Consider the following 144179-nt stretch of genomic DNA (forward strand, 5'->3'; position numbering starts at 1 on the left):
CATTTCCATTTTGTAATGATTCGAGTAACTCCCCAACCCTTGGGCGTTCTATCTCTTCATGGAACATTATATATATTGTATGTAAGCTATTTGCAAAGGGTTGGTTAGTTTGTAACTTCTGGGAGACTGTGGGAAAGAAACTCTGTTTCTTCACTGTGTATTTTTGACAAAGAATTAATGAAAGGTAGTGGCTTTGTTTCATGAGATTCTTGTGGTTGTGAGTGTAGCAAATGTGTCTCTTATGTTTTCATATGTATTTCGTTATGTTTCATAATTCAATTCATGTTCATTTCCAGTGAAATTTTCTGAGTGAGATTAGGTAGAATTCAATTTTATTGCTCTGCCTGTGGTAAAATTTCATGTTCAGTGTTCTTCTTCTGTTGAAAAGGATTCATGTTCCTATGCCCTTTTCACACTCTTCAGCAATCTCTCCATTCCACGTTATTCCAAACTAAATTGCTGCACTTTCCGCCTGCCTTGCCTCACGAAGTAATCTGTGCCTTTGTATTAAATTCTCTGTTCTTTGCTGACCGTTGGTCCCATACCATCCCAGAAGCTCAGTCATTCATAGAAATTGTTTCTTGTATCCCTATTCACTTACTAGCCTAAGATCAATACTTCACTGTAAGTCATCTCAGACCGTTTTTTGCTTATCTATTCACTGAGCGTGACTCGGAGAGAGCCCTCTCCTGTTCTGGTAGGGCTAGCTACCAGACTGAGCGTGGTTTGTGGTTACCCTGAGTTTTTCCTTTCTTCATCCTAGGGCAGATTTAGGTGCTAACAGATAGAATTAACCATAGGAGATTTTTCTCATATTACATGGCCCATACATTAAGAGATGTTATAATAAAGACAAATTCTACAAGTTTAAGCAGTAAATGCATGCAACAATTAGCCCTATAAAAGTGAAAATCCCATTCCAACGTATAAGATAAAGTAAACATGAATAACATTAAAAGACATGTACTTACATGTAACAGAGTATATCCAACCATTCACAATTGAGAAGAGATAAGCTCCAAGAAAAGATAGACTAATATCCACACATCAAAATTCATCCATAAAGCTCCAATTCATCCTCTAGAAAAAGTGCGAAAATCTCAAGAGAAATAAGACATCCAAACCAAAGTCATGATGAGAAAATGAGTTCATTTCACTTGTATTTATACACAACTTATGAGTTTGAATTAGCCTCCTTCGCCTACATAAGCCCCAAAAATAAATAATGTTCTAATAATTCAACTTTTGGTGACAAGCTCACCAAACTAGCTCATAAATGAAAAAGTAAGCCTCTCAAGAGGTAAAATAATAATTTATGCATGTCGTAGGGCCCTCTAAGAGGCCTAATGAGGTCCATGGGTGCCACAATGAAGAATAGGACCCTCAAAAGCAATGAACAAGGGGTTGACCCCTTGTAATAACCTATGGTGCTCCAAATGACATGTGGGGGCACATAAGTGTCCTCATGGGTCTCCAAACAAATCGAAGATGCTTGTAGATCGCCTGCAAGGGCTATGATGATGGTGTAGATGATTCCACATCATTGTGCAAGTTCTAGATCATCTTCCAAGTGTATGGTGTAGATCCGGGCCCAAATGGGTATGATGGATTAGGTGCATCCTCTTTGTCCAATAAGTGAACCATGAGCAATCTCTGAATGGTTGTGTGGATCCATGGAGTGCAATCCATTACTGTGGAGATCCATGTCTCTCAACTCTCACCCTAGATGTGCCGATGTATCCCTCTCGAGGATTAGAACCCCGTATAGGGAGACCAAACCCAAGATGGAAACCATATGCAATCCTTCATAAGATCCAATGTGTCCGCTAGCCTTCCAGTACAACAAGTCATTAGAGAAATCGAGTAAATGAGCTTACCTAATCATGGACCACAGGTGGGGACTTCATAATGGCCCGCCCTTCCATAATGGGCTTTCGGGATGTGCCAATGTCTCCTAAACTCCAAATGGGGTTAACCAATAATCTTATTAGGTGGTTTCTACTTCTTAAGGGGATAATATAGTTAAGGTACATCCTTCAAAAGGTGCTGACATGTGACAGATAGGTGAATGAAGTAGGCAATGAAAAGGGGCAGCCCTAGGTCACATGCTGGGGTACAAGGGTAGCTACTAAGAGGGAAGCCCATGCTTGGGTTTATAATGTGTAGGAGGGAGCAATCATGGTACATGAGGTTCCCCGACCTTGATTTTTCCACCCTTCCCTTTATGCTTTTTTCCTTTTTATGATTTTCTTTGATTAACTCCTTGGGGCTCAAGGGGTAAGAGCATGATGTATAAGGTATAGCAGTGAATACGCCCTTTTAAGGTGGGGTGGTTCATTGCCAACCAGGGGTTGGGACAATCATGGGTTCCTATATGATGAAGGAGGCTCATATAACCTATAAGAACCAACGTGATGGCCATGATGATGGGGTAGAACTCGTGTATTGGATTTTTCCCACGTGCTAAATGTGTTTGTCCTAGCCATATTTTGCATTTTGTAGTACATTTTCCTGTTGAATGTGGTCATATATGCTTTTATCTTTATTTTCAGCTGCATCAACCTTCGGGATCCATTCTAGGCCATGACCCAAGGTGTGGGCAAGGGGAAGGGGCATACTAACCCTATGTGGACCCAGTGGAGGAATGTGGACCTAGGTGGGAGAAATGATGAACGAGGTAATAATGAATGGAAAGAGGGTAACATAAGTGGATAAGGGAGTGGGACCATGCAACCAAAATCAAGGTTTCCCATGAAATACCATCCCTAGAGCCAAATGATCCATAAAAGAGATCCCACAGGACTAGAATCCCAGCTTAATACCTAAAAGGGGTCTAGGGGACAAGAGGACAGACCTAGCCCATTATTTTTGTCGAATCCCCCCATTAATCCATGCCCAGAAGTGTCCATGATAAGAAAAATACGATACTCAATTTCCAAATGACAAGGCTTACCTTTAGGTTCGGGAGGCCCACCTTCAAACATATGATCATGGTAGATGGGCTAGGGACCACATGGCTGGCTCAGGCGGTGGAGAAATGGCACAATGAGCTAGCTGGTGGCTACAAGGGGCTACTAGCTGCCTGCTCTCGGCTGAGGACCATTTTGGAGAATTTTTTTCTCCTAGGTATATTACCCACAAAATGGTGGATAACATCTGGCTTTAACTGTGACATGACCTCTCGAAGATGTGGGCGAAGCTACTCGATCGAGAGGTCCCAATAACTCCGACAATCTCTTGGTTACCGTAGAGCTGTCACCTGCACATATAATAGGTGGAAAAACACGAAGCATCATGCTTTCACGACGTCTCATGATCGCACATGCTAATATGTTAGGCCATAAAATCAACAAAAATTAAAACGTGCAAATATGCATCTATCTATCATGAGAAATATCATATGATGTTAGTTCTAATGCAAAAATAAACATGCAATGCATTCTACCTTAACATGCATGTGATAACGCTAATGGTGAGTGTAATCATAAATCTAGTGCAACCAACACATCATCGTATCAATATACATGTGCCTCCCAGTATGACTACTCATGTAGAAAATCCCAAAGCGAATGCAAATCCAAACACATGGAGGATGTTGTGGTGGGGAGGTGGGAAAATATGATGTCCACACATTGATGATTATGTGAGAAGAGGTGAGAAAAGGATGTAATCTAGTCCATGAGATCTTCTTTTGCAACCAAAATATAGAGTTGTCAACAACCAAGCTCATAAACTTTTGATGGATGGCAACCTCTGGCATATCATTGTCCTTATTATTTATGTCATGGCTTATGGCCTTCATTGAGTTATGATTAGTTTGAGAGGGAGGCCGACAAGATGGAGAAACACAATTAGGTTGCATATGATGATTACACTAGAGAGGGGAGGTTATGGAGTGATCAAAACCTTGAGGGTGTGTCCAAGGAGGAAAAGTATAATCAATGAAGGGCTTTTCCCTGACACTGTACTCGAGCGGGGGAAAGTGCTCGCAACTACTTGAAATTATATGACCAGGGGCGAGGGAATCACTTGACGAAGACTCAAGATGATGACCAATAGGAAAAGGGAGAAAGAAATATTGCATTCAATGAGTTGTGCTTCCCCGAAGTCATAATCTAAAGGCTCAAGTGATTTGAACATAGAATCATATCAGGAGAAGTGGGAGCCTTATCAATTCCCTTAGTATCAAATATTGGGTCTCTCTTAAAAGGAAAGTTGATCACTTCCAACTACCCCTCTTTATGAAGATTCTCCTTCCCAAGGGTATCAATGGGTATGTCATCATAAATAGTGCCCGAGGGGAAGGGAAGACAAATATCATCCTCATCATCCTTGTCGGTGTCATAAATGGGAGCACAATCAAATTGAGGACCAAAAATTTCCCATTTCTCCTTTTCAATGTGGAAATAATCTTCAATTTCATCTTTTAAAGGGCTAATGGGATCAACTCTCTCAAGGTTTTGAAAAGAGGATTCATTGGGAGTAATATCTTTGAGAAAGGTAGGGTTGCTCTAAATTTCACTTTCCATAAATTCATCCTTCCCAGCACATGTGTCCTCAAAATCATCATTTTCATCATGTGGACCCAAGGAGGACTTGTCTTCTTGCTCATTACCTAGATTCTCAATGTCTTGATGATGCTCGATGAAATCTTCCTCTTGGATACTTAATGCAGGTTGTACTTGAAAAATATCTAAGAAATCCCTCAATGAACTCTTCAATAGATGAAATGCTTCTAGGTTTGTGATCATGAAACCATGAGTTATGACCACCAAGCGACCCCATGAACAATAACATGAGGACATCTTGGTGGACAACCTTCTGTCTTGAAGCATGTGCATTAAATATTTCTAAGTGGTCAATTGCTAAGAGTGGATCACCATCAAACACAAGCACCCCACGTACCATCCTTCTCGCGACATGATTAGGATGTCCAGGGATGCTAGCAATGTCCAAAGCGGAAATTTACGAAAGAATGACAACCTATTTGAGGTATCCATGAAATATATGTAGGAGTCTTCAAGGTGAAATTAAAGATGCCTAGAAAAATGCTTGCTTCACCCTACAAGCATCGACTTTAAAGTTCAATGAAGAACTAGGGCTTCGTTCTTCCAATGGAGTCTCCAGGAATGATATGTATGGGGAACAAAACACATGTTTCGTGTCCCCGAAAACGGTGCCAAAATGTTACCACTCAAACTAGCAGAGGAACAAAGGGGGATCCCTAGAGGGCAAATGCATGGCCAAGGGCGACAAATGGAGACTTAGCCCATTGTCACCACAACTAAGACTCCCTTCTATTTATGAAATTTCACCGATGGGAGGAAACCCGATATGTATGGGGTCACAAATAAAGGATAAGTCAATGGATATGAGTGACCTAACTAAACCCTTTCCCAAAAGATTTTGAAGGATGGAGCTTGCTTGCTTTCTAAGCAAGGTACTATGTATTATAGGGAAAGGAAAAGAGGATTAGAGGGTTATGTTTATGGGATAAAACTTGTGAAGGAATTCCCCAATCCCTAAAATCTTTGTTAGAATTAGTATCTCAGATGTTTCTTGAAGAACGGTCTTTCAAAGGAGCAGGACCACAAGGGGCCAAGTGGACCTAGTCTAGGGTACGAGGAAAGAATCTAGCAACCAATGATATTCTTACCCTAGACAAGGTGGGGAAAGGATCAAAGAAAGTATTTTCACTTGAAAATGTTGTTTTGACTGTATGAGGTACTAGCCTTGGGGATGGCAGGACATGTTTTGATCCTGAAGCTAAGGCTTGGCTTTTCTCCCAACTCCACCGCCAAATTGCCTTGAAAATTGGAGGAGAGATTAAGGAAATACCAACGTAGGAGACCCTATGAGATCCAATTTTTTGGATGGATAGCTTGTCAGGAAATTGATGCCCTAGGTACCCTAACTTGGCTAAACCTGGATGGAGGTGAAATAATACGAGTTTTAGTGACCACCCTTGGTATACCAGTGCCTTAATCTTTTGGAGAATGGAGTGTATGATGAATATGAGTAGGATTTCTTGGTTCTTGGTCAAGGAGGCCTCAATATCACTTTGCTAGCCTTCTAGGTTAAGAAGAAGCAACCTTGCAGCTTTTATACTTCGATTGTGCAAAAGGAATGACTTATCAAGTTCAAATTCTTTGATAGAATTATGCCTAGGAGATTTTTCTCATATTACATGGCCCATACATTAAGAGACGTTATAATAGAGACAAATTCTACAAGTTTAAGCAGTAAATGCATGCAACAATTACCCCTATAACAGTGAAAATACCATTCCACCGTATATGACAAAGTAAACATGAATAACATTAAAAGACATGTACTTACATGTAACAGAGCATATCCAACCATTCACAATTGAGAAGAGAGAAGCTCCAAGAAAAGATAGACCAATATCCACACATCAAAATTCATCCATAAAGCTGCAATTCATCCTCTAGAAAAAGTGCGAAAATCTCAAGAGAGATAAGAGGTCCAAACCAAAGTCATGATGAGAAAATGAGCTCATCTCACTTGTATTTATACACAACTTAGGAGTTCAAATTAGCCTCCTTGGCCTACATAAGCCCCAAAAATAAAATAATGTTCTAATAATTCAACTTTTGGTGACAAGCCTGCCAAACTAGTTCATAAATGAAAAATTAAGCCTCTCAAGAGGTAAAATAGGGCCCTCTAAGAGGCCTAGTGAGATCCATGGGTGCCATAATGAAGAATAGGACCCTCAAAAGTAGTGGACAAGGGGTTGGCCCCTTGTAATAACCCGTGGTGCTCCAAATGATATGTGGGGGCACACAATTGTCCTCATGGGTCTCCAAACAAATCGAAGATGCCTGTAGATCGCCTACAAGGGCTTGGATGATGGTGTAGGATGCCACATCATCATGCAAGTCATGGATCATCTGCCAAATGTATGGTCTAGTTTTGAGGCCAATTGGGCATGATGGATTAGGTGCATCCTCTTTATCCAATAAGTGAACCACGAGCAAACTTTGAATGGCGATGGGGATCCATGGAGTGAAATCTGCTACTGTGGAGGCCCATGGCTCTCAACACTCACCCTACATGTGCCAATGTAGCCCTATGGATGATTAGGACCTCGTATAGGGAGTCCAAACCCAAGATGGAAACCATCTGCAATCCTGCATAAGATCCAATGTGTCCCCTAGCCTTCTAGTACAACAAGTCATTAGAGAAATCAAGTAAATGAGCTTACCTAATCATGGACCACATGTGGGACTTCATAATGGCCTGACCTTACATAATGGGCTTCGAGAAGTGCCAATGTCTCCTAAACTCCAAATGGGGTTAACCAATCATCCTATTAGGTGGTTTCTACTTCTAAAGGGGATAATATAGTCAAGGTACATCCTTCAAAAGGTGGTGGCATGTGACATATAGGTGAATGAAGCAGGGAATGAGAAGGGGCAGCCCTCGGTCACATGCTGGTGTACAAGAGTATCTAATAAGAGGGAAGCCCGAGCTTGGGTTTATAATGTGTAGGAGGGAGAAATCGTGGTACATGAGGTGCCTTGACCTTGATGTTTCCACCCTTCCCTTTATGCCTTTTACCTTTTTATGATCTTCTTTTATTAAGTACTTGGGGCTCAAGGGGTAAGAGCATGATGTATAAGATATAGCAATGAATACCCCCTTTTAAGGTGGGGCAGTTCATTGCCCACTAGGGGTTGGGACAATCATGGGTTCCTATATGATGAAGGAGGCTCATAGAACCTGTAGGAACCAGGGTGATGGCCACGATGATGGGGTAAAACTCATGTAATGGCTTTTGTCCACATGCTATATGTGTTTGTCCTGACCATCTTTTGCATTTTGTGGTACATTTTCCTGTTGAATGTGGCCATATATGCTTTTAACTTTCTTTTCAATTGCATCAACCTTCGGGCTTCCTTATAGGCCATGACCCAAGGTGTGGGCAAGGGGAAGGGGCATGCTAACCCTATGTGGACCTAATGGAGAAATGTGGACCCTGGTGGGAGAAATGATGAATAGGGTAATAATGAATGGAAAGAGGGTAATATAAGCGGATAAGGGAGTGTGACCACGCAACCAAAATCAGGGTTTTGTCGTGAAATACCATCCCTAGAGCCAAATGGTTAGTAAAAGAGATCCCACAGGACTAGAATCGTGGGTTAATACCTAAAAGGGGTCTAGGGGACAAGAGCATAGACCTAGCCAATTCTTTCCGTCGAATCCCCCAATTAGTCCAAGCCCAGAAGTGTCCATGATAAGCAAACTACAATACTCAATTTCCAAATGACAAGGCATACCTTTAGGTCTGGGAGGCCCACCTTCAAACATACGATCATGGCAGATGGGCGAGGGAGCACATGGTTGGCTTAGGAAGCGAAGAAATGACACAATGAGCTAGCTGGTGACTACAAGGGGCTGCTAGCTGTTGGCCGATGGCCATTTGGATATTACCCAAAAAATGGTGGGTAACACACCCCTTGAAGACATAATGCTGGTCAAATCTGCACTGTGGTAGTCCTATAGCTATCTAGCTATCTATTGAAGGATCTTCAGTGCCCCATGATGCAAATGCCCCATGCGTATGTGTCAAAGCTCCCCCACATCTCTACTCTGCGCACTTCTTGTCTTGTTGCTCAAGGTTGCACATGTCTCAACTTGCAACCTGTAAATATTCTTCATCCTCACACCAAATCTACTTCATGGATCCATAATATAAGAGCTTGAGGTAAGCCTTACCTCTGCTAAAAATGAGATCAAAACCTTTGTCCTCTAGGGTAGTAACAGAAACAAGGTTCTTCTTAAGGCCTGGAACATAGAGGACATCCCTAAGATGGAGAGAGCTACCAGACTCCCTCTCAAAACTGACAGTACCTACTCCCCTAAACAAATACTTGCCATCATCTCCTAACTCAATGTGAAATTGCATGTGCTTCTCCTTCAGTTGGTTGAAATACTCCTTGTTCCCAATCATGTGGAAGGATGCTCCAGAATCAATGTACCATACGCTACTACCTACTAAGATTTCCATGCAAGTTATAAGTGAGAAGTCTTTCTCGAACTGAGAATAAAACACATTTACCTCAACAAATGCGGCCACATAGTCCTTGTTGGACACATTCTTCTAATTAGGACACTCAATGGAATAGTGCTCGAACTAGTGCCAATGGAAGCATTTGACCTTGCTCAGATCTTTCTTCTTCTTCTCGCCCTTCTGATTGGACTCGACCTTTCCTTGGCCATTCTTGCCCTTGGCTTTGCTACCTTTTCCTGCCAAGGCAAAGTTCTCCCCATCCTCTATCTTTGTTGAAACTCCATCTCTCGCCCCCCTCCATATTTATTCTTGGACATAGTCTCCCCACAACCTTTCCCAGTTGGGAAGATTCTCTTTTCCAGTAACTACATCCTAGAAATTATCCCAAGACTTATGAAGTCCCTATTGGAAAATCGAGAGGTCAGTATTTTAATTTATATTTTCCTTACAATAGTAATTGCTTGTAAAATCTATTAGCTTCTTTAATTAATCTTTATATTGATTCTTTCTTCAAACAATTACCATAATATTAAAATGAAGATCACAAAAACAAAATGACACAAGATATAGGCTCCAAGCTAGGGGAAAACCCATAAAAAACTCTTCTTATAGATTCAGATCAAATGAGATAACCAAGACCCATAACCACAAAAACTTCCACCTCTAGATGCCAAGTCAGACCTTCCTTCTTTCAAGCAGGTTCATAAACAAGAGATGTATCAAGGCATATCTTCCACAAACTCTATCTCAAGAAAACATCCTTTATTTCAGATTCCGACCTCCACTTCTATTCTTTGCCCTCTCTGTGATATTTCAGACCACAATCTATCAAGTGTGTGTGTCCAAAGGAGCTCCATCTTCCCTTTATTTATACAATTTAGAGGGGTGTGAATAGACATGTCCATTGGGGCAGGGATGACTTGACATGTAGGCCGACTTGGCACCTAGAGGTGTTTCTAACCCAAAATTACATATTTAAAAAAAAATAAAAAAATTCTTTTACAATAGGTCCAAATAGGAATTTGACTCAAAAACCTAGAAGCATGAAGAATATGCTTGTCTAACTATATATATATATATATATATATATATATATATTCTTTTTCTTTTTACAAAAAATACATAATGGTACAAATTATGAAGACCGAAACTAGTTACATTCTCCAACAATCCCAATAGCGCAAGACTCACAAGATCTTTGTCTGCTATAGTCTTGCCCACTCCAACTAGCTCATCCCGAACTTGGATGAACTTGGAAAGGTACATAATGATGGGATCTCCTTTGCTCATTTGGATATTTCTTAGCTTGTCCTTTAAAACAAGCTCCCTGGCATCATTAGATCCCTCATACAACTAAAATATGACTTTCCACATCTCGTATGTTGTATTCTTCCCATGGAGAAGAGGGATTATATGGTCTTTGACCCCCTCAAGAATGATCCTCCTGGCCTTGGTGTCATTCTTGTTATCCTGGATCTACTGTTGGGGATCTACAAGTGGAACTATTTGATTCTGCGCAAACTCTAGCACCCCATTATCTTCCAACACTAATGAGATTCACTCCCTCCATGAGTAGAAGTTAGAGGCTCCCTCTAAACAATGATTTGCCCTTAGTCCTTGGAACGACATATTGTAATCTAAAAACTACTCTTGGAAACTCTAACGCAAGCCTACTCACTGATCTATGCCCTTCACTTACTGAACAATCTTGGAAATTAGTTTTTATGTAGAGCATGGCTTTGATACCATGTTAATTTGGGCCTTGAAACTCTACACACTACTTAGATGAATTACTGAAAACAAGGCAATTGAAAATTGAACCTAAATTTACTTTCAACAAGGTACAAAGTTTCATAACAATCAATAAGCAATGGAATATAAGATAAAAACACATGCACACAAAATTGACACAATTGTTTTACCCTGGAAACCTAAAAGGGAAAACCTATTTTCTTTGTTGTGGTGTTTTATTGATTGTACTTTGAGAAAATGGATTTATGACAATTCACGCCGCTACTACACCCAACAATCTATCTCTGAGAAAGTGGCATGCTTCTCCTCACTATTCTCAACTCTACATTTGTTCTCGGCCTTGCATTTGGCTCTGCCCTGCACAATTGATCTCTGCTGAAGATAGCCTTGACCTGCCCTAAGAATCCTGATCCCTTAGCTCCACAATCCTTGTGCACTCTGGTTCCTAAATCCTTGTGCACAATTGCTCCTCAATTGATGTGCATTCCACAATAAAGAATGAATCTATGATCTTGTGCCTTCGTCCTTCTCTTATAGATAAAAATTGATGTAAGCAAGGAGGCCTAGTTTGATTAGTAGTTCACACCAGTGTCACGAGTTTCCTTTACTAGTTAACTGGAGCAAGCTTCAGTTACACTTAGACTAGCTCTCAGTTAGCCAGCTCGAGCTCCTCCTTGATTTTCTCTAGTTGTGATTTGAGTTAACTGGGAAGTCAACTCGTTCTCTCTCCAAACAACATTGAAGTCTTAACTCGTTCCAACTCAACTTGTCATTGCCACCTCATCCTACAGTCTAACTGAAGAAGACTCCAACTAACTAAAGCTCCAACACTAAGCATGCAAACTTGATGACCAATTCTAGTAAACTGGAAATCAATTCATCGAAACTGAAGTCTAGGTCGTGAACTCACATTCATGCTAGAGAAAGACTAAGTCAAGGTCTTCACTAGCTAAGGCATAAGCCAAAAGACCTTACATCACTACATTTTCAACATCTCGAGTGAGTTTTATTGTTCCTCAGCAAACGATGAAGGAGGTTAAGAAGCCATTCCTTTTCTTGGGAATCCACATTTCCCATATCAACTAAGAGGGAAAAATATATTCTTCAAATATTCAATGCATATCACTCGACCTCTTCAGGTAGAGTAAATTAATCATACTTCAATTAATTAAATGCAATTAATTAATTGAAATATCTTGTGATTAATTAAATTAATAAATAATTTTTACAATTAAATTTAAGTACGAGATTATGAAATATAATCATTATGAATATCAATTGTGATTTTATTTTGTATAGTAAAATGAATTTTAATTTATATATACTATTTATATTTTATATATTTTAATATAGAAATATCTTTATTTTTAATTATACCTTTATTAATTTTTTAGAGGTTTATTAATTATATATTAGTTATGAATATGAATATGAATTATTATTATTTTAATTTATTTTGATGTGATATATATATTATGATTTTTTGGGAAAAAAATTATTTGTATTTTTATTAATAAAAATCAAATTTAAATATAAAAAATTAAATAAAAATGCTTTATTATTTTTACTATTAATTTTTCGTTACTTTTAAATTGAAAATATATTGTAATGTTTTATTAATTTAAGAATTAAATGTGAACACTTCCGCACTATGGGTTGTAGAGCGCCTCTCTAACTATTTAAAGTGCACGTTTCCCTATATTGAACTATAGAGCACCTCTCCACATAATAAAATAATAATCCAAAATCAAAAGATTTGGTAAAGTGTGTACCTTAAGTGTCACCAACAATTATTCTAGATTAAATAATTTTCATTACATTCTCTACAACTTCATTACATTCTCTACTAGATCTATATTTGAACTTCACGAGACAAAGTTAGAAACTAAAACCACTTTTGCAATAATTAAAGTATCTAATAAACATCTATAACATCCTAAACTCAACTTAATTATAAATTTTATACCAAAAAAATTTGTACCTTAAAAAATTTGTTTAATCCTACACGTGATAAATCCTAAATTAATATAAATCTAAACTCATAATAATAAAAAACCATCTCATTCACATATACTCAACCTAATTTGTTTAATTCTACACGAGATAAATCCTAAATTAAAATAAATCTAAACTCATAATAATAAAAAACCATCTCATTCACATATACTCAACCTAATTTGTTTGATTCTACACGAAATAGATCCTAAATTAAAATAAATCTAAACAACCAACCATCTCATTTACATATACTCAACCTAATTTGTTTAATTCTACACAATATAGATCCTAAATTAAAATAAATCTAAACTCATAATAATAAACAACCATCTGATTCATATATACTCAACCTAATAACTATCCTTACTATCAATAAACCATTAACTAGCAATTGTCCCAAAAGGTACAAAGAGAGGCCGATAGGATTAGTGAAAGGAAGAAAGTTCTATAGATAGTCAAGCATATATAAAGGTATGTAGTGACGAAGGCAGTAATCACGTTGACCATCCTGTACCAGTACATTTGATATTAGAAGAACATAACCAAAACCAAACCATTCATATTAATATAGTAAGTGTAGAACGCGTTCATACTTAAAGCTCAATAGGTTCAATAGATTATTGGCAGCACGTTTTTTTTCTAAATAAAAAGTAAATTACAACGTTGTACATGGTAAATGAAAAGTGGAGAAATTTGTGATTTGCAAATGTTAAAACAAATCACTTACATTACTGGTTGACAATAGAAGTAAAACATTAACATTATTAAAATTTTGAAACTGATTTTAAATTCATGTATTGTATTTTTCAAAGTATTTTGTTTTACATACTTAAGTCCTCAAATATAGTGGTTTTAGATTCCATTTTGGCAAACCCACCATTCAAAACACTATGTATTTCTCTGGCCCTCAAAGCAAGCTTTTAGCACTTATTAATCTATGCTCTGTCCAAGATACAATTCAAACTTTCATTTTTAAGCATTTTAAGAGGCAAAACAGTGCAAATATTTTAAATGTTCTATTTACTTGTCTGAATTTCTACAAATAAAATATATATCTTACATCCCCACCCCACCTTTAAGGGGTTTAAAAAGAAGAAAGAGCGCTCTCAAAAAAATTAGAAACCTTTAATATAAGGTGAATTTTTAAAAATTTACATCAAGAATTTGATTCTGGAAATTTCTGCAATCCCTACACATCCTTACTTTAAAAGGCATTTTACAATTTGGCTTTCCAAAAATGGAAATAGTCTCAACCAAAATTTTCAGTTATACTTTAATCTGTGTCTCCAGATAACAACTCCCAATGAACGCCAGTTCACACAGAACATTGGTCACACACCAATTGCCCCCACATAACACAGAACATTGGTCACACACCAATTGCCCCCACATAACACTGCTTATGCATCACTCATTCGCAATAGGTTAACAGGTTTCTTTGATATCCAATTGTAACAATAGTTTTAGACCATCTTTGTGTTTTGCTTCCTCACATAATATGTGTCTCCAGATATTTTTCCTTCTACACTCCCATACTCCCATACACTCGTTTTCCTTCTAATCACACCAATCATCTTCAACTTTGATTTCAAACCAAGAAAGGGGTTCAAGGTTTCTACAATTTCAAATTCAATTAAAATGATTTAAGTTTCTTGGAATTTTCTCTGGAGCAATCTTTGCTGCCCCAAAACTGTTTATACCCTTTTCCATAAGTAGGATACATACGCAGCGACATTTTTTACTCAAACCCCGAAAAAGAACAAGCCTTCAGGGAATTTCGTCTGGATCTTTTATCATTAATGTAAACAAAGAAACACAATCTATAAATTCCCACTGTTTTCTTGAAAAAGGAATAAGAAGAATTTACATTTTAAATGGCAAATATGAATACATTCGAAATTGTGATGAGTTTCTTCTTCCGTATCTATCACATAAGTAGGTTTAGTGCCACCCCATTGTTGGCCACTCTTCGCCGCTACATCTGTAACCTGGAGACTTTGCCTACTTCAATCGCCCTGCACAGTTCAGATCTCTCTTGCTACAGGATCTACGCATCAATTCTGCACTCAATGGCTCCACAATTATAGCCCCAAGCATAATTTGTCAGGGATTACCCTAGATTTGTCACGGTAACAATCTAGAAAGCAAATACTCAAAACTAATTGATTGAATATATCTCAGTCCCAGATGAAACATATAAAATTAACATTAATGGTAAAACTTAACAACATTTGAATCCTGCAAATACAGGCAGGGATTGCCTATAGTTACAGCCAAGAATAATGCCTTGTTCAGGATGATATACAATAGAAAAATTCATTATGGAATGAAATGGTTTCATTATGTATCAAGGATCAAATATGTAGAAATTTTGCATTATGTAATGAAACGGCATCATTTCATCTCAATGATCAAAGATCTCTTAATCAAAATAGTGGTTTCCATTAAATGAATATCATTACAAATTGCAGGAAGAATAGTTAGGAGCTCTTTAATGAAGAGCAGATCCCCATAATAATCACATGGTCCAGAGAGATATCCCGCAGGTATGTACAAGTAGTTGAGAGTATAAATGAACAGAACATATGTACAAGTAGTCTAATATAATCCAAGAAGATAATCTCTCATTCTTCACTGTTCTCATTACTAGTGAATCTGAAAACACCCTCAACCCCCAAATCTATAGAAAAATGACTCACACAGATAGATATCTTTGTGACCAGTCTTATCATCACCCAACCCAAAAATATATAGTTTTAAAAATTTTAATTACTCCAATCTTTGGAATCTTTGCTGACCAATTTCTTTAAAGAAAGACTCACTTGACAAAAACCCTTTTGACTAATGATTACTCTTTATCTAAAATCAATAAAGCTTTCCAATCAAATTACCACTCTTAAATCTTCGAATTCTAAATATTTTATATGCTTTCATCAAACTAAAATTCTTATATCTCTGAGCCATCATTCTTATAACATCATTCAAATAGTATACTGTAATGTTAAACAAAAAAGACCACCACCATCCATCTTGTCATATCAAATAATTTAATATAACACAAATTTAAAATAACTAAAAGAAATTTATATAAACTAAAAATAAATCCTTTATAAAAGTTAATAAATCCCCAGTTACACGTGCAGGAAATTCCACCAAAATCCAGCATTCATATTTTACAAATTTTATAGCAGCCAGCCACATTTAAAATAATTCCATATTTAAACGAAGTGTCCTAATCTACGAGAACAAAACTTTATCCAATAGATAACCATTAACACTTTCCAATGTATCAGAATTTTCACTAATTCTAAGCTCAAAATTTATGGCTTCCTTTCCAATGTATCAGACTTTTCACTATTCTAAGGTCAAAATTCATGGCTTCCTCTTGAACATTTACTCAGTCACCTTAATCACAGTTCTCAAACCCTCTCCTTTAATCATGTAATCAAATGCCTTGTTGATCTCCGCAAAAGAAACCTCATATGTAATAAATTTATCCAGTTCAAGCGTCTGCAAGAAACAAGTAATGACCAATTACAAACCTATTTGCCGCAACAAGCAATAATCAATTAAAAACCTAATTGCATCATACCCAGTTCAAGCTTCTCCAAAAATCCAACAAGATCTACTAAAACCCTAAATTACATCTAGGAAGCAGAGTCTGGTGCTGTCATTTACATTGATAGACCAACAAACATCTATTGATGACCATGGTTTGACAGTATTTCTAGCAAGAAAATCTAAGCAAACAAATAAATGCATCATTGAATAGTAATTGAATTCTTACCTTATTCAAATACATCTCTACAAGGCCCGGCAAATCTGAACGAGGTTTATAGTTTCCAAAGAAGGTTCCTTTCAACGTCCTTTCGTTCAGAAAATTCACAGGACTCGTTGCAAACACTGCCTCTGAATGAGGGACACCCACTAACACGGATACACCCCAACCCTGAAAAAACAAAAATATGATATTAAATTACCTTTCATATGCATGGCAGGTGTTTGCTAAGAAAAGAAGCAATCAGCTCTTAGATATCTTTTGAATGAATATATTCTTTTAGACAAAAGGGAACTCAAAGTAAATACATCATGGCAGGCTTCAAAGGCCGATAGGATTATTAAATTAGAGTTGTTGAGTTTCTCTATAGTAAATATTAGTGAATGTAAGGTAAATTCATAACAAACAAACATTCTTTCAGGACGTAAATTTGATAAGAATATTCGAAGTAGACGACTAAAAGCTGATTCAGAAGGTATGACATGGACTCTGTAGAGTGGATCCCCTAATCTTGTAGAGTGAATGCCATCATATTACAGAATGAAATAGAAGTCTAAAGTTTTTATCAGAGACATTACAAAAAAAGCTATCACAGTGGAGAGCTGCCTCACAAGGCAGGACATGGAATCTGCTTATTCACCACAGAAACTCTTGTTGTTGAAGATGAGAAGCAGCACAAGAGTCAGGCATTCCAGAACTACTACAAACTTACAACAATATGAACATCCTGCAAATATTCTCATCTATGAGGAGCTTTGGGGGCCAATAGATTACAAGAGAATAGCAGAAATTCTTCACTAAACATGGTAGTAGTGTACTGATCATCTTCGCGGTTGGAGACAGAACTGGTGTTGAAGCTCTCTTTCCTTACAAACCAAGCAGGGGCTTTCTTGTGATAATTCTGAGTACAAAATTTGAGACTCCTGTACAAAATTTCCCACAGAAGAGAAACAAAAGATGAAAACCAACATGAAATGATGATTCAAGCACTACAAAGCTAAAGCGTAGTTTTCAAAATACGTTCTGTATTAACTACATGTGGGCATCAGACTGTCCTTGTATAGTGACTTAAGGGACACAACCACCTTTAAAGGAAAAGAAATGCAGCAATAACCCTTTACTAACCGTGAAAGAAGACCAATATCTACTTGTTCGTAAGAAACGAGTACATTATCTGTAGAAAATTGCTTACCATAACCTGAAGTTTGAATACCATGACACCATTTATGTGCAAGTAAAAAACATGTAAATAGTAGAGTTATGAAGCTCAAAGTTCTGGAAAGCTGGGATGAGTTCAAGAATGTAATCACTAACGGATAATAGCCACTCCATCTGTTCGCCACATTGATTTCTTCTCCTGCACCAGAGGTTCCAAAAATAGTATCTGCCACAAGAGATCCGCATGTTAGGAGTTAGTATCTTGAAATTAAGTGAAAATTTATGTCTTAAGATTAAGTAAAAAATTTTGCTTAAGACTTGCATAAAATCCTGTGTGATTCCAGAACAGAATTAAAAATGTTATACCTGAGAGGTGTGTAAAAGCATTAGATATTGCCAGGGCTGTACATACTCCTTTACCACCACCTGACATGTCTTCAACCAGCAACAACTTTGAAAATCTTTGTGTCATCATTTTAACTTCTGCAAACATAAGCTGGAAAACCTTATCATGTTAAAGAGACCATACCAATAGTAACTCTGGTTTAATCATGTTACTCAGCTTTCATAATGTGATGAAAAAACGTGAATGAAGGGCGATAAATGCTTAAATGCTCATAGTGTAACTCTGCTCTCCTACTATTTGTTACAAATATTAGCTCTACTTTAAATGATGTGGAAAAAAGTGTATCAACGACGCTATTTTAATGATGGTCACCCTATCTCTTACAGATAGTACCTCTGGTTAAATGATGTTACTCTGTTTTCATATGAAAAAGATGTTACAGGACAAATGAATAATTTAAAATGCAATATCAAAACTATCGTATCTTGTTAAAGAGTTTGTGGACGCAGCAAAACTATCTGATGTTGAACCAAATTGCTAAATGTTATAGATTAGGATAATTGATAAACTGTGGAAAATTGTGTGCAGTATCAGAGTAAGATAGACCTTATGTGCACTTAATCTGCTGCTCACTTTTGAATTAAAATCTGTTCAGCCATCGGTATAAGCAATTTACAGTGTGATTTGTATTAAAAACACGCATTAACCCAAGACATCCCTTGCACTTGTATTTTCATATTTCACTTACCTACATTAAAAGTAGGAAAAAAAAATAATAAATATAAGTACTGAGTACGCACATAAATAAACCACTCCTGAGAACACTAATTGAAGTAGGGGCTTCATCATACTGCATTCGTTTGGATGATGCAACCTTGGTGATCCGCTCACTTTTTAGGTGAAACAAAGGTGTACAACACATGCAACATGATTTGATCCAAAACATTTGAAGAATGACATCTAAAGGTTCTTTGCTGTAATCAGAAGGGTAAAAGAATGTTTCACTTCATGCCTAGTATTTCATATAGTCAAGGAACTGGTCTCTAATGTTTGTATAAATGAATTCTACGTCTATTTAGTGGAGAAGGTCTGTGAAACTGAAATATCAATTTCATTAGTTTCTTTGTACTACCTCTTTCACCTGAGACCTCTGTTACTAATTTTCTAGTTTAATAAAGTTTGCAACTCTTGAAGCATGAAATTACTGGCCTAAAATAAGAGGGGACTAAAGAAATGATTTATTTAATCTCCAAAAGATTTAAAAAAAAAAAACAGTATATATTTAGTGCAAAAGTCATAACCATCTGATAAGGAACACTATGAAGAATCCTAAAAACATGGGTGTGGCTCATTCCGTTGGACAGGTAGATGGTGCCCAATTCAGGGTATGGATGCTAATGCTGCATGTAAAGCAATAGTGCAATAGGGTATGGATCATTCCTTTAGACAGATAAGTGGTGCCCAAAAAGGGATGTGAGTGCCAGCATTGCACATGTCAGGAATAGTGCCACCGAGAGTATAATTCCCCAAGATGTGCATAAATTTTGTAAGTAACGATTTCTAAATCCATGACTTTCATTTTCACATTGATGCATAAAAGAAGCAAAGCATGCCTTAGACAAGGAATGTGTACTATAAACGGCATATTGACATAAAACCAAATAGGAAAAATCTAAATTGATGAGCTTACTAATTTCAAGCATACAGATCAATTATCCACTGCCTAAGGTTATGTAAGCATAATAGTTTCAGGCATGGAGACCAACTACCTACAGGCTAAAATTCAAGCTAAATCTAAGTGTATTCTCTCTGACTTCTCAAACAATTTCCTGGGACATGAAAACTGAGAAAGTTACATATTTTATTCGTGAACAATCTGTAGGTGTAATACTTGCCCACAACACTCATTCATTTGGCAAGCTCCACTAAGACAACCATGTTATGAGGCAAGTACGGTTAATCAAACATCATAAATTATTTAGAAGTATCGGAACCCTACAGATTGTTCATGCAGTTTACAAGACTTGATGTCCTAGCCTTCCGGAATATTTCAATTTAACACCACTCTCATTTGTGAGGCTGGGAAACAAACAAAGCCACAATGATTTCCAGAATGTAACTCAATATGCTAGCTAGCACAGTACCACTCATACAATGCATTGAATCTTCCGACAAGAGTGCTCTGTAGTCAGATTATCAGAACTGAATCTATTTGTGTGAATTCCGGCATATAGCTGCATAAGTGCTAATAACTACCAATGACATCACATGCAAGATATGCTAAGACCTGAAACAATTTTCCCTCTGACGTTACAGAAATTGGGCATAGGAGTACAAAAGTTATTCAAATCCCTTAATATAGAAGACAATTAAACAGCAATATCCCTAGATTTCAAAAAACGAGCTTATATTTTACTAACTTTAAATGTTATATGCTCTAAAAAAATAGGACAGAAACTGCAGAAAGCAGAATCTGCTTGAAAAATACTCTATGGTCTTTCGGCCAAACAGGTGGCATCCAATGTCAGACCTTCATTACATTCTCCATGGAGAAGGTTGTTACCTTAAAACCCTAACAAACATATATACCAATTACAGTCACCAATGCATTACCTGCTCTATGGAGAAGGTTGTCCCTACACTCGAGCAGGCTAAGGTTATGGAAAGGCTAATCACGTGCCATCATAAAACATAATACAATGGATTCATCATGGGAAAGGGAAATTTGAACCACTGAAAGGAATATATGTGCCGGAAAAGGGACCAGTGGTCTAATAATTCCGTTAAATCATAGAATTTGGTATAGCCTGCGTGTACATCAAGGCAGCGGAGTGGCCCGCCTATACTTTGAAAGATTATGTGTTTGATTCCTGGGGCTCTGAGGTCAAACAGTGGAAAAAAATGATAGAACCCATGTTCTCACTTTCCTGGTTTTTAAATGAATCTTGGTGTATATATCCATGGTAGTACCCAGTGCAATGATGCCCTTCCATACACCACCTCCTCATTTCTTCACTGTTCATGAAGCCACATGAACAACCCACATGGCAATTCTAGAACATTCTGTCCATTCCATTGCTTCTTCATTTGGATTTAGATTTGCAGAAGCTGCTCAAGGATTTGCTTGATGCATGCATGCATGACTTCTGTTTATAAGAGGAGATTATTGTAGACTGTACATTACATCTACAGAGTCTCCTGAGAGGATAAATAAATATCCTATTTTGCTCTGTTATCATGAAGTCCAATATGAGTTTGAGTTTGAGCTGTGTTGCAGGCTGCCTGGATGTAGAGGCTCCTGTGAGATTCAGCTTCCTGAGCTTATACCAATGGCCAGACTCAGAGGCAGAGTTTGTTCGCGTTTTGGGTATGAAGGAGAACAACCGTATGATTAAGAAGCCCATGAGAGCATATAAGGAGAGCATCTACACTTGCAGACAAATGTATATCAGGAGTTACACTTTCTCTAAGAAGGAGACTGTGGCAGAGAAAACAAAGAAGTATTATGAGAGAGATAAGAGAAAGATGAAGATTTGGAGGCCCAAGAGAGTAATGTGTCTCTTGAGGAAACTGAGAGCTAGGTCTCTGGAAGCTTTCAATGCTTTTATGAGTGCTGTCTTCCATTGGCTTCTGGCTTGCACCACCAGTGTGGATGTCAAACAGCAGCAGTGAAGTACATTGGTGCAGGCCTAACTATTTTGTTTAACTGTAAGCTATTAGTGGTCAGTATGTATTAGTTGGTTTCATGGGTTTGGTGGTTTAACAGAATTTGTTTTAAAACCCTGCAAGGGTGGGGCCTTGATGGGTTTGCTATTTGCTGTTATCTGCTCTAAAAAAATAGGACAGAAACTGTAGAAAGCAGAATCTGCTTCAAAAATACTCTATGGTCTTCCGGCCAAACAGGGGGAACAATCTAGTCCAAACTGTGGAGGTGAGCAAAATATTGATGTATTTTTGGTCATTCTGTAATATAAAACGCAGTTTTCGCAAATGATCAAAACAATCAAAAACCAATTCCAAAACTGCATACATCTTTAAATGGCAATGATGGCTAAGGACCACTGCATGCATGGAAAAAAGTCAACAAGGATCAAACTAATAATTCTCAGCCTCTGGTTGGTTAATATATGCAGGTTCACAAAATTGGTGCCACAATATGCTTGACTATTTATAGAATTTTCACAAACCAAACCCTTAACAAGTGAAACCAAACACTAACTCCACAAATTTCAGTAGGAAATGACAATTTGCTAAAATATTGATCATTACTTGACCAAAACAATCCACCAAGGCATACCGGAAACCTAGAACCCAGCATCATAAACAACCGCTTTGCACAAACCAGTATCTGAGATTAATCATTCTTTCCGGATCTAGCCCCAATATCCTGAAAGTATTACATCTTGCAGTGTGTAACTTGAAATTGAAGAGCGCATGTCTGTGCAAGACGGTTTTGCACATCAACTCGGAATGCAGAACAACATTGCAGTGCAAGGAGAAACTTTGGAAATGATAAACTGTTCTCACCGTAACTATTTCTACAAGCAAGAAAGGCCACCCTGATAACATAATGCATACAGATCGAAACTCTCCTAGAAAATTTCTCACAGCACCTCTGAAGGTCTATGCAACATGTTCATACAATAAAGTAGGTTGAGGGCCTTGAAACTCCAGAAAAACCCATAACAGTTATGCAGAGCTCCCACAGCCAATAATTAAAACATTAACCGGGAACAGAGACACTTAGAATTCCAACCTGGAAAAGAAGTAAAAGCAAGACGAAGTGTATCCTTGAACAATTGTCGTGCAAGTCAGAAAGCAAGGTGGGAAAAATATCAGTTTTCATACATACCTTGGATACCGGATATCGATGCAGTGAGACGTATTTGCTGTGGCAGGCTTCAGGTCGAGGACGAGCACAAAGATGCGGACAAAATATCAACCAAAGAAACGCAGAAGGGTTTTCGAATATGCAGAGTGAGCCAGCAATAAGCCCAGAACGCAGATAAGCAGATAAGACAGCAAAAACTGGAGACATAGTGCAGCAGTGAGTGGAAAAGCAGAAAGACATTATTGCAGAGGGCGTGGAGAAGACATGAAGAGCAAAATATGGATGGATTTTCGTTGAACAGGGTGTTTTCTGTTCCGGCAGGCGCGGGCGCATCAGATTCCGAGAGCAAGATTAATGAAAATGGCCGTGATGAGATCCGGAAGCTCGCGGAACAGCAGCACGGAACAGCTTATACAAGCTTTGCAAGAGTGCCGATATGCAAGCCGATATGCAGGACGGAGTTCGCGAGGGAGGTTAGGTATTCGTTTCCTGCACAAACACGAAAACGGAGTACAAAACAAAAACGGAGTATAAACGAAAACGGAGTTCGCCAGGTGTCGTTGGCCACATGTCAGCGCCAGAAAGAAAAGGACGACGAAAGGTCCCTTTCAAAGAAAGGCCTATCGGCCTAAATATAATATATTTTACCACCTTTTATATATATATAAATAGACAATCCAACAAACCGAACTTTACATATTACCAATTAACCACTACATTAGATATATTTTACAACCTCAAAAAATAAAAGCAAGCCTTTACATGTGATGTTAGTATAGCGTGTGCCCTGCTGAACTGCTATTGTTGCGGCCACGAGGCCAGGTAGGTTTTCCACGTGTAAATACGTGTTCCAAAAGGAACCATCGATGACGTGGCAGGTTGCGTGTATCACCGCTTGTATGGCCAAAATTTCACAGGGAGAATCTAGAGAAGGAAATTAGGATCTTAGTGACACGGAGCAGTGTATTCGCAAGTATCTGTTTGCAAATATGATGATGATGGATGTGTTTCAGTCCCCAAGCATGATCACCCGATCCTCCGTGTTCCCAACAGCCACCTACTCGGATTCTGCAGTGCCCAAGTCACGTCGATCCAACTTCGGTATTCGTTCCAAGGGTGGTGATTCTGATTCCAACAATGATGACAGAAAGAAAAGCAAAGGCAAATCATTTCTCAAAACCCTTTTCAGTACTGGTATTGATTGAATTGCATTTGTTAATTGATTTTGGAACCCAGCAATGTAAATATACAGTACCATGTACCCTTTGATGCCTTAAAGATATTTGTGATTGAAGCCCCTGCGAGGCAACCTGCAACATAGAATGAGGAGTCATGTTAGTTCCTTCCAGTGAAAAGAATATTTTTGTCAGATGAAAATTGAAACGAGGACTTGGGTGTGTGTGTTTTTCTCTTGGGGGTGACTTACATGCAATAGCCTATGTATGTGGATGAGTCTGTATGGGGCGGTGGTTTACTTAATGAACAATTTCAATCCGACTCCAACTTAATGGGAAAAACTTGAATCAAGCAAACTGTTTTGATACAAATTTTGTATCGGCTGGAAATTTAAAAGGGGAGTTTGGTTTTTTGGGGGTTGGGGATGGCGTATATGCAATAGCCTATATAAGTGGGTTAATCTGCATGAGGTGGTGGCTTTTATAGGGAACAATTTCATGCCCACCCCGCCCTAATGAGAAAAAAAGGTTAAATTAGACAAACTCTGTTGATACATATTTTGTATCAGCTGAAAATTCAAAAGAGTTTGGTTTTTTCCTTTGTGGGGGATGGCTAACATGCAATTTCCCTGTATATGGGTTAGTCTGTGTAAGGCGATGGTTTATGAAAGGAATATGTTCAATTACACCCACCCTAACGTTAAAAAAAATTGAAATCAAGCAAACTCTTTTGACACGTATTGTGTATCCGCTGAAATTTTATAAAGGGAAGTTGGGTGTGTGTGTTTTTCTGTTTGGGGTTAGTTATCTGCAATAGCCTATTTATGTGGTTTAGTCTGCATGACTTAGTGGTTTATGTAAGGAACAATTTCAATCCCACCTCACCCTAATGGGAAAGGAATTGAACTCAGGCAAGTTCTTTTGATGCATATTTTGTATCGGCTGGAAATACAAACAAGATTGCTTTCTTGTTTTTGTTGGGTGTGACTTATATGCAGTAGCCTTTGTATGTCAATTAGCCTACATGAAGTTGTGTTTTTGTAAGGCGCAATTTCAATTATATGCAATAGCCTCTGTATGTGGATTAGTCTACATGAGGTTCCTTATTCCCACCCCACCCTAATGGGAAAAAGGTTGAAATCAGGCAAACTCTTTTGATACATATTGTGTATCAGCTGAAATTAGAAAATTTAAAAGAGGAGTTGGGTATATGGTTTTTTTTGTTGGGGGTGACTTACATGCAATAAGCTATGTATGTGGGTTAGTCTGTATGAAGTGGTGGTTTTTGTAAGGAACAATTTCGATCCCACCTCACCCTAATGGGAAAAAATGAAATCAGGCAAATTCTTTTGACACATATTTTGTACCATTTTGCACATTTTGAAAATCAGTAGAATATTTTAATCTTATAGACAGAGAGACACCTCCCTTTACTTTTATACCACCGACTCAGGTGTAGAAGGTGACTAAGACCTATGTATTAGATCAATGTTGAATTGTTTTGAAATAAAGTTCCATTATCTGGGATCTGTGTTGGTTTTTTTCCTAGTTCATTGATGTTTTCAGTTGTTAGCAGTTGATGGAAACAAGTGAAATGGCTACCAATTTTGTAGCATATGTTGTTGTAGGCCTGGCATCCCAAAATTATATGTTGTCTTCAAGTGGTCTTCCTTCCAATCCCAGTCCCAATTCTTTATCTTGGTTCACATTATTTCGATTTTCATAAGCTTTGCTAGTTCATGTGATTGTCTTGCTGAAACTCTGGATGGTTAGAACTTCCTTGAGAAGAGGGGCCAGACTCGAAAGATCCTTAGTGTAAACTGCTTAGCCAGAAAGAAGTTTTTGAACATCAATAGACTTGTGTTCATTATGATGTGACATGTTAAAGGGACACTTCTCTTAGTGGTTATCAATTTGGGAGCATATGTTGTTATTGGCCAGGCATCCCGAAATTATATGTTGTCTTCAAGTGGTCTTCCTTCCAATCTCAGTCTCAATTCTGTAACTTGGTTCGCATAATGTCGATTGTCTTCAAGTGGTCTTCCTTCCAATTTCAGTCTCCATTCTGTAACTTGGTTCACATTATGTCGATATTCATAAGCTTTGCTAGTTCATGTGATTGTCTTGCTGAAACACTGAAAGGTTACAAACTTACAACTTCCTTGAGAAGAGGGGTCAGACTCGAAAGATCCTTGGTTTAAATAGCTTAACCAGAAAGAAGTTTTTGAACATCGATAGACTTCTGTTTGTTATGGTGTGACATGTTAAAGGGACAATGCTCTTAGCATTTATCAATCTTTTTGGGTATCATAAGTGAAAGAGAAGATATTGTTGAGAAATCTAGGGCATCAATATTAAGTGATTTCTCTTCTATTGACAACTGCTTGTGAATGATTTTTACTTCTTAAATTAGGATCTTCTGTTAGTATAGTGTTATTCTTCATCAAACAGCTACCAATGCATAAACCATAAAGAGACAAGTGACACAGAATATAGGCTATCAGCTAGGGCCAAAACCTCTCCCACTTGAGAGGAAAATGCTAACAAATTCTTTTTGTTATAGAGACTTCAATTGACGAATACCAAGATCAAGACCCTTGACCTATTTTCAACTCCAAGACCAAGACACAAAGCTTCCTTGATGAGATTCTTAGTCAACGATAGTCAACTTTCTGCTCTTTCCTCCTTCTCGCCTTCTCTTCGGAATTTCGGCTTCCTTGACACTGCTTCAGATCTGCAACCTTTTCAGCCTAATTCAGAAACCATAACTCGTGCATATGACCTTCTCTTATGCCTTGATTTCCTTCACTTTAGTTGGAGGTGTCTTCCTTGGTAACTCGACTTATAATATACCTTCATCTTCTCCTTGTTATGACCTACGAGTATCACAACAAGAGCTTGGCTTCTTCTGCAGTGGACAGCATTCTTCCTCACACGTGTGGAGTAGAATATCCCAAAACAGAACCAAAAACAATGCTAGAGACTTCGCTCTTCCTTCTCTTCTCTTCGCTGGCTATAAGACTATCGTCTTTGACCCTTTCACACTTCTTGTTTTAGTCCTCTTCATCATCGAATTTCTATGCTCCAAATGAAATCCGAACTGCGCTATTTATAGTTGTTTGCCCATGTATATAAGCCGACATGAGTGGAGTGTGAGCTGACATGTCTATTTGAGAGATTTCATTATTCTTCTTGAAGCCGACTTGCAGGAGGTGTCTTTGCTTGCTCTTGGAGGGCCTTCTTATATACTTAATGACTTATATAAAAATGTAATACGCCCAAGAAGGGTTCTTCATACATGACATTTACTCAATTTGACTTTTATGACTAGATGACAAAACCTAAAGGTTCACAATGGGAACCTTAACTAAAATAAAATTCCTTGATCATGAAACCCATGAATCAAGTACTACAAAAATAATTTCATTTTCTTCTTTTTATCAATTACACAAAATCACAATTGCACATTTCATATGAAGACTGAACCTAGTTACACTTTTCAACACTCCCTTTTAACTAGGGAGGTATTCATAATGGTACTTGGTCATTCTCAATTTGAAGAATTCTCATAAGAAGAGTCGGATTGGTAACCCATCTGTTTAACATCATATCAACCAACATTGTAACATAGCAAGGCCTTGACTAACAACTCTATCTCTCCACAAGATCTGAGCTCAATGTTGGCAAGACCAATGATGTACACTCTTATCATTGTCTCTCTCAGAACATACCCCACTCGGGTTCTCAGGGTGTGTTCCACCAGGACTATTCTTATCTTGGATTCCCAGACCTCAAAGAATATCAGTCCTCTATGACTACTCTTATCTTGGATGCCCTAACTCATCCTCAAAGAGCATTAGATGCTAGATGTTTACCCAATCCTCCATTCTGTCTTCCCAGGTGAAGACAAGAATGATGTGTCTATCTCTCCCTCTTAATTAGGGAGGACATACCTATTCCAATGAAGGAATGTACCTAAGCTCCCTCTTGGCTTAGGAATTTTGCTTCCAAGTTTCTTCCAAGTAAGAAACTTGTTCCCAGACTCCCTCTTAAATAGGGACCTACAGTAGCTCCTCAGGTGGAGATGATGGGAAGAACTCCTCCTCACGATGTCATGAACTTGTTTTCATTATTCAGGAGTCTTCATGTTTTGGCACTTTTTCATGGGGCACAAACCATCCATCACTTTCATCCATGAGTCAGTCATGTCATCATCAGAAAGTGATTCATTAGTCCATATTTGGCCTACCTTCATGCCATGTTTCCCTAAGGGTCTTTCATCCTACTACGAGGACATCAGTGGTGGAAGACATCCATAGATCTTCCCTTGGCAGTCCTGCATAAGCCCATCCAGATATTTGTTCAAAAATAAGAAATGAACACTTAAATCAAAATTATCTTTGTGATAGTCTTTCATCATGACATCTTCTAGTTTGCATTAGCATCCTGCATACATATCGACACATCTCCCAAAGATATATATATATATATATATATTGTCAAGGGTATCTTTTCTTTTTCAGACTCCATCAGAGTCTTCATATCTTTCATGGAGATATCCTAGTCAAATCTTCTTAGTCTTTGGATGTTGATTTCCTTTTCCATGGTTGCATATCCCACGATCTCTTCCTTCCTTTCTTCACACATTTCATTCCCAGGAACTTCTAATCAGAGTTCCTCCAATTAATGTCAACCACCTCATATTTCATATGAGGACATATTATGTTGATTTCATCTAGACAATGTGTGACTCATGCTTTCCTGCATCCTTTCAAAGGAGAAGATCCTTTTCTTTTGATCATGCTCTCAAGATAGAGCATTGATCCTTGTTACCTACAACCATATGACATGACTCTTCAATATCGAATACAAGCATACATACCTCATTTTCCTTTCGGTCATCCAAACTTCCTGCAGTAGCTTCCTTGATTGAAAGAACTTCAATCCCTTGATCTACTTCATCTTGTATGTCATCATACCATCATCCCATGAATTCCACAAGTTGGATTTTTTTGATGAAACACTTGTTTCCCCTCTTGATCGGTGAACCTTCGATGAAGATTCCATCAGAGAATATTGCGATCTAGAGTATCCTCATCTAGCAGGTGTTTCCTTTTGACATATGTATGATGAGCCTTGTACTAGATGAACTTTTTCTTTCTTTTCCATAAGTGCCACCTATGTTACAAATAAGGTTCCCAAGAGTTGTATTCTTCATAGTTGACTACCATAGATTTTAATTTCAACCATCTTTCATGCTCCTCTATGATGATGTCTTGAGCTCTTGCTTTCATTGTTTTTATGATGCCATGATGCATCCCATCATTTTTCTTAGTGAATCATGATAGCCATATCTTAAAACAGAAGACTCGGGAACTATGAAAATAACTTAGGTTAGGAAGACTATCTTTGTCATAGTAGAGATCTCTTACTTGCTCTTTCTTGGACTTCTTCTTTTAAGCTTCCTCCTCTTTTTCGATGATATGGTGTTAGGTCCCTATACTACTAGTGTAACCCCTTATTGTTATTAGTACAACCCGCTTATTATATTGTTGTGCCCATTTAGTCCCCATATTGTTATTATTGTGCTCCATAGAAGCCCACTATTGTTTTTTTTTTATTATCCGAAAGAAAAATCGTAATTTTATTAATTAAAACAAAATTACATGTTGCAGATGCTGTGGCGCATTCCATCAGCAGTAGTTTGCTGCTGATCAAAGTTCATGAAAAACAAGATAATAATGTACAAGTGGGGAAAAGTCAAGCTTTTCGCCCTTTTTTCTTCTCAACCTTTCGCCACTCCCCTTGAGTCGGTAATGAAGATACAAGTGCTAGTGAAGTGTCAGCCACAGGTTGGGGGTTGTCTTTATCAGAATCTGAGGTGTCTGATATGTGTTGTCGTTTGGATCCGCTGATATCCATTGTTTCTGGTATCTTTACCGGCTGTGAGTCCATCGGTTCTTGTGGATTTATGTCCTCTGCTTCTGGTTCTTTATTCATCTGATTGTTCTCGTTGGGAATGACATGTTCCACATCCTCTTCCTCCTCCTCATCAGAGAGTGGTGGAGGAAATTGCCATCCCTTGGCTTGTTTCCCTGTTTTCTTCTTCCTACGAATGTCTTTTTTGGCTGCTGGACACGTGTTTTGTAGATGTCCTGTTTGTCGGCAAGTTCTGCATCTGAATGCTGTATTTTCATAATCTAAAACCTGTGTCCAACACCTCTGTCTATGCTTCAGTTGAATTTGATCTGGCAAACCTCTGCTGAGGTCTACTTCCACACAAATTCGTGCAAAAGTGTAGATTCTTTCCTCCAGTCTTTGGGTGTCCATTTTGATGTAACGCCCAATAGTATTACCGATTCCTGCAAGGACTTGTTGATTCCAGAGGTGTATTGGAAGGTTGTGTAGGCGTACCCAAACTAGCATCCTAGAAACAACCATTGTATTTGCATCAAATTCTGGAAACCATGGTGTGATGAAGAGACCTGTGGACCCCCAGAACCAAGGTCCTTCTTGTATTATAAAATCTCTAGCCTCTGCTGTAGGGAAATTCACTATGAAGAACCCCTTGGAACAGAGATGTATTTCACATTGTGTAGTCCAATTTGTGAAAATCCAATGAAATAGTTCAACAGGCTTGGGCCAAAAACAGTTGAATCTACAAATTAAAGCTTGTTTTTCAAATATAGTACAATGCTCATCTGTTTCTGGTATATCTATGTTTAATTCTGGGGTATAATTCAGCTGCTCCACAATATATGGCCTTGGTTCCATTCCTGCTTGTTTTGGTGTTGTTGTGGATGTATTTTTCCCTTGGAGAATGTTTTTGAAAGATATACCTCCAGTTTTTTTCCCCTGATGTGTTTCTGCGTTTTTTGCTGAGCAATTCCCACTTCCTTCTCCCCTATAAGGATTTTTACTGTTATCTGCCATGCCACCTCTTAGTCTCAGATTGAGAATTATGGTTGACAGAGATGCGATTTTGTAATCCTTAAGATGCTTGGAGTCCTGGAGTGCTCTGCCCCCATGTATCAAATTTTGTAAACTGGTGGGATATCCCACTTGTTGTGAGATAAGATTCTTCAGATGCTTCACATAATCGGTTCCATATACCCAAAGCAAATGTGTTTTTCCGATAGGGGTTTTGACAAATACTTGGAAGCGGAGGGTACTTACCAGAGATCCAGGTTTTGTTGCCAACTGGGGGTAGCTTGTCCGAACAGCTGCAGTTACTCTTCGCCGCAGTGTGAGCTCTGCGTTCCCTAACAAGGTTCTGGTTCCCTGTTCCCGTTGTTCATTTAACTGTGAATGCTCTGCTTTATACTGTTCCATCTGCAACCCCATGGACCTCTGTATATCACCTCTTTCGGCATTGAGTATTTTAGCCTGAAGGGCAGCGGACATTTCCAGAGTTTGTTTCACAGCGTCTCTGTCGGTCTCGGCTGTATCTGTGCCCCAAATTCGAATCCGACCGCTGTATTTGGGAGCTCCGATGATGAGACATTTTCCGGATCCTTTTGAAGTAAGGGTTTCTTGCTGTTCAGAAGCCAAAATCAGGGTTGGCTTGATGGGAATTTCCAACAGCCTTGCGAATCGGGGTTCAAGGGTTTGATGAGAGGGCTCTCGCTTAAACCATGTGGGCTTTATGTAGATCTCTCGTAGAAGCCATGCCATCATAAGCCGCTCTTAAAACGCTGGAACCGAAGGCTCTCCACTGTTGAGTGCTGCCCCATCGATCTTGGTGATTGATGTTTGCTCCTCTGCTGAGAAGTAGAGCGACCACATCCTTACGACCCTCATAAGCGGCCGCCGAGTTGACTTCTGTTCCTGATTCAAGCAGGGTCTCTATGGCCTCAGCGTCCCCTCCATAGACCAGATAGAGAATCTGTATGCTCTCTTCCGGCATTTCTCTTTGCTTGATAAACCCATCGTTAGTTTGCCTTAAGCCCTCATTTTTGCTATCATAGAGGGTCGAATCTCGGATACCAAACCTGTTGCGGCTATGGTGTCCCTGGAACCCTTCATTGGCGGCATTCAACTTTGGGGCGACGTTGCTCGAAACCCTAGCTCCGCACAGGATCACCATTTTCGTCATTCATCATATGTAGCTTTCCCAGTGGTAAAATTCTTATGCTCAGAAGCCCACTATTGTTATTATTGTGCCCTTACATTATTATTGTTATGTTGGCTCTTATTATATTATGACCCCTTAGACTCCTATATATAGAAAGGAGGTCTTGTCATTTGTATCATCCAAGAATTGTTCATTTGTGTAATGTAAAGGAGGTTGCCCCCTCGAAGAGGCTGAATTCTAAGGTGTTTATCTCTCTTTTCTATCTTTTTGTGAGCTGGTTTCTTAACATATGGGCTTCTTCTCTTCCTCTTTTGTTATTATCCTTCTTGATCTTAGGACAATCTTTTTTGTAGTGCCCATATTCTTGACACCCATAGCATTGAATCTTGGTCATGTCCCTTTTCTTTTTCCGAGAACCGGACTTTCCAAATTTTCCCTTTCTTCTTGTCATTGTAGCATAAGCTTGATTTTGCTCACCTGCTCCCACATCAGTTTTGGCTTTTATTCTATATTCTTCAGTTTTGCACAGTGACCATAGATTCTGAAATGGAGTAGCTTCTTCCATAAATACTTGAAGTAAAGTTACCCCACTCCTCTAGTAGTGCATATAGTACAATTGTATGTTATTTTTGTAAAATTGGATGTGTTCTAGCCACGAAATTTGGTGGAGGCTAGAATACATGAGATCTCCAAAACCCAAAAATTGTTTCTGGAAATTTCGCCTAAAAATGACTTAATTAGATTATTAACCAGTTTTAAAATATTTCCTAAGTCTAAACTTAGGGAATATGGTTAATTAATCAGTATTAATTAAGTCAAGGCGATAATCATCTAGAAACTCACACAGATCGATTTAGAGATGATCCTAGCAATTGATTAAGTTTTAATTTTGGCCGTTGGTGCTCCAAAAAACGATTATAAGAGGAGGTCGATGTGGTGATGGATAATACACTTGAGTAGTTCGATTTCTTGGCAGATTGATTTCTAGAGTAGCAATAGTCATTCGCTGGAGAGAGCTAGAGATCGACGCAGTGTGAGAGGGGTAGAGATAGTGAGGCTGGAGGAAGTATTCCAGATCTAGTCAGTGCATTTGCAGAGAGGCAGAATAGCCATAGAGATGCTGATGCAGGGGCATCACAACAACTTTTAGGGGCAAGTTCAATTGCTGAGAGGGAGAGACGTCTTCAGTTCCAAAGTCCGGCAGGAGTCCCAGAGTGCTAGAGAAGCATCTTTCTAGCCAGTAAAAGTCAGAACGACTTCATCAGAGACCAGTGAGAGGCTTGACGTCAAGCAGGTTGTGCAGAGCAACACAGAGGCTGACGCAGAGGTTCAGAGGGCCGAGTTTCTGAAGGCAAGGTGTGCCGAGAGTTTGCCTGTGGGGTGAGGAAAATTCCTCACTAGATTTCGGCCAATATTTTTCTCTCTAGGACTACCAAATTTCGGCATTTAGTTGTACTCATAATTTCTCACTGCTTCTTAATAAGAAAACCGTCACTGCTACCGGTTTTTCCAAGTTGGGTTTTTTTGGGGACAATTGTCCAAAAATAATGGTGTCAATTTTATGTGTGTGCTAGCATTTCTTAGTCTCTAGTGCATTATTTTCCGCAGTTTTATTTGTGAAGGTTGCAGTGTGTTTATTTCGATGTTGCCATAGCAATAAACTGAATAATTAATTTATCAGTCAGGAGAAATTATACCAGCTGCTGCAATAGGATTTCGTATTGGAATTTTCACATGGTATCAGAGTGTAAGTGATCAACTGGGAAGCTCAGTAACGAAGAAGAGAATTTCACTGCTTAGAGGGAGCAACAAACCGAAATTCTTGAGGCAACACAGTTCCTTGACATGCAGGCCGAGTTGCTAGGGCAGCAGTTCGATTTTCTGTTGCAAGGTTGCAGAAAAGTCGAGTTGCTCGGGTTAGCAATCCCAGTAGTTAGAGGGGGCAGTTGCAACTCAGATTTTTGCTGACCAGATTTTTGGTTGGACTCAGAGGGGTTTGCAATTGCAGAATCCGCATCGGGTGGAAAGAGAAAATCACGCATAAGTAGAGGGAAAGTTTTTCTCAGGGGATCTCGAGTCTTAGAGATCCAAAATTTTCCAATTGCAAATTGGCAGTTGTTGTGAGCAGATCTTTTTACTCCAGAAGGGAGTGCGAATAACAGAGTAGCAGTTGAGCAGAAGGAAAGAGGAAGTTTTCGATAGTTCGTTGAGATGGCCACTGTTGGGCTTCGTGATCAGGACAGGTTGGATGGAGCTTCCAACTACGTCATCTGGAAGGCAAGGATGTCCTTCCTTCTAGATGAATATGGCTTGAAAGCCTATATTGATGCAGTGGTGGCAGTTCCTCAGGATGCAGATCAACAAAAAGAATACAAGAAGGAGATGGCGCGGGCGAAGCGGTTGATCCTAGATGGAGTCAGGGATCATGTTGTCTCACATATAGCTGGCAAAGATACTACCAAGTAGATGTGGGATGCTCTCTCCACATTGTACCAGGGTACTTCTGAGCAGCGGAAGATGTACCTAGAGGAGAAGCTGAGACTCATCCGGATGTAGAAAGGGGAAGGCATAGACCCCTTCCTTACCAGGATTTAGGAGGTCCAAAACCAATTGTCAATTTTGGGGCAGCGCCTCAACCCACAGAGCTAGTGCGATTGGCACTCAATAGTGTCTCAGAGGAGTGGCAAGTCTTTGTCCAAAGCATATTGGGCAGAGATAGGCTACCAGACTGGGATAGAATGTGGGTCGATTTGTAGCAAGAGGAGTTGAGACAAGCTCTATTAAAGAGCTCCATCAATGGCAACAACAACGGATTGAAGACGGTAAAGGAGGAGGAGAATGTGGCCCTCACATCAAAGGGTCCCAGTCAGGGACAGGGGGAGCAGAGAAAGAAGAAGAAGGACCTGTCAAAGGTCAAGTGCTTCAGGTGTGGTGAGGTTGGTCATTACAGTACTTAGTGTCCTCTCAGGAAGAAGGACAAAGAGGAGAAGTAGGACCAGTAGGCAGCTTCAACAAAGATCGATAAGCTTTCCTCCAGGTTGGAGGAAGATTTCGATATGTTTGCCGATATACCTCTAGGAGTGAGATGGGGTGACTTGGTATTGTAGCATCAAAGCCGCTACAGTTGGGCAGGATCCTTGAGAAGTCCACCTCATGGATCATTACTTGGCTACGGGGCCCGCTGTCTTCAATAACAGGATGGATTAGTGGAAGTTGATGCAGTCAGTACTAGAGTGACAGTTGTAGACTAGTAGTAGTCAAAGGCTGGGGAGTGCAATGCAATGTTGACAATAGAGCATGTGGCTCAGTGCAGAGTTGGCAGCAACACAAATTCTTCAGTGACAGTGCAGATGCTAGTAGCAGTCAGAGACTCGGGAGACAGATGCATCATACTGAACGTAGTTGTTTCAGTATTTTGGATGCTTTTCAGTTGTAGATGTTGCAGTTGCAGCAACAACAGATGAGAAGGAGTTGTAGTGCAGATGCATAATTGGCAGCAGTATGGTAGTGTCAGCAGTAGCACAGATGCAACGTATATCAGAGTTGTGCAAGGGTTTGTGGGTAGTACGGCCAGACATCAGCAGCGTAACAAGAGATGATTCAGAGAGAAAGTGTTGTGGTAGAGTTTGCAACACTAGAACACATTCTTCACTAAGAGCGAGTGTTATTTTTTGTAGCATCGGATGTGTTCTAGCCACGAAATTTGGTGAAGAGGCTAGAATACATGAGATCTCCAAAACCCATAAATCGTTTCTGGAAATTCTGCCTAGAAATGACTTAATTAGATTTTTAACCAATTTTTAAATATTTACTAAGTCTAAACTTAGGGAATATGGTTAATCAATCAATATTAATTAAGTCAAGGTGAGAATCATCTAGAAACTCACACGGATCGATCTGGAGATGATCTTAGCCATTAATTAAGTTTTAATCTTGGTCGTTGGTGCTCCAACAAAGGATTATAAGAGGAGGTCGATGTGGTGATGGAGAATACACTTGAGGAGTTCAATTTCTTGGTAGATCGATTTCCAGAGTAACAGCAGTAAGTTGTCGGAGAGAGCTAGAGATTGAAGAGGTGTGAGAGGGGCAGAGACAATGAGGTTGGAGGAAGTATTCCAGATCCAGTAAGTGCATTTGCAGAGAGGCAGAAGATCCACAGAGAAGCTGATGCAGGGGCAACACAACAACTTCTAGAGGCAAGTTCGATTTGCTGGGAGGGAGAGACATCTTTAGTTCCAGAGGCCGGTAAGGAGTCTGAGAGTGCCAGAGAAGCATCTTTCCATCCAACAGAAGGCAGAACGACTTCATCAGAGACCAATCAAAGGCTTGATGTCTAGCAAGAGCAGCGCAAAGGCCGACACAGAGGGTCATAGGGCCGAGTTTCTGAAGGCATGTTGTGCCAAGAGTTTGCCTGTGGGGTGAGGAAAATTCCTCAATAGATTTCTGCCAGTATTTTTCTCTATAGGAATACCAAATTTCGGCATTCAGTTGTACTCAGAATTTCTCACTGCTGCTTAATAATAAAACCCTCACTGTTGCACGAGTTTTCCCAAGTTGGGTTTTTCCGTGGACAATTGTCCAAAAATATCAGTGTCAATTTTATGTGTGCGCTAGCATTTCTCAGTATCCAACGCATTAATTTCTGCAGTTTTATTTGTGAAGGTTGTAGTGTGTTTATTTCGATGTTGTCATAGCAATAAATCGAATAATTAATTTATCAGTTAGGAGAAATAAAACCAGTTGCTGAAATAGGATTTCGTATTGGAATTTTCACATCGTATCAAAGCGTAAGTGATCAGCCGGGAAGCTCAGTAGAAAAGAAGAGAATTTCACTGCTCAGAGGGAGCAGTAGGCCAAAATTCTTGAGGCAACGTAGTTCCTTGACAGGCAGGCTGAGTCGCTGGGGCAGCGGTTCGATTTTTAGTTGTAGGGTTGCAGAAAAGTCGAGTTGCTCGGGTTCGTGATTCCAGTAGTCATAGGGAGCAGTTGCAACTCATTTTTTCACTGAGCAGATTTCTGGTTTAACGCAGAGGGGTTTGCAGTTGCAGATCCGCGTCGGGTGGAAAGAGAAAATCACACACAAGTAGAGGGAAAATTTCTCTCAGGGGATCTCGAGTCTTAGCGATATAAATTTTTCCAATTGTGGATTGGCAATTGCTGTGAGCAGATCTTCTCACTTTAGAAGGGAGTGCGAATAGCAGAGTAGCAACCGAGCAGAAGGAAAGAGGAAGTTTTCGACAGTTCGTTGAGATGGCCACTGCTGGGCTTCATGATCAGGACAGGTTGGATGGAGCTTCCAACTATGTCATTTGGAAGACAAGGATGTCCTTCCTTCTAGATGAATATGGCCTGAAAGCCTATATTGATGCAGTGGTGGCAGTTCCTCAGGATGTAGATCAGCAGATTGAATACAAGAAGGAGATGGCGCAGGTGAAGTGGTTGATCCTAGATGGAGTCAGGGATCATGTTGTCTCACATATAGCTGTAAAAGATACTACCAAGCAGATGTGGTATGCTATCTCCACATTGTACCAAGGTACTTCTGAGCAACGGATGATGTACCTAGAGGAGAAGCTGAGGCTCATCCGGATGCAGAAACGGGAAGGCATAGACCCCTTCCTTACCATGATTCAGGAGGTCGGAGACTAGTTGTTAGCTGTTGGGGCTGGGCCTCAACCCACAGAGTTAGTGCGATTGGCACTCAACAGTGTCTCAGAGGAGTGGCAAGTCTTTGTCCAAAGCATATTGGGCAGAGATAGGCTATCAATCTGGGATAGAACGTGCCTTGATTTGCAGTAGGAGGAGTTGAGACAAGCTCTATTAAAGAGCTCCATAGTGGCAGCAACAACGAATTGAAGACGATAAAGGAGGAGGAGAATGTGGCCCAGCAGATTGAAGACGGTAAAGGAGGAGGAGAATGTGGCGCTCTCGCATCAAAAGGTCCAAGTCAGGGACAGGGGGAGCAGAGAAAGAAGAAGAAGGGCCTGTCAAAGGTCAAGTGCTTCAGGTGTGGTGAGCTCGGTCGCTACAATACCCAGTGTCCTCTCAGGAAGAAGGACAAAGAGGAGAAGTAGGATCAACAGGCAACTTCAACAAAGATCGATAGGATTTCCTCGAGGCTGGAGGAAGACTTCGCTATGTTTGCCGATATACCTCCAGGAGTGAGGTGGGGTGACTTGGTGTTGTAGCCCCAAAGAGATACAGTCGGGTAGGATCCTTGAGGAGTCCACCTCATGGATCATTACCTGGCTACGGGGACCCACTGTATTCGGTAGCAGGATGCATTAGTGGTAGTTGATGAAGTTAGTACTAGAGTGACAGTTGCAAACTAGTAGCAGTCAAAGGCTATACAACGCAATGCAGTGTTGATAGCAAAGCATGTGGCTCAGTGCAGAGTTGGCAGCAACACAAATTCTTCAGTGATAGTGCAAATGCTAGTAACAGTAAGAGATTCGGGGGACAAATGCATCATACTGAACATAGTTGATTTAGTATTTTGGATGCCTTTCAGTTGCAGATATTGCAGTTGTAGCAGCAACAAATGAGGAGTTGCAATGCAGATGCAAAGTTGGCAACAATATGGCAGTGTCACCAGCAACACAGATGCAATGTATATCAGAGTTGCGCAGTGGTTGGTGGGAAGTAAAGCCAAACATCAACAGCGTGACAGGAGATGATGCAGAGACAGAGTGTTGTGGCAGAGTGTGCAACACTATAACACATTCCTCGCTAAGAGGGAGTGTTAGTTTTTGTAGCATCAAATGTGTTCTAGCCACAAAATTTGGTGGAGAGGCTAGAATACATGAGATCTCCAAAACCCATAAATCGTTTTTGGAAATTTCGCCTAGAAATGACTTAATTAGATTATTAACCAGTTTTTAAATATTTCCTAAGTCTAAACTTAGGGAATATGGTTAATTAATCAGTATTAATTAAGTCAAGGCGAGAATCATCTAGAAACTCACACGAATCGATCCAGAGATGATCCTAGCCATTGATTAAGTTTTAATCTTGGCCGTTGGTGCTCCAACAGAGGATTATAAGAGGAGGTCGATGTGGTGATGGAGAATACACTTGAACAATTTGATTTCTTGGCAGATTGATTTCTAGATTAGCGGCAGTCGATTGTCGGAGAGAGCTAGAGATTGAAGCAGTGTGAGAGGGGCAGAGATAGTGAGGCTGGAGGAAGTATTCCAGATCCAGTGAGTGCATTTGCAGAGAGGCAGAAGAGCCACAAAGAATTTGACGCAGGGGTAATGCAAAAGCTTCTAGAGGCAAGTTTGATTTGCTAAGAGGGAGAGACATCTTTAGTTCCAGAGTCCAGGAAGGAGTCCCAGAGTGCCAGAGAAGCATCTTTCCAACCAGCATAAGGCAAAACGACTTCATCAGAGACCAGTCAAAGGTTTGACGTCCAACAGGCCCCGTAGAGGCTGACGCAGAGGGTCAGAGGGCCAAGTTTCTGAAAGCAAGTTGTGTCGAGAGTTTGCTTGTGGGGTGAGGAAAATTCCTCGCTAGATTTCTGCCAACATTTTTCTCTGTAGGATTGCTAGATTTTGACATCTAGTTGTACTCAGAATTTCTCACTGTTACTTAATAATAAAACCCTCACTGCTGCACCGATTTTCCCAAGTTGGGTTTTTCCGGGGACAATTGTCCAAAACTAACTGTCAATTTTATGTGTGTGCGCTAGCATTTCTTAGTTTCCAACGCATTATTTTCCGCAGTTTTATTTGTGAAGGTTGCAGTGTGTTTATTTCGATGTTGCCGTAGCTTTAAACTGAATAATTAATTTATTAGTTAAGAGAAATAATACCAGTTGCTGCAATAGGATTTCGTATTGGAATTTTCACACTGTAGTCATTTCTCTATCAGACATGACTTCTCCCAGATATTGAAGTTGATCCCTGATTTCAGATATCCTTATGAAGTATGAGGCTATTCCATCTTCCCTTGACATCTTTAGCTTGTAGAGTTCTTGCCTTAATGAGATGACTTCTCCAGCAGTTCTTACGGAATACAACTCTACCAGTTTGACATAGATTTCTTTTGAAGTTTTGAGTTTAGAATCATATGGGATGAGGGGATCCTTAATGAATTCTATGAGAATCCTTTGAGCCCCAACTTACCCTTTCATATATTTTGCAAGAGCTTGAGCATCTTCCTTTCCTGGTTTAGTGACAGATCCTGTGACATGTTCCATAACCTCATTTTCAATGAAATTCAGATCTGTCCTTTTCTTCCATTCAAGATAGTTTTAAGCCCCAACCAATTTGTTGCTTTCCTCACAAAAACATTTTGACAGATTCAGATGTGGACATAAATATACTTACTTGATAGGATGCTCCTTCTCCTTGCTGCTTCCTTGATGTTGATGATGATATAGAGAATTGAAAACTTCTCCTTGATGAAGACTGTTTTCTTCAAGAATGATCCTTAATCCACAAAGAGAGGGAGATCCCTTTGGATCCTTTGCTGGTGGAGCCTTTGTTTATGAATATCAATGATGACTTCTTGATGATGTCTTCAAAGGTAGGGATCTTACTTCAACGAGAGAGAGATTGCCTTAGAATCTTAATGACAACGTTCTTGGTCTTGCTTGATGTATAAGTTCTTTAACTTGAGTAGGGTCTTTGAGGTTACTTGAGATGACTTGAGGATTCCAAAACTTCTTGTTGGTGTAGACTTTATTTGATCTAGGGTTATGATGCTTCCTTTGTAGATATTGACTTCAAGATGATCTTCCCTTTGATGCCTTCCTCGAGATTTGATCCTTGAGTGTCCCTTGAAAAGATGCCCTTCCTTGACTTAGTCACCTTAGCTCTGATACCATGTTCAAAAATCTAGGGCATCAATATTAAGTGATTTCTCTTGTATTGACAACTACTTGTGAATGCTTTTTACTTGGATTAGGATCTTTTGTTAGTATAGTGTTATTCTTCATCAAACAACTACCAATGCATAAACCATAAAGAGACAAGAGACACAAAATATAGGCTATTAGCTAGGGTCAAAACCTCTCCCACTTGAGAGGAAAACCCGAACAAATTCTTCTCCTTATAGAGACTTCAATGGACGAATACCAAGACCAAGAACCTTCACCTATTTTCCACTCCAAGACCAAGACACATAGCTTCCTTGATGAGATCCTTAGTCAACGATAGTCAACCTTCTGCTCCTTCCTCCTTTTCGGCTTCTCTTCAGAATTTCGGCTTCCTTGACACTGCTTCAGACTTGCAACCTTTTCGGCCCTAATTCAGAAACGTTAACTCATGCATATGACCTTCTCTTATGCCTTGATTTCCTTCGCTTTAGTTGGAGGTCTCTTCCTTGGTAACTCGGCTTGTAATATACCTTGATCTTCTCCTTGTTATGACTTATGAGTATCATAACAAGAGCTCAACTTCTTCTATAGTTGGCAACATTCTTTCCTCACACGTGTGGAGTAGAATATCCCAAAACAGAACCAAAAACAATGCTAGAGACTTCACTTTTCCTTCTCTTCTCTTCGTTGGCTATAATACTATCTTCTTTGACCCTTTCAGACTTCTTGTTTTAGTCCTGTTCATCACCAAAATTTTGTGCTCCAAATGAAATCCGAACAACCCTATTTATAGTTGTTTCCCATGTATATAAGCCGACATGAGTGGAGTGTGAGCCGACATGTCTATTTGAGAGATTTCATTATTCTTCTTGAAGCTGACTTGCAGGAGGTGTCTTTGCTTGGTCTTGAAGGGCCTTCTTATATACTTAATGATTCATACAAAAATGTAACATGCCCAAGAAGGGTTCTTCATACATGACATTTACGCAATTTGACTTTTACGACTAGATGACAAAACTTAAAGGTTCACAATGGGAACCTTAATTAAAATAAAATTCCTTGATCATGAAACCCATGAATCAAGTACTACAAAAATAATTTTATTTTCTTCTTTTTATCAATTACAACACGTCATTATGAAGACCGAACCTAGTTACACTTTTCAACAGATATATGCATTGCAACTCCACCTCTTTAAAGAAACACTACCCTTGATATTGATTAAAAAAAATTAAGGACCATAAAGCAAAGGGATATTTGTATAGGTGAGATAAGTGCAAATGGAAAAGCTCTTGAGCTTTTTGTTCAATTTGGGTTTTCATACAAGAATCACCTTCCTTGTGATAGGAAATGTTGCACTTGCTGATGTTCAGTTAATGTGTGAAGCTTTGTCTTAAGATATTGATATGGATTTAAAGGTTGCATTAGATACTTCAGCATGTTCTGGTTGGATCTCTCATGCGTTAATCTTGATTCCTTAGCACAATGTGCATCTTTTCATGGCCCCTTTAACATCTTTTCGGGAAGATCATAGATGGTCACACATAGATTCAGGAAATCTTATTCATAGTGGTCCAAATTCTACAATCGAGTGCAGTTGAGTTTATTTGTTTAGAAAAATCACTTTATTTAGGTGTCTCACACCTTTGTGCACTTATTACTACATTTCAATTGCATAAGATACATGGATCTCTGTTTGTGGCCTTGTGCTTCCTTGGTTCACTTTAGGTAGCTAATAATGAGTGTAGGATAATTTCATTGAGAAGTGTATTCATTTATGTTAAAATTGGCAACTAGGGCCAAATTCCACCCTAGGACAGCTCATATGATGGAGATGATTATTGCATTGGATTCCTCTTTTCGAGAGGTCCAATTTTGATATAAAGATCATCTCATTCTAACAAGCAAAAGTGGAATTTTGAATTTATTCTCTCTCATGCACAAATTGTCAAGGTCGGCCTTAGTCAAATGTAGGCTCAAGAAGCTCAATTGATGTGTCTCCACACCCTCTACGGATTGTATAAATACGAGTGACCTCTCTCCTCATTTGGTCATCACTCATCACATCATCTCTCTCTCTCTTCTCTTGGTTGGTTCGTACAAGCTTGGGGCAACCTCTCTCTTCTTCGCACGTGTGGCAGGAGGCCGAATATTCCAGGGACAAAACAAGCCGAAATTTCAGAGAACCAAACCTGCATTGACCAAGCTTGATTTTACCAAGTTTAACTTCGATTTTCAAGGCAGAATTTCAATCTTTGGAGGCCGCATTTCTTGGCACAAATTTCGAGGTGTTTTGGGCAGGTTGACTTCATATTTGACTGCAGAAATTACAACAATGTTTCTCTCTCCTTTGACTGGGTTTGAATACACTGTTTTTGGCTGACTTTGACTCTCCTGGAAGGCAAAATTGGACTACTATTGACTGAGCTGCTTGGAGGACATTTTGATGCTAATTTGACAAAATTGACTTTCGGGTTAGGGCCACAGTCGTCTGTTGTTGACTGCTGATTTTGACAGGGTTGTTTTGTCTATGTATTGGACAAGTGAATTTGATCTATGTACTCTCTCTCTACGCTGAATATCGAAGAATAATAAGAATATTTGATTAAAGGGTTTCCCCACATTGGGGTTTTTCTCTGCATCCACCAAGTCTTGTGTCCTCTTGTCTTGGCTTGTCTTTTGCACATGTTTTTATGTTCTATTTGCATTTACTATCAATGTGTTTAAGTTATTGTGATTGCTACTTTTGGAAATTGTCATTGGGCTGATAAGGATCATTGAAGTAAATTGTGCTAAAGCATAGAACATACCATTGTTATCTAAAACTAACATGGTATCAGAGCTCAGGTGAAGACAAAGCCCAAGAAAGAGTGAGGAAAAATAGTCACTAAGGGAGGTTGTTGGACAAGGACGCGGAACTTGTCCCAATGACGACTACAACTTACTTCAAATCCGAGGACAAGCTTAAGGACAAATCCGACTATCATGCATGGAAGATGTCTCTAGATTTGACTTTGGAAGAAAATGATGCCATGGACTATGTCAAAGGAAGAGTAGTGGAGCCTCCTTCAAATGCATCCACAACTGCACAAACAAAGTACAAGAAAGGTGAGGTTAAAGCTAAGAAAATTATTGTTGATTCTATTCCCAAGCCATTAGTTGCCTATATTTATGATTTGGAAACATCTAAGGAGATGTATGACAAGCTGGTTGGGATGTTCAAAGTAAATAATGCAAATCAAGTTCTCTTTCTCAATAACAAGTTGAAATACACCAAGATGGATATAGGAGAATTCATTCAATCCTACTTTATGAGGATTACCAAAATCAAGAATGATCTCCTATCTATTGGAGAAATCATTGGTGACCGGGAGCTCACTCTCATTGCACTTGGAGGCCTTACAAGAGAATGGGATGTATTCAGCACTACTATCCTCAACAATGATAGGATTCTGGGATTTGATGAATTATTGGCTAGATGCACTCAAGAAGAAATAAGGATGATGGAAAGAGACAAGCCCTCAAATGGAAACAATCCTACCGCCTTCTCCACTCATGCTAAAAGGAAGAACAATGTTGGTCCAAGAAAACAAGGTCAAGGGTTCAAGCCGAGATTCAAAGAAGGAAGAAAAGGAAGATGCTTCATGTTATGAATATAATTCATAACAAAATAAAATAAATATAAACAATGTAATGATAGATAATCAAATAATGTTTATGTTAAATAGTCATCAAGTTAAGTGAAAAGACATGTCTATAAGACATACTCAATCATGAAGGGACACTTGCCTAGTATATATGCGGGTCCTCATTGTAACATTCTACATTACTTGTACATTATTATATATAATAAATTATTATTACAAAATACCTTTTGTGTATTTCTACATTAAAAGTCAACAAGACATAAGTTTTGTTGCTTCAATGGTATCAAAGCCATGCAACACAATATAACCATGTGAGTCCTGGAAGGTTGTTCGATGCACAATATGTCGTTAAGTTTTCACCCTGAATTCATTGAGCAGTTTAATAAAATTCAATAAAAGCTTCAACGATGGGAAAAATCATATGCAGAAGTTACAACATGTCTAAAGGAAATCGACAATAAGGAAGATGATAGCAATGGTGAAACGAAACAAGGTGAAGCAGTAGATGATTATAATGTTGAAGATGAAGATGTTGCAGAAAATGATCAAGATGATGATTCCGATGAAGCTGATATAGATCAAGATGAGGTTCCAGATGAAGCTGATCTTGATGTGGATGAGAATGATATAAGATCAAGATGATGATCTAAATGAAGATGATGATGATGTTATTATATCTAAAGAAAGAACAAAACCTCTGTTAGCAGAGGTAGCAAGGGTAGTGGGCAGTAACATGAATGAAACTGAAAATCAAAGTGGATACATGGCAACTGTAGGTGAAAGCAAGGAAGAAAAAAATGAATCTCCAAAAATTATTCATGAAGAATCACTAAATTCTGCAAAAAATTAAGTTATGACAATTCTAAATTATGACGAGAATATAGGTGTTCTTAAAGATAAAGATGAGCCTGCTAGCTGGAAGATTGTTGAAGACGCTGAAAAGTATGATGAACATGGAATTAATGACATGCCTTTTTCCTTAAAGGATGGGAAGGTACAAAAGAAATTTGAAATTTTTATAAGTGGTCTTGATAAGGAAGTTGATGAAGAAGAATTGAAGAAAGTTTTGGGTACAATTGGCGAAATTAATTTAATAGATATGTCTAAGTGTTGAAGAATCTGAGGCACATGTAGTTAATGAGATTCTTCTTGACTTGATAACTATTTGTGAGACATTTTTAATTTTCTTGTTAGCACAATCTTCTCTTTAACATTATTAGAGTGGGTGTTTCTTATTTCATCAAATAGCTACCAAAAACAAAGAGACAAGAACACAAGATGTAGGCATTCTGCCAAGGCCAAAACCTCTCCCTCTTGGAGAGGAAAACCCACACTAAATTCTTCTTCTAGAGATTCCAATTGACGAACACCAAGACCATGACCCTTGACTGACTGAGCCACTCCAAGACCAAGACATCAATCCTCTTCTTCATACTGCTGAGATCATCATCATCTCACTGCACCTTTTCCGAGATCATCACTGTGTCTGCACCATCGAGATCTTCACTGTTTTCACCATAGTTGCCCCTTCGATGAGATTATATCCTTGAGACAGAGTCACCATTGAGATCATAACTATGCTTAAGGTTATGAGTCATGACTGTAGAGAGTATCACCGAGACCCTTGTCTTTAGTCTTATGTCGAGAATGTAATCATCATAATAGTACTTATCTGAAATCACAGTGAAGACTGATCCTTATGCAAAGAGACATAGTCCTGTAACCATCCGAGTTCTAGCATCTTGAACTTAACTGAGATCTCAGAGTGGAATGTGAAGGTATCACAATACCTTATCATTGAGATCCTGCTCCTAATTATCCCATCCGAGATAATATACTTCTTCAATATATGCGAAGTTGCAGACCTTTTTCTTATCCGAGTTGCTTCAGAGAATGCGAGATTCTATTTCTCCCATTTGCGGTGACCCTAGGTGGGTATATATAGTGGTCATGCCTCCATAATGAACCGACATAACCAAGTGATCCATTGTGTCTCTTTTGCTAGCCGACATGACTTCAATTATTTTGTTGGCTAACGTGACAAAGTTTTTCCATTGTTTTGCTTGCTTGTCTTTAGGAGGATTATGTTGGTCTTGGAGGGTTGTTCTTAGACACTAGGTAGCTTCATATACATTACAAATATGCTCAGGAAGAGCTCATGATTTTGACTCTTTGACTTTCCTAGACCTATGGAATGAGCAAAAAACTCATTCATATGATATACAAAAATAATATTCGTTTTATTTATGAGTACAAAGATCAAAATTACATGTATAAATATCGAATCGTCAACACTCCCTCTTAACTAGGGAGGTATTTACAATGGTACTTGGTCATTCTCAATCTAAAGAATTTCTCATAAGAAGAATCAGATTGGTAATCCCGTCTCTATAGCATCATATCAACCAGCATTGTCATAGTGCAAGGCCTTGACTAATGACTCCATCTCTCCACGAGACCATGAGCTACAATGTTGGCAAGACCAATTATTTATAGACACCTTCATCATTGTCTCTCAAGGTACATATCCACTCGGGGGTTCACTGAGTATGACCTTCTAGGACTATTCTTATCTTGGGTTCTTGTTAATTTTAGGTATGTTCTATGCTAGAGTAATTTATTTCAATTTTCACAGTTAGCTCAATATCTTTTCCAGATTAGCAATCACATTAGCATTAAAGTAAACTGCAGATAGAACATAAATATAAATCGCAGAAGACAAGCCAAGACAAGAGGACACAAGATGTGGCGCTAGCCAGGGACAAACCCCAATGTGGGGAAACCCTTGATCAATTCTTCTTATATGTTCTTCAATGGTTCAGCAGAGAGAGAGAGAGTACATTTACAACAGAAGTCAACATTTAGACTTTCTAGATAAGAGAATAGATCATCTCTACATGAGATCAGTTGAAGACATGCTGCTTCAACTGATTCTCCAAGGTGACTCCTTCACCTATCATAGTGCTGCACCTCACCGTGCTGCACCATGCTGCACACAATTGCGGGACCTCATGTTGCCACTGCTGTCCCATGTACCATACTGCTGTCCCATTTGCTTGCTCCATCAAGCTTCATTGCTGTCCCAAGGCTGCACTATACAACCCCATATGTCTTCATCATGCTGCCACCTATCACATCATTATGCTACTGTACATACTGTGCACAGATTTGCCCCAAGCCTATCCACGTTGTCTCTTGTTCTAAGGTGATAAGGCCTGCTGCCTATCACAGTATAGCTGTCATCTACAACTCTCTCAAACTATCTTGATTGCAGTCCAAACTATCTTGATTTTGGGCTTGGTCACAACAACCATACCCACAGCTCCTTGATCCTTGAGACAGCCCTGTTTAGGACCTGTTTGCACCCTCAAACAACCCTCATACTAATCCGCTCTTCAACAGCAACTTGGCCTCTGATCTAAGCTCTCCATGCTGTCCTGAAGTGACATTACCTTGCTGTCTCTTCTTGCTACGGCAAGGGCATCCAGTCATCATCTTTGGGCTGCGTTTGGCTATGTATAGACTGCGGCTAAGTCTCCTTGTTGCTGCGTCTAAGGGCTGTCCTAAACCCTTCCAAAACAGTGTAGTATGACTGTGTTTAGGTCTTACCTTGCTGCGTATAGATGATCCTCTAAACAGCTCCCTTCTTGCTGCGGCTAAGTAGCCTCTGGTGACTGCTGTTAGGGCATTCTTTTAGACAATGAGTTAGGGAAGGCTAGGGCAGCGTATAGGAGCAGGTTAGGGCAGCGTATAGGGCAGGTTTGGGCAGCGTATAGGAGCAAGGATCTCCTCTCTTGGACTGTGGCTTAAACCACCCTCTTTAGGACTACGGCTAAGGTTCTTTTGAACAGCATATAGGTCTCTTTCCTTAGGGCTGCGTATAGGTGCCTTTTAGGACAACAGATAGGGTCTCTTCTTAGACCCTCCATGGCTGCGTATTACTGATTCTTCATAGGGCAGCGTTAGGGCTTCCTTCACTATGCTAGATCTCCCTTTCCTCCTGCGTCTAGGGCTTCTTCATTAGGGCAGCGTATAGCCTAGGGCACTACCTCTAGATTAGGGCAGCGTTATCCCTTAGGATCTCTCCTCCTACTAAAACCCAAAGACAAGTAGAGAGGAAGAGATCCCAAGTGTGTGTCCAAATGACTTTCAAGGCACCTCTATTTATACTAAAACGTTGAGCACATGTGGGGTTTATTTGGTTGCTGGCCGACCTTGACGAATTGTCCCATAACACAAATAAATTCATATCTCCATGAATACTTATCGGAATGGGATGATCTTTAGATCAATCCTACACCTATCGATGAGAGGGATCCAAGAGAAATATCAACTGCCGTTAATAAGATGACGCACATGGAGTTTGGACCTAGTTGCCAATTTTCACACTCCCTCTCAACTAGGGAGAACTCCATCTGCTGAAATATATGTTCGAATGTACTATCTCTGCCATCAGTGCCTTGCACTGCTGAGCTCTGCTCAATTCTGTTGAGCTCTGCTGAACCATGAAGAAGAAGAATTGATCGAGAATGTCTCATACCATTCTCTACTCACCCGAAGTCAGTTTCATCTGAAGAGAGCGTGTCATATCACTCTTACTGACCCGAAGCCAGTTTTATTGATCCCAGATCAATATCACAAGAGAGTGTCTCAAACCACTCATAATAATCCCAGATTAGTTGGAGGTCATCCTAGAATAGGGAGTATGGTAGATACAATGATGCATTCATCGATAGTACTACTATGGTCCCTAACCCCATTTCCCTGCTCATTGATCAGATGAGAGGTATTTCGCATGAGTCTTAGACTGCATGGATAGGATGCCTCGACAGGAGAACGAATCATCCTATCCCACAGGAGAACGAATCATCCTGGCTCACAGGAGAACGAATCATCCTATCCCAAAATCGCCTCGGGGTATCACAGGGAAGGCTGAGCTATTCACCCTGTACACAGCACACCATTAGGGGAGGGTGAGTCGCCCTATGGTCGTGTGTTGCTCCAGTAAGTACCCCAAGCCCCCTAGAGCTCCTAGAGTTCAATGCATGAAACATGCAGGACCCTTATACAAATGTCCCTCAATGACTCCAAGTCGTTCGAGAATGTCACAGATTTGACCTTTCCCTGGGGCTTTGACAAAATGTCTGTGACCTGTACATCAGTCTCAATGCGATGGAGCCTCCTCGCTCAACGACTTACCATATCCCAGATAAGGTAGCATCTGATGTCTATCTGCTGGAGCAATCATCGAATACGGGATTCCTCAACAATCAAATCCCCCCCTGGTTGTCACAGAGAATCACAATGGTATTCATCATGTGTACAAAGTTACAAAGAGCTCACTGAAGAGCTTCCGCAACCGGGAAACTTCACACGAGATCATATTCGTAGCTATGTATTCGGTCTTGGTGGTGCTTATAGCAACCGACTTCTATTTCCTACTCATCCATGATATCGAAGCAGAATCCAGCACTGAGAAGTGCTCTAGCGATCCTCTACACTGCCTGCCTAATCAGCTTTCGAATAATCATGCAGCTTCATATTTTCGGCAATGTATCTCAATTCATGAGAGATTGTGCCCCGAAGATATCTTAGAAGATTCTTGGCACCGATCCAGTGAGGCTCAATCAAGTATGAGCTCACCATGCAAATTGCAAAACATATATCCGGACGGAAGTTCACCAAGAACATCAATGCAAATGAGTTTATGAAACTCAAAGGCATTTCCCAAATCTTGTCCGGCATCACCATCATATAACATTTGAAATATAACTTTTGAAAGTTGTTAAAATTTGGGTACCAAAGGACAAGTGGTTCCCTAAGGCTTTGATCTTTGGCCTAGGGAAAAGTGTCCAAATTTATTTTTTACTTTTCTCCTAAAGTGACTTTATAAGTGGTAAAGTCAATTTAATTTAAAAGTGACTTTATAAGTGGTAAAGTTACATTCTAATTTAAAAGTGACTTTATAAGTGGTAAAGTTACATTCTAATTTAAAGGTGACTTTATTAAAGTGAATGAAGAATTAGAAAGTGAAAAAGTGACTATGGAAATAAAAGGCTAAGTGGGTGAGTTAAAAAATAGAAAGTGAGAATTAAATGCACATTTATTCTCATCCCTAGATCTAAATGAATCTCAACCATTAGATCTTAGGGTAACTCAAAAGGTCATTTAGAGAATAAAAGGAGAAAAGAAGAGGAAAATATCAATTCATTTTTTCATGAGCATTTGAGAGAAAGAGAAGAGAGAGCAAGGAGAAAATTTCTGAGCAATGAGGAAATGAAGAAGAGCAACCAGAAGACATTTCAGCAAATCTGGGCAGCAACATTTATTGGCATGCAGCCCAAGGAAAAACCGTATAGCAGGAGAAAGACAGAAATCGAGGAAGAAGGATAGCAAGTTTTGGGCACGCTTTTCGAGGTTCACTGTACAACATTTAATGCTGTAAAAATTTTTGTTTTGGCTGTTTGCTGATTGGCACGATTTTCGAGGTGGAGTTCAAGCACGGAAATCGAGATAAGTTGTAATTTGTAGTTGCTGGAATTTTTACTGTGTATTTCAGTTTCTCTGTAAAAGCATTTTCAAAAATAAAGAAGAGCTCTCAAACTGGTTTTCCCCAAGAGTTGTAGGGGGTTTTTCTAGGGTCACATTGACCAAAAATCACTGTGTTATTTTCTGTGTGTGGCTGTCATAATTTTGCTGTGTTTTATTTCTGCAATTTCAGCAGTTGTGAAATCGTTGTGAAATCTCTAAATTTGTGTTTTTAGAAAATTATTGTCATTTCCAGATTTTAGAATTTTTATCATGCTTGGATTTAAAACTAAATGCATGGAGTGATAAGGAAAACTGATAACCAGAGTGGGGGTTGAAATTCTTCAAAAGTTAAGATCCTCGAGGTAGTCACGGGCTTGCAATTTACTGTTCCATATCTGGAATCCAACTCCCTCTTACTTCTGCAAATGAGAGGGTCTGCACCTGTCAGAAATAGGTCATCCTCGGAAGGTGCCGGTATGAGAGGTCTATCATCCGGTGTCCACAACCTTCAAGCAATAGTTTGGATCGGCTTCACTCCTAGTGAATCTTAGCTTCATTAGACAACTATCAATCCTCTCATATAAGCCCGAGGTGTTTTGCTTCAAGCCATAGAGGACTTTCTTCCACTTGCAGACATGAGATTCCCGATCATGAATCTCAAACCCCTCGGGTTGTTCCAAACTTGTGGACCTGCTATATGAGGGGAATGGTCCCCTTGTAAGATTTTCCTTCGGTACATCTCAGACATGTACCTTCATGCTCTTTTTGAATTCAGGCATCCCTGTCACTATCTGACTCACATCGGGTAGGGCCCCACAATAAGTAGACCTCCGGTGCTATAGATGAGATGTGTCAACTGACATGGTCCCCAATGGACCATCCTGCAACTTGGTACAAATTGCCAATCTTGAACCCATGAGTAAAAGCATCTTTGAAAATTCTATTTTCATACACATACCTTTCCATCGATGAATGCCACCCTGTAACCTTTGACTTCCATTGCTGAAATGGACACCAGGTTCTTCTTGCGATCAGGGACATAAAAGAGATTCTGTAAATGAACCGAGTTACCCTCATTCAAGGTTTCCTACACCCTTTCCAAGATAGGTGGCATCGGCTCTAGGTATAATACCACGATTGTTTCCATCTCTACCAAATTAGAGAGAGCACCCTTTTATCTGTTGAAGTGCTTTGGAGCACTACAATCAATAAGCCAGATTCTCAAAGAATCTGCAGGAGAGAGCCAATACTAGATAACACTTCTTTATCTTATCAGAAACAACATTTGAATCTTCATACCTGGGGTTCCTTGCTTTCTCTGAAAAGTATGCCATTTCCTTGGTGACCTGCATTACTTGACATTCCTCTGATCATTGAAGATGTCCCTGGAATGATTGTTATCTTCATCAAGTGACGTGTCCCTGCCATTCGGACACTCCTTCGTATAATGGTTGAACAAGTCATCTGCCTTTCGTTCCACCCTTAGATCCGGACATCCCAATGAAGTGATCTTTCGGTAGGCCATCATAAGATTCCGCTTCGTCATTCTGATACTATTCTCTGCTTCGATTTCACCCTTGGTGAATTTGAAGAGGGATGAGGAATCCGTTGATCCTTTTGTCTTTCCCAACTGTCTTCGGTGATTCCTCTTTCACTCTTGCTTGGGCATTATCTTCACCTCAGCTTTGATACCATGTTAATTTTAGGTATGTTCTATGCTAGAGAAATTTATTTCAATTTTCACAGTTAGCTCAATATCTTTTCCAGATTAGCAATCACATCAGCGTTAAAGTAAACTGTAGATAGAACATAAATATAAATCGCAGAAGAGAAGCCAAGACAAGAGGACACAAGATGTGGCGCTAGCCAGGGACAAACCCCAATGTGGGGAAACCCTTGATCAATTCTTCTTATATGTTCTTCAATAGTTCAGTAGAGAGAGAGAGAGATAGTACATTTACAACAGAAGTCAACACTTAGACTTTCTAGATAAGAGAATAGATCATCTCTACATGAGATCAGTTGAAGACATGCTGCTTCAACTGATTCTCCAAGGTGACTCCTTCACCTATCATAGTGCTGCATCTCGTCCACATGCTGCACCTCACCATGCTGCACCATGCTGCACTCAATTGCGGGACCTCATGTTGCCACTGCTGTCCCATGTACCATACTGCTGTCCCACTGTTAGTGACATTGTCATTCCATGCTTGCCATACTGCTGTCCCGTTTGCTTGCTCCATCAAGCTTCATTGCTGTCCCAAGGTTGCACTATACAACACCATATGTCTTCATCATGCTTCCACCTATCACATCATTATGCTACTATACACACTGTGCACAGATCTACCCCAAGCCTATCCACGTTGTCTCTTGTTCTGAGGTGATAAGGCCTGCTGCCTATCACAGTATAGCTATCTTCTACAACTCTCTCAAACTATTTTGATTGCAGTCCAAACTATCTTGATTTCAATCCAAACTATCTTGATTTTGGGCTTGGTCACAACAACCATACCGACATCTCCTTGATCCTTGAGACAGCCCTATTCAAGACCTGTTTGCACCCTCAAACAACCCTCATACTAATCCGCTCTTCAACAACAACTTGGCCTCTAATCTAAGCTCTCCATGCTATCCTGAAGTGACATTACCTTGTTGTCTCTTCTTGCTGTGGCAAGGGCATCTAGTCATCATCTTTGGGCTGTGTTTGGCTATGTATAGACTACGGCTAAGTCTCCTTGTTGTTGCGTCTAAGGGCTGTCCTAAACCCTTCCAAAACAGTTTAGTATGACTGCGTTTAGGTCTTACCTTGCTGCGTATAGATGATCCTCTAAACAACTCCCTTCTTGCTGCGGCTAAGTAGCCTTTGGTGACTGCTGTTAGGGCATTCTTTTAGACAACGAGTTAGGGCAGCGTATAGGAGCAGGTTAGGGTAGCGTATAGGGCAGGTTTGGGCAGCATATAGGAGCAGGGATCTCCTCTCTTGGACTGCGGCTAAGGTTCTTTTGAACAACGTATAGGTCTCTTTCCTTAGGGCTGCGTATAGGTTCCTTTTAGGACAACGGATAGGGTCTCTTCTTAGACCCTCCATGGCTGCGTATTACTGATTCTTCATAGGGCAGCGTTAGGGCTTCTTTCACCGTGCTAGATCTCCCTTTCTTCCTGGGTCTAGGGCTTCTTCATTAGGGCAATGTATAGCCTAGGGCACTACCTCTAGATTAGGGCAACGTTATCCCTTAGGATCTCTCCTCCTACTAAAACCCAAAGACAAGTAGAGAGGAAGAGATCCCAAGTGTGTGTCCAAATGACTTTCAAAGCACCTCTATTTATACTAAAACGTTGAGCACATGTGGGGTTTATTTGGTTGCTGGCCAACCTTGACGAATTGTCCCATAACACAAATAAATTCATATCTCCATGAATACTTATCGGAATCGGATGATCTTTAGATCAATCCTACACCTCTCGATGAGAGGGATCCACGAAAAATATCAGCTGCCATTAATAAGATGACCCACATGGAGTTTGGCCCTAATTACCAATTTTCATAGTTCCCAACCCTCAAAGAATATCGATCCTCTTGTCTACTCTTATGTTGGATGCCCTACACATCCTCAAAGAGTATCGGATGCCAGATGATTACCCAATCCTCCCATTCTTTCTTCCGAGGTGAAGACAAGAATGTTGTGTCTATCATGTGTCTTCATTTCCATCCATGGCCTTCACCTAGACTTGCAATTGTTAGTCCTGGTCTAGTGCATGACACATGAAATAGAAAAACACAACTGTCACTCCTCTGTAGTCGGGGGTGATCTAATCCAAGCTCCCTCTTGATCAAGTACCTGTCAGAACTCCCTCTTAGCTAGAGACTCTTCTATACATCAACAACTTCTTCTTCGTGGGTCCTTTAGCTGTCTGATCAACTTTTCTCCTTGATGTCATGAAAGTTAGTTGAGATTCTTTTTTGTAGGGCAACTGTCATCGATCACTTTCCTTCTTAGTTCGTCATGTTATTCCTTTCTTCATGGAAAGTGGCCTTCTTCATATCTAGAACCTTCGTCATATGACTACTTTCTCATCATGCTTCTTCCATTCATCACATGAATGCTAGTTGTACTTGTAAGTAGCCCTGCATGAACTTATCTAGATATTATTCAAGAAATCAAGTATATCATTAAATCAAATCGTACCTTACTAGGTGGCTCTTCATCACGACATCTTTCTGTAGGTATCAACATCCTGCACACATATTGACATATCTCCCAAAGATATCCATTGTCAAGGGTCTTCATCTTTTTCAGACTTTCATCAGAGTCTTCATATCTTTTCGGGAGATTTCCTATTCAAATCTTCTTGGTCTTTTGGATGTTGATTGCCTTTATCATGGTTGCATATCTCACGATCTCTTCCTTCCTCACACATTCCATTCCCAATAGCTTTTAATCAGAGTTTCTTCATTGTAGTTAATCACCTCATACTTCATATGAGGACATATTATGTTGATTTCATCTAGTGTGACTTATGTCTTTCTGCATCCTTTCAGAGGAGGAGATCTTTTTCCTTCGATCATGTTTCTCAAGATAGAGGTATTGATTTGCAACCATATGACATGTCATTATAAAAATTAAATGCAAGTATACATACCTCATTTTACCTTTTAGGTTGTCCAGGCTTCTTTCAGCAACTTCCTTGATTGAAATATCTTCAACTCCTTGAACTGCTCTTATATCATCATATCATTATTCATGAACTTCACAGGTTGGAGTTTCTATTGAAACACTTGCCTCATCCTTGGATCATTAAATCTTCTAGTGAAGATTCCATCAGAGAATCTTGAGGATCTTAAAGATCCCTATCCTGCAGATGTTTCCCTTTTGTTGTATGATGAGCCTTCTTTCAATGTTTGACTTCTGCAAAGTTGTTGCCTACACCTTGTCTTCTTTCATAGAAACCCTAAGATGTTGACTGAGGTATCTTACTTATCCTTGAAAATTTAGTCACCCTCGTGATGATGTCACGAGATCTAGTTTCTTTCATGATGTTACACCACATCCTATAATATATTGTAGTCACATTCTATGTAGGATCTAGGAGCCCAAAAAGAGACTTATAGAGAGAGACTAACTTAAAGATTTCTACTCCCTCTTATTCAGCTTCTTCCATCCTATCCAGTGACATGAATTTTCTTATAATATTCATGATTCCTCTACTAGCTTCCCTAATGCCTACCTTCATGAACTCAAAGGAGACCTTATTCAATGACTTTATTCATCTATGAGGATCATAACTATCGTCCTTATTTCATGCAAGGACCTTGTTATGAGGATTATGACTATCCTCTAGCATTTCTATTCCCTCGCAAACTGAAGTCATTAAATCAAAAATTGATTAAACATGAGAGATACTTACTTGGCATGTGAAGAGGAGATCTTCACCTTGATGCTTCCTTTTCTTGGGATGCCCATCATAAACTGCTAGTATTCTTATACCAAGACTTCTTTGGAGACCTTCTAGCACCATGACATTTTCGATCTTGTCATCGCCGACACTGCTTTATGATCTTGAGATCATCTTGATTCCTAATTCATCTTCATGGTAATTTCGACTCCCATATTTGAACACATTGTTGACATCTTCGTGATATTGTCATCCCACAAGTGGACCTTATTACATTTATCATCATCAAATTCATACTCTGATCTGAGCATTGAGCATCATGCTATGTTTATAGAAAAGATTCGAAATTGTGAAAAGTATATAGTTGTGACATTGTACTTATGAGCCCTGTACATACGAAGTATGTAGAGAGGTACTATGATGTGAGCCCGAACTTTCCATTGAATAACATCTCGGACTCGGAATTTTTTTTTTTTTTTTTTTCTGAGTGGAAAGGCGGATTAGCATGGATTTTGCGCTGACAGTCGCGCCAGAAGCCCGATTAGCGCGGATTTTGAGGGATAAATCGCACCAACGCGCCAGAAAGCCCGATTAGCACGGGATTTTACCGGGAAAGTCGCGCCAATTACGATACTTACACCGATTTTTAATTAGCGCGGATTTTTCGCTCGGGGTAGTGCCAAGGGGATCTGCGAATAGTGTGAACTTCGTTTCGCGGTTTGCAAACGGTGCAGATCGGTGGAGTTGCAGATCCGTCCAGGAGAGACAGATCGGGAGAGCGCCAGAGGTGATCTGCGGGAAACCTCGACTTCGTTTGGCGATCTGCAGGGAGAGCAGGATCGACGAAGTGGCAGATCAATCCGGGAGAGGTGGATCGGATCAATTGTGATCAGATCATTGTTTCGGCTGTGTTGAAAACGCCGAATTTGCTCATTGGAGCGGGAGTGCCAGACACTGTAGATCGGTGGCAGAGGTGACAGATCCATCTGTCAGGTATTGTATTTTGTTGTTGTTAAGTAGATTCATAATGAGTAATACGATGGAATCTTACCTTAACGAATCTGGTAAACTCAACGGGTCTAACTTCACGAATTGGAAGTTTAAGATCCAGACCTTGCTCGAACGTGCGAATGCTTGGACTATAGTGACAGGGGATGAGCAGAAGCCGATTGCAACCACACAGAAGGAAGACTAGGAAAAACGAGAAAACAAGGCCAAAGTCCTGTTGAAGATGTCTGTGAAAGACAATGTCATTGCACACATCAGAGACTGTAAAACGTCCGCAGAGATCTGGACGAAAATCAAAAGTCTGTATGAGACCCAAAATGCAAACAGAGTTTTGGCTCTGAAAAGCAAGCTATTTTCAATGAGGATGGACGAAAGGGAGTCTGCTACTGCATTTGTCGCGCGAATTAAGGATGTTAAAGATGGATTGGGGGCCATTGGAGTGGCGGTGGCTGATGAAGATCTTGTTGCAATAACAATGAATGGGATGCGTGATGATTTCCAAACCTTCATCACTGGAGTCTCGGCAAGGGAGAAAACACCCACGTTTGATGATCTCACTGTGATCTTGCAGCAAGAGGAAGAGCGACGGCAGAACCTGAATCTGAACCCCCAAAGTGACGATCTTGCGCTGATGGCAAAACGACGACTATCCAAAGGGAAGCAGTCACAGCCGCAATCAGTCCAGAAAGGAGGAACAACACATAAAAATCACTGTCATAAAGGTATGCTTGCAAATCATTCTGAAAAGAAATGCTTTTATTGTGGAAAGAAGGGTCATATACAGAGAGATTGTTATTATAAGAAGCAGGCTGATGAGGCAAGGAGGAGACAGGTAAATCCAAAACACAGAGGATATTTTGTTGAGGAAGAAGACTTCAGTCATGAATTTCGACTGTTCACAGTCGATTGTGCCCTTTCAGCATCGAATGAAGATGACATCTGGGATGTCGATTCCGGAGCATCCTCTCACATCACAGGTAATAAGGAATTTTTTGATAGTCTTGAAGAAATTATAAATGGATCAAAAATATATCTAGGGGATGATAATGGATATCAGATTAAAGGTCATGGGGTGATTTCAATTAAGTTACCAAATGGAAAGATTAGTCACCTTTCAAATGTTTTATATGTACCTGGAATAAAGAAAAACCTGATATCTGTATCCATGATGGCTGATCAAGATATGCATGTCGAATTCTTCAAGACTCACTGTGTGATAAAGGATTGCAGGAATGAAATTGTTGCAACAGGCATGCGAGTTGGAAGCCTATACAGACTGGATGCAAAAAGTATATCAAAGCAAGCCATGGTTGCAGGAGAGTCGACAACTGAACAACTCTGGCATCAGAGGTTTGGTCATCTGAATATGCAGGATCTCATGTTGTTACAAAAGAAAGGTATGGTCGAAGGTCTCCCCATCCTTCGTAATATTCAGTGAAACTGTGATGGTTGTGCCTTAGGAAAGATGCACAGAGAACAGTTCCCTGTGCATGATAGGAGGAGGCAAACAGAAATCTTAGAGCTAGTGCACACTGATCTATGTGGTCCCATGCAGATAAGGTCGTTAGGGGGAGCATACTATTTTTTGTTGTTTACTGATGACTGCACTAGGTATTCATGGGTTTATTTTTTAAACAAGAAAAGTCAGACTTTCCAATGTTTTATAGATTTCAAAACCCTGGTGGAAAAACAGTTTGGAAAAAGTATTAAAATTCTCCGATCTGATCAAGGAGGAGAATACAAATCAAAGGAATTCATGAAATACTGCAAATCTCACGGGATTGTTCAGCAGTATACAGTACCGCACACACCACAGCAAAACGGAGTTGCAGAGTGTAAAAACAGAACCTTGGTGGAATGCGCAAGGAGCATGCTGCAAGGTAAAGGTCTATCTAATATTTTTTGGGCAGAAGCGATAAATACTGCTTTATATTTGAAAAATAGAAGTCCTACTAGGTTTCTTGGCTTCAAAATCCCTTTTGAAGCCTTACATGGATTTAAACCAGCAGTAAACCATTTAAGAGTCTTTGGGTCAAAGGCATTTGCACATGTACCCAAAGCTGATAGAAAGAAACTAGACCCTAAGGCAGTAAAATGTATCCTTGTTGGTTATGGTACAGAGTTTAAAGCATACAAACTGTTCAATCCTGAGTCTCGTAAGACATTTGCAAGTAGAGATGTAGTCTTTCATGAACAGGTACAAGAAAGGAAAGCTGATGTTGGAGATGATTGGCACATTCCATTGCTGTTGGAGGAAAGCAGCGAGGATGAAAGGGAGCAGGAACAGGAACAGGAAGAGAATGAAGAAGAAAAACAAGAAGGTGAAAAAGCAGGCCCAGTTATGGCAGAAGAAAACAAATTTGAGGTAAGTCCCCTACCAAGGAGGTCAGGTAGGAAGACTCAATTACCATTGAAGTTGAGAAACTATGCGTTGATGTCAAAGTTTTTGAACATTATAGAGCCCTCTAATTATAAAGAAGCTAGTCAATTTGAGGAATGGAGAGCTGCAATGAATGAGGAGATGGAATCAATTCTTAGAAATAATACTTGGGAATTAGTAGAGCTGCCTAAAAACAAAACACCTATAGGAAGTAAATGGCTGTTTAAATCCAAAATTAATGCAGATGGAAGTATAGATAAATTAAAAGCTAGGTTGGTTGCAAAAGGATACTCACAGCAGGAAGGTATTGATTTTGATGATACTTTTGCACCTGTAGCAAAGCTAAATACAATCAGATTACTTATTGCTTTAGCTACTAAATGTAATTGGGAATTACACCAACTAGATGTTAAATCTGCATTTTTAAATGGTGATTTAAAAGAAGAAATTTACTTAGTACAGCCAGAAGGATTTGTAAAATAGGGGCATGAACAGCTTGTTTGTAGGTTGAAAAAGGCTTTATATGGTTTAAAGCAAGCTCCCAGGTCTTGGTATGAAAAGGTTGATTCTTTCTTTATAGAGCATGGTTTCCATAGAAGCTTAAATGACCCAAATTTGTATACCAAGTACAATGATCAGGGGCAGATTATTTTGATTTCTCTATATGTGGATGATATGATTCTAACAGGAAATGCAGATGACTTAATCAGAGGAATCAAAAGGCTCATGGCACAAGTCTTTGAGATGAAAAATCTCGGAAGCCTTAACTATTGTCTGGGATTAGAAGTATTCAGAGATACTGGGCAAACTTTTCTTCCCCAAGGGAAGTATGCCAGAAATCTGTTGGAAAAGTTTGGGATGGATCGGTGTAGATCAGCAGCGACACCTTTGCAGCAAAATCTGAAATTGAGCAGTGACGATGGCACTAAGGAGGTAGATGCCACAATGTACAGACAACTGGTTGGCAGCCTGATATATCTTACAACAACCAGACCTGACTTGGCATACTCAGTTAGTGTGTTGAGCCAATTCATGTCGAAACCGCGTGAAAGTCACTGGACAGTAGCAAAAAGCGTGTTGAGGTATCTTTGTGGTATTGTTCATTTTGGTATTTTATACACTGATGTATCTGATGTTACTCTAGCAGGTTTTTCAGACTCAGACTGGGCAGGTAACCTGGATGATCGGAGGTCCATCACAGGTTATGCATTCAACATAGGTTCCGGGGTCATAGCATGGAGCAGCAAGAAACAGAGTACTGTAGCTTTGTTGTCATGTGAAGCTGAGTATCAAGCATTGTGTGCAGCAACATGTGAAGCGAGCTGGTTGAGGAGACTTCTCAAAGATGCAGGAAAAGAACAGAAGGAACCCACTTCTATCAAAAGCGACAACCAGAGCACCATCAAATTAGCATACAATCCAGTGTTTCACAAAAACACCAAACATATAGACACTCAGTTCCATTTTGTTAGAGAGAAAATACAGTCAAAAGAAATTGCTGTTGAATATTGTAAAACTTGTGACAATGTGGCCGATATTTTTACAAAGCCTCTTGCACGAGTGAAATTTGAATTGTTTAGAAAAATGCTAGGAGTCCAGGAGAACCCTTTCTCCATTAAGGGGGGGAGTTGAGAATAATTAATATTATTTTGATATTAATGGAGAAAATAGTTACATTGTTGTAACTTTCTCCCTAGTTTAGGATTAGTTCCTATAGTTATGGGGTTTGGGTGCAACTTCCTATTTCCTAGTATTGTATTTAATGATGTAATCTGTGATTGATTGATGAATAGAGTGGACGAGAGTGATCTCTCAAGTTTTGTGAGTGTAGACCTCAGGTGCAGGCCACACCTGAGAGCTACATCTTCATCAGCCACCGCCACTCCAATGGCCCCCAATCCATCTTTAACATCCTTAATTCGCGCGACAAATGCAGTAGCAGACTCCCTTTCGTCCATCCTCATTGAAAATAGCTTGCTTTTCAGAGCCAAAACTCTGTTTGCATTTTGGGTCTCATACAGACTTTTGATTTTCGTCCAAATCTCTGCAGACGTTTTACAGTCTCTGATGTGTGCAATGACATTGTCTTTCACAGACATCTTCAACAGGACTTTGGCCTTGTTTTCTCGTTTTTCCCAGTCTTCCTTCTGTGTGGTTGCAGTCGGCTTCTGCTCATCGCCTGTCACTATAGTCCAAGCATTCGCACCTTCGAGCAAGGTCTGGATCTTAAACTTCCAATTCGTGAAGTTAGACCCGTTGAGTTTACCAGATTCGTTAAGGTAAGATTCCATCGTATTACTCATTGTGAATCTACTTAACAACAACAAAATACAATACCTGACAGATGGATCTGTCACCTCTGCCACCGATCTACAGTGTCTGGCACTCCCGCTCCAATGAGCAAATTCGGCGTTTTCAACACAGCTGAAACAATGATCTGATCACAATTGATCCGATCCACCTCTCCCGGATTGATCTGCCACTTCGCCGATCCTGCTCTCCCTGCAGATCGCCAAACGAAGTCGAGGTTTCCCGCAGATCACCTCTGGCGCTTTCCCGATCTGTCTCTCCCGGACGGATCTGCAACTCCACTGATCTGCACCGTTTGCAAACCGCCAAATGAAGTTCACACTATTCACAGATCCCCTTGGCGCTACCCCGAGCGAAAAATCCGCGCTAATTAAAAATCGGTGTAAGTGTCTTAATTGGCGCGATTTTCCCGGTAAAATCCCACGCTAATCGGGATTTCTGGCGCGTTGGCGCAATTTATCCCTTAAAATCCGCGCTAATCGGGCTTCTGGGGCGACTGTCAGCGCAAAATCCGTGCTAATCAGCCTTTCCACTCAGAAAAAAATAAATAAATTTCCGAGTCCGAGCCAGGTGTTCTGCAGTCCACCTGCTCAATTGAGCACAGAGCTCTCGTGTACACACAGCCACAAAGGCACTTCAAGCCACACAGGCTATTCCAGCCACACAGGCAATTCCACCACACAGGTGACAAAAGATCAGGCTCACTCAAGCTGAGCTCTGATACCAAGATAAAATGTGAACAGAATTGAAAAGAAAGAGATGTAGCTCTCAGGTGTGGCTTGCACCTGGAGTCTACACTCACAAAACTTGAGAGATCACTCTCGTCCACTCTATTCCCCAATCAATCAAAGATTACATCATTAAATACAATACTAGGAAATAGGAAGTTGCACCCAAACCCCATAACTATAGGAACTAATCCTAAACTAGGGAGAAAGTTACAACAATGTAACTATTTTCTCCATTAATATCAAAATAATATTAATTATTCTCAACTTCGCCGACACTGCTTTATGATCTTGAGATCATCTTGATTCCTAATTCATCTTCATGGTAATTTCGACTCCCATATTTGAACACATTGTTGACATCTTCGTGATATTGTCATTCCACAAGTGGACCTTATTACATATATCATCAGCAAATTCATACTCTGATCTGAGCATTGAGCATCATGCTATGTTTATAGAAAAGATTCGAAATTGTGAAAAGTATATAGTTGTGACATTGTACTTATGAGCCCTGTACATACGAAGTATGTAGAGAGGTACTATGATGTGAGCCCGAACTTTCCATCGAATAACATCGACAAAGATAGTAACTGGATTGTGTATAGAGAGACTATCTTATTATCGAGACTGTCTTCTTCAACAATATTTTGTTTGACTGAGATCATGGTAGTAAGGAACCCGAGACTTACTCTTGTAATTTAGTATCAAAACTGAGATTATAATTTATGCCGAGACCATGAGTGCTTCAATGATCCTCTTCATCTCTGCAAGACTGAATACTCTGTCCTCACCCGGCTTCATTATATTACTGAAGTCTTCATGAGGTTTGTATCTAGATCCACTGAGATCATGATTGTTTCATCATACCATCATCATCATATTTATGCTTAAGATCAGGACTGCATAGTGTGTTACTATGAGACTTTCTCCATTCGAATTGTATCGATACTGTGTATGCTAATGTGGGATCCCTGAGATCCTTGTCATCACTGTTATGTAGAGATTGCATTTTCCTTTCTATACCGAGACTTCCATAATACTGTTTAGTATGATGAAATAGAGTGTTTCCTTTTGTACTGAGACCCTTATCATGATGATTATGCCAAGACTGTAGCCAGTTCAGTGACATCCATCTAAAACTACAGTGACGATGATCATTTGAAGCCTGGACCTTTATGTTGAAGAGACTGTACCACTATTCCTTATCTGAGATTTCTGAGATATATACGAGGATGTCACTGTGATTACCACAGAGATTTTAGAGGTATGCTATCCGAATTCTGTTCTTCATACGAAGTTGCAGAGAAGTCCTCCTTCACCTTAACTGAGATTGATATTGACTTGTCTTGTTGTCGCTGGTTGAAGACTAATCTTTTAAGTGTCTCTTCTATGCCCTTCCTTAGACTGAAACCATAGCTCCGATACCATGTTGAAGAATCTGAGGCACATGTAGTTAATGAGATTCTTCTTGACTTGATAACTATTTGTGAGACATTTTTAATTTGCTTGTTAGCACAATCTTCTCTTTAACATTATTAGAGTGGTTGTTTCCTATTTCATCAAATAGCTACCAAAAACAAAGAGACAAGAGCACAAGATGTAGGCATTCTGCCAGGGTCAAAACCACTCCCTCTTGGAGAGGAAAACTTGCACTAAATTCTTCTTCTAGAGATTCCAATTGACGAACACCAAGACCATGACCCTTCATTGACTGAGCCACTCCAAGACCAAGATATCAATCCTCTTCTTCATATTGTGAGATCATCATCATCTCACTGCACCTTTTCCAAGATCATCACTGTGTCTGCACCATCGAGATCTTCATATGAATAAATAATAAAACTCATATTGGAATATATTAACAATAATAAAAAAACATTATACCATAAATCATTTAAGGTAGATTAAAAATTCATTAGAAATAAATAAATAGCATTATATTAACCTTTTTAAATAACATTATATTAGCAACAAACTAATTAACATAGGGTTAAATAAAACTAAAGTCTAAGCAAAATTGGAGCAATGTATTAACTCCTATAAACATTAAACAAAGAAATTTAATTTAATTAAAGTAATAATAAAATTAAAATGTAATTTGTTAAAAATAATAATAATAATAATAATATTAAATATAATATAACTCACAATAAAATTTATTAACAATAATTAAATTTCATAAATCATTCACAAACTAAAATAGAAAAGCATAGAAAGAATTAAAAATAAATAAATAATTTATTAAATAACAAAATAAGAATAATGAATTATAATAATAAAAATATGGTTTCTTTCATCCTGAGCTGGTCGACTCCCCAACTTGACATCACTCTAGATCATATTTATTGCTCACGCTTCTCTTCTTTGTAAATTAGTCCCGAGGATGAGTCTTGATCTAGACTCGAAACGTAGACAACGTGAAAATGAAGATTGTGGAATATCAGAATCCAAACGCACAAAAACCACACCACGGAAATCTGCGAACCATTATGACTTAAATTATTTCGCTGGCCAACGTGACAAAGTTTTTCCATCGTTTTGCTTGCTTGTCTTCAGGAGGATTATGTTGGTCTTGGAGGGTTGTTCTTAGACACTAGGTAGCTTCATATTCATTACAAATATGCTCAAGAAGAGCTCATGATTTTGACTCTTTGACTTTCTTAGACCTATGGAATGAGTAAGAAAATCATTCTATGATTTACAAAAAAAATATTCCTTTTATTTACAAGTACAAAGATCAAAATTGCATGTATAAATATTGAACCTCGTTACATTTTCTTCAACATTAAGAACCCTCCTCCTCAAGATAATAATAATAATAACACAAAATTGAGTCCAAAGTTAGGTCTTAAGGTTATTTCCGCCTACATTAAAGTGTTGAGCACCAGAGATATGACAGATCTCTCGAATGAATTGGGTTTTTGTTGTTGATTTCTGGTAGCATCGGATGTGCTATAAGTCTCAAATTTTGTAGGGAGGCTTAGACACATGCATTCTCCAATACCTAGAAATTGTTTTGGGAAATTCCACCCAGAGACAATTTTATTAAAATAATTAATTTTTTAAATGGGACCCTAAGTCTAAACTTAGGAAATTAAAATAATTAATTGGTATTAATCTAACTGTGGGTGTAACTTCTAGAAGAAGACGAGGATCAAGCCAAAATGATTTAAGCCATTGATTAGAAGTTAATCTGGGCCGTTGGTTGTCCAATAGAAATATATAAGAAGAGGCTTGAGGGGCACTGTGAAAAACACACAAAGAAGATTAGAAGTTCAATTTTCTGAAGCAGAGTGGCTGCCAGAGAGATTTTCGATAGTGATCTTTTGCAGAGGGGCAGAGATAGTATCTGGTGAGGAGTCTTTTCCTGGGCCAGAGAGTAGAAGGCGGAGAGGACAGAACAACATCCAGAGAGAGGTTGACGCAGTGGCAGCGCAGAGCCTAGACAAAGATCGAATTTCCTGCTGAACAAATAGAGTTTCAAAAGCCGGGAGCCAGGGTGTGAGACCGAGAGGCTGAAAATCGAAGCTTCTAGGCAGCAGAGGATCCAAAGGAGGAGAAGCGCAATCCCCAACAGAGGATCCGAGGAGACTGCATAGGGCTGACGCAGAGCCTCTTTCCAACAAGATCAGGGTCAGAATCTTCTAGTGACAGGGTGAGAGCATCTCATTACTTGTTTTGTCTAGTTTCTCTCTGTATCAGATAGCCATTTGGGCATCCAACGAATTGTACTCAGAATTTACTACTGCTTAATAATAAACCCTCAGTTGCTGCACCAATTTTCCCACATTGGGTTTTTCCGGGGAAATTTGTCCAAAAATAACTGTGTACATGTGTTGTATCTCTTTCTGTTTAGTTTCTTATTTCCGCTTATAATTTAAATGGTGTAGATTGCAGTGTATTAGTTTCGATATTTACTGTATTAAACAATAAGTAACTTGATTTAGAAATTAACAAGTAGGAGAAACTTAATCAGTTGCTGCAGTTGAAATTTGGGCATCCAAATTTTCACATGGTATCAGAGTTGCAGGCAAAGCAAGAGAGCAGAGCCAGAAGAACCCAGTGCTAAAGAGGAGGGTCGAAATACTGCATAGGCGACAAATCGAATCCCTAGAGGGATTGCGCAGTCTAGGTCGGGAGGGAAAAATTTTCGTGGGAGAATCTCTCTCTGAGTGAGTCGACAAAGAAGTAAGACTTCCAGATCGAAGTTTGCCAATGTCAGAGAGAGCAGCGCAGAATCTTCAATGAAGAAGGTTTCTGGTGGGACGCAGTTTTCTACAGGCAATTGCTGGGCAGAAAGACATCAGGGGGAAGAAAGAGGCATGGTTGAGGGAATTCTTCCTCAGAGGACTTCCAACCAAGGAGCCGAATTCTCACTTGCTGAGCAGCAGCAGAGAGGGGCATATCTACAAGCAACAACAGGGAGTGCGTAGGCCAGTCTAGTGTTGCTCAGAGGAGAGAGGAGGCTATTCAATTTTTTCAATTGGCAGAGATGGTAGCCAGTGGGCTAAGAGATCAAGATAGGTTGGATGGGGCATCCAAATATGTGATCTAGAAGGCAAGGATGTCATGCCTTCTGGATGAACATTTTCTCAAAGTCTACGTTGACAGCGTGGTAGCTGAGCCTACGGATCCAGATCCACTCAAGAAGTACAAGGGAGAAATGGCGAAGACAAAAAGAATGATCCTTGACGGAGTGAAGGATCATATATTCTGTCACATCACTGGCAGAAACACTGCCAGGGAGATGTGGGATGCATTATCAACGCTGTATCAATGATCTTTCGAGCAATGGAAGATGTACTTAGAGCAGAAGATGATATCTATGCAGATGAAGAATGGGAATGCATTGATCCGTTCCTTGCAAAGCTTCAGGAGACCAGAGATGAGTTGGCGCTGTGGGGTCAACACCTCAAGGTTCTGAGATGGTAAGACTGGCCATAAATTCAGTATCTGAGGAGTGGCAAGTCTTTGTCCAGAGCATCCTGGGCAGGGCGACTTTGCCAAACTGGGATGAGATGTGGGCAACTCTTAAGTAAGAGGAGCTGAGGAGGGACTTGGTCAAGTGTAAACTTGATGGAAGCAACAATAGTGGGTCGAAGCCCAAGGAGGAGGAAGAGAATGCAGCCCTCGCATCCAAGGGGCAGCAGGAGCAATGGAAGAAGAAGAAAGATGTTTCGAAGATCAAATGCTTCAAGTGTGGTGAATTCGGTCACTACGCAACACAGTGTCCTCTCAGGAAGAAGGACAAAGATGAGAAGCATGATCTGAAGGTTGCAGCCGCGAAGATCGAGGAGGAGTTTGCCATGACAGCCGAGATACCTCCAGGAGGGAGGTGGGCTGATTTAGAGCTGTAGTTTGAAAGAGCTACAGATGGCAGGATCCTTGAGGAGCCCACCTCTTGGATCAATTCCTTGCTACGGGAGCCCAGATTAGTAGTAGCAGGATGGACTGAGTCAGTTGGTGCAGATGAGTGTCGGAAGTGACAATTGCAGTGGCTAGTAGCGCCAGAGACTGAGTAGCGCAGAGAAGAGTTGGCAGTAGTGCCGATGGCACAAAGCAGAGGTCAACAACAACGCAGAGGCTTCAGAGAGTCGGCGTAGAGACTAGCAGCAGTCAAACTCCAGCAACGAGATGCATCATACTAAACACCAGTTCAATAATTTGGGATGCATTTCAAGGATGTGTAGCTGATGGAATTCCCTCTGGAAATGTTTTCGTAGATGCTTTGTTGCAACATATATATCGCTGGTTTTGCAGTCCACAGTGAAAGCTACATGATCCAACTCTTCATCGAGTTCTACAAAATGTTATGCAAAAAGTATTTGCTCTACTAATAGCAGAATTCCACAAACTTGGGGCAACCATCATCTATGCAGGTTTCTCCAGAATCATTATTGATACGGGGAAAGTGAATGTAATAACAACTCAAGGTTATTGTGAATACCTTCTCAAAACCCTTCAAAGCAGGGAACTTTTTGAATGGATTAAGCTAGAGCCTGAGCGTTTTTGGCACTCTCTTTTATTCATGGACCAATATAACTATGGGGGAATTTAGGCAAAGTTTGTTGTTGGAACAAACTCAACTAATTCAGTTTTAGAGGCTGATACTCAACCAGACACAGTGTCAAGCTAGAATATCGCAGAGTATCTACCTAAGACTATCCAATCAATCTGTTCGAATCTAATTCTTAACTATGCACTCATGCATCCAAAAGAGGGGGGTGCTTCTTTCAGTGGCAAACACTTGTTGTTTTCCGATTTATTGCCCCTGCTTCTTTCATCCACCCTACAATTCAACCACGCTCTTCCGCCAAATCGTAGTGTGACTTCCCTTTTGTTTAAACGTTGCCGATCCTCTATCATGGTATCCATCGGCTCCCTTGATTCTCACCGTGGCTTGATCATGCCTCTACGATGATAGTCCTTGCTACCTATTTCATGGATCCCTCGTGCTCGACATACCTGCTTGACAATCAGACTACAGCGGAACATGCCCAAAAATTTTGTGTATGCCGTCAGACCCTGCCCTTCCATTTTTCCGATAGCCTTCCACGCATTTGCTATTAATTAAAAAATGAAAAAAGTTGTTGCCGTTGTCTGCATACTCATCAACATTCTCCAACCGCCATCCAAACAGTCACCTCACCCCTGCATTTGTCCGCTGCCCACACAACACCATCTCCTCCCCGACGCTGACCAAAACCTTGCCACTGTCAAGGTCGAACCGATCGTAGCTGCCACAAAACACGACTGTAACCAACCATAGTTCTGCTGCAACTCTGTCAAGCCTCGGCTCTCGCTGTAACGTTAACTCCTCCCTGCCACACCACATTCTACGTTGTCACTTCCGCGACGTTAAACAGATCCGACCGGGTGGACTGAGGCGTTGTGACTCACGTTGTCGTTGGTCATGTTTTTTTTTGGTTCGATTTTATTTAATTAACATATGGTATATACTATATAGTATATAATATAGCTATATATCAGTTTAATTAAATAAATAAATAGTTACTATTTTAAAAATAATAATAATAATAAATAATTATGTGTTAAAATTGGCAACTAGGGCCAACTCCATGTGGGTCATCTTATTCATGGATGATAATATTTTTATTAGATTCCTCTCGTCGAGAGGTGTAGGATTGATCTAAAGATCATCCGATTCCGATAAGTATTTATGGAGATACGAATTTATTTTGATTATGGAATAATTATCAAGCCAACCAGCGACTCATGTAGGCTCAGAAGCCCAACAGATGCATCTATTCATCATCAACATTTGTATATAAATACAGGAGGTATTTTCCTCATTTGGACACACATCTCATCACATCTCTCTCTCTCTCTCTCTCCTGCACAGAAAAGAGGCTCTTCTCCTACTGCACAGAAAGGGACTCTTCTCTCACACGTGTGGAAGGAAGGACGCAGAATTTAGGGCTGCAACTGCAGATCAGAAGTTTGACCAGCGTTGACCATCAGAGTCTCTCTCAGAACTGCGCTGTAGGTGAAACTGACTCTCCTCAGAAGGCTGCATTTTTGGTGAAGGAATCAAGCCGATGCGACGGTCGGTTTCCAAGATATTGTCTGCCCTAGTTTAGGGCTGATCTAGGGTTTGCTGCTGCTGATGTAAATCAGATTTATGTACTATTTCTCTCTACTGAATTATTGAAGATAAAGGAAGATTTGATCAAAGGGTTTCCCCATATTGGAGTTTGTCCCTGACTAGTTGCCACATCTTGTGTCTCTCGTCTTGGCTTGTTTTTTGTCGATCATTTAATGTTCTATCTGCACTTTACTTACTGTACATGTGATTGCTAATCTGTGGATAGTAATAATAAAAAGAAATAAACTGCTCTAAGCATAGAACATACCATAACTTAACATTGTATCAGAGGTGAGGTGAAGACAAAGCCCGAGCAAGAGCAAGAGCAATCACCGACAAGAAGATTGGCAAGGCTATCCTAAAAGAACTATGGGGTCCTCAACACTCTTCCCCACCGAAGACAAGCTCCGTGAGAAGTCTGACTATCACGGATGGAAGATGTCTCTCGATCCGACTTTAGAAGATTAGGGTGTGTTGGACCATGTGAGAGGCAATATTGTTGAGCCTCCATCAAATGCATCCGCTGCTGCCAGGAACAAATGGAAAACCGGTGAAGTCCAAACAAAGAAGATCATCCGGGACTCTATCGACAAGCGCCTGGTGGCCTATGTTTTTGAGCTGGACACCTCTAAGGAAATCTACGATAAACTGGGAAATGGCACTCACAACTCTTGGAGGATTACCATCCGAATGGTACGTGTTCAGGACTACTCTTCTCAACAATAACATAATTCCTGGATTCAAGGAATTAATGGCCAGATGCATTCAAGAAGAAGCTAGAATGGAAGAACAGGAAATGCCCACACTTAAAGGTCATCCCGCTGCCTTTTCTTCTCATGCTAAAAGAAGAAACAATTCTGGGGCTAAATCCAAAAGGAAGACTGGACCAAAGGGTGGAAAAGGACGATGTTACCATTGCAATAAACCAGGTCATTATGCAAGGGAGTTTCTTGATAAAAGGAACTCTCACTGGGATGATGATCAAAATCCTTCTCAAGGCAATCAAAGAAATGGCAGGTCAAATGGCCGAGGTAAAAGGAGTGTTGGGAATCAAGGAAGACGATAACCATTCAAGAAGGCAAGAAATTCTAGGTATGAATCTAACACTGTTGACAATAAGCAGGATGAATATTATCTACCAGCTGCTCTATCTACCTTTGTTCCTCCGGACTCGCTGGGAAATTGGCTTATTGATAGTGGTGCTTCAAGGCACTTCACTGGTTACAAAGAAGTTCTCCATAATCTGATAGAGAAAGAAACCAACTTGGAAATTGTCCTTGGAGATAATATGAAATATGCCCTAAAAGGTGTAGGCAATGTCTCTCTTAAATTGAATCAAGGTAATACAATCCACCTACATGATGTATTATATGTACTTGATCTCAAAAAGAACCTGGTGTCCATTTCGGCAATGGAAGACAAAGGCTACAAAGTGGCTTTCAGCGATGGCAAGGTACGTGCATGGAAAAACAATGTTAAAGATGCTTTCACTCTTGGGTTTCGAGTTGATTCATTATATAAGGCCGGAGGAAGTCTGCTAGTTGTCATGTCTTGTGACACACCTTTTCAGTTTGCACTATGGCATTAGAGGTTTGCTCACCTTCACTATAAAGCTCTACCTGATGTAAGAAAAATGGTGACTAGGATGCCCGAGTTCAGATTAGAGCAAGAAGGTGTATGCCCCGGATGTGCTGAAGGAAAGCTAAAAAGGGGACCATTCCCCTCAAGCCAAAGCAAGACCTCCGATATATTGCAGTTAGTTCACTCAGACATATCTGGTTTGATGCCTGTGAACTCCTTGGGAGGATATTTATATTACCTCACTTTTACAGATGACTATTCTTGCAAGACTTGGATATATTTCTTGAAAAAGAAGGATGAAGTGTTCTCCTGGTTTCGACACTTCAAAGCCTTGATCGAGAATCAAACTGAAAAGAAGATCAAGATCTTAAGGACTGATAATGGGACTAAATATGAATCTAATGAGTTTCATGACTTTTGCAAAGAGGCTGGCATTAAGAGGGAGACTACTACACCGTACATTCCTGAACAGAATGGTGTGGCGGAAAGGAAGAACCGTATGATTGTGGAAGCTGTCCGTGCTATGCTCCATGATCAAAGACTTCCAAAGTTTCTATGGGCCGAAGCTGCAAACACCGCCGTATATGTGCAAAACCGATGCCCCCATCAAGCATTGGGTTCCAAGACTCCCGAAGAAATGTTCACCGGTAAGAAACTTGACGTATCTCATTTTAGAATTTTTGGAAGCCCTGTATATTTTCATGTGCCGAAAGAGAAAAGGAATAAATTGGGTGCATTTGGAAAGAAAGGAATCTTCGTGGGCTATGGTGAAAATACTAAGGGCTATAGAATCTATGTAGTCAGTCAAAGGGAAGTTGTGATTAGTCATGATGTCACCTTTGACGAAGATATGGCTCTCAACAAGGTGAACAATCTTCCTACTTTAAGGAGCTCTCAAGAAGCTGACACCAAGGAACCAAAAGAAAAAGATGATGTAACAATGCCCGATGTGGATGTACCCATGGATCCTATTGATCCACCTGAGCTTTCCTCTTCTAGGAAGAGGCCCTCTTGGCTTAGGGGGCTACTCGATGATGCTGAAGGGCACACTGCACCCCGAGGAACCTTCCGTGAAAGTAAGAAACCTAATAGGTATCAGGGATACTTGACCATCATGAGCACGATCATACAAAATGAGCCTTCATCATTCTCAGATGTTGTCAAGCATCAAGTATGGAAGGATGCTATGACCAAAGAATATGAATCTATTATGAAGAATGATGTCTGGGAAGTAATTACCAAACCCCAGGACAAGACAGTTGTCACTTCTAAATGTACTTCCCAAACCCCAGGACAAGACAGTTGTCACTTCTAAATGGCTTTACAAGATAAAGCATGCAGTAGATGGAAGTAAGGAAAAGTATAAGGCTCGTTTTGTCGCTCGTGGTTTCTACCAGAAGGAAGTTATAGACTATGATGAGATATTTGCGCCTGTTGCTAGATATACCACCATCCGCTCGATCATAGCCCTTGCGGCTACACAAGAATGGAATCTACATCAGATGGATGTAAAGACTGCGTTCTTGCATGGTTCGATCAAAGAAGAGGTCTATGTGGAGCAACCCGAAGGATTTGAGATTCATGATCGAAAATCTCATGTGTGCAGGTTGAAGAAGGCCCTCTATGGGCTGAAGGAAGCACCCCGAGCATGGTATGAGAGGATCGATAGCTACTTGATGAAGCTAGGATTCACTAGGAGTGAAGCCGATCCTAACCTTTACTTTAAGGTTGTAGATGACAAACCTCTCATACTGGTGCTGTATGTTGACGACCTCTTCCTAATAGGTGCAGACCCTCTCATTCACAAATGTAAGAGGGAGTTGGCTTTTGAATTTGAAATGAAGGACCTAGGACTGATGCACTATTTCCTAGGACTTGAAGTTTGGCAGAAGCCAGGGGAAATTTTCCTATCTCAAGGAAAATATGTGGTGAAGATTCTGGAAAGATTTGGTATGGTGGACTGCAAGCCTGTAACTACCCCGATGGAGCTTGACTTCAAAAAGTTAAGCGGTAGTGTTGCTGGACTTGTTTTACAAAATTCCACCAAGTATCGGCAACTCGTCGGAGCATTAATGTTCTTAGTGAATTCCTGTCCAGATATATGCTTTGCAGTCAACACATTAAGTCAACATATGGTTGAACCTCACCACATATATTGGATTGGTGCCAAGAATCTGTTAAGATATCTTCGTGGCACAATTACTTATGGGTTGAGATACATTGCCGGAGATGTGAGACTACTTGGATACACTGATGTTGATTGGGCAGGAAATGTGGTGGACCGTAAGAGCACTTCCAGGTGCTGTTTCTCCTTGGGATCTGCTTCGATATCCTGGATGAGCAGGAAGCAGAAGTTGGTGGCTTTGAGCACCGCCGAAGCAGAGTATATTGCTGCTAGCATGGCCTCCTGTGAGGCAATCTAGTTGCGAAAGCTCTTCAGTGAGCTGTTTGGATTTACATTGGATACCACCGTGATCCTATGTGACAACCAAAGTGGGATTCGTTTGTCAGAGAATCCCATATTTCATGATCGCTCCAAGCATATTGATATCAGGTACCACTATATTCGAGATATGGTGCAATGAGGAGCAGCAAGGCTCCAACATATCAGTACAGATGAACAGGTCGCCGACATTTTGACAAAGCCCCTAGGGAAGGTCAAATTCCTAACTTTCCGAGAACAACTTGGTGGCGTTCAAACACCCTCTGATGAGGGTCTTGTATGATGTATTAAGCTCTAGGAGCTCCGGGGGGGCGCGGGGTACTTCTTGGAGCGACATATGACCACAGGGTGACTCACCATCCCCTGGTGGTGCACCTTGTGCAGGGTAAAAGTATCAAACTTTCCCTGTGACACCTCGTGGCGACTGTGGAACATGATGATTAGTTCTCCTGTGGGCCTGGATGATGTGTTCTCCACAGCGATTGTGGACAAGATGATTTGCTCTCTTGTGGGACAGGATGATTCGCTCTCTTGTGGATAGGATGATTCGCTCTCCTGTGGACAAGATGATTCGCTCTCTTGTGGGACAAGATGATTCGCTCTCTTGTGGGACAGAATGATTCACTCTCCTGTGGACATGATTGATTAGTTCTCTTGTCGAAGCATCCTACCCATGCAGTCTGGGGCTTATGGGAAGTACCTCTCATCTGATCAATGAGCAGGGAAATGAGGATAGGGACCATAGTAGTGCCGATGGACGCATCGCTGTATCTACCGAACTCCCTATGCTAGGATGACCTTCATTGATTTGGGATCAATGACATTGGTCTGGGACTAGTGGTAGGAGTTGTACCCACTATGACATTGACTTCGGGTCGGTTGAGGATTGGTCTGGGATCAGTGGTACACACTCTGAGACTGACTTTGAGTCAGTGGAGGATGGTATGGTACATCCTCGATCATTTCTTCTTCTTCATAATTCGGACAAAACAGAGCAGAGCAAAGCAGAACAAAGCAGAGCAAAACAGAACAGAGTAGAGCAAATCAGATCAGAACAGGGCAGAACAGAATAGAGCAGAGCAGGCAGAATAGAGCAGAGCAGAGCAGGGGTCAAGCTGTACAGGGCAGTGCATTTGATGGATGAATAGTAGCAACCGACAAACGAATTGTAGATGGAGTTCTCCCTAGTTGAGAGGGAGTGTTAAAATTGGAAACTAGGGCCAAACTTCATGTGGGTCATCTTATTCATGGCTGATAATATTTTTATTAGATTCCTCTCGTCGAGAGGTGTAGGATTGATCTAAAGATCATCTGATTTCGATAAGTATTTATGGAGATATGAATTTATTTTGATTATGGAATAATTATCAAGCCGACCAACAACTCATGTAGGCTCAGAAGCCCAACAGATCTATCCATTATCAACATTTGTATATAAATACAGGAGGTCTTTTCCTCATTTGGACACACATCTCATCACATCTCTTTCTCTCTCTCTCCTGCGCAGAAAAGAGGCTCTTCTCCCAGTGTGCAGAAGGGGACTCTTCTCTCACACGCGTGGAAGGAAGGATGCAGAATTTAGGGCTGCAACTGCAGATCAGAAATTTGACCAGCATTGACCATCAGACTCTCTCTCAAAACTATGTTGTAGGTGAAATTGACTCTCCTCAGAAGGCCACATTTTTTGGTGAAGGAATCAAGCCGATCCGACGGTCGGTTTGCAAGATATTGTCTGCCCTAGTTTAGTGTTGATCTAGGGTTTGCTGCTGCTGATGTAAATCAGATTTATGTACTATTTCTCTCTGCTGAATTATTGAAGATAAAGGAATATTTGATCAAAGGGTCTCCCCATATTGGGGTTTGCCCTTGGCTAGCCGCCACATCTTGTGTCTCTTGTCTTGGCTTGTTTTCTGTCGATCGTTTAATGTTCTATCTGCACTTTACTTACTGTACATGTGATTGCTAATCTGTGGATAACAATAATAAAAAGAAGTAAACTGCTCTAAGCATGGAACATACCATAACTTAATATTATGTTATATATATATATAAATCGCCGACGAACTTTACATACCAATTACGAATTACATATGTCGAGATAACAAGCGCAACATGAAGAAAAAGGTCAACAATAAGCTTGAGGACAAAGTAGGTCAGTAATAAGCTTTGAGGACAAAGCTTTTCAAAGAGGAAGGCAATGTTATGAATATAATTCATAACAAAATAAAATAAATATCTAAATATCAGCTACCTACGGATTTGTGGGAATATACTACAATTTCACCATCCCCTTCTAAAGCTATCTCATATCAAGTAATATTTTATCTATATATGCTTGAATCTGTCATGAAACATTGTATTCTCAAAGAGTTTGATACAACTTTGCTTATCACAGTAAATAAATGTGGGATACCCCTAATCCTACAAGTAACTTGCAAAGCCAGATGGCCTCACAACTAGCAATATTGGATACCATGTATTTTGTCTCTGCTGAACTAAGCTCCATGGAAGTCTTCTTTTTGTTGAACCAAGATACCATTGTCGATCATGAGCTAAAGCAACACCTTGAGGTATCTCCCTTGTTTATTGCATTGCTTACCCAATTTGAGTCTATATATCCCTACGACTTCACTTCACCATCCCTAAGATATCTATAACGATACTCCAAGGCTTGTTTAAGTCTGGAAACATGGAACTCCTTCCCATTTACCTCAAAGCCTTGAGGCTGCTCTATGAACACTTCTTCCTCGATCATGTTGTCGCCAAAGATGCACACCTAAATGCGAGAAAAGTCCTCAATCCCATTAGGTGTGGTCTTCAAGGCACAACACTCAGAGAAGTGGCTGTCACCTATTCCCAACTCTCTTCGTTTAAGCTCTCTCCTAGTTAAGCTAAGGGGGATAGTCCCTAAAGATGATTTTAAAAGGAAAACTTGTTGAAGACAACAAGTTCTGGGAAACAAAGGGCAAGGCAATTACCATTCAATGTAATTTGATCAAGAATTAAATTAATTGGTAAGTATAGATGTTTATGATTAATGTAGATATTAATGAGATAGATTTGATTAAATCAATAGGACATCCAATAAGATAAAAGATGAGAGACCAGTGCCTTTAAACAATGCTCAAATAGAATTATGATGCTTGAAATAAGAAAATGATTATTCAAGTGACAAAATAGGCAATGTTGCAAGACAAGCATTAGTAAAGAGGTACCACAAGGGATTAGGTACAACATTGAGATATGAACAATAAGATGACTTGCAAAATGATTAGATAAAACTTGTACTTGCAAAATTAAGAAAGATGCTCTAATGAAAATAAACAATATCAATTAACAATGAGCAAGTAATTAAGATGACAAGTACACAAGTAATAGGAAAGGAATGCTTGCAAGTAAAATGAAATGCTCACACTTCAAGTTGCACAATAACCAATTGTGTAAAGATGCATTGATGTGTAAGTGAAGTGTGTGAGGCAAAGCGTTCTTGGTAAATTTTAATTAAATGCCTAATCTATGGTGAGGCTTACCCCCAATTTCTCAAAACTTGGTAAGGACTGAGGTGAATTGCAAGAAGACTAGGATGAGGAGGCGCTTAGTCCGTTATTAATGATATCCACTTAGACATCAAGACAACCCATGTGCCTTCAGTCCTACAAGGGCTTGGCCACAAGAGAACTTTGAGGTCACGTGTTTTGACCTTTTGCTCCAAACTCAAATTTATCAAATTGAATTAAAGTTAGGGAGGTATTCTAAAATTTCTATCAACCAAGCTTAAGCTTGGAGGTTCATTTTAGAGATGCAAAACAAAATCTAAAACACAAATTAGAGAATGAGACCTTCAACAAGTGCTTCAATGAGATCAACAATTGAACAAGATGCTTCAAATGAGATTATACCCCAAAATTGAAATGCTTTAAATATGTCAATAACGAAATACAATTCCACTTTCAATTGATCAAATTAGAATATGCATTTTGATATGACCAATAGATCCCAAACGAAACAATTGTGAATTTCTCAATAAGACACAAGTAAATGAGATATAATGCAAATTAGTTCAAGTGTCAATTAGATCTAAGCGTTAGAGAAATAACATAAGTGCTTCAATAGAAACTAAGATGCTTAAATGTGAAATGATTATCGATATCACTAGATTATTCAGTGAAAATCACAATAACATAGAGAAGTAAATTGATATGAATAATTTTCACAATTTATGGCCAAGAAACCCCTGCAAAAAAATTTCGTTAGATAAGTCCTTAAAAGAAAACAAAGTGGGTTCTTCCACTTCTATGATCAAGAGTTGGCTAGTTTAACCGAAAATGTCCCCTAACGCTTGAGCTCTGATTCAATAAAATGATTTCTACACAATCCCAAAATAGATTGTTAGATCCATAAGGGGTTAGATAATACAATGAAAATGAAGTTCTAGGGATTCAACCGAAAACCCACTAGGACATCCAAATCTAGAGTATTTCTCTAGCCCAAATACCATTGCAAGATAACTATACACCAATATAGATCCATTTTAACCATGGATCTACCAGGAGCCGAGAGGGATCAAATTTCATTATATGCAAACTTCTTTTTAGAATGCAAAAGTTGAAAAAAGATTTACACATCAAGAGATTTAATCCCTTGTGTAATTTTTCATTATTTAAATTGTACTTTTGAATAATTTACTATTATTGATATTGTATATTAAACATTGAATGAGTTATATATTTTTCTTTTATTAAGAAGTAACTAAATTATTTTGCCTTGAATTACTTTTTCCTTTCGAACATTAAAATAGTTTACTAAGATAAACATTAACACACACACACACACATATACACACGCCTATATATATAGAGTTCATATTGAAATATATTAGTTAATATGATATTCAAACTGTTAATTTAAGTTCTATATTGAAATATTTATAAGAGAAATAGAAGTTTTATTTAATTACTTTACCTCTGTAAAGTTATATAAAATTATATTATTTAACAATGAGAATGAGATTATTAATGTCTTATCATGTTTTTAATTTAAACTATAACCAAATATCTATAATCATTTATGTTTTTATTATGGTTGACAATGTTTTTTTATTTAAAGTATTATTTTAAGGGACACGTGTCAACTCCAAATTGAGCACGGACGAAATTACACATTGCCCTCATAATGGATTCTAGAATGAGCCTCTCGGCTCAACCAATAAATATATAATAGCAAATGGAAATAACAATTAAACTATTACCAGTAGAATATTAAGCACAAAATTAGAAAATTATTACCATAGTTATGGTAGAAGAACACCACCAAAATTTACCCCTAAAGATTTGCTTTATTATTCATTAAATCCAGTACATAGCAAAGCTTCCAGAGCCAAGAGCTTGATTACAAAATCCAAATATTAGATCATACAATGAGGAGCCAAGGGCTCAATTTATAGAAAATATAAGAGAGGAGCTTCCCTCCAAGTGAAAAACGGCTAGGTCCCAAGAGTTGCACATTTTTGACTTGATTCTACAAAGAAAAAAGTACTAGATCCTTCCAAAAAATTTGTATCCCTTGATTGCCTGCGCAGATCTCTAGGAAGGAGTTTGATTTGCCTTGAAGAATGAGTTGGATGGACCAAAGGTTTGATTTTAGACCATAAAATATTTTTTCCTGAATTTTCTCCTCGATAATCTCTCATTCAAAATAACCTACATGGACGGGTGCGATCATACCAACGTTAATGCACTCGATCCCATCAAGACTCCGCAGTTAAAGTCCCGGGGAGGGGGGGGGGGGCAGCGCAATTGGTGATCAAAGTAATGTGAAATCTGTGAAAATTGAGAGATCCAAGGTTCAAATCCCTCGGTTGTGACCCGGTTTATGCAGAGGAGGATAGTTTGTAGACCCCTAGAGGTTTACTAGTAGTTACATGTCAGGGGGGCTGCTGGTTTCCTCTGGGATAAAAAAAAAACCCACATAGACCATTCCTTAAAAAAATCAATTTTTGGACTATTCGCTGTTGAATAGGACCAATGGATTTTTCTTGGGACTTTTCTCACTTGATTTGTGGAGATTCCTTGATTTTTGACTTGATTCCTTTCTTGGTAAAGTCCACATCTTTTTTAAACTATTTTTTACTTGGAGAGTTTTTTTTCTCTCATTTTAATTTTTTGGCAAATTTCTGGCTAATTATTTGCTATTTTTGCCATAAATTAGAAAATATGATTCTACAGAGATATAGACATATTTTTCCTCCCTCAAACTGTGTCTAGATAGAAAGTTGAGGTGTTGAGGTCTAATTTTGAGTACTCATAACCCCTACAACTTTTATAGACATCACTTTTTACATTTTACATCAAATATTACATAAAATCCCCATTTAACAAGGAAATTTTGACAATTAAAAATTGACCCCTAGATACAACCAAATTCTGTGAAACTTTAGACATGATCTAGTATGGCATTTTACATCGACTCTATACACTAGGACTCACCTAAGACTTTACCATCAAGCCTCACTCTAGCTTTGGGGGATATGTGGGAGAAAAACTTAACCAATTATTTAGTGTTGAGAAACACAAATAATTAGCTAAGGAAAAAAAACTCCCTAGAGTGAAAACTCTTTAGCAAAGATCTTAAGCTACCTAGATGTGTTACATGGCTTTATATTCATCATACTAGAATCATTTTTACATCATCCCTGCAGGGCAGCAAAATTTGGGATACAACATGATGACCTGAAGCTGAATGATGATGATGAAATTCTATAATTCTGACTTCTCTGATCATGATGGAATTCTCTAAAATGTTCTCTGGCATGGAATCTTTGACACTTTATGTAGTTGACACTTGAGTGGTCAACAAATCCCATTAAGGAATGTTATATTCACATCCATCAGATGTGTCCTCTATACCATAAAAGAGACTAAGGACATAACTACTCTAATGGCAGCGTACTTGGAAATTGGAGCAAAAGTCTCCTCATAGCCCACTCTCTCTCTCTAGGAGAACCCTCTTGCCACAAACCTCTCTTTGAACTTCATCTATTGCATGCTTGACCTTGTAGAGCCACTTGGAACTCACAACTAACTTCCCCTCTAGTCTTAGGACTATGTCCCAAAACATCAATCTTCATTATGGAGGTCTACTCCACCATGGCATCTCTCCATACTTTCTAGTTTGTTTCCTCCTGAAAGCTGGAACTCTCAGAATCTAGAATGATGCTCATCAATGCCATGGAGTCTGGAAAAGTCTTCAAAGGTCTACTCTCCCTAAATGTGCTCTTAGGAGTCTCAACATACTCCTAAGCATCCCTCAATGTCTGAATAAACCACCAAGATATGCTGACAGAAGTGGGAGGAGCTACTATCTCCCCTTCTTCATTGGAAGTCTACTAAATTGCTTTGAAAATCACTTGCGACCCTAGCTCAGCCATTAGAACTTCTTGATCCTCATCTTTATCATTAGAATAGACTCATAGGACTTCCTCAATTCAAAGTCTTCCTCAAACTTTACATTCCTGCTCACTATTATCTTCCTCTGCTTTGAAGCATAGGCCCTATAAGCTTTTGAAGTCTCAATGTAACCTACAAATAAACCCTTTCTCATGGAGGGTTCCAACTCAGTCCTCTATCAATACATGCATATAAACTAGACAACCAGTGATGCAAAATGACTCACCTCTTGTCAAAATTCCTTGAAATGCAACGATTGGAATTTATTCTTCTAACTGATTAATTATGCAGTTTTTTTGTTACGGCAAATAACGAATAAATCACGCTGCAATTTCTTTACAATAAAATTACATTGTGGAAAATAAACTGGAACTGAGAAAATAGAGCACACACACAAAATCAAAATGACAACAATAATTTTTGACAAAAGTCCCTGGAAAAACCCAACTGGAAAAATTGGTGCAATAGATGAGGGTTTATTTTATTATATGCAACAACAAAATTTGAGTACAATATCTGGATGCCCAAACTGGCAACCTTAGCAAAATAATCTGGCCAAAATATTAATAAGACAATTTGTCTCACCCAACACTTAACCCTAGCTTTAGCACTGGCTCTATCTGGGTCACTCGAAACCCCTGCGTCAACCTCTGCGCAGGCTTTACTAGCACTACCTATGGAGCTTCTCTGATCTTGTCGTTCTAACCAACTTAGCCACTGGAGATGTGTTAATTTTAGGTATGTTCTATGCTTAGTGCAATTTACTTCAGTTTTTCCATATTAGCTCAATATCAATTCCAGATTAGCAATCACATTTAGCACGATAGTAAAATGCAGATAGAACATAAACATAAATCGCAGAAGCCAAGCCAACACAAGATGACACAAGATGTGGTGCCAGTCAGGGACAAACCCCATTGTGGGGAAACCCTTGATCAATTCTTCTTATATTCTTCAATAGTTCTGCAGAGAGAGAGATAGTACATATACATCAGAAGTCAACACTTTGACTTATCAAAATAAGAGCAGAGATCTTCTCTAAGAAGATGACACATGAGGTAGTAGATCGAACTCAAGTGATTCCATCACCATGCTGTACCTATCACTGTGCTGCACCATGCTACACCCATCATCACTATGTTGCACCATGCTGCGCCATCACACCATGTCCATCATCACTGTGCTGCACCATCACACCATGTCCATCATCACTGTGTTGCACCATCACTGAGTTGTACCTCATCATCATTCTGCACCCATCACTGTGCTGCACCCAATCACTGAGCTGCTCTCATCACTATGCTGTTGCAATACATTCTTGCTGCTGCTATACATCCATGCCCATTATCATGCTGCATCCATTGTGCTGCACCATACTGCACCATGTTGCTCCATGCACCTTACTGCACCATGCTGCCCATACATCATACTCATCATCACTACACTACAACACTGTATCTTATCAGCCTTAGCTGCTTGCTATGGCTTGCAGCCTAGCAGAGCAGCTAGGCTATAGTTAGCAATTTAGCCCTCAATGACAACTACTCTCAATTGTACCTCATCCAAGCTTAGGACAACAATTAGTTATGACTAGATGTGACAGATGATGAGGGCATCTTTATGTCTAAGATTGGGGCCTCTTTAGGCCTCCTTACCACGGCTTCCAGACCTTCCTTTTTGACGCTGTCCCTGTCCAAACAGATGTCAGATTAGGCATCATATAACTGTGGTATGACTGCGGCTAGGGCACTCTTGAATACACTTCCTTTTGACTGCGTCTGGAGCTATTTAAGACCTCCTCTTTCCAGCGTACATGAATCCTTCTCTTGTTGCTTAGAACCCTCAATGACTGCGGATTATATCTCCTAGGAGGACTGCGGTTAGGTCAGCATAGAGCCCTTCTTTTGCTGCGGAATACGGCCAACATTTAGAGTGCATTCGGACTGTGACTAGGGCATACACAGAACTGTGGCTAGGTCTCTTTTAGACTAGCGTGTAGACCTCTCCTTATTCTGCGTTAGGCCTTAAGGTCATCTCCATAGGGAACAACGTTAGACCTTTATTGATCCACAACCATGATTCTTCTAGGACAGAGTTTAGGCAACGTCTTAGGATCTATGCGTTTAGAGCATGACAGTGTTAGAACCCTTGCTCCATGACAGCATTTAGGGCAGCGTACTTAGGCTTCTTATTGCTGTGTAGAAAGGTCCCATTTAGGACAGCGTGGAACCTTGTGTAGACTCCACCATAAGAGTTGTCCTCCATGATAGCGTTAGGCTTCTACCATACTAGGGCAATGTATAGACTTTCTTTAGATAGTATCTAGAGTTAGGGCAAACCCTCTAGGGCAACATATTCTCTTAGTGACTCCTTCCACCAAAACCCAAAGACAAGTGGAGAGGAAGAGATCACAAGAAGAGTGTGTCCAAATGAATAGCAAGCCACCTCTTTTTATACTAAAACGTTGAGCACAAGGGGCAATTTGGTTGCTAGCCGACCTTGACGAATTGTCGCATAACACAAATAAATTCATATCTCCATGAATACATGTCGGAATCGGATGATCTTTAGATCAATCCTACACCTCTCGACAAGAGGAATCCAAGAAAATTATCAGCTTCCATAAATAAGAAGACCCACATGGAGTTTGGCCCTAGTTGCCAATTTTAACAAGATGACTTGCTTGGCCTCCTGGAACCTCTTCTGGCCACTAGCACCTCAATTGACCTCCTCTCCTGCTAAATCGAACTGCACTCTGAAGCCTTTTGCGCAAACCTTGCGCAACCTCACTGACGAATAATACAACCCTCTTGCTGCTGACTCTTTAGAATTGTAAATTCACCAGTAATCATTGTTACTGCACCCTCACTTTTGCTTTCCTTCTGGCTTGAACTCTTCTTCCCTGCTCGACCTATAGCTCGATCTTCCAAGGAACTCACTCTCCTTCGATGTGTCTATCTCCATCCCCATCGACCTACTCTTATAATCTCTCGTTGGTGAACCAACAACATGATTAGATCTCCAACAACGGCTAAGATTGTCTCAAACTCAATCCGCATGCGTTTCTAGAGCTTTCTCATCTTTCCTTCATTAATTACTATTAATTAACCAGTTTTCCTAAGTTAAACTTAGGAAAAATTTAAATGATGGTTAATTAATTTAATTAAGGTGTATCGTAAGCTTATCTCGCGAAACATTTTCTGAGTTTTGAAGATCTCGTGTTCTTAGCCTCTCTGACACAAATTGAGACTAGAACACCTGCTTGATGCTACAAAAATTAACACTCCCTCTTAGCAAGGAAGGTGTTTTGTCTTCTCCCATAACATCTTGCCTCACGTTGCTGATGTCTGACATTTGTAACAACCTGTCACTGCCCATCAAGCTATTGTGCATACTCTGATTCATTTGCTAACTTTGTAGTTGAGCCATCTTGTATTTGCGTTGTTGCTGACATCTTGTGATTCTTTTATCTTTTAGTTCATCGAGCAATTACCAAAACAAAAGCACAAGGACAACAAATGTAGGCGGACAACTAGGGAAAAACCTCTATCTAGGGGAAAACCCAGTCAATAATTCTTCCTTCAATAGTTTTTCGAGATATTTCAAGACTCTTGACCTAGACAAAGACTTCCTCCACATTAAGTCAACCCTCAATCCTTCTTGCAGATGATAACTTTTTAAAAGAAACTTCGACCTAGCAGCATCAACTTGCAGTAGAAGCTTCGACCCAATAGCAGCAACTTCGACTAGACAAAGAAAACTTCGATCTTCCCTTGATACTCCTCAGAAGTGAGAGAGATGGCCCAAAATTTTGATCTTCGTGTCTTCTATCTTCCTCCAAAAACTCACACTCTTTTTCCAGCCTCCTTCCAAGTCTTTTCCAACTTTGCACTTCCCAGCTTCTAGCTTCAGGATATTGACCTATGTGTCAGAGAGTGAATTGCTCCAAATGAATTCGAACTACCTTGTATATATAGCCTTCCAATGAGGTCGAATTTCCTTTCTTGAGTCCGACTTGATCTTCTTGAGGTCGACTTGGCGTGGAGGAGACTAAATTCATTTTTGGCTCAAAAATAATTCTTTTTACATGATTCGAAAGCCCAAGAAGGGTCTCTTTTAATGGAAAATGCCTCTAATGATTGATAATAAATCCTAGAATTCCTCAATGGGGACTTTGACCTAAAACAAGATGACCCAGGCATGAAACCCATGCTTTAATAAGTCATAATAATAATAAAAACATTTTTCTTCATTCTTTTGATAAGTACATTTCATTGTGACTCAAATACATTTATGAAGACAGAACCTAGTTACATATTTCAACACTCCCTCTCAACTAGGGAGGTATTCATAAGTACAAGTACAAGGAAGATCTTAGAACACGTGAACCATGAAGAATTTAGGCACCGCAATGCCATGGACTAGATTCCTGACCAGGGCAATCTATCCAGGTGGGACTAAAATGGACTAAAGCTTTCAACCTCTCTAGGTATCATCAAGCTTACTTGCTAACCATCAAACCAAGGATCTAGGTGCGTATCCGAGGTCAGAGCTCCATGACCAACGCCACCCTCCCTACTTTAGGAACTAGACATCAACACAAAGTGTCAGACAGATGTCCTCCTAGGCAATGTATCTCACACATAAAGCCTCAACTCTTTTGATTATTCCAATTTGTAGCAAATCCTTCCTGATCAAACAGATCGGTGACAAATCTCTCTCGTGTATCCTGCGTCCTATCAAACCTCAGAGAGATAGACACAACCCTAGTCAGTGACAAACTTTCAAATGCATGTAAGTAAAACAAATCTCCATGGTCTTTCAGACAACTGATGTTGCTTCTCGGTTTATCATAATAGGACTTCCAAATGAATCTTGACAAAAGATTCCTTAATCATACTCATTCCATTCCTACTTCACATGCATCAACATATTCTACATAGATTCGAATTTTCTTATTTCAGCGGCCCCTCAAAATACATTCTCCAATTTTCAAGGTGTTCAATATGACTATTATATGCCTCCCTCTCAACTTAGGGAGATTCCTTTCATCCAAGCTCCCTCTTAACTTAGGGATATTTATTTCATCCAAGCTCCCTCTTAACTTAGGAGATTTCTTTCATTCAAGCTCCCTCTTAACTTAGGGAGCTCCACTTCTTTTCTATGACATTAGATAATCTTTTATGGCTTCCATCCTTCTTATCAGAGTTATCATTATAACTTTCTTCATCATGCTTATCATATCAACTTTACTTTACAAACATCTTCACCATCTTGAAGATTATGTACCTGCACAACTTAGATAGCAAGTACAACCAAATCTATAGAAGCATGAAGTTAACCATATCAGAATCATATAATGGAAGCATTCAACTTTAGACATCAAATACTCAAACTTAGTTACAAACAAGAGACACATACTTTTCAACTTCTTGCTAGGGTTTTTGTCATAAACCCTAGACTATATCAAGACTTTGAGCATTTCATAACAACCTTCATTACATCTAGGGTTTCAATGTTTCTTCCAGAGGTATGACATACCCTACTACAACATATTGCAAACCCTAGAAGCAATTCGAACAAATATGCATCTAACAACTTTAGAATTCATATGTTAGACTTCCTACTAGCGTTTAGTGCAAAACCCTAGATTTCATACATAAGCTTTAACAATCAAAACTAATCACAACTTGATTCAAAGTAACAACATGACCAGCTTCCACTAGGGTTTGTTGTAAACCCTAGATTTTACTAATTCTCAACACCCACAATGCAATTTCGGATTTGATCAACTTTTCATAAATCCCAGATTATCACATTGTTACCATATATTAGATATTTTAACTTCTACTAAGGTTTAGTTACAAAACCCTAGAATTCACAAATACTATCATCCTAGAGAATCAAACTTCGACTAGGGCTTAGTTCCAAACCTTAGGACTCATGACCATCAACAATTAGGTCAACACATATATCTAGGACTTCATCATCATGCACAAGCATATCATAACATGTGTTAGTCAAACCTAAAGACACAAATATCAATAAAAGTTAGACATATAACAAACTTGATCAGACTAGGGTTTGATAAGACAAACACACATATGACAAGGATTTCATTTTTATGACATTATAAGAGTCTTGCTTATACACCCTACCAAACCCTAATGATCTAGGGTTTCAATACTAAACATAGAAAACCCTAATTTATCTATACTTCAAAGGTTTGGGATTTCAGACATCACCATACAACCCTAACAAGTTAGGGTTTTCATACTTATACCAAAACCCCAAACATGACATTATCAAAGCATCAAATATTTTCTTTCAACAATAATCCTAAGTAGGTTAGGGTTTCACACATAATCATCAACATACCCTTAAGTTAGGGTTTTCATAAGGAGTAATCAAAGATGTGAGGCAGGTAAATTTATCTAATTATGAATCACCCAATCAAGAATCTTTAAGATTCAAGAAAGCTAGACACAACAATGTTAGTAATGTAGAATATATTACCAAAAGGAATGATTATACCTTTATTATGAAGAGAACAAAGGTTATGGTCTAAGGCATACCTTTGTTTCTTAACAAACCTTGTGTTTAAGAATCTAGGGCATCTAGGTAGGATGAGATTCTTCTTATGATGATAACTATTTGTGAGGTAACTTTTTACTTTTTCTTATTAGCACAATCTTCTCTTATTATTATTAGTGTTTTCTCTTACTTCATCAAACAATTACCAAAACGAAAAAGACAAGAACACAAGATGTTGGCTCTCAGCCAGGGCAAAACCTCTCTCACCTAGAGAGGAAAACCCTTCTGCAAATTTCTCTTATTGAAGCTTCAATTGACAAATGCCAAACCCTAGACCCTTGACAAGAAGATCCTCCAAGTACAAGTCAAGCCTTTCCCTTTGATTCAAGATCAATTCCTCTTGCAGCACCTCGACCTCCTCTTCGTCCTTCTTCAATTGATGGCTTTACTACAGAAACCCTAGTCATGCATACCATAGAAGAGACATTCTTCTTTTCTTCCTTCGCTTAAGATGGAGCCTTCCTTAATTAGGGAGAAGACCTTATTCCTAACCCAACCGAGCTCTTCTTCTTCACTGTAGGTGCAGATCTGAGACAGCAGCAGTGTGACCTTTTTCTTCGCACGTGTGGGAGAATACCTTCAAGAATTGATGCTTTGCTTGCTCTCTTTTCTTTGCTTTAGTTATCTCTACCTTCGCTTGAGTAAGAGGCCTAATTAGCACTCTTTTACCAGCCCAACCAATCCTCTCTTTATGACTGAAATAGCAGGTCTGAAATTGCAGCAGAATGAGCCTCTCCCTCGCACGTGTGACTATAATTAGGCCTGAAATCGACCTTCCAAACTCGACCTTCTTCCCTTCCTTCTTCGCTGAAGTAGATACACCTTCTCTTGCCTTTTTCGCACTCTTTTCTAGCCTTTGTCCTTTGCTGATTTCAGAGAGCACTTCTTGTTCTAATTGTGAGGTCGAATGGCCCTTTATATAGGAATCTGTCCCTCCTATTGGGCTGACTTGATCAATTGAGGCCGACTTGTTCTTCAAATTCCGAACTACTTCTTTTGTTGAGGCCGACATATGGAGGAGGCTCATGACTTTGCTTGGAGGTCATTCTTTGACTCTAATACATAGATTTTCATGGTGTAGCATGCCCACATGGGTCTTTGATAATTACATTGACTCTTTGAGTTTCCTAGAAGCACTCAAACATGTTCTTGACCTATGCAATGAGCAAGAAATTCATTTTTATAATTTACAAAGATAATAATTATTTCTTTTACAAGTACAAAGATCAAAATTACATTTATGAAGACCGAACCTAGTTACACTTTCGTCAACACCTTGTAATCCCAATGCTTTGCCTTGTGAGGCCTTTTTTCATAATCCTTGAGTATTCAACAAGTTTTTCCTAGAGAAGGAAAATATGAGTAGAAATGTGATTAGTATTTATTGCAAACAAAACTAGATAGGTAAGGAAGACTAAAAATGAAAATTGTTATAAGATATTTATCTTTGGAGGTTCATGAGGGCTCCCTCCAAGCTTGAGGGATACCTATAACCTTGAGAACAAATAAAAATGTTTTTCCAAATTATGTTAAAACTACAAATACGAAAAATAAAAATTGAAATAACTAAAGCTTAGGTCAAAGGACTTAGTAGTGCAAGTCCCTTATAACCAGTTCTTCGGGCTTATTCTTCTTTGGAGATCCTTCTTCAGCAACATTGGCTTGGTCTCTGTTTCTTTTCTTGTTCTTCGGATTGTCAGGACAGTCACTTCTATAGTGGCCCATTTTGTGACATTGGTAGCATTCTATCTTGGGCATATCAACCTTCTTTCTTGGCCTCTTGACTTCTTGGAATTTCCTCTCTTGTGAGAGGCAGAGTATGCATTTGAAACATTTTCTTCTTCATTGTTGGATACTAATGAGATTCTCATTTCTTTTTGGGTGCAATCATTCCATAATTGTTCGAAGATAGGAGCTTCTTTCCAACTGTTGAGACCTGAAGCAAAAGAACTCCAAGTAGGTGGTAATCCCAATAATGCAGTGATTACTAGTTCCTTTTCTAGCACAATTTCATCAATGGCTTGAAGTTCATCTCTAATTCTAGATATCCTTACAAAGAAGGAAGCCACAATATCATCCTTTGTCATTTTTGTAGTCCTTAATTCATTCTTCAAACTTGCTACTTGACTGATGTTCTTGATAGTGAACAATTTTGATAAAGCTTCATACATTTCTTGAGCATGGTCTATATTGGAAATGTATGGGACAAGATTGTCCTTTATGCTTTCTACCATCAGTGTCATAGCCAATATTTCTAACTCTCTATACTTCACTTTGTCTGCATCACCAAATTCTTTGGTAGGTTGCTTCACCTTTCCTTTAACCAAATCCAAGACCTTGTTCTTTTCAAGAATGAGGTCAATTCTTTTCTTCCATGCCCTGTAATTTGATGCTCCTTCCAATTTGTTCTCACTCTTTATTGTGTTATACATTTTCCTTGAAGATAGTGAGCTTCTTCCATTATAAGAGATCCTTATATGATCCCTTGTAGTAGATTCTCAAAACTTCCTTTTTCCTTCATCACCTTAGCTTTGATACCATGTTAGAAAATCAGAAAGGTAGAAAGATTTTCTTATATAGATATTTACTTGTGATTCTTTTATCTTTATGTTCTTACTTTATCTTTCAGTTCATCAAGCAATTACCAAAACAATAGCACAAGGACAACAGATGTAGGTGGACAACCAGGGGAAAACCCGTCAACAATTTCAAGACTCTTGTGTGAAAAATCGGTTACCTGATTCCCACTGTAGCAAACTGATAATATTTCACCTACTTGTTAAATTAATTGAACAAGCTACTTGCAGTTTTCTACGACAAATACTGAAATACATACACTGTAGCCTACACAAAATAAAATACTGCGGAAACTGAACACCGCACTAGAGAGAAATAAACACACACACATCAACACAGTTGTTTTTGGACAATGTCCCCGGAAAAACCTAACTTGGGAAAACCGGTGCAGCAACTGAGGGTTTTAATTATTATGCAGTAGTAAATCTAAGTACAAATCGTTGGATGCCCAAACTGGCTATCCGATACAGAGAAATACTGGCAAAAAGTTAGTGAGAAGAATCTCACATTGATCTGGGAGATCCAACTCTAATCAGGGGCTTGCTGACTAGCCCCACGCTGCCTTTGTGCAGCTTCTGTGTCAACCCTACATAGATCTGCATCACACTGGCTGGGATCTGTGTCAATCCCTCTGCTGACCTCATGCTGTCTAGAAATTCGACCTCTTGGCCCTCTAGTCTCACACCTCGACTTCTGGCACTGAATCTTGTCTCTCCCAGCTGGAATTCGAACTCCCTCTGAAGCTCTGTGCTACCTTTGCATGGCACTGCGCTACCTCACTGAACTGCTCTCTGCCTTCTCTGCCTTGCACTCCCCAGATCTGGAAAACTTCCTCCGGTCTACTATCCCTGCCCCTCTCTCACTGCTTCGACTTTACTGAATCACTTCTGGAAACTCACAGCTGCTACTCAAGAAATTGATTCTCTAGCAAAATCGAACTGCTCAAGTGTATTTCTCCAACCACATCGAATTCCTTTTTATAATCTCTCGTTGGAGCTCTAACTACCAGGATTAAAACATAATCGATGGCTAAGATTAACTTGGAGTTATCCTCATTTTCTTCTAGAAGATTCACACCCGATTTAATTATTACTCTTTAATTAACCAAATTTCCTAAGTTTAGACTTAGGAACCATTTAGAAAAGTTAATTATTTTAATTACATCATGTCTAGGTGGAATTTCCAGAAACAAGTTCTGAGTTTTGGAGAATGCAGGTGTCTTAGCCTCTCTGCAAAGTTTCATGGCTAGAGCACATTCGATGCTACAAAAATCAACACTCCCTCATAGAAAGGAATGTGCTCTAGTGTTGCAACCCACTGGAGCATCACTCTGATTCTACAACACCTCCTTTTGCACTGCTAATGTTTGGCTCTACTGCCCACCAACTACTGCACAACTCTGATATGAGCTGCATCTGTGCTGCTGCTGACTCTGCTGAACTGTTGTCAACTATTGCATCTGCATTGCAACCCTCTCTCCATCTGCTGTTGCTACAATTGCAACATTTGCAATGGAAAAACATCCAAAATATTGAACTAACTGTGTTTAGTATGAAGTATCTATCGTCTGAGTTTTGACTGCTGTTAGACTTTGCGCTGTCACTGAAGCCGCTGCGTTGCCACTGACTCTGCTGTGTGCCAACTACACTCCTGCCAACTCTACTCTGTGTTGATTTGGGGTAGCATCAGATGTGCTCTAGGCCTCAAAATTTGCAGGAGGACTTAGACACATGCATTCTCCAATACCCAGAAATCATTTTGGGAAACTCCACCTGGAAACAATTTTATTAAAATAATTAATTATTTTTAATGAGACCTGTTGTCGCACAGAATGTCTAGGCATTGCGAAAATGGCTCAGATCGGGGGCTGTCACCCTAATCCCCAATCTTTCCATTTAAGCTGTCTCCCTACAGCAGACTAAGGGGGGTAGACCCTACGAAAATGGAATGAATGAGAACTAGTTGAAAACTAGCCAGTTCGGGAGACACAGTGAAGCGACCAAGTACTTGATTTAGATTTAACAAGATTTATAGGATTTAATTAGATTTTAAGCAATTGATGCCAGTGCCTTACGGAGTCAACCATCTTGCTAGGAAATTTAGGACCAAGTAATTGATTTGCAACTGATGCTTGGATGAATGACTATCTTATATGAAGTGCAAATTCTAAAGCTAATATGAGATGTAAAAATCTTGGTTAATTTTAGTTAAATGCCTATCTAAGTTTTAACCCTTCGATTCTTTCTATATTGAGCCCGATTTCGTAGTAATTGGCAAAAAGAAGATAAGGTGAAGCACATTAAGGTGTGATTAACGACACCTCTCATAAAAATCTAACATACCCGGTGCCTCCGGTGCTGCAAAGAACTGTGGCTCTGACGACTGCAAGGTCATCGTTTTAAGTACTATTAAAAGCAGTCAAGAAAAGATGGATGGATACCTATCTCTCTATCAACCAAGCTTATGCTTGGAAGTAAATTTTATTTATGCAAAACTAACTTATATGCAAATGCACCAAATGATGAGAAGAAGTTAGACCCGAGGATTAGAAACACTTGTGTCGCAAAAGCCCTTAATCACCAAAATAAAATGTTCGCTTTATTGGATGAAGACTTAAAAATAAACCCCTGAAAATATTACAATTAAACCACAAGCTTATTTCAAATCTTTTTGATACAATTATAGCTCAAAGAGAACAAAAACTTCTTTGCAATCAATGTCAACAGATGCTAAAAAAATACTCAGTTTATGAAACAAAAGATATGCATTTTATCACAATTCCATGATAGAGTACTTAATTTTCAGAAATTAGTTTTTAGGACAGCAGTAAGAAAAACTTTATGACAACAGCAATATGACAATGAAAACAATAAGCTATCAATGATATCTTTATGCCAAAAAATTACTGAAAATTTTCCAAACTTGCCCACATGAATTATACAAAAAAAATTTAGCCTGTTATGATGTGATTTCCAGAATTATATCAGATCTGATATACTTATTACAACCAACAATTAAAACATGAAATAAGCCTAATAATGAATGCCCAACTCAAGAAATTAATTCCTTAATGTATTAGACAACTTAGGAACTGATTTTAGGCTAACCAACATGAAATTTTGCCACTATTATATTTCAGACTTCAGAAACATAATTATTCAGAGATAATAGTCACCCAAAATGTAGATCTAGGCCAAATTTTTGATACACATCAAACATAAATGACTTATTAATGTATTTAGAAATTTTTTTAGTTAATTGCAAACCACTTAGATGTGTTTTTCACCACTATTAGAAATGTATATGACCGCTGTAGCAAACAGTGAGGAAAAAATGGTTTAGAGATCAAACCCTTAGGCCCTAGGCCTTGAAGTTCATTTGCCCAAGTTGCCAAAAAAAAATTCAATACCTGAAACACAATTTTTTACCAAATTTTCTGCAAAAAACTCACCAATGATCAGCTTTAGAAAATTAAATATTCAGATCAGAAATGGAGCAAGGGGAATCTAGGGCCAATGAAAGCTAGCACTAGGCCCAATAGAACTAGCGTTGGGCTAGGAGAAGGCAGATATGGGCTTAGGAGCCCCAAAACTTGAAACCCTTGTTCTGAAAAAATTATTTTGCTTCAGATCTTCAGATTTATTGCAAAATCTTTAATGGTTGGCCCTGCAAAAATATTTGGGACAAGATATTGCCCTGCAGGGCCTAGATCTGCTTGAAAAATCTCAGATTTGAAGATTTACTAGGCTGATTTCCCAGATCTTGCCCTCCAAGGTCTAGAGTTAGCTAAGATCTGAGGATTTTTTTGGCTGATTTCTCAGATCTATTCCTACAAACAATCTTGAGCCCATATCTTGCCTTCCAGGGTCTAGATCTAGCTCAAATCTGAAGATTTTCTTGGCTGATTTCTTAGATATATCCCTGCACGAGTGTAAAGAAAAAAACCCAATACCCAATATGTACAAAAATAGAGAAAATCCCAAAAACCCAAATGTTAAAATTCAAAATTATGTTACAAAATTTCAGATCTACGTAAGTAAATAACAAAGCTATACAAATAATTTACAGATCTTAGGAGTATGAGTTCAACTTCGCTCCCAAATCTGATAATCTAAGGCTTTTAATAGCGAGATCTATAAAAATTTCCACAAAATATTTAAAAGATTTTGAAATTTTAGAGAGGTACTAGCCCAAAAACACCTTGCAGAAAAAAAGATTATCGTTAGATAAATCCTGAGGCTTATATGAAGTAAGCTCTTCAGAAAATGTGTTGAGAGTTGGCTAGTCCAACCAAAGACTATCCCCAAACACTCAATGAGAACCTGAAAGATCTTCTGCAAACATCAGATCAACCATCAAATCAAGTAGAGAAATAGAAAAACAATAAAATTATGAAGAAATAGAGATACCTGCTACTTCAATCAAAATTAAAAATGTTACCCTAGATCCAACAAACTGAATAAGATATCTGTATTCAGATTATTCTAAGAGAGCTATTGATTGACAGTTTTCACATAATATTAAGCAGAAACTAAAACAATGTTACCATAAATTCATGAAGAGGAAAACTACATCACATTGAAACCCCAAAGACTTTTGCATTAATTCAAAAAAGTATACATGAGAGCTTGAGAGCTTAGTACATGATTCAAAGATCGAATGAATTGACTGAAAAATGACTTCCTATTTAAAGATAAATCCTCTAACGGTTAGTTCAAGTGATCCTCATCAAAACAATCTCGACTGTTGATGAGGATCAAAATTTCTTTTAATCTTATCCATCGAAATTTTAAATTCTTGAGGAAATTTGAATTTTTCAATTAATTACATTTTAATTAATTCAAAAATTAATTTTAATTAAATTTTTGAATTAATTTTCTCAAAATTTTGACTTTGACTTAATCCCAGGGACCAAAGACTTAAAATTAACAAAATAATTAATTTACCTTAGTCCCAGTACCTTTTAAAATTTGAATTTTAAGGACCGACGAATTTTCTCTTTGGAGAATTTAAATTTACCTAGGACTTAGAATTAATTAAATTTCTGGCTTAAGATTTTAATTTTTTTTTGGCCAAAAAATTTAATTAATTAACCTATGAGGGGATAAATTATTTTTTCCAACCCTCAAGACACTTTACATCATAATTTTCATATTTTTACATCATAAGGGGGAAAACCCATTTGAAAAAGACCCTCACAGATTACCCATTGCTGCGACACAAATATATTCCAGGTTTTGTAATAAAATAACCTAACCAAATAGTTAGGATTATTCCCAAATCACTTTTACATAGACTCGATCTATAACACTAAGACTTGCCTAAGATCTCAGTGACAAAATCCATTCCGGCTTTGGGGTAAGGCTGAAGGAAAACTCTGCCGACCATTCGAGAATGGATCAGCGAGACAAAAACCTCCCAGAATATAGATCATCACCAGAAAAGTAGGTTTACCTAGGTAATTATATATACGACACGGATCTGCTAAGATTATTTACATCATATACATGCATAATGGGTTTACAATATAACATGATGATTAGGCTGATGATGATAGTTGAACGACACAAACATGTCGATCAGTTGCTATCCCTTTTGCGAAAAAGGGGGGTGTACTGCTATGGGTCGTTGACACGTAGTGGTCAACATCTAGCTCTACTTGGGGACACGTTGCTGCACCGAAGGAATGTGAGAATCCAGAATCTGCATCCACGCAACACACAGTATAACATAAGTAGCGTCCATCCAAAAAATCATCATATAATTGAAAGAATAACTTCGGCGTAAATCACATGTAGACAGACATTTGTCGATGCGTTTCGAACCAACTAGTGTGGTTCATCGTCAGGACTAGTTGGTTCGAAACGCGTCGACAAATGTTTGTCTACATGTGATTTACGCCGAAGTTATTCTTTCAACTATTATGGATCACATAAGCCTCAATTCAATCATCAGATAATGTTAAGCATAGGAAAGATATAAGCTATTCATTTATTAACTATCGTAATAACATGAAAAACATAAATCTAACTAGAAAATGAAATACTGAAATAACAAGGTATAAAGTTAGAAATAAAATACAAAGATGCCCCATGGCATCAGATGCGTTCAATGTAGTGCATGCTGAGCATTTGCCTACTTTAGGCAAATCTGTTGGCTGTTTCTTAGATGTGCCATGTCCAATCCTACATAGGGTTGGACATTTTCCTATTCGAAAATCAAGCTGCTCGCGACCATCTGATGCATCAAACCGCTTTCTCATTCTCTTTCTCTTGTGCTTTTTCTTTGTGGTAGGCTGTATCACTGATGATGTGGAACATTCTGCTTTAAAACTCTCAGATGAAGTATGTAAGATATGCATGACATGTCTTTCTTCATTATGCATCTGCTCTGTCAAGAATGATGGATCAGTCTCACAGGTGTCATGAGTTATAACTTGATCTTTTATGATCAGTGGATCAAACATGCAAGCATCAACCTGATTCTTATTAATTTCCATTTTATTTGAGTCACCTTCAATTAGCCACTTTTCAATGGAACAAATGACCTCATAATAAGATGGAGCTTGCTGCAGCAGATAGGGAGGCTTATGATCTGTTGACGTTTCCTTGTTTCTTTCATCCTCTAACTGATGCTGAAGTTTTTGTACCTGTATTGTTATGGCATCCATCTGGGTAGAGTGTTCAACCTTCATAGCATTGACTTCCTTGGCATGGTTTTCCTCCATGGTCAATAACTTATTCTGAAGACATATCTGACCAACTTCCATATTTTTTATTACTTTGTCATTATCTGCTTTTATGGTCATCAAGCAATGTTGCATAGAGTTTATCTCTTTCTCATGATTTTCTTGTATGATAGCTAACTGATTATTATAATTGAATCTCATGATGGTAATTTCTTCATCCATAATTGACAATCTGTTCCGAATCGAACTTATTTCTTCTTGATAAGTTGTTTCCATGGCAGTCACATGATTTGAATGATTAAATTCCATGATCGTCATATTTTCCTCTAGGGCTAACAACTTGCTTTGCATAGAATTAATTTCCCTGTCATGAGTAGCTTTCATGGTTTCCATTTCCTTAGCATGTTGATTCTGCATGTCGGTCCTCATAGCCTCCATATTCTGAGCACACTTTTCAGTGGCTACGTGATCAGAGTGTTTAATTTTCATGATTTCCATCTACTCATCACGTTTTTCCAGTTGAGTGTACAAAATTCTCATATCCTTGACGTAATCAGTTATAATTTTTTCTTGATTAAGCTCCATATTTTTTACCAGCCGTGTTTGACTGAACTTCATGTCTTTAACTGATTACGACATTGTCGACATTGATTTGATAACTTGTTCCCGCTTTTCCACTATCATGGATTTGTCTTGTAGCGGTACAAGTGGATGGCACATTTTGATATGGAGAACTGTCTTGAAATCTTTCATTGACAGTTAGATCCTTTACAAGATCACTCTCATTCTGTTGCATAATGTTAAGGGCACAAGGCGAGCTATGAAACCAATTCAAAGCATCACCCTCTAAAGAAAAGGCAAATAGACGCATTTTGACATCTTTATGTTTATATTGGGGAGAACTACAATATTTGATTATTGTATGAGTAAACTTGCACAAATGCTTTTTAACAGCGACTGAATCACCACCAGGGAACAAAGGCAATTTATGAATGGCCTCTTACGGCATATCATGGAGAAAGTTAGTAAAATGACACAGGGTAAACAAGTCATCCATGATGACTTGCTCATAGGGATAAGGACCAAATGTATGCTAGAGAGAGACCCCTGCTCAAGAAAATCAAGAGATGCACAAGAAGTAAGCTTCTAGTAGAAATTCTTGTAAGAAATGAAAGAAGTGGAGTCGCCACTTGAACATGAATCTAGCTCTAGGATCCAAAAGGCAAAAACAACTGGATATAAGGGAGGGCTTCTTGTTTGAGAAATAATGGATGAATAAGTGGAGTCACCACCCAAACGAGAAACGAACTGATATGTCCAGGTGTTAAAAGTGCAGATGAAACAATTAATGAGATGACAAAAGATAGGGCGATGAAAAGATCAAATGACGCCAGGAAATGGTGTGCCGCTTGATGGGCTAATGAATGTCAGAAAAGATGAGATGATTAAAACGATGTTGAGAAATCCAGGGACAAAAGAACTCTATCCTTGACAACGACGCCAAAAAATGTTGGTGTTGCTAGCTAAAATGAATGATAGAAAGATGAAAGATGAATGTCGTAAATCCAAGGCTCAATAGATTGGTCCCCGGCAACGACGCCAAAAAATGTTGTGCCAGATGATGGGAATATTAAAGATGATATGAGGAGAATGAGGATAAAATGTCGTTGAAGCATCAAGAATAAAATATCCCCAAGCGCTCAATGAGAACCTGAGAGATCTTCTGCAAACACTAGATCAACCATTAAATCAAGTAGAGAAATAGAAAAACAATAAAATTTTGAAGAAATAGAGATACTTGCTACTTCAATCAAAATTAAAAATGTTACCCTAGATCCAACAAACTGAATAAGGTACCTGTATTCAAATTGTTCTAAGAGAGCTATTGATTGACAGTTTTTACATAATATTAAGCAGAAATTAAAACAATGTTATCATAAATTCATGAAGAGGAACACTACAGCACGTTGAAACCCCAAAGACTTTTGCATTAATTCAGAAAAGTATACAAGAGAGCTTAAGAGCTTAGCACACGATTCACAGATCGGATGAATTGACTGACAAATGACTTACTATTTAAAGATAAATCCTCCAACGGCTAGTTCGAGTGATCCTCGTTAAAACAATCTCGACTGTTGATGAGGATCAAAATTTATTTTAATCTCATCCGTCGAAATTTTAAATTTTTGAGGAAATTCGAATTTTTCAATTAAATGCATTTTAATTAATTCAAAAATTAAAATTTTGAATTAATTTCCTCAAAATTTTGACTTTGACTTAACCCCAGGGACCAAAGGCTTAAAATTTATCAAAATAATTAATTTACCTTAGTCCCGGGACCTTTTAAAATTCGAATTTTAAGGACTGACGAATTTTCCCTTTGGAGAATTTAAATTTACTTAGGATCTAGAATTAATTAACTTCCTAGCTTAGCATTTTAATTAATTTTTTGGCCAGAAAATTTAATTAATTAACCTATGAGGGGATAAATTATTTTTTTCAACCCTCAAGACACTTTACATCATAATTTTCATATTTTTACATCATAAGGGGGAAAACCCATTTGAAAAAGACCCTCACAGACTACCCATTTCTGCGACACAAATATAATTCAGCAGACCAAACAATTTGTAATAAAATAACCTAACCAAATAGTTAGGATTATTCCCAAATCACTTTTACATAGACTCGATCTATAACACGAGGACTTGCCTAAGATCTCAATGACAAAATCCATTCCGGCTTTGGGGTAATGATGAAGGAAAACTCTGTCGACCATTCGAGAATGGATCGGTGAGACAAAAACTTCCCAGAATGTAAATCATCATCAGAAAAGTAGGTTTACCTAGGTAATTACATACACGACACAGATCTGCAGAGACTATTTACATCATATACATGCAGAATAGGTTTACAATATAAAATGATGATCAAACTGATGATGATAGTTGAACGGCATGGACACGTCGATCAAGCGCTATCCCTTTTGCGAAAAAAGGGGGTGTACTGCTATGGGTTGTTGACACGTAGTGGTCAACAGGACCCTAAGTCTAAACTTAAGAAATTAAAATAATTAATGGGTATTAAGCTAAATTGTGGATGGAACTTCTAGAAGAAGGCAGAGATCAAGTCAAATGATCCTAACCATTGATTAGAATCTAATATGGGTCATTGATAGATCAATGAGAGGATTATAAGAAGATAGTTGATGGGCACTTGGAGAACACACCAGAGGTAGATACTCAGTTACCTGAGTAAGATCGATTTTCTCACTGGCCGAAGTTCGGCAAGAGAAAATCGAATCACAGGGAGAGTTGCAGGTGAGAAAGAGAGTGAGGGCATCAACACATACAGAGAGTGCAAGGCAGCAAGACGCAAAGCAGGAATAGGGTGATGTAGAAAGAGAAAGCGCAGAGGCAGGTTGACGCAAAGCCTGCGTGGACAGCTTGACATTGACCCTGGGAGAGCAATTTGACGCAAATATGATCAGAAGGATTTCGGGGAAGAAGAAGTGCTTCACCTATGGTAGAACTTGGTTAAGAAGTGTGTAAAATTTCTCATTCCTATTTTGTTGGCTGTAATTTGTACAAGAGAATTTGCTGAAGAATAATAAAAACCCTCATTTGTTGCGTTTGTTTTCCCACATTGGATTTTTCCGGGGACAGTTGTCCAAAAATAACTGTCATTGTGATTGTATTTGTGCTAGTATATTTCCTTACATTTACTTTTTGCAATGTTTTAATTGTGAAGGTTGCAGTAGAATATATTTCGATATTTGCCATAAGAATACTGTGGATAACTTATTTCTGAGGTAATAAGTAGAAGAAATAATATTAATCACTGCAGTAGGATTTCTGTTTAGAAATTTTCACATGGTATCAGAGCTACAAGGAAGCAGAAGAAAGAAGCCGGAGGACCCAATATTGAAAGGAGAAGGGAATTCGAAATTCCTGCAGGGGCAGAAATTCGAATCTCCCAGAGGATTGCGCAGTTCAAGCCAAGGAGATTGGATTTCGTGGGAAAACTCTCTCTGAGTGAGTCGATAGAGAGGTAAGTCTTTCCAATCAAAATTTGTTAGTGGTAGAAGGAACAACGCAACAAAAGATTCAACGAGGGTTGTCTCAGGTGGGACGTAGTTTTTCTTGCAGCAGTTGTTGGGATAGGTTAGCGTCAGAAATTGGCACAATATGGATACTCAAAGTGTCTCAGATTTATCTACCAGATTAGATGAAGAATTCACATGCCTAGCAAATTCAGCGTCAGCGGATGTTTGGTACATTGATAGCGGGGCTTCAACTCATATGACTAGAGTATGAGAACATTTCTCGAGCTATCAAGAAGAACAAATGGACTTCCAAATAACTATGGGAAACAGAACGAAATGTACTCTAGTAGGGAGAGGCACCATAGCTTTTCAGACGGAAGCAGGGACCAACATCCAAGCCACCAATGTTTTGCATGTGCCAGGATTAGGAATGAACTTGATTTCAGTGTCCCAATTACAGGACAAGGGATATGATGTATACTTCATGGGAAAGAAGGTATACGTCAAGCATCCAAGCTGGAAGAAGAAAAAGCAAATTGGGGTTCGAAGCAACAAGTTGTATAGGTTGCAACTCGAATCACCAATGGCACTGATAAGAAACAATTGTAATGGTGAGAAGGAGCAAAATGAATTATGGCACAGGCGAATGGGGCACTTACACCATGGAGCATTGAGGATGCTCAGAGACACTGTTACAGGGGTACCAGTCCTTAGTAGTGAACATGATGACTTATGTAGAGGATGTGTGTTAGGAAAGTACGCTAAAGCAACTTTTTCCAGAAGTAACAATAGAGCAGAATGTGTATTAGGATTAATACACTCAGATATCTACGGTCCTATGTCCACAAGGTCTCTTAATGGTGGCGAATACTTCGTCACCTTTATCGATGATCACTCCAGAAAAACCTGGATTTATTTCTTAAAGACAAGGATGAGGTCTTTGATCGTTTCCAAGAGTTTAAAGCTTTCGTTGAAATTATGACAGGGAAAAAGATAAAGTTATCGCGTTCAGATAATGGTGGAGAGTATACAGACAAAGACTTCACAGATTTTTGCACAAAGGAGGGCATCAAAAGAGAGTGGACAACTCCATATAATCCAGAGTAGAATGGAGTAGCAGAACAAAAAAACAGAACTATTGTTGGGGCAGCCAAAGCTATGTTGTATGATCAGGATCTACCTAGGTATCTATGGGTAGAAGCTTGCAACACAACAATATATATCCAGAATAGAACTCCTCATAGAGCATTGGGGAAGAGAATGCCCAAAGGAGTTTTCATAGGGAAGAAGCCGGAAGTCATTCATCTCAGGATATTCAGAAGCGTGGCTTATTGTCACATTCCAGATGATACAACGATAAAGACTACATCAGACTGCAGAAAAGGGGTATCTCGTAGGATACAACGAGACCTCAAAGGCATATAGAATCTACATTCCTGGCAGCAGGAAGATTGTAGTAAGATAGGATGCAAAGTTCATGTAAGACAGATCTTTCAGGGAATCTCGTGAGACACTTGTAGAAGATCAGTCAGGAGATGTTCCGTTAGTCCAAGAGCAGCAGGGGCAGCAAGAAGGACAGGCAAGAGGACATACACCTGGATCGAGTACTGTGATTAGCACCAATACCTCCTTAGAAGGAGGAAATGAAGATGATTCTCAATAGACAGAACAACAAGATCAAGAGGAAGAGTTGGTTGAGCCTCCTACCACCAGTGGTAGAACTAGCAGAGAAGTACGACAAACACCGAGGGACGCATAGGAGTTTGTTGGAGCTCCTAGAGTCGAGAAGATGCAACGTAGACAACCAGATAGATACCAAGCATTGGTAGCTCAGGATGAAGAACCCTCTAGCTTTCAGGAAGTTGTTCAAGAATCAACACTAAGTATGGGTGGATGCCATGGTGGAAGAATACAACTCCATCATGACGAATGATGTCTAGGAAGTAATAACTAGACTAGAAGATAAATCAGTTGTAGGATCATGATGGATCTACAAGATCAAGTATGCAAGTACAAGGCAAGGTTCATGGCAAAGGGGTATGCTCGGAAAGAAGGAATAGACTATGAAGAAGCCTTCGCCCCAGTTGCTCGATACACCTCTATCAGATATGTTATATCCCTAGCAGCTCAAATGGGATGGGAGATTCACCAGATGGATGTCAAGACAACATTCTTGAATGGAGTGATAGAAGAGGAGGTGTATATAGAACAACCCGAAGGCTTCGAAACTCATGAGAAGAAAACTCATGTTTGCAGGTTAAAGAAAGCCCTGTACGGGCTCAAGCAGGCACCCAGAGCATGGTATGGTCGGATTGATAGTTACTTGCAGCAATTGGGATTTGTCAAGAGTGATGCTGATCCCAATCTCTACTATTTGTTGGTAGAGAATGAGCCACTTATTCTGGTATTGTATGTAGATGACCTGTTCCTAACTGGGTCATCCAGGCTCATTTTAGGACTGCAAGAAGAATCTTGAAGCCGAATTCGACATGAAGGACTTGGGTTGCATTATTTTCTAGGGTTGGAACTTTGGCAAAAGAATGGGGAGATCTTCCTTAGACGCAAAAGGTACGCTACAGAAATTCTGAAGAGATTCAGAATGTAGGATTGTCGACCCATGGCTACTCCCATGATCACCAACTGGAAGAAAATAGATGCATCAAGAGACAAGGAAGTAGATCACACCTTGTATAGGCAACTCGTTGGGTCGCTTATGTATCTGGTCAACACTAGGCCAAACATTTGTAGGCAGCAACAAGACATATTCTTAGGTATGTATGCGGAACAATCGGATATGGGTTGAAGTACTCCCAAGGGGAGGATGTCATTTTGAATGGGTTCACTGATGCAGATTGGGCAGGTAATTCAGTAGACCGAAAAAGTACCTCAGGGTATTGCTTCAGTGTTGGATCAGGGATGATATCTTGGTGCAGCAGGAAACAGAAATCAGTAGCACTGAGCTCAGCAAAAGAAGAATATATGGCAACCGGCACAACTACGTTCGAAGCCATATGGCTCAGAAATTTGCTTGCTTGTGAGCTTATTCAGAAAAAACATGGAAGCGACCAAAGTTTACTGCGATAATCAGAGTTGTATCAATCTCTCTGAGAATCCAGTATTTCATGATCGGTCGAAACATATAGATATCCATTGTCACTTTATCAGAGACCTTGTTTAGCGTGAGGCAGTACAACTACAGTATGTCCCGATAGGAAAGCAAGTCGCCGATATACTCACAAAGGCTCTTGGAAGAGCTAAGTTCACTCAGTTCAGAGAACAGATGGGTATCGTTGAAAATTTGTTTCAGTAAGAACAACAGTTTGCAATGCAGGGACAGTTGGCAGTGCCAACAGGAACACAAATGCAGACATTCAGAGGGAGCTGTAGTACAAATGTAGCATTGACAATGGCAGTGTCAAAGGCAACAATACAGTTGCAGCAGCAGCACAGTAGTTGGTGGACAACATGTCATACATCAGCAACGCAGAGGATGATGCTTCAGAGTCAGAGCAGTATATATCTAGAGCACATTCCTCGCTAAGAGGGAGTGTTGATTTGGGGTAGCATCGGATGTGCTCTAGGCCTCAAAATTTGTAGGAAGGCTTAGACACATGCATTCTACAATACCCAGAAATTGTTTTGGGAAACTCCAGCCGGAAACAATTTTATTAAAATAATTAATTATTTTTAATGGGACCCTAGGTCTAGACTTAGGAAATTAAAATAATTAATGGATATTAATCTAAACTTTGGATGGAACTTCTAAAAGAAGGCAGAGATCAAGTCAAATGATCCTAACCATTGATTAGAATCTAATCTGGGTCGTTGAATGATCAACGAGAGGATTATAAGAAGAGACTTGATGGGCACTTGGAGAACACGCCAGAGGCAGATACTCAGTTACCCAAGTAAGATCGATTTTCTCACTGGTTGAAGTTCGGAAAGAGCAAATCAAATTAGAGGGAGAGTTGCAGGTGAGAAAGAGAGTGAGGGCATCAACACATACAAAGAGTGCAAGGTAGCAAGACACAGAGCAGGAACAAGGTGACGCAGAAAGAGGTAGCGTAGAGGCAGGTTGATGCTGAGCCTGCGTGGGGAGCTTGATGCTGAGCCTAGGAGAGTAGTTTGACACAAAGAGGATCAGAAGGATTTCGGGGAAGAAGTGCTTCACCTGGGGTAGAACTTGGTCAAGAAGTGTCTGTAAAATTTCTCCTTCCTATTTTGATGGTTGTAATTTGTACAAGAGAATTTGCTGAAGAATAATAAAAACCCTCATCTGCTACATCGGTTTTCCCACATTGGGTTTTTTCGGGAGCGATTGTCCAAAAATAACTGTGTTATTGTGGTTGTATTTGTGCTATTATATTTCCTTACATTTACTTTCTGCAATGTTTTAATTGTGAAGGTTGCAGTAGAATATATTTTGATATTTGCCGTAAGAATACTGTGGATAACTTATTTCTGAGGTAATAAGTAGAAGAAATAATACTAATCACTGTAGTAGGATTTATGTTTAGAAATTTTCACAGTCTGCATTCCTCAGTATCTGACCACTACTAGCCACTGCATCTATCACTTTGGCACCTGACTACACCACCTGACACTGGTCCATCCTGCTACTGCTAATTATGGGCTTTCGTAGCAAGGTCTTGATCCAAGAGGTGGACTCCTCAAGGATCCTACCCATCTTGTAGCTCTCTGAGGCTACAAATCTAGATCACCCCACCTCACCCCTGGAGGCTTCTCGGCAATCATGGCAAACTCTTCCTCCAGCCTAGAGGAAAGCTCCAGCCAACTAATCTTGATCTCTCAATCCTGCTGATGCCATCTCTCCAAAATAAAGTCGAACTGCTCCCTCTTCTTCTCTGAGTGGTTGCTGCCTAGCTATTCGCACTCCCTTATGGAGTGAGAAATCTTGCACACAGCTACTGCTGCTCTGCTAGAAAAATTCAGACTTCTTGGCTGAAAGTCCTCTGAGGAAGAAATTCGCTCAGTATGTGCTATTCTCTCCCCCTGACGCTATTCTGCCAGCAACTGCTGCAAAATATTTGCGTCCCAACTAAATATCTTCTCTACAAGGAAACAACGTTGCTCCCTTCTGCCTCTGGAAAGCTTCGATCTGGAGAATCGAATTTCTCTTTTGACTCACTCAGAGAAATCGATCTCACTCAAACTTTGACCTCTTTGGCCCAAGGACTGCGCTGCCTTCTGGGGTTTTAATTGCTGCCTTTGCAATAAATTTAGACTCCCTTTTCCTTTCTGCTTTGAGCTCTCCTGCTCACGTTCTGTGCTCTGATACCATGTGAAAAATCGGTTACTCTATTCCTACTGCAGCAAACTGATAATATTTCACCTACTTGTTAAATTACTTGAACAAGTTACTTGCAGTTTTCTACGGCAAATACTGAAATACATACACTGCAACCTACACAAAATAAAATACTGCAAAAACTAAACACTGCATTGGGGAGAAATAAACACACACATCAACACAGTTGTTTTTGGACAATGTCCCCGGAAAAACCACACTTGGGAAAACCGGTGCAACAACTAAGGGTTTTAACTATTATGCAGTAGTAAGTCTGGGTAAAAATCGTTGGATGCCCAAACTGGCTATTCGATACAGAGAAATACTGGCAAAAAGTTAGCGAGAAGAATCTCACACTGATCCGGGAGATCCAACTCTGATCAAGGGCTTGCTGACTGGCCCCATGCTACCTCTGCGTAGCTTCTGCATCAACCCTATGCAGATTTGTGTCTCACTGGTTGGGCTCTACGTCAATCCCTTTGCTGACCTCGTGTTATCTGGAAATTCGACCTCCTGGCCCTCCGGTCTCACACCCCAACTTTTGGCACTTAATCTCATCTCTCCAGCTGGAATTCGCACTCCCTCTAAAGCTCTGCGTGGTACTGTGCTGCCCCACTAAACTACTCTCTCTGCCTTCTCTGCCTTTCACTCCCTGGATTTGGAAAACTTCCTGCGGTCTACTATCTCTGCCCCTCTCTCACTGCTTCGACTTTACTGAATCACTTCCGGAAACTCACTACTGCTACTCAGGAAATTGATTTTCTAGCAAAATTGAACTGCTCAAGTGTATTTCTCCAACCACATCGAATTCCTTTTTTATAATCTTTCGTTGGAACTCCAACGACCAAGATTAAAACATAATCGATGACTAAGACTATCTTGGAGTTGATCCTCGTCTTCTTTTAGAAGATTCACACCTGATTTAATTAATACCCTTTAATTAACCAGATTTCCCAAGTTTAGACTTAGGAAACCATTTTAAAAAGTTAATTATTTTAATTAAATAATCTCTAGGTGGAATTTCTAGAAACGATTTTTGGGCATTCAGAGAATGCATGTGTCTTAGCCTCTCTGCAAGGTTTCAAGGCTAGAGCACATCCGAAGCTAGAAAAATCAACATCTTGACCTAGACAAAGACTTCCTCCACACCAAGTCAGCTCTCAATCCTTCTTGCAGATGGTAACCCTTCAAAAGCAACTTCAACCTAGTAGCATCAATTTGCAATGGAAACTGCGACCCAATAGCAACAACTTCGAATAGAAAAAGAAAAATTCGATCTCCCCTTGATACGCCTCAGAAGTGAGAGAGAGAGATGGCTCAAAATTTCGATCTTGGTGTCTTCTATCTTCCTCCAAAAATTCGCACTCTTTTTCCAACCTTCTTCCAACTCTTTTTGAACTTCGCACTTCCCAGCTTCCAGCTTCAGGATATTGAACTGTGTGTGAGAGAGTGAATTGCTCCAAATGAATTTGAACTGCCTTGTATATATAGCCTTCCAGTGAGGTCGAATTTCCTTTCTTGAGGCCGACTTGGTGTGGAGGAGACCAAATTCATTTTTGACTAAAAAAAATTATTTTTACATGATTCAAAAGCCCAAGAAGGGTCTCTTTTAATGGACAATGACTCTAATGACTCATAATAAATCCTAGAATGCCTTAATGGGGACATTGACCTAAACAAGATGACCCGAGCATGAAACCCATGCTTTAAGAAGTCATAATAATAATAAAAATAATTTGCTTCATTCTTTTGATAAGTACATTTTATTGTGACTCAAATATATTTATGAAGACCGAACCTAGTTACATATTTCAACACCAACTCTGCTCTGCACTACAACTGATCTCATGTTGTTGTTGTTGTTGCAACTACTGCAACTGAGAACCAAATCCCAACAACAGGTTCTGCAACTGTCCACTATGTCTCTGACTACAACTAACACTGCTTTGCCCATTGAGTAATTGTTTGCGCCCAGTTGTCACTGCACCCCTCAATAACTGACTGCTACTAGCTCTGCAACTATCCCTCAGAATCTGATCGCGTTTGCTGAATAATATGATCCAACTGCTACTTAAAATTGTGGGCCTTCATAGCCAAGGTAATGATCCAAGAGGAAACATTTGTCTGATGCTATCATCCTTGGACCCTGCCCAATCCTGCAACTCTGGGGACTAGAGTTCAAGGTCTCCCCACCTCTCTCCTGGAGGTATTGTTGCATACAAGGTGAATTCGTTCTCCAATCTAGTGGACAAATTATCTATGTCCATCGAAGTTGTTGTATGTTGCTCCCCCTTTTTGTCTTTCTTCTTCATGGGACCCTGGGTACTGTAGTGACCAAACTCGCCACACTTGAAGTATTTGATCTTCAACAAATCTTTTTTCTTCTTTTCTCCTCCCTTTGAGCCTTGTCCCCGACTGGGACCTTTCTTCGCTTTCCCTTTAGATGCAACAACTACATTCTCCTCATCTTTCACAATCTTTGATCCTTTGTTACTGCTGCCACTGGTATTACCTTCAACAAGAGCAAGCCTCATCTCTTCTTAAGTGAAATCACTCCACCACTGATCCCAATGTCCAATGATACCCTGAACGAATGTTGTCCACTCCTGAGTGATGTATGCACTAGCTCACTATCAAGAGGTGTCTTTCCAATTGTTGCAAGCTCATCTCAGACATTCTGAATTTTGGTGAGTGGAGTCACTCCCTCACCCTTCTGCATCCTGGTAATTCCCAACTTTTTCTTTAAAAACATTTTTTGGTTCTCGGAAGGATCTTGGAAAACCTTTGCAATAACATCCCACATCTCTTTGGCAGTATTCTTGCCAAATAGATGCAGAACTATATGATCTCGAACTCCATCGAGGATCATTCTCTTCACCTTGACCATCTCCTTATTATAGTTCTCTAGCTATTGTTGATCTGTAGGTACGACTACAACATTCTTTGCATACGTCTTCAAACCATACTTATCTAGAAGGAAAGTCATTCTCGCTTTCTAGACACAATAATTAGAGGCTCCTTCAAGCCTATCTTGATCTCTGAGACCTGTTGCGGCCATTTCTGCGAAACCTCAAAATTGGGAAATAAACAGGAATCTCCTCCTTTTCCTGCTTTTAGCCTATCTCTGCTACTTGCACTCCCTCTAGAAATGCGCAGACTACTATTGATTGCCTCCGGATATCCCCTCTCCTGTATTCACTCTTCCTGCTACCTCAATTGGAAAACTCGCTCAACTTTCCAGAAGTCCTTCTCTAGAATTCGACACATGATCTGTTGCTCCCAAAGCTCGCACTGGTTATCTAGAAAAACTGCTATTGCCTCCTGCATATTGTGTGCTTTTCTCTTCCACCCGACACTGATCTCCTATTGAAAAACTAGCTACAAACCAATTGCGCCCATATTTGCTCAACTAATTGATTGCATTGCTCACCTGAACCACTTCTCGACAAATCCATTGCTTGCAAATCTATACTTTCGAGTTTGATCGAATTTTTTGTTGGCTGCAACTAAAAATCGAATCCCTACCCCTGCAATTCACACTCCTAGCTGGCCTCTGCACAGATCAGAGAAATTCTACCCAAAAAATCCCTTTGAAGCTACAAAATTTCTCCTTTGCTTATGAGGCTTTTGATTTGTCTTCAAACTTGCCCTGATACCATGTGAAAATTCCTTGAAATGCAATGACTAGAATTCAATTTATTCTTTTAACTGATTAATTATGCAGTTTATTTGTTACGACAAATAACAAATAAATCACATTGCAATTTCTTCAAATAAAATTATGTTGCAGAAAATAAACTGGAATTGAGAAAATAGAGCGCACACAATAAAAATGACATCAATAATTTTGGACAAAAGTCCTCGAAAAAACCCAATTGGGAAAATTGGTGCAACAGATGAGAGTTTATTTTATTATATACTGCAGCAAAATATGAGTACAATATCTAGATGCCCAAACTGGCAATCCTCAACAAAATAATCTAGCCAAAATATTAGTGAGACAATTTGTCTCACCCAACAACTGATCCCAGCTCCGGAACTGGCTCTACCTAGGTCACTCAAAACACCTGCCTCAGCCTCTGCGCAAGCTCTTCTCGCACTGCCTATGGAGCTACTATGATCCTGTCGTTCTGCCCAATGCAACCACTAGAGATGACTCGCTTGGCCTCTTGGAACCTCTTCCGACCACTAGCACCTGAATCGACCTCCTCTTCGGCTAAATTGAACTTCCCTCTGAAGCCTTCTATGCAGGCCCTACGTAGCCTCACTGAGGAATAATACAACCCTCTTGCTACTGACTCTCCAGCACTGGAAATCCACCGAAAATCACTGCTGCTGCTCTCTCTCACTTCTGCTTTCCTTCTGCCTCGAACTCTTTTTCCATGCTTGACCTCTACGGCTGGATAGCTCGATCTACCAAGGAACTCGCTCTCGTTCGATGTGTCTATCTCCATCCCCATCAACTTGCGCTTATAATCTTTCATTGGTGAAACAACGACCATGATGAGATCTCCATCAATGGCTAAGATAATCTCAAACTTAATTTGTGTGAGTTTCTAGAGCTTTCTTATCTTTCCTTAATTAATTACTATTAATTAATCAATTTTCCTAAGCTAGACTTAGAAAAAATTTAAATGATGGTTAATTAATTTAATTAAGGCGTCTCACAAGCTTATCTCGCGAAACCTTTTCTGGGTTTTGAAGATCTCGTGTTCTTAGCCTTTCTGACACAAATCGAGACTATAATACTTGTTCAATGCTACAAAAACTAACACCTCTGGCTTCACACCATTGAATGCCTCCTCTTGTATCTTGTTCTTCAGGATTCTATGAGGACACCAGTTCTAGATGTAGACTATTGTGTTACATGCCTCTGCCCAAAGAAACTCTATCAAGTCTTGGTCATATTTCACAACCTTAGTAACCCATATGATGGATTAATTCTTCTGCTCAATAGCCCCATCCCATTGTGAGTTGTATGGAACGGTCAACACCCTCTTTATTCCTACCTCCAAGCAGAAACCCTTGAACTCATTGGAGCTATACTCTCCCCATTGTTTGATCTCAAGACTTTGATCTTCTTGTTTGTCTAGTTTTCAACTAGAGCTTTGAACTCCAAAAAATTGTGAAAGACCTCATCCTTTTTCTTTAAAAAGTAGATCCAAGTCTTGCGAAAGAAGTCATCAATTAATGAAACAAAATGCATGCTTCCTCTAATTGATGCTACTAACATTGGTCCACAAACATATGAATGTACTAGCTCTAGAATCGCCTTAGACGTATGTCCGTTGCTTGGAAAAGTAGTCTTGCATGTTTCTTAAGCATGTACCCTCTGCATACACTACCCTACTCAATATTGAACTTTGAGGGACTTGAGACCAAAGTTGCACGAAGCGGAGACGTGGAAGCGTCATTTCCCAAAAATCTAGGAAGCGAAGCGTCTACTATATATATAATTTTTTTTAATATTTTTTTTGCATTTATATTAAGAAAAACATCCAAAATACCAAATTAGTTGTAGAAGATGGACGCATGCATATTTGTACACAAATCAAGATAGATATGGCATCCATTGTACATTAATGATTAATTATTCAAGCATCAACCATTTAGATGCATCAACCATCTAGAATCTAGATTCTTCTCCTCTTGTCTAGCTTTTGCCTCTACCTCGATTGTCTAGGGATATTAGTCAACATTGCCCAATTTTGATCAAACTACCCAATCCAAGCCTTAAAATATGGTAGAAAAATCTTAACATGCTTGATCAATGATTTTGACTTCATTGAAAGGTAATTTTTTGCTAAGTGCATGACAAAGGAGTTCGACAATTAACACCACCAACACTAGGGTACATATAGGGCTTGGTGCTCTTAATTAAATGCTAATCGCATACCCTCATACATGATATAATCTAATGAAATGCCACAATCCCATTGATCTTGAATTCTTGAAAACTGTTAAGTCTGCTGAATTTTGAATAGGATATGAAATTCTATTTTCTCCATATGAAGTTCGATGAGGCTGGAACCACTCTCAAACATGCAGAGTCATTTCATGGTAATGTTAAAAGTTTAAGTAAAATGATGAAAATGAAAAATAAAGGAGAATGTCACTTTTACCATGAGGGAGCATCTAGGAAGCATATAAGGAGCATCAAGGGAGCACCTTGGGAGTGTCCAAGAAGCCCCAACCCAACTTAAGTCAAAGAAAAAATAAAAAACATATTTAGAACCCTGTGAAACACTGTGGAATTGCATGTCTCCCTTCAGATCTGCTTTGGCTCCATGCCCGCTCCGCCGCTAATCCAGGGAGGATCCGTGGTTCGAAAATCCAGAACCGCAGATTGGGTTGGCACGGTTCCGAATTTCTAGGAACCGTCTTCACCAGCCTGATCCACGGTTTCGAAATTCCGAACCGTGGATTCGACGGCGGATCCCCCACGGATCTGTATGGGACATGGTTCCTGGTTTGGATCCTTTGGGGGGGGGGGGTTTGGTGCAACACTTCCTGTGGCTATCTACCTCCGAATAAGAAACACCCTGTTATGCAAGTGTCCTATCCTCTTGTGCCACAACTGATACAAGTTGTTACCCAAGGCTCTAACTGGTTCACCCTGCAACTTTTACAAATTACCTTCTCTAACCCCTATCACCGAAGCTATATCTTGTCTAGATTTATTTTATCAAATGAGGAGTTGTTGGTTCTTGAACTCCACTACAAAGTCCTTTCTTCCATAAATGAAACTGAAAGAAAGTTCTTCTTGAGACCTCATACAAACAAGACATTGTCAAAATCTAAAGAGTTACCTGACTCAAGCTAGAAGGAAATTGTACCAACTTCTACTACTGGGTATTTGACATTATCACCAAGCTCAAGCTATACTGCTTCTTCAAACTAGAAAATCACTATTGAGCTGATGTTATATGTTGAGATGCCCCCATTGTCCACATACTACACATTCCTCAAAATCGTGCTAATAGAAGGGAAAGATACCAAAGAGAACCCCTTCTCGAACTTGGTAGAAAACACATCTGTCTAAGTTTTTGCAAAGGTTATTTCCTGCTTCTGCTACTGCGTCCCTTTAGCCTTCTTCTTTGGACACTATGATGCATAATGACTATTCTTATGACCAATGAAACACTTGATTTTACTCAAGTCCTTCTTTCCTAGCTATGGGGTTGACTCTTCACTATTTCTCTCACCCTTTCTAGGTCCTTTACCTCTTCCCTTATTTGATTGACCATATAGAGCTAGGTTCTCATCACCACCCTTCTTGTTTTCCTTTGACTCCTTTTAAGTCTCCTCTTGGATACAATCATCCCATAACCTCTCAAAGTTAGGAAGGTTCTCCCAAGCACAAATATCTTGGACAAATGGTTCCCATGAAGCCAGGAATCCATTTCATTGCATGTTCACTAACTTTTCGTCTACAACATTTGCCTCAACTAACATAAATTGATCACAACTCTTCGTGACCTTCATAAGGTAACTGGTGGCTAAGTCTAATATGGTCATCTTTATGGATTTGAGTTTGTTCCACAAGATCATTTTCCTATTTATGTTCTCATTTTGGTAGAAACTTAGCAGAGCATCAAACATCTCCTTTGTTGTCTTCTTCTTGGATATATGAGGGATCAAATTATTCTTTATGGCATCCAAGATCATTAACTTGGCCTTCACGTCCCTCTTCTTGTGAACTTCCAAATACTATGAATCTGTAGGCGAAGGCACAATGCTCTTGATAATATCCCAAATATCATTCTTTTCTAGTAAGAGTGTGATCCTCACCTTCCATGATAAGAAATTTGAGGCACCATCCAATTTATCCTCAAATCTAATGTTAGCTGATGCCATATCTAAGATCTATACAAACTGCCAAATCTGAAAATTAGTCTTTAAACAAAGAATTTGAAACCCTAACTATTGGTCCTTCCCTGCAATTGATTTACTGTTGCAAATCCCTGTGAATCTCAATCAAAGAAATTGCTCTCATACCATGTAGAAATTCCTAGCCTAGATGACTAATGTCCTTATGATCTCAATTAAACAAATAAATTGTTGAATAAATTAACCAGAAATTAACTTTAGATCATAGCGTCAATCACAATATCTAGAGAATTAACTAGCAGAAGCATAAAGCAGATTCACACATAAACAGGTAATTTATCCTTCAAAATCATCTTTTCATTCCTTCGAAAGCTTACAAGAAAACTTTCAGTCTACTAAAACGAACAGTCGCACAGTCAAGAAATCACCTTGAACTGAGCTATCAGACCTGTTGAGAAAGTACAGTTTGCCTGAGAAACAGGGAAACAACAAAAATTGTTGATTTGGCCTGCTGTACAACCTGTCTATACAATTGTACATCCTGTTCATAGTACATACAACTATTCAGCTTGTCATGCTATTGTACAGAATTGCATCATACAACTGTGCGGACTTCCATATGACCGTATGGAACTGTAGGGTCTATAAGAATCTGCCCTGTACATCTGCCATTGTACGACCAAATTTCCTTCCTAAACGGATCTATTCTTTCTCCCTCTCTTGGTTGCTCAACTGTTCAACTGTATCTTATCCCTTTATCTTCACCTGCCTTTTAGTTGAAACCCTAATCTTATTTTCTGTGAAATGTTTTCCTTGAAAAAAACTTGTAAAACAATACTAGATGCTTTTGTAACTGCAAAGATGACTCCCAGAACACTTAAATTGCAATAATTTCTTACTTGTGTGTCAAGGTCTTAGGTCATATAAAATATCATTACACAAACTTCTCAAAAAAAAGAGAGCATGTGTTTAATTTGAGTCGAAGTCTCAAAGATGCCATCTAGAGGTAAAATGTCCCAGTCCACCTTTGAGCAGTGCAAGTGTACACAGATACTAGCATGATAGTTAATTATGACAAATTGTAGAACAGTACCCCTCAATGCAAAGAGATTTGGGTTTAATTTGAGTCAAAGATGCCATTTAAAGGTCAAATGTCCCCAGTCCGCTTTTGAGCAGTGCAACTTGCAAGTATACACCAATACTACCATGATAGTGAATTATGACAAATGTGCACTTTCACACCGGAAAAAATTCTACAAGGAATTCTAATGTAGGTTTCATAGAAGTGCAAGAAAGTTGTAAACATACATTGATTCTCGGCAAGAACGAAGGTCATGAAACCCTTGTTATTCTAAATGTGAGAATAACCTTGCATAGACTACAATATCTACAATATACCATTAAATGACTCTCCAAAGTCCTAGAGCTGAATATCTAAAATACAGTTCATGTTATTCACATATTATAGTATTCATGCTGAAAGTCATAGCTAGTGCTCTGTAGAGTAATAGAATGGGAACTGGAAATCTGTTCATCTATCATGGACGAAATGTCCGGCTTAGAAAATTAAACAAAGAATACTTTCAGCAACTATAATGCTACCTTAATAAAAGCTGGTTTTAATCATGAAAAAGTCTCACCCATGAGGTGTAGACCAGTTGGTTTGAGTGGGGTTTAGTCCCCACCAGATCCCAGGTTCAAACCTCATGGGGAATGGTTGAGGATGGAAGTCACTTTGGGGGAATTAAATTATCCCAAAGGGGTGTCCACTGCGAGTAGATCGTCTTCCATCCGATAGACGGGCTGGCTTGGGCTTAGGCTCAGCCTAGTTGAAAAAACAAACATGAAAAGTCCCACTCTGTTGAAGCATTTTGGAAGGTGTCTTCAATATTTCTAATCTTCCTCCTTAAAGAAGCCAAGTAAAACTTTGTCCTTGTCTTTGACACCATATTCTTTCTTGGCCAAGGCTTTTACTATTTAGTAGTCAAACAAAGCTCGTACAATATACCATGTAGGATTGGATTTGGAAGATTTTCTTGGATGCTGGTGTAGTTTCCACATTATTTCTGATTTCTTCACTCCAGTTTCCAGTGGGATCCTTGTCTGGTTTGACGCTAGCAGTTCTACTTGAAGGAATATGTCGTTTCCCTGCTTATTTTATTTACTCTTTTATTAAGTACAATTTTGCAGAGAGATGATATGTGTTTTTTTTTTCCATGTGCACGGTATCATTTGATAAGTACGTGCAGAAATGAATCTGGAGGGCATATAGTTCAAATTAACAGGTTTATGTGGACTTTTTTTCTACAGGTGAGAGCTTATCTACTGACTGGGATAAAGCATGGTCTAACTTCAGAAATCAAGGAAAGAAAAATTTACTTTCGGAGTTTGATATTCAAAAGTATATGGAAAAGTATGTAAGCCGTGATCCAAGGCCCTCAGATTATCCACTTTCCGAGGAAGTTGATCCTATTCGAAGATCTGAAAGATCGGTCTTGGGCTTTTGGACGAATTCTAAGTTCACATTAGTAGGTCTTGGCATTGTAGTTGGACTCCTCATTTTTTACACCACACTGTTCGCAATAAGGTAAATTTGAATTTGGTTTGAAGCTATGGAGCATATCAGATATGGTAAAGAATGTAAATTTGAAATCGTTCAATGCTGTGGAATTGCTATGAATGTAGCAGGTATTGTTAAAGATAATGTAAAATTTGAAATTGTTTGAAGCTATGGTCATATGAATTGCTATGAATGTACCGATTATCCAACAGCCATCAATTATGTATCGTCGTACTTTACAATGTCAAACTAGGGTTTACCAACATTTTTATGGCAGTTTTGCAAGTTTCCATTCTTTATGACCCCAAACATTAGTTTCCTTTCTTTATGACCCAATCACTAAACCTTCCAAAGGAGGATCATGTTAGTTTTAGAACAATAAACCTTCCGATGAAGGATCATGTTAGTTTTTGAACAAATTATGGTAGGTTTGACAGTTTGTATTCTTTATGACCCCAAACATAAACCTTTTAAGGAGGATCATGTGATTTTTTGAACAATAAACCTTCCGAAGTGTAATCATGTTACTTTGTGAACAATAAAATCATTTTACCTTTCGAAAAAGAAGAAGAATCATGTTACTTTTTGAACTTACATTTTGAAAAAAGAAGAAGGGCGATAAGTAGGATTGAAATACTTAAAATTGTGATAATTAGTAAAAAGGAACATTATATTATTTATTTATTTTAATTAGGGTGAATATGAGTAATTTGGACAATGTCTATATTCAACAACCAATTTTGTTATTTTTGAGAAATAAACTAAAGTGATAAAAATGATTTAGAATATATAAGAATAGGAAACCTAGTTGATGATGTTTTAATCACTTTTTTTTATGAGACATACTTAAATTTGGCAAGTCAAATTTGAGATAAAATATAATTTATGTTATAACTTATGTAAAATTATGATTTAGAATATATAAGAATAGGAAACCTAGTTGATGATGTTTTAATCACTTTTTTTTATGAGACATACTTAAATTTGGCAAGTCAAATTTGAGATAAAATATAATTTATGTTATAACTTATGTAAAATTCAAAAACCAATTGTAGAGATTTAACATTGCATTTCCTAATTTTGAAAATGGAAATTGTAGAAATTACAAAACAAAAACATTCCATTAAAATTATAGTATTAGTATTTATTTTACACATTCCATTAAAATTATAGTATTAGTATTTATTTTACTTCAAATGTGTATGTTTAACCAAAACACAAATTAAAAAAAATAAAAACAACAAAAAATGTTTTTTTAGTAATAAATAAACATTATAAAACATCTTTCAATAAATAAATAAATGAATGAAATGAAAATCAATTAAATACTGTAATTTTTCTTAAATAAGAAATAAAGACATATTTTAAACTAAATAAATAAAGAAGAAAAGATAAAAACAATGGAAAAAAAAATGAAAATCAATTAAATACTATAATTTGTCTTAAATAAGAAATAAAGACCTATTTTAAACTAAATAAATAAATAAGAAAAGATAAAAACAATGAAAATCAAAATATATTTCTAATGTAAATATAAAAATGAGTTGGTGGTACGTGCTAGGGGATGGAAGGTCTTTGTGGTTTCAGTAGAGGTGATTTATTTTTTCTCTTGAAGGTTTTTTATCTGCAGTGATTATGGATGTTTCCTTCTCTATTAAGTCCCTTTTGACATTTTCCCCATCAAATTCCTTTGGGTTTATTATCACCCATCCTCATCGTCTGTCGAGGTTGGCCCCCCCATTACAAAGGCTTTAGTTTTTTATCGTGTTTCGCTAGATGAAGGGTGGAGAAATGAAATAAGTGGATAATGAGATCAACCCTATACACAACCCCATCTTTCATTACTATAATGATTACACTCCTCTCTCAAGGATACAATTACGATCCAACAAAGATAGGCTTCATGTGACCTCCAGCGATCCTCTAATCTCAACAAGTGGTGCATTGCATGTACATTCTTTGGATTTATCTATTCCTGATCCCTCTTCCCTTCACTTCCCCTCCACCTTTCTTTCTTTGCCTCTCCAAGTTTCAGGTTCTCTGCCTTTTGATTTGGTCCCTTGATGTATGTTTGAACCCCCCTTTATTCTGATTTGATCTGTGTCATCGTAGTGAGGAGGCAAATGCATTCGTAGGCGAAAGGAGATGATGTTTCTAACTGTAGGAAAAGATATTTTTGTTGATTACATTATGGATTACGAAGGTAAAGCATTGGTTGGTCGTTTTGGTGTTAAAACCTTTTCAACCGACTCTTTGAGAAAGTGGGTTTTTTCATCCTGACAACCTGTTCTATGGTATGCTGTGACATTCCACTTGTTGGTGAGGAGGTGTGATTTGAAAATGAGACCTTAGACTAAGATTAAGGTATTACAGACTCATGTGCATTGATTTGCCTATATTACTTAGTGCAACAGATCGATAAGATTGCAAATAATATAGACAATGAAGCAGTTAAAGAAACATAACAGATACACACATAACACAACAAATAATCAAGGAGTTCACCCAAAACTCTTGGGCTACGTCTCCTGGTCCAGCCTTCAGTGGTGACCTCTCTATTATGTCTTCAAGAGCAGAGTTTTACAAAGTGAGCTCAATTTGAGTCTCAACACAACAGATACAAAACAACAGGAGTTTACTTGAATCCCTCAAGTCTCTCTGAGTACACAGACTCTCCCTCTCGCTTTCTGTCTCTGTCTTCTCTCTGTCTCAGCACTACCTCCTTCTGTCTCTGTCATTCTATGGCTTTTAAGCCAATCGACACTGGTCTATTCGTTTTCCCTTTCGGGCTCTCTGGCTTCCGGCCTCTGTTCGCTCAAATTCCCTCTGAGCGTTAAACAATCATTGTTAAATGTCTTTAGGGATGGTGGCCACTTGTTTTATAACAGAAGGGACCATCGGCGCCTTTGAAATCCCCAAAATAGTTGTTCTCTATTTACACATAGAAATACACAAAAACATGGGAAAATCCACCAAACTACCGTTTGTCGGACCTGAAATATCATTTAGTATGCTCCATAATCCTTTCGGATCCGTCTTTGGGCGCTATCGCAAGTGATCATTGATCCAATGGTTTCTATTGATTTCGGGTGGCTTATGCGCACGGATATTACCCGCCCGAAAAGGTGGTTTTCTCTCTTCGGCGCCTAGCCACGTGTCGACTAGTGTATGGGCTCAGGTGGAGCCCGACCAATACCACTTATCGCCTAAGGCTTGCCCGAAATCCTGCTCGTTAGGGAACTCAAAATATATGTCGCTGCATGTATAAACCCTTTCAGGTCCGTTTTATCGCCCAATTCGCATTTCCTTTGTTTTTCGTTTATTTAACGAAAACGTGAATTTACATTGAAAAACTCCTTTTTACGGAACTCAAAATATATTAAATTCCATCCATAACCCCATCGGGTCCGACTATCACATTGCATTTGTATCGGCCCCCCTCCTTTGTATCGCTCCGATGCGATATATTGCAATCGCATGTCGCATGGTCTTCGGGCCTCCGTAAGCCTTTCCCTTTTTGTTTTGCCGATGTGATATCGCGAGCTAACCTGGGCCGTCGATCTTTGCGTTTGATCAACGGTCCTTGTTGACTCCCGCTGATTGCAATGGTCATAGGGCCGCCTTCGATAACCTTCGCTTGCCATCGCCGATTGCGATATGCCGATTGGATCTAGCTCGTTGATCGGCCAGATCTAACGGCTCATGTGCAAAGTTGTTTAAGCCGTCGATAACTCTGTTTTCATCATTTTCTTCATGTTTTTCTCTCCCAATAGTGTTTTCTGCCATTTTTAAAGGTTCATCCTTTGCGATAGTTTTTATTTTTATTTTTGAAGACTTAGAGGGTTTTTAGGATCCATTTTGGATCACGCCTTCCCACTGAAAAAGCTTTTGGACCACCAAAAGTTGGTTTTTAAGCATCGATCAAGTGAGGATACAACTTCCTCACTTGTCCAATCTCTATCCATCTTGCACTGCTTGGTTTTGAACCTTTGAGTCCGATTCTGAGGTACTCAACATCCCCTCTGCGCGTAGTTCTCACCTTCCTGTCCAGAACTGTGTCTTCCTGCAACTCATTGAGATATTCAGGCAACAGATCATCAATAGAAGGCAACTGACTTTGCTCTTCGGGATCTTCAATCAATGAAGGTTCATATAGTCTCAAGTTCTCTACATTAATGACTAAATAGATATGCATATAAGCTGGAAAATCAAGGCGAAAATCGTTTTCACCAATTTTCTCAAGTATCTTGAAAGGCCCATACCTTATTGGTTTCAGCTTCTTACCTTCACCTTGCATTCTGTCTTTGCTGATGTACAACTAGACTTGATCACCAACTTGGAAGCTATGCTCAATTCGATGCTTTTCATGCCTTGCCTTGTACTTGGCCTGACTTCTTTCTAGCTGTTCCTGCACTGCCTAGTGAATTTCTTGGATTTGTTCAATGAACTTGGTTGCTTTGTCCACATCAATGTGTCCATCAACTGCTATGTCTTTTCCAAAGACAAAATCCAAGGGAGACCTTGGTGTAAAACCAAAACAAGTCTCAAAAGGAGATCTCTGTGTAGAAGAGTACTTGGCACGGTTGTAAGCATGTTGCACATAACACAAATGTTCATCCCAAAGCTTGGGATGCTTGCTGCAATAGCCTCTGAGCAACTGGATCACTGTCCTGTTGACCACTTCTATTTGGCCATCTGTTTGTGGATGAAATTTTGTGCTCTTTTGCAATCTGGTGTCCATCAATTCTCACAAACTTGACCAAAACTTCGCAACAAATCGGGAATCTCGGTCAGATACAATAGAAGTGGGTAACCCAAAATGAACCCATACATGCTGAAAGAACAACTTCGCTATTTGTTCAGCTCTAATCTGCTTGTTACAAGGTATTAAAATACACATTTTGTTGAACCTGTCCACAATAACATATAAATAATCATGTCTCTTTCTAGATTTTGGCAATCCCCCAACAAAGTCCATGGAAACATTTTCCCAAGGACGAGAAGGAACTGGAAGTGGAGTGTACAAGCCTAGTTTTCTATTGATGGGCTTGCTTTTAGCACACATGGTACACCCTCTAATATATCTAGAAATTGTTTCATGCATTCTTGGCCAATAACAGAATCTTTGCAGCTGTGCAACTGTTTTACTTACACCAAAATGACCTGATATTAGAGAATTATGTGCTTCTCGGATTATGTTAACTCTTTCAGTTTGAGGAATGCATAACTTTCCCAAATGATATAAGAGTTTGTCCTTAACATGATAATCCAATTCTTCTGCTTGTTTTCCCTCACTTAAAGTTGCATATACATCTTTAAAATCTGCATCTTGATCATATTGTTCAATGTAGCTTTCATACAATACTAAGTTATGCTTAAGCATAGTAGATGCATTTATGATTGGTCTTGATAACATATCTACAACCTTATTGTGTATGCCTTTCTTATATCTGATGACAAGATGAAATTGCTGTAGAAAACCCATCCACCTATAGTGTCTTGATTGCTGCAATTTAGTTTGTGAGTGTAAATATTGAAGTGGTTGATGATCTGTATGTATCACTGTTTCTTTGCCCATTAGGTAATGTTTCCACTTTTTCACACTCTATACTAATGCATACAATTCTTGATCATATGTGGGATAATTAACTACTGCAGAAGTAAATGTCTCAGAATGATAACATATGGGTTTACCGTGTTGCATCAACACTGCTCCCATGGCATATTCACTGGCATTTATTTCAATCTCAAATGGTCATTGAAGATCTGGCAGTGCTAGTACTGGTGCTGCACTAATTTTTTCTTTCAAGGTGTCGAAGGATTTTTGCTGTTTGCCTCCCCACTGAAACACCTTGTTCAATCCTGTTAAAGCATGTAAGGGAGCTGCGATCAAGGAAAAGTTAGCAATAAACTTTCTCCAATATTGTGCTGCTCCTAGGAAACTCCTAACTTCTGTAGCAAATTTGGGTTTAGGCCAGTTCACAATGACTTCAACCTTAGAGGGATCTATTTTCAATTCACCACCCCCTACAATATGACCCAAATAATTTAAAGATGTTTTTCCAAATTCATATTTTGACAATTTCACATAGAGATTTTCTCTTTTCAAAACATCTAGACTCTGCTTTACATGCTTCAAATGTTCCTCCCATGTTTTACTGAAAACAAGACTGTCATCTAAATATACAATTACAAAATCATCAATAAAAGACTTGAGTACATCATTCATAACTCTCATGAAAGTGGCAGGAGGATTAGTTAAGCCAAAAGGCATAACCAGCCATTCATACAACCCTTGCTTTGTCTTGAAAGCGGTCTTCCATGCATCTTGTTCTGTAGCTCTGACCTGATGATAGCCACTACGCAAGTCCAACTTGGAAAAGTAAACTGCTTCTTTCAACTGATCTAATAGATCATCAATGTGAGGAAGATGATAACAATTCTTGATTGTTATTTTATTCAGTGCTCTGTAATCAATGCACATCCTCCACGAACCATCTTTCTTTCTCACCAGTACGATTGGAGATCCACATGGTGATGTGCTTGGTCTTATGAACCCTTTATCGAGCAGCTCCTGTAACTAATTCTTGATCTTTGCATTCTCTAAAGCGGATAACCTGTACATTCCGATGTTAGGCAATGGAGCATCTTGCTGCAAATGAATATCATGTACTATTTCCCTTTTGGGTGGCAGACCTTTAGGTTCTTGAAATAGGATATCATATTCTGAAACAACTTTATCTAAATCAGCTTTTTGTTTAGCATCAAGGCCTTCAAATATATTGGTTTTATCAGGGTTCTTTTCCTTTACAACCATTAGTAAAAATTGCTTGCATGAATTTACAATTCTTTTCGTCTGCCCTGAGTTTATGAGTGAGTAGTTATTTTTGAGTTTATGAGCTCTTACAATATATTCTATTCCATCTTTAGTGAGTTGATATTTATTTTCAACTCTATAGAAAATGGCTTTTCTATCATACAAGTAAAGATTTCTTAAAACAATACCACATATATCCAATGGAACTATATCTAACTCAACCTCATCTACAAATGTTGACCCAATAGCAAACCTAAGTTTACATTGTCTAGTCATTTGTAGCTTTGCTTTATCACATACCCAACATAATGGATATGGCTTCTTGTGAGGTGTTGTTAGTAAGCCCAACTTCTTTACAATTGTTTCAGAAATCAAGTTTGCTTGTGATCCACTATCAAATAAAGTATCAACCTTTTGATGCTTGGAAATAACTCTAATATGAAAAATCTCATGTCTTTTCCTCTCATTATCTTCATTATCAATAGATTGTGCAGAAATACTTGTAGATGCTTCAAAATTTTTACCTTTTATACCTGTGGCTGTGGTTGTTGTTTCATCACCTGAGTCTGACCCCAAGTCCTTCTGAATATCAGCAGTAGTCTTCTTCTTCTTACCACCGAACTTCTTGGGTTTTAGCTTCAGATGCAAAGACCAACAGTGTTCATCATCGTGCCCATCCTTCTTGCAGTGAGTGCATGAAGGTTTGTCTTTCTACACAGCATTTGTCTTCGTCTCCTTCCATTTTAGCTTCTTCTTTTCCTTGTTCTTGCTTGCAGATGGTTTTGATGATCCCCTAATCTCTAGGTTCACATTCTTGCCTCTAGCCTCTAGATGTGTAGCCTGAACTGATACATCATCTAGGCTAGTGGGATTAAACATGAGAATGATGTGCTTCAAATAGCTATGCAGACCACCTATATACTTCAACAAAGTTTCAGGTGAGTCTAGAGATATGCGTAGTGTTAAAGCTCTTTTTCTAAATTCCTGGGTATAAATTTGTACACTTTGGCCCTTTAATTGGCAAAGAGTTTGCCAACTCATCATTGCTTTCCGCATATAAGCTAGTGGATAGAATTGTTTTTTAATGGCAGAAACAAATTCATTCCAGGTAGAAAGAATTTTACCATGTCTCTTCAGATCAGCTTGTGTCTTGCCTTCCCACCACACTAGTGTAGTTCCTCCAAGGCGAAGGCTAGCCAGCTGAATCTTTTTCCTCTCTGAATCAATGTTCTGCACCTTGCAGTATACATCAATCTGTCTAATCCAGTTATCTAGCTTTTCTACATTTAATTCTCCATCATAGATTGGCAAATCAAATTTCACATCTAATATAATCAAAGATGTTTTTTGCTTTTTCTTTTCAGGGCTAGGAGATGAGGATGATGGAGGTGATGGTGGAGGAGATGATGGAGGAAGCTTTTCCCCTTTCCCTTTGCCCTCTGGGGCATCTAGAGAAGGTTCCTCTGCTCCTTTGTCTTGTTTGGAGGTTGAAGTACTTTCACCTCGACCTTTCTTAAATTCTCGATACATCTCTTCCACCATGGCTCTCATGGTCATGAAACTGTCCATGAACTGAGATTTTGATTCCAATGGGGTTTGTTCTGCCATTCTCCTCCTAGGATAGACTCTTCCAATTTCTGGATTAGCCTCAACAAGTTCTCCTTCTCCTAGTTTGAGCTTTGACCTAGTTAGCATTCAACAATCTAACACAAGCTTGTCTAACCTTAGCAAACCTAAAGCTCTGATACCACTTGATCTGAAAATGAGATCTTAGACTAAGATTAAGGTATTACAAATTCATGTGCATTGATTTTCCTATATTACTTAGTGCAACGGATCGATAAGATTGAAAATAATATAGACAATGAAGCAGTAAAGAAACATAACAGATACACACATAACACAACAAATAATCAAGGAGTTCACCCAAAACTCTTGGGCTACATCTCCTGGTCCAGCCTTCAATGGTGACCTCTCTATTATGTCTTCAAGAGCAGAGTTTTACAAAGTGAGCTCAATTTGAGTCTCAACACAACAGATACAAAACAACGGGAGTTTACTTGAATCCCTCAAGTCTCTCTGAATACAGAGACTCTCCCTCTCGCTTTCTGTCCCTGTCTTCTCTCTGTCTCAGCACTGCCTCCTTTTGTCTCTGTCATTTTGTGGCTTTTAGGCCAATCGGTACTAGTCTGTTCGTTTTCCCTTTCAGGCTCTCTAGCTTCTGGCCTCTGTCTGCTCAGATTCCCTCTGAGTGTTAAACAATCATTGTTAAACGTCTTCAGGGATGGTGGCCACTTGTTTTGTAATGGAAGGGACCATTGGCACCTTTGAAATTCCCAAAATAGTCGTTCTCTGTTTACACAGAGAAATACACAAAAACACGGGAAAATTTGCCAAACTGCCGTTTATCGGACCTGAAATATCATTAATTCTACTCTATAATCCTTTCAGATCTGTCTTCGGGTGCTATCGCAAGTGATCGTTGATCCAACGATTTCTATTGATTTCGGGTGGCTTATGCACATGGAGATTACCCGCCCAAAAAGGCGGTTTTCTCTCTCCAACACCTAGCCACGTGTTGGCCAGTGTATGGGCTCGGGCGGAGCCCGGCCAATACCACTTACCGCCTAAGGCCCGCCCGAAATCCTGCTCATTACGGAACTCAAAATATATGTCGCTGCATGTATAAATTCTTTCGGGTCCGTTTTATCGCCCAATTCACATTTCCTTTGTTTTTCGTTTATTTAACGAAAATGCGAATTTACATTGAAAAACTCCTTTTTACGGAACTCAAAATATATTAAATTCCATCCATAACCCCGTCGGGTCCAGCTATCGCAAGTTGCATTTGTATCGGCCCCGCTCCTTTGTATCGCTCCGATGCAATAATGCGATGCGATATATGCATGGTCTTCGGGCCTCTGTAAGCCTTTTCCTTTGTGTTTTGCCGATGCGATATCGCAAGCTAACTTGGGCCATCGATCTGCGTGCTAATCACTGTCGCAACGTTCATAGGGCTGCCTCCGATAACCTTCGCTTGCCACCGCCGATTGCAATATGCCGATCAGATCTGGATCGTTGATCGGCCAGATCCGATGGCTCCTGTGCAAAGTTGTTTAAGCCACTGATAGCTCCGTTTTCATCATTTTCTTCATGTTTTTCTCTCCCGATAGTGTTTTTCGCCATTTTTAAAGGTTCATCCTTTGCGATAGTTTTTTATTTTTTATTTTTGAAGACTTAGAGGGTTTTTAGGATCCATTTTGGATCAAGGTGGATATCTTTTGTTCTCAATCAAAAAAATATCGTGAGATGATACAAAGCCAGATGTGGAATTGAGGCTAAGATGGTTTGTTCTTGAAAGCTTGGTTTTATGAATTTCGATCCCATGAGGGAGTTAATTGATACACTTAGGGTTTGGGACTTACTACTAGGGTTGCCTCCTACATTATTGGAGTTTGGATTTCTTTAGAGCAATCGAAGATAAGCTTGGATCCTTTGTGGGCATTGAGGATGGGTGGTAGGAGGAGGATCGTCGAATGACTTGGATATAGGTCAATGTTTGCCTTAGAGATGGGCTCGTAGCTGAGCTAATGATTTCAAATGAAGGATCTACATGGTTGCAGAAAGTGGACTACTAGAAACTCCCTTTTTGGTGTTGTAGATGCCACGAGGTTGGGCACATTGAGAAATTTTACCCTATGTAGGGTCCTTCTGTATTGGCCTGAGTGAGTTCTTAGTGGTCAATAACTCCTAATTCTATGGATGTTTCGATTTTGGGGACAAAGGAACTACCATCAATTAAGGATATGCACGATATACAAAGGGACAAGTAGACCAATTGTGACCCTCCTTCGGGTTAGTCTCAACCGTCCAATTCATCTCCTTTCGTTTTGTTCGAGTCACTCCCTCCCAAAGGATTCCCAATACCTTGTAGCAGGCATCCCCTTGTGATCTCTCCAATCCATCCCCCCATCCCAAAATCTCCACCTTGTGATCAATAAAACGAGAAGTTGGAGATTAGGAAAGGAAGAAAGGTATCCATATCTAGGGCCCTTAGAGCGATCGATGCCCTGGAAAAAGGTGTTATATGACTCTCTTCTTGTTCAATGCAATGGGTTTGGGGGGCACCCAAAAGAAGTTGGCCCTCAAAAAATTCCCAGTGTTTATAAAAGCATACATTATCTTGTTACAAGGGACCATGTGCTTCAGCAATAAGGCCCGCAAGATTCTCAAAGGCATGCTCAAAATTGGTCCTCATGTCATTTAGATTTGGAAGGTTTGTCAGGAGGCTTGATCATAGGAGGGAGATCGCGATGCAAGGTCATCTCCATGATTCCGTTTCCCTCTACCATTTTGGTCAAACTTCTTTTTAAATATTTTGATTTTCCTTTTTCTCTATTAAATATTTATGGGCCCTATGTTGATTGAGTTCCATTTTGGGAGGATTTGGCTTCAGCAAGGGCCCTAGTAAATCATAATACTATTATTGAAGACAAACTCAATTTTACTATTTCTCTATGAGAAGAGTGGGGTTTCAATTCCTGTTTAGATCTTTAGCATTGTTTCTTCATGGTTTTCTTGTTAAATAATCACCTTGTGGATATTGAACTGAACAAGCTTGCACCCACTTCAATGAATGGTCGCTCTAGTGGGAATGAGGTATCTAAGTGTTTTGTCATATTCTTAGTCTTGGAAAATATGACGAGTTCAAGTCTATAGTGATCATAGGTGGAATTTCCAATCACTAGCAAATCACCCACATGGAGAGAGGTAAGGTGATTTTCTTTCATTTTAACCCCTCATGGTTAGAGGAGTAGGATTATAGTTCATTGATTTCCAATTGATGGAAACACTGGATTCATTCGAGATCCTTATCATTCATAGAACAACTAGTGGATGATATAGCATATGTCAAAGATACCTCAAAAGTGTGGGAAAAGAACTATTGTGCAAGAAGAAACCTTGGCTCACAAAGTTAGAACACCAAATAGTGGAATTGTATACTTTCTTGGACTCAAATCCTCCCATATATGAATCTTTGGGCCTCTTGAAATATTTAGAGGAAGAAAGGAACATTCACCTATTGGAGGAGGAAGAGCATTGTTGGCTCAAGAGTAGGGCAATCTAGCCGGCCTCGGGTGACAAAAATACATTTTTTTTCATCAATTTGCAAACATGAGGAGGCAAATAAACATTATTCGGAACATGTTAGACTAAAATGGTTCTTTTCTCCACTCCTTTAAGGATAAACCATCGGAATGGGTTTGTTATTTTTGCACACATTTCTCAACCCCTCAAGGAAGCCCAATCTAGGAAATACTATAGGCGGTGTAGAAATTTCCCAATGTTATATTGGAGGAGGTGAATGATACTCTCTTGTTGGTTGTTTTAGAGAAAGAAATGTTGAATGCTCTTAACTCCGTGCGGAATTCCTGAAGCCTAGGTCCTGTCAGTCTCCATGTAGAGTTTTATGTGGGATTATATGGTATGATCAAGGAGGACCTCCTGAAGGAAATCAGGGAGTCGAAATGCTATGGTAAGGTTCTAGGTTCCTTTAACTCCTCTATTTGTCTCATTCCAAAAACTCGGGATGGGACTTCTTTGATTATTATAGGTCGATAGCTTGTTCTAATTTGATATATAAGTTGATCTTGAAAATCATTGCTAAAAGGATCAAACTGAACCTAAACACTTACATTTATGAGGAACAATTCAACTTCCTACAAGATATAAATATACACAATGTTTTTGCAATGGCACAAGTGTAACGTCACTTGAACCCTCAGGTTACCATTAGAGGAATGGGGTAATTATATATTTGTTAATTATGAGTTAATGGTTCAAAACTTCCATATATATATATATATATATATATATATATATATATATATATATATATATATATATATATCACGGTGATCGCCAAAATCCAACGACTTCCATTTTCTGCATTAGCCAGCGCCTTCTGGGTGGGTCCTACTAGACATGTCACCTTGCTCACCCTCTCCTGGCGCTTGCAATTATCCTAACACCTCATATCTTACAGTGACACTTTATTCTATTGGGAACACAACGTCGAGCTAACCCAGTTGTGGGTTCTTCCTCCACCAATGATAGCTCTATCGGGCTTGCATGTATGGCCACACAACTGACCCATGTCACCCCTTTCGGTCCCTTCCAACACACTACCGAAAGCGCCCCTTTTACTTTTCGTCGGGTTTCACTTACTGGGCTTACATGGATGGTGGGGTTGTATGGCCTCTTCCCCATTGGTTTGCCATAACCAACTCCCTGTTACCATCACAACCACTACCACATCATCCCATTTGCCTACCGTCTTAATCTCTTCTAGGGTCATGGCATCAGGAAAACATGGATGGAGAGACCCTTCTCCACCAATAGGATGGCGTGTATCACCACGTGGAGTGACTTATGTCATCCTGCTAGCTTGCCTCTGAGTGATTTACATTTGACTCCCGCTTTGAACTTCCTGGTGAACTTTGTCGGGATGACTCAGCAAGTGGCCAGTCCTTGACCCAATAGTACCACAACAATGGCGCAGGCCCGTCCACGTATCCCTTATATGTCGTTCTGTCAGGCTTTGCCCAACGTTTTCACTTTGCGCCTTCTCTTCATGCTTCCCAGTGAGGCATTTTGGCCTACCATTCCAACCAATAGAAATCCTGTCAAGCACATGTCATAGTGTCGCATCATCTGGCTTGTTTTCACCTGTCTTTTATTTGCTCTTGCCCTTGAAAATATTATGAGGTAAGACCTCTGGGTTCTATCTCCGGGCCACACCCCTACATGGCCCTTACTCCTGATTGGGACATGTAGTGGCACTGCCACATCATCCCGCTCCCTTAAGCCTGCACCTTATGCGAGTGCTCCGGGGAAACCTAACGAGATGACTTGTCAGGTAAGTCCATCCCCAACCAATAACATAATAGTCGGGGTTGCATGGCTGCCAATGTGTCCCGGTTGTCACTAGCCTAGTTAGCCCCTTCTCCTCCCGTAACAATCTTCTTTGGTATTCCTTTCGATTTCCACCTTTGGGCCACGTCAACACTCTCGCGACCAATCACATTAGAGGGAAATCAAGCCGCACCAATGGGAAGTATCCATAGTTAGGGCTTGCTTTGTGAAAGGATAAGGTTACTTGATCTTTCTTATAAGTTTGGGGCTTGATCCCTCTCTGTCACAACAAGTTTTTGTTCTCATTCTCCGCCATGGCTCGACTAAGAGACTTCAACCCTGTCTCAAGTGGCATCTTAGATGGAGATCTCCGCGATTGCCCGAAGAACAAACTCTATCACTTCACAAACTTCCTAGAGCCAGTCTTTTCGACCATGGCTCTGCCTTAGAGGTCCGACAAGCCTCCAGATCAACTTCAAGGCTTCATGTCGACACCAATGGTTTATTAAGGTGTTCCATGGTACTACCCCTCCTGAGCTTGGGCGAATCCAACTCCAAGTAGTTCCTGACCCGCCTACATTCCCCATTCTTGGACATGGAATCCCACACATGTCGACGTAGGCGCTCTAACGGCCATTACCTGCGACGAGCTCGGTGGGGACTACTAAGAGGCTTCCACCTCGCCCACAACACACCGATAATGCCAGAATCCATGTCAATATTGTAAGCAACTCCATGGCGCTACACAGAACCTTTCGGCTCTTCACCAGCGACACTAGGACGCTAACGAAAGATATCTAGCCTACTCAGAATGCAAGGTTGAAGGCCATTTAGGTAAAGTTGATGGGCTCATATGGCCCCAAGGGAAACAACCCTCAATGCTCACACAATGCCTACCGCGCGGCAAAGCAACTTGTAACTTAGGAAAATAAATGGATGTAAGCGAATGTAGACCTTGCTGAGCAAACAATCTTCAATGTAATTATTTCATATTAATAAAGGGTCTTTGAGCCCACTATTTCAAGTTTTATTCCAAGCTCTTATGGCTTTGTTGCAGCCTGCAACATGGCCTTATGTTCCTCTATCATTCATTTATGTGTTGTTCTCATTACAATTAAGCATTTCATTTGGCTTAAGGTTCAACTCAACGTTATAGCTTGGTTCTTATTATCATATGGTTTATTACACATTTGTGCATCTGTTGTTCTGTGATCAACACCAACAAGTTATTCACACAACATCTTATTTCCAGTTCAGAAGCTCATGCTTACTAAGTTTATTTAACAATATCACTCATTCCAGAGAAACAACACACACACATATATTCAACATGTCCATCAATATCATATCTGCATAAAAATTCATCCACATATTCATACATAAACAACACAAATATAGTTCCATAATCTAGAACTATCACAGTCAAGAATGCATCATGGTTCATCAATAGATAAACAAGTACTAGCAGATACTTATCTTTAAACTTGCAAGGAAATTGATTCTGGGACAAGGACTCTCCACCCAACCATAGACAACTGTAGCCATACTTGCAGATGTCACCTCCGAGCCAGATTCTAGAGTCTGAGGGGATGCTTGCTTATGGGGTTAAAACACCAGCTGCCAACCGAAACAGGGACTCCAAAGGACCTCCTTCCTCAATCCCACTAGTTGACCAATGCTTCCTTCGACAACACTGGGAGTCCAAAGGTGCTCTACCTCAACCCCAAGTGCTCACGAAGATTCACTTCTTTCTAGGGAGTCTAGAATCCACTGTTATGACAATGCAATACTCAGAAGTCATTAATCAGATCTTCCTTTGATGATGCTTCAGGATGGCCTCTTCCTAAGTTTTTACAGGGCTCCAAAGTCTACTATCTCAACCCACAGCCTCCAGGGGACCCAAGTTGTTATAGGGCTCTAGAGATTCCATCCCAACCCACATCCTCTAGGGGCCCAAGTTGTTACAGGGCTCTAGGGATCCTGTCTCAACCCACAACCTCTAGGGCACCAGAGAACCAATCCCCTTCTCTTCTCTTTTCTTCAAAGATACCTACCGTTGTTCTCACTGGATGCTCCAAATCTTCTTTACCTTCCTTTTCTGCCTCTTGCACACCTGAGTTCGAATGGGTGTCTTCCCCTCTCTGCTTCTAGCTTTACCTTCGAATGAATCCTCCCCTTGTTGTCTTTTTTTTTCCTTGTTTTACAGGGACTGTTGTGTCCTTGCTGAATTGCAATGCGCAGCGTCTCTGCTAGACTTGTCCTCTTTTCTTGTTGTTATTTCTCAAGCAACATGGACCTGCGTACTTTCTCTTGCAACCCATTTAATTTCAAGAACTAGTTCATTAAATTCATGCACCAGCCAACCTTTAATGGTTATCCAAACAATTCAGGTTTCCTGCACAAGAAACCACAACATCCCAAGCAAGCAATCCTCCTCCCCAACTTTGGAATCTGTGTCCCTTTGACTCAGCCCCCTTTTTCAAATTTCACATATAGAAAAATATTTACAATGTGTTTTATGAGAGGGCCATGGGTGGGCTTGTTACAACAAGCGGCATTTTACTTGGTTAAAATATCCAATATGAAAGTTTCTATCCTAAAATTAGACCTCTCTAAGGCATATGACCAAGTGCATATGACATTTCTGCATTTGGTCCTCATTCAGAGGGGTTTTGCATTGCAAGTGGTTAACAGAATGGGCTCCCTACATTCGACCTCCTTTTATATTTTGATTAATAGGGCCCCATCATATTTTTTTCAAGTAACTCGAGGACTCCATCAAGGATGTCCCATGTCTCTTTTATTTCTTATCGTGGCAGAGGCTTTTAGCAAGTTGGTAATGTTGAAGAACTAGTGTTGGTCTTCATAATTGTATTTGAGTCATAATGAAATGTATTTGTCAAAAAGAAGGAAAATAAAAAATAATTTATAAAAGAAAGTTATTTATAAACATGGGTTTCATGATTTATTATTTTATTTCTAGGTCAAAACTCCATTGTAGGCTTCTAGGGTTTATATCTTGAGTCTTAGTCTTTGTCATAATGTAATAGACCCTTCTTGGGCTTTATCTATCAAGAAAAACTTATTTTGATGTAATATAAGTCAATTAGACCTCCTCCACCAAGTTGGCCTCAAACTGGAGCTAGAAACAACTATAAATAGGCAACTACTCGACCTCATTCATACATTCACTCAAGAAATTCGATTTGTAGTTGCATGAGAACAAAAAGAAGTGTGAAATAAGAAGGAGTGAATATGCCTAGAAGAAGAAGAAACCCTAAGAAAAGAAGGAAGAACCTCCTTTTCTCTCTCTTTTGACTCACACATGCGAAATTTTGGAGTTGCAGGAAGGCCGGAATTTTAGATCTGCAATATTATGGAAGTTGGGGGCCAAAAGTTTGTGTTATAGTTGGGTTGAAGCTGGTGGACAAGAAAAGATTACTGAAGTTTGCATAATCATCTTGGAACGCTGACTTGGTGGAGTGAGGAAGGTATTTTTGTCTAGTTAAAGGTATTGGTTTGTCTCAATTTGATTTGAATCTACTAGTGGAAGAGTTTGATTGGGTTTTCCCCTTCTTAGGGGTTTTAGCCCTGGTTGTGTGCCTACATCTATTGTCCTTGATCTTCATGTTTTATTTTAATGATTGGTTGATGAGAAGAAGATAAAAGGAGAATATAAATATAGTTAATAAGAATACAAGAATATCACAAGTAATTGTCAACATAAGAAAATCTTTCTGCCTTTCTGATTTTCTAATAAGTATACCCCTCTTGATCCAGGGGAAATTTCCATGGTGTTAAGGTGGTGAGAGAGGTGGAGGTGTCCCACCTATTATTCATTGATGACATGTTTTATTGTGTAATGGGGGGATTGGGGATATTTCTAGTCACTCAAATCCTCTCTTGATCTCTTCTGTAAGGCGATGAGGATGGTAAATTCTAGGGTTTAAGAGAAACCCTAGTTTATGGCAAGATTTGAGATATGAAATCTAGAAACCCTAGCATGGTCAAAGTAAATATGTTCAAGCACTTGTGACAGATTTGATGAAGCCCTACATGGGTCTGGTTGTTGATAAAGTTGATTGAAGGCAACATTGTTATGTGGACAATGGACAATGATGGTTGGTTTAAGAGGGAGAGGATGACCTCTCATTAAAGACAAGTATTTCTTGACTTATGCTGCTCCTTTATGTCTTTATTTTTTTCTCAGACTTATGGATCTGATTATTGTTTTACTTATACTTCCTGCATGTATATTTGAGTATTTTGACGTTTTTAACCTCCTTGATGAGATGTAATAAGAGGATCCTTCATGAAGATCATTTGATATGCAAGAAAGAAAAGCTAGAGCTGGAAAAGGTAAAGAGGCACCTGGTGACCAAGGCACTGAGTCAATTCTGAGCTAGGGTTTGGCAGTTGGGAAGCCACAGTTGCTCACATGACATCTTGAAGAGTGCGATCGTAATCTACCAACTGCTTAGAGGAAGGCCTTTGGGTGCGACTATGCCCATTGGACACAAAATGAAGTTTTATGCATGAAATCATATGTTCTCCTAGAGGATATCAGTCCTATTAACATGAAGCAGACAATAGAAATATCTATGAGAAGGAAAGTTTGAATGATTACTATAATATGAACATGAAAACTAAACTTGTGTTTGCAGATGACCATGATAGAAATTCAGACACATGGTCCTTGTCCATCTCTTTCCTTGTATTTAGTTTCTCTGGTGGTTTAGTATGATGGATACTTTCAGGCACAGAATATATAGGGCTTTCTCCCCGTTTCGGTTGCAAGGTCAATATGCATGGGAATTATTCTGAATGAGAGGGCAGTAGTGAGCTTCAACCAACTAATGACTAATTTGGTTTTCACGAAAGTACAAGGATGGATAAGTAAGAACAATAACAGGTCTCGCTATCACTATTGCTATTTCTCGCAGGGGGAAAGGCCCCACTAAATTCTTATTCGTCTCAATATGTATGAAATCCAAAGGCCTAGGGAAGCAGGCTGGATACAATGAGAGAACACTTGGCAGGATTGATTCTTGAGAAAATGTAGTTCGTTCGCTCACCAACTCCGAATGAATGAATAGCTCCATATTCTAAAACAGGTGATCTTAGCCCACCCATCCAAATTTGCTAAACATGAATCACTTTATCTCATTTGGTAGAGTAAAGTAATATGAAAGGATTTGATCCCTAACAGGCTAAAGCTGAAGAGAAAGCTTGCTAACACCAAACCCACGAAAATATAATTGGATGAGCGGCTAGATTGCATATAGATTTGTCATTATGATTATTGTTTATGCTACAAGGGTTTGACGGGATTTGAATTATTGATATAGATGAGTTGTATGATGCCCAATAATGACTTAGAACCTTGACGCGATGATAGAGATATGTCTTGGATCGTAGATCTCACTATGATAGCAAATTTGGATTTGACCTAATGACTCGTGATGATTTGACAACAGATGATATATGAGTATAGTGACTTCCAATGACTTATATGGGTATTTGAAAATTGGTTTTGTATGGGCCTCCTTGTTCCTAGCACAATGGTTGAAGTATTGACAATTATGATTCAGTATGAATGCATTTGCATCTAGTGATAGAAATGACTTGTATTACGATCATAAGAATGACTTGATGAAGTTTGTATTGATATTGCATGGTTGATGACTTGTTGGCATGATAATAGATGAAGTCTTGACTTGACGAGAGATCTACCTGGTCTAAAGACTCTGATACTGATATATTATGATGATCTCGATATTGGTTCTGATATGACATCTAAACTTTGATAAGATGACTTAGTTGATTTGATTGTACAATATTGTCAGTCTGAGCATATTGGTTTGAAAAATTATTATGTTTACAAAAAACTCTATATGAAGCAAGCTCCTTGATCCCGATATGTCCGCATTGACAGTCATCCAGTGAATCCAAGATGATGTGTTGATCTAAACCTCTACTTTAGAAGTGTTCCAAGGTACGAATTTGATTTTGAATCTGGTTTTATATTTTGATGGTCTACTCTTGATAGGAAATGAGCCTCTGATTATCCAAGTAAGAGGGAGATGGATTTTGAAGCTTGAAATGACGAATCATGGCATGATGAATTGATTTCTGAAGTTGCGAAAATAAAATCTATATTGCGAAGCTATTGAAGAAGTATTAGAAAGTGGAAATGCAAATCCTTGGAAACTCCAATTGAATTTCAAGAAGTTGTGAAGAGATATTGTTGAACTCAACTTGGCAACCGACAGTTGATTGAATCATTGATGTTTCGTTTTGAACATCCGTATATCTATATATATATATATATATATATATATATATATATATATATATATATGATGTGCATACTACATAGAACCTGAGTCGACTTAGCCACTTCACTCACATAGAGTTGCCACCGAGCATCCTTCGAGATACTTGCATGAGTCAATCAATTTTGATATGAGATATTCATCCTACAATATGTGGTTGCATGAATGTATTGATGATGTTTGGGATTATTATTCATGAGTACATTTGGACCTACTTTAGTATGAGATCTGTCATGATATCTTGGATGAAAGGTCTGTAGCACGACCAAGATTGAGTACAATGTTGCTAGTATGGCTAGCTTTGAGGTAGGATGAAGAAGCTCCTTAGAGATCTGCCTGAAAAATTCCGGATATGATATGAATACATTGCGATGACAAAGAGTGGGATCCAATTGGCAGAGAATCCCATATATAGTTGTGACCGAGATACTTTCATATATTGGGACAATGCAGTTGTATGAGACAAGCTTAGGCTTGTGGTTGGAACCTCCTTGAGAGGGAGGATGAATATGGTATCCTTTTGTGATTTATATGATTTTTTACGTTCTAACATGATATTTGATTCAATTCCTTGTATGAATATGAGACAACAATTATTGCTACATGATGATCAAGTTGATACCAGATATCAGTATGATGAGAGAAGTGTTGATCAAGGACACTGAGCCAACTCTTCCTCCCTATCTGAGCTCCCAGGGTGAGGAATTGACATAGAGGGATCCTGGGGTTGAGGGAACTCTGGACAATAGGGTATCACCCCTATTTGTTACCCATAGGGTTGGAGATGTTTCTCCCTTATCTTCATAGGGTCAGAGTGTTGAAGAATCTAGGGCAAAGTAGTGCAGTGTAATTCTTCGTTACTTGATAACAATTTACAGAGTATTTTTACTTTTCTTGTTAGCTTAATCTTGCTTCTTCTTTTTATTAATGCATGTGTGTGTGCTTCATCAAACTACTACCAAAACATAATAACAAGAACACAAGATGTTGGCTCTCTTCCGGGGCAAAAACTTCTCTTCTCTTGAGAGGAAAACCCTTTAGTGAATTTCTCTTATTGAAGCTTCTATTGATCAATGACAAACCCTAGACCCATGATAAGAGGATCCTCCAAGCACAAGTCAAGTCTTCCCTCCTTTCTGCACCTTATACTCTAACACTTCTTCTGGCACTTCGTTTCCTGACACTTCATCCTCCTTCTTCCAGCACTTCGTTCTTCTTTCAACTTGTTAGTAAACCTTGTTGCACTTTCTCTAGAGAAGAGGCATTTGATGAGACCCTTTTCCTATCATGCTTCCTTTCTTATTTTTACCAATCAACTAACTTGGATGACTGTAATGGGAGGGTTGTTATGACAGCAGAGGCAACCTCCTTTTCCCTCGCACATATGAGTGTAATGGGCCTTAAAACAACCCTCTTACCTTCTCTTTTCCTCCTTGATCCTTCACTTGAAAGAGTCGTGTTGACCTAGATTGTCATTGATGTCAATATGGAAATATTTGGGATGAGGAAACAATGATGTGAGGCCAAGGAAAAGTAGAGCAGATCCGTGAAGAAACAGGAGCAAGAAGCCATGAGGAGAAACCAGAGGAAAGCCAAGACAATCAAGCCATTGGAGAGAATATCGGAAGTCAAAGGAGCTATTAGAGCAGAGCTATCAAAGCAGAGAAGAGGTATTGGAGCGGTATTGGAAGCCACAGGAAAGCCAAGTAAGTGTAAGAGCGGGAGATTGAGGAGGAGCCATATCGGGAGTATCGCATGTAATATATGCCAAAGAAGTTAACAGAGCAGCCAAAAGAGCGGAGGAGTATATAATATCGACAGAAATCAAGAAGACAGATGAAGAGTGGATGCATGTGGTTATATTCCAAAAGGCGGGTTTGTAAGAGTGGCAATGGTGTTCGGGTGGACGCTAGGCGGTAAGTGGTATTTAAAGGAGAGTGCCCGATTCCATTCAATGGGCGACACGTACCACTCGGGTGGAGAGAGAAAACCACTTTTTCGGGTGGTTATTTCCCTTGCAAATTGCTGACCCGAAATTCATGCAAGCCCTTGGATCCAGCGCGGTTTGATCGACAGCGAAGGGTCAACGAATGATTTTGGGTTGATCGGGTTAAGTGTTGACCATCGGATCGTGAACAAATCAACGGTGAAGGATCGCTAAGGAATATTGCTTAATATCATATCATAAGTTATAAATGGATGACACATTAAATATGCGATTGCGATATATATATATATATATATATAGATGTGATACAATACTCGGGCTCGAGGATTCCATTGTAATACACTTTAAAGTTACATCGCATCCGCCATATCGCAAGCCTCTTTAAAGCCTTGCCACATTAAAATTCCGATTGTGATACGTATGTGGACCCGCTACAATGTTATAACATGACCTATTGTAATATCGTGTCCGTCGCAATATCGCAAGCCTTGTTAAAGTTTTGCCACATTGAAATCCGCCGATTGCGATATAATTTTGGACCCGACTACACCATTATAGCATGGCTTAATCAAATGTCGCATCCACGGTAATCGCAATGTACAAAGGAATGTCAATCCAAGGATTGCGATAAGGGTATGGACCTGACGGACTTATTAATAATTGTTTAATACCATATTGCATCTGCTCCGTCGGCAGTAGGGAATCGGCTATGTTATGTGCGAACCTCCGGAAGTGACGATTGCGATAAAAGGATGACGTGGCATGTGGGACCTCTATATGGATATAGTCTCTCTTATATCGTTTCCGTGAACAATTAATGTATATTGTATGAATATTAAAAAGGGCCTCTCTGATATTTTTTAATATGCAACACTATTGTAATTCAGCCTCTCTTCCACATTAACGTGTCCTGTGTGTATTGATGGATTTGAAGAGACAGAGGAAGTCGAAGAGTGAGTGCAGAGGAAGTTGAAAGATCAAGCAAGCGTTGAGGAAGCCGAAGAGCCAGCAGAGAAAGGAAGCCAAAGGTCAGGGGTATCAGGAATATAAAACAGAGAACAAGGAAAGTTTAAGGTTATTGAAAAACTATAAGAAAATAAAGGAAGCTTAAGCTTTGGCAGAAATGGAAGGAACAGGAGGACAGAAGTAAGTCATAGGCCCAGCAGGGTTGGGAGCAGAGAATTACAACCAAACAGATCCAGATGATTTATAGCAGAGGGTTGGAGCCCTTGAGGTTGGTGCCTCAGAACTGAAAGGATTGGTGTCCTTGGGAGTTGGTGCTCCTAAATTCAAGGTTGGTGCCTTGACAAGACAGAGTTGGTGCTCTGGAGGTTGGAGCCTCACAAAGAGTCCAAGTTGGTGCTTGGCAACTGATTGAAACCACACACACACACACACACACACACATATATATATATATTGTACTTGATTTATTGCAAATATCACATTAATAAAAGCATCTATTCCTGTCATCTACTTCTGTGTTCCAAATATAAAATTTTTTAACTGATATAAATAATAATTGAAAAGAAATACTGATTCATCCCCCCTCTCAGTATTTCCAACAATTGGTATCAGAGCGGGCTTCTTCATATCAGCCTAACAGCTTGAAGAAGGATTCTTAGTCATGACGAGAAATCAAGAAGTGTCAGGAAGACCTCCTCTGTTCGATGGCGCAAATTTTGGTTTCTGGAAAAAGAGAATGTCTTATTACTTAATGTCCCTTAGACCTGAGGTTTGGCATCTAGTCTTAAATGAGTACATAGCTCCTTCCACTCTTCCAACAGATCAAGACGAGAGGAAAGTCTACGTTGCAAATGCAAAGGCCTTAAACTCCATCACTAGTGGAATCACTGATTCTGAATTTACAAAAGTCATGAATTCTAACTCTGCCAAAGAAGTAAGGGATAAGCTAATTGGCTTATATGACGGGGACTCCAAAGTCAAGAAGGCAAAGCTTCAAACACATAGAAGGCAATTTGAAAGTTTGAAAATGGATGATGAAGAAGATATTGCATCATACTTTCTCCATTTAGCTGAAGTGGTCAACTCTCTTAAAGGATTGGACGAAAACATTGAAGAAAACACCATTGTTCAAAAGGTCTTAAGATCTCCCCCAGACAGATTTGACTCCAAAGTAAGTGCCATAGAAGAAGTGAAGGATCTAGATACTCTCAAGATGGATGAACTCCATGGAATCCTCATTGCCTATGAGATGAGAAAAGGTTTCCCAAGTTCCAAAGATGCAGCATTCAAGGCCTCAAAACCAAAAAAGGGGAAAGAAAGGAATGTCAGTAGTGATGACTCCGATGTTGAATCCGAATTGGGGCAATTTGTACGACGGCTGAAGGAAGGATCTAAGCTAAAAGGTAAATACCCTCTTATTTGTTTCAAATGTGGAAAATTAAAGGTTCAATAAGAAGAATTTCCTCTCTAAGCAAGTTGAGTGTAATGAAGATGAATTTGTAGTCATCAAAATGAAATCAACTAACTGTTCCCTCACCACAAAGGAGGTAATGAAGGATCAGATGAAGAAAATGACCATGCTAGAAGCCAAGAAGTATTATTCATGGCATTCACAAATGATGATGACTCAGGGCTAGATGGAAATGTAGATGAATTGTTAATAAGTGCCATTGAAGAAAATGATAAATTACGGAATAAAATCATTTCTCTCAAGGTAGAAAACGAGGAAATAAAAAGAAGGGAAGATCTCTTGAAAAATAAGCTAAAAGAAAAAGAAGAAGCTTGCGAAGAACGTGAAGCCGAAATAGTATCTCTGAGGAAGGAATCGGAGCAAGTTAAAAAGGGTTGGAAAAGCTCTCAAATACTTGACACTATCCTAAATAATCAAAAACCTCAACATGAAAAATCTGGAATAGGTTTTAAAGGAGAATCATCAAGTACTAAGAATAATGCGAAAAGTTATGCCGACGTACTTTCCAGCAACCCAAAAGAAGAAAGATTATTTCATCAAAGGCTCATCCCAGATCCAAAGAATGAAGAGAGAGTAACTCCAAGGAAGAATGTTGATTCGAATCATGGATGTTACAACAGATACAAAACAATATTTCATCAAAGGCCCATCTCAAATCCAAAGAATGAAGCGGGAGTAACTCCAAGGAAGAATGTTAATTCAAATCATGGCTATTACAACAGGTACAAAACTATCTTTTTTGGGCATTGTTTCCATTGTAAAAATTTTGGTCATCAAGCTAGACATTGCATGGCTCGTAAGAATGACACACCAAAACTGAAGGATCAAATAAACAAACCATATGGCCCCAAAGGGCAAGGACAAATCAAGATCTACAATTCTTTTGATCCCTTGGCCAAATTTGATCTGATTTGCTCATTATGTAATAATAATGGACACAATGAACAAAATTTCCCACTCAAAAGAGGAAAAAACAAGAAGTGAGAATTCCAACACGGATAAATGTGGCCTAGCTCTATGTGTTCAAAATAATGAAAATCATTGGTTTGCGGATAGTGGGTGCTCCAGACACATGACAAGGGACAAAAGGAAGTTTGTCTCATTGAACAAAAAGGAAGGAAATGTTTCCTTTGGAAGTGGATCTACCAAAATTGCTTGAAAAGGAACTGTTACTCTTATTAATGGAAAAGGAAAAGCTCAAAATGCTTTGCTAGTAAATGGGCTCAAACACAACCTCCTGAGTGTTAGCCAAATCTGTGATCAAGGACATAATGTTGTCTTTAGCACCAAAGACTGTGAAATAAGGAAATATTCCTCAGGGGAACTTGTGTCGAAAGGGGTTAGAACACCAGACAACATCTACATTCTGAACAAGATTCAAGAAGATAAATGCTACTTAAGTCAAACAGATGAAAGTTGGTTGTGGCACAAGCGACTTGGACATACAAGCTTTGATAACTTGATCAATATCAGCAAGATTAAAGCAGTACGAGACATTCAAAAGTTATTCAAACCAAATCAAGGAATATATGGTCTATGTCAACATGGAAAGAAAACTAAAACCAGCCACAAGACCAAGGAGTTTTCTACATCAAAGCCTTTGGAGATCATCCATGCTGATTTATGTGGACCAACTAGAACTCCGACACTCCAAGGAGAAAGGTACTTTTCTTTATTTGTTGATGACTATACTAGAATGATGTGGATATATTTTATAAAATATAAATCCGAAGCATCTGAGTGTTTTAAGAATCTTAAAGCCCTTGTAGAAAATGAAAAGGACTCAAAGATTAAGTGCCTTAGAACAGATAGAGGGGGAGAATTCACATCAAAAGAATTTAATGAATTCTGTAAAACACATGGAATTAAAAGAGAACTCTCTGCTACTAGAACACCCAAGCAAAATGGGGTAATTAAAAGAAGAAACCGAACAGTTCAAGAAATGGCAAGAACAATGCTAATAGCAGCTGACTTGCAGCCAAAATTCTGGAGAGAAGCAGTCGGGACAGCTGTCTATACTTTGAATCGAACTCAATTAAGACCAAATAATGAAAAGAATCCTTATGAATAATGGAAAGG

At 39.3% G+C, this 144179-nt stretch overlaps 2 protein-coding genes across 11 annotated transcripts; one reads left to right on the forward strand and one right to left on the reverse strand.

The window, feature by feature from the left end:
• Positions 1 to 15866: 15866 nt before the first annotated feature.
• LOC149186842 (uncharacterized) lies at positions 15867 to 23417 on the reverse strand. Of its 9 annotated transcripts, none has more exons than XM_089411171.1 (7): positions 22919 to 23415; positions 18087 to 18203; positions 17877 to 17946; positions 17688 to 17760; positions 17337 to 17485; positions 16572 to 16733; positions 15867 to 16294 (listed from the first exon to the last, which is right to left on the reverse strand). In XM_089411171.1, exons 2-6 carry the CDS (start codon positions 18105 to 18107, stop codon positions 16618 to 16620), a joined length of 429 nt encoding a protein of 142 aa, XP_089267297.1. In that variant the 5' UTR covers positions 18108 to 18203; positions 22919 to 23415; the 3' UTR covers positions 15867 to 16294; positions 16572 to 16617. The 9 variants fall into 9 exon arrangements, 7 of the variants coding, with proteins under 7 accessions (XP_089267297.1, XP_089267296.1, XP_089267291.1 ...); XM_089411170.1 differs by having other exon boundaries at positions 18087 to 18216; positions 22919 to 23414; XM_089411165.1 differs by having other exon boundaries at positions 17688 to 17946; positions 18087 to 18216.
• A 254-nt stretch (positions 23418 to 23671) lies between these two features.
• LOC149186843 (2,3-bisphosphoglycerate-independent phosphoglycerate mutase) lies at positions 23672 to 117863 on the forward strand. 2 transcript variants are annotated; one of them, XM_089411172.1, is made up of 2 exons: positions 23672 to 24091; positions 117399 to 117863. In XM_089411172.1, exons 1-2 carry the CDS (start codon positions 23887 to 23889, stop codon positions 117677 to 117679), a joined length of 486 nt encoding a protein of 161 aa, XP_089267298.1. In that variant the 5' UTR covers positions 23672 to 23886; the 3' UTR covers positions 117680 to 117863. The 2 variants fall into 2 exon arrangements, with proteins under 2 accessions (XP_089267298.1, XP_089267299.1); XM_089411173.1 differs by having other exon boundaries at positions 23693 to 24058.
• The last annotated feature ends 26316 nt before the right edge of the window (positions 117864 to 144179 follow it).

This window comes from Pinus tabuliformis, chromosome 3_1, assembly GCF_031772625.1.
Source record: "Pinus tabuliformis cultivar Carrire ecotype Pingquan chromosome 3_1, CPIR1, whole genome shotgun sequence".
Lineage (NCBI taxonomy): Eukaryota > Viridiplantae > Streptophyta > Pinopsida > Pinales > Pinaceae > Pinus > Pinus tabuliformis.

Bases quoted from the DNA above. Each gene is read 5' to 3' on its own strand.
- LOC149186842 (XM_089411165.1), bottom strand. From the start codon at position 23,230: ATGCGCCCGCGCCTGCCGGAACAGAAAACACCCTGTTCAACGAAAATC. The intron at 18,217-22,918 runs GTATGTATGAAA...AAGGTTTTCCAG, and splicing joins ATCGATATCCGGTATCCAAG to CTTATGTTTGCAGAAGTTAA. The intron at 17,947-18,086 runs GTATAACATTTT...CTCTTGTGGCAG, and splicing joins TGCTTTTACACACCTCTCAG to ATACTATTTTTGGAACCTCT.
- LOC149186843 (XM_089411172.1), top strand. From the start codon at position 23,887: ATGATGATGATGGATGTGTTTCAGTCCCCAAGCATGATCACCCGATCC. The intron at 24,092-117,398 runs GTATTGATTGAA...TTTTTTCTACAG, and splicing joins CAAAACCCTTTTCAGTACTG to GTGAGAGCTTATCTACTGAC.